Below are 118,127 nucleotides of genomic sequence, written 5' to 3' on the forward strand. Positions count from 1 at the left end.
GCAAGACTGAGGGGAGACCTCGCATCATGCATTCCATACTTCCGTATGGAAGCTGGCCGTAACATTTTTCCCCTTAATCATCGGGCAGCACAAAATTAGAAAATGACGAACCGAAAGTATTTCCGTTTTATTTTTGGATAGAATATGATTGCATATATGTGTATGGGATATTGGAATGTGGAAGTTGTTTCGCCATATCTCACATTTTTGGTTGATCTTGCCGCTAACAGAAAGAAGAAAGAAGAAGTTGTTCATTAGGTGTCCTGCTAAAAGTCATAATCACCTGTCCAGCCTTCATCAGCTCAAAGCTGTAGAGACACCTTGGGAATATCGTTTTTGGTGGCGTTGTCTTTATGCACCAATGGCAACGACATCGTTGCTTCTTCGTCTATCTCCCTCTCTCTCTCTCACTCTTTCTCGCTTTCGAACTCCAACTGATCGCAACGGCGGCCAAAGACAAATTCTTGCGTTTTTCCCGGAATTCACTCAATAAACTCAAACAAAACCCAAACATTTAACAAACGAACCACAGCCACAGCAAACTCTGCGCCAACTGCGGCAGCAGACAAAAGGCCAAGACGCAGTTCGAAGATGAAGACGGAGATGAAGAGACAGACGAAGCTGCAGACGAGACGAGGCAGAATCGTCTCGGGCAGCAAAACACAAAATAAACCTAAAAGGCGGACAAGGAATTTCAAACAAGAACACACCATGCCAGAGATGCAAGAGATGGAGTTGCAACTTGCAACTTGCCGATGCCGATGGAGTTGCAGTTGCAGTTGCACTTCGAGATGGAGATGAAGCTGTGAAGTGGCGCAGCCAAGCGAAGAAGAGCACACTGGGCAAATACAAAGTCCAGCATTCCGAAGCTGAAGAAAATCACTTTTATGCAACACCAAAAATTATCATAAATAGAGTAAACTTTAATTGGAAAATTATTAGCTAATATAAAATTTGTATTATTCATTTTACATTTTTCATATGAAGCTATGGAAATTATTTTCTTTAGATCGTACGAATTCTTCACTGTTTATTATTATAATTAGTTCGGATGCAGGAAACAGGAAAAAAATAAATATAACATATAGGTAATTCTTTGACGGAATTTGTAGCAAGCTATATTATTGACAGTGAAAAAAACATAAAGTGACCAAATTTTAAAAATAAGTTAAGGTTATTCTTAGAGCTCTGGATTTGCACTAAATTTAGAGCTAAAATTAAGTTTAGGAACTCTTTCTGTTTTACGAAAAAGTATGTATCTTAAATAAATATTTTTCAATTTGTCTTAGAATTTGTTAATTTTGCCAATTATCTTAAATCAGAACAATAATTGCAAAAGCATTCTTAGCTCCTAAAATGCTAATCAAGAGTTATAGGGTTCATCTTTATTTAGAATCTTTTGGATAGTGTCGACACTGATAATAACCAATATAAATTATAATTCAAAATTGGATTTTAAACCGATTCATTTACTTATTCATTGCATACTTCAGGGCTATTTGAACATAAATTCTTGAAGGTATGTACCTAGTCCTTATATGCACTTGTTTTGCATCTCATCCTTTAATTAAAGTGTAATTAAATTTTAGCTTAATAAAGCACAAGTTAAATCACTAGGAACCCTTTAAGCTAGTATGAAATAAATATAAAAACGCATTCTCTATATGATCTAGATATATTATCCTTCAGCTAGCTACGACGAATTGTGTTTTTTATAGATTTAGTACTAGGTAAGGTATTAAATTATTGTAAAATTATGAATATGATTATCAAATCGTTTATTTGATCTATACTACTCAACTAATTAGTCACAACATTATTTAGCTATATTATTTACTTTTGCATAGCATACTTTCTGGAGCTAAGGAGATATAGGAGCCAAAGAACTGCAAGACTTACTTTTTCCTTGAATTATTTACAGGACTGGCATCCAGGAGTGTCATCCAGAGTTTAATAACAAATCATTTGCAACACATAAAGAATTTGACATATGCGTTAAAAACACATATTATACAAGATGAAATGAAAAGTGCAAAGGAGAAAAATGTGCAAATATGTTGATGATAGAGCAAAAATATAAATTAATTAGAACATATTATCAAAGTAAATTCATCAACAATTAAAAACAATAAGCTAAATAACAATGTTATAAAATATAATATAATTGTAAATAATCTATATAAATTTGTAAATAATGTCTCATACAATTTGTAAATATAAAGTTGTAAATAGATTGAGAAATTGAGAACATACTTTTTAAATAAAATAAATAAATTTCTATATTTTTATCGTCTTTTGAATCATTTAAAATGGCATTTACAACACGTTAAGAAAAGTTTCAGTTCATGTTCTACTGTTGAACTATTTGTGCATCAGCAAATGAACTTGGTGCACAAAAGTGGTTAGTTAGTGGGCGAGTCCGCTGCAGAGAGCTTGTGGCATGCAGCATGAAGTAGGCGGAGGCGGTGGCTGAGGCGATGGCGGTGGCGGTGGCGGTGTGTTTCAACCACAAGAAGCCAGACCTAATCCGTTTTGTGGACTGCCACTGGGCAGAAGGGAGTAAAGTCGAAGTCCAAGGCAATCTGCGGCTACTGATGGCGCTGGCGCTGCTGGTGCGGTACTTTTGCTGCTGCTGCTGTTGCTGCCACAGCGAGTGGCAAGCTGAGAGGGCGCAGGCAGAAGGCAAAAGGCGAAGGCGCAAGCGCGCAGTCAGCTCCTAAGCGCTACAAGCGAATCCTCCTAAAAATTATTTATTAACATGGTAGAAATTCGCAAACAGGTTAAAACGACCAATCAAAACAACAACTGCTGCAGCAGCAACCAGCAACAACAACAGCAACCAGCAACCAACAACAACAAAAAGCGGCGGCGGCGGCAGCCAAAGACCCAAAGTGCAGATAATATTAAAAGGCAGTCAGGCAGCCAGTCGGCCAGACAGAGTTGGAGTCGAACTTGGAGTTGGAGTTGGAGTTGAAGTTGGGCCGACCGACTGTCGGACGGACAGACAGACGGACTGGCAGACACATTTCGAAAAGGGCCAACATGAAATTCCATGGGAGTCATTGACTTTATTATTATTGGTTGCTTGGTTGGCTAGCTTGGCTGCTTTGGCTGCTTGACTTGGCTTTGCCTTGCCTCAGCTTGCCTTGGTTAGGTTTACTTTGCTTTGGTTTTGCCTCAACTCGACTCAACTCAACTCGACTCGACTCGACTCAGCTTGACTTGACTTGCTTGAGTTGGTTGCTTGGTTAATTTTCTTGGGAAAGTTTTTGTTGAAAGTTGGGCGGCCTTTTTTTTGTATTTTCTGCTGTTTTTTTTGTGTTCAGTCTTTCTTCGCTGCTTTTTTAATTTTTTGCAACTGAAGTAGTTGGCGTTAAAAAGAAGGTAAATACTAATCATTGGGTAGGACTTAACATATGTCAGTAAATCGCCGAGTTATCCAACTGCAAATTATGCCGCTGCTCGCACAGCTTAATGTAATTGAACATTTCTTTTATTTTTTGGTTTAAGCGCTGATAACAAAGGATCTTAAGAAAAACAATGTAAATTTGTAAATTACATACTTCATACATACTTCATACTTACTTACTTATGTACAAATTTAATAAGAAATTTACAAATTAAGAACATAATAAATGTCTAAATAAAATGTTCTTACATTTTTAATAGATTCATTTAAAAGGTAGACTGTTGTCAAATTATCCTAAATTCGTGATTTAAATGTATTAAATGTATTAAACGAGCAAGTCTTAATGAAGAAAGTATTAAATATTAAAATACTGTAAACTATTTCTTACATTTTTATTTAGCAGAATATTTTTAATAAGTTTATTGATAAACTATATAAAATCCGAGTAAAAAATATCATATAGTCTGTTCAGAATCTATTATGAATGGAATTCTCTCATATTAATAATAAAACATTTAGAATAATAATTTCTTAAAAATAATTTAATAATTTTACATTTAATACTTATTTCTGCAGTGGCGAAAATAATAAAAAATTGTTGTAAATGAATTCAATTTAAAAAAATTTAGCAAATAAATGACTTCAAGTTCTCTGATAGCAATTAACATTAGCAATGAGTATTTCTATATATTAAAAAACTAAAGATTGAGCTAAATATAATACATATAAGAACAAATATTAATTATTGTAGTTATACGAAAATTATTAAAGTATTATAAATGAGCTGTTTTTTATAAAACAATATTCTAAAGTTAAATGTTTTCTATAAATTGCCTTTATTATTTTTTGGTAAAAAAAATTGCATTGCTAATGTTTCAAGTTTATAAGATTGTCTATACAAAAAGTCGCTTTTTAAGTAAATTGTAAATATGAATAAAATTATTTATATATTTCTAAATTTCTAAGCAAATACAATTCTAGACAAATTAATATTCATAGTAAATTTGCAATATAATAATGACAAAAATTTAACTACTTGCCCAATTTTTAAATAACATTAAAAAATGCCCTTAGTTTTTTCTATCAACACCTCTTGCACATCTAAATAAGTAATTCGATTTTGATATTGATAATAATCATTTTAAATAATATGAGCTTTTTTATACAAATAAGATTCTCTACCAATTAGAATTCACAGTAAATTTAACATCATTCCTATCCTGTTCTATCACACTTGTTGCCCATCTAAATAAGTAATTAGATTTAAATACATTCTGCAAGTTGATTAAATGCGAATACCTAAAATGACATTGTCAATGCGCAAAATGAAGTTTTTAATAAATTCCATTAATACCTCGCCTTTTCTTGGTATCACGTTCATTTTTTGGGGGCCAAGACAAGACAAAATATTGCTGCATTCATCGTTGGCCCTACCAAAACAGCATCTGAAGAACGTTAGTTCTCCATATCGTTGGTATGTGTGGAATTTACTCAGTGTGGTTATTTTTTTTTTAGGTGTTTGTATCTTTTTGGACGTTGTTGCCCTTTCCATAGAAACTTGAACCTAACAAAAAACCTTGCTGAGGCAAATTGATACTTTATTTATAGCGAAAACGAACAAAATTGGCAAATACCAAAAGTGCTGCGAACTGGGCGCAGTCAAAAGATGAAATAAGCAGACATATGTGATACCCTGTAAACCTTTCCAAGTGTGCATCAAATCGGGTAGCTTGACTGGAAGCGTACACATTGCTTCCAGGTGGTGAGAGTATAGAGTACGATTTCGTTGAATATAATCTTAAAATATTTTGTATTAATATTATTTCTATTTTAGAAATAGATTTGGATTTATAATACTATATACCAATGGGACTTTTTCTTTTTATAATAATTTAAAATATAATAGTGAAGGAACAAAACATACAAAAAAGGAAGAAATAAATTTAATAATTTAATGAAAAATAATAGTAACAAAATACACGACTTTTTAGAGAACAATAAATAAAAAACTTGAGAAAATCAAAGTAGAACATAGTATATTAGATTTTAGGGGTAAAAGATATTAATAAACAAAAAATAGAAAATTAATATTAAATGTAAAGAAAAATAATATCAGAAAAAAAATATATGACTTTTTAGAGAACATATAAATAAAAAACTGATTTTAGGGATTGAATTCATAATAGAAAATTCATTCTGTTGTCCGACGATAGAATTATCCATATCTTAAAGACAATTTAAGTTAAATAACTAAAAATTCACCTTTTGTAGCTGGTGGATTCAATCCTTCATAGCTCCATCATTGGCAATTCAAAACTAACAAATTTCAAATTTTTTATTTGTATTACAGCGTATCTAGCAGTCGCGCAATATCGACTAGATTACTCTTTTTGCTTATTGCTGGCTTTTTGTGGGCGCGCGCGCGCTTCGCGAGTCAACAGAAATCAAGAGAACAGAATTGCCGACCACAACAAGAATCCAAAACGATCCCCGCATAAAGCTTAAAGTGCACACAACAAAGAAGTTAAGACTGTGTGTGTGTGTGTGTGTGTGTGTGTGTGTGTGTGTGTGTGTGTGTGATAGCATTGGACAGCACTTTTGGTCCATTGGGTTTGGGGCTATTGTTGGAAGCTGTCGTTGCAACCACCGCCGTCGACGTTGTCGGCGACGTCGACGCCGCCGCTTTGGGTATGAATGAATTTATGCTTTTGTTATTTTTATGTGTGTTTTCACTGGAATTTCGCCGCATGCCTTATACGGCATGTCTGTCTGTGTGTGTGTGAGTGTATATTTGCGCATCTGTGTGTGCTTTATATTTTATGCCGCTCGTTGGCCAATAAAAGGATACAAATTTGGCTGTCCGCTACTTTCATCGCCAATTTTCATTTGTAATTGGTCCTCGACGAATGCACACCAAAAGGCAACCGGATCCAATCAAGCGACAAAATGCCGCAAAAAGTCCAACACACCGAAGCGTGAATACGCTAGCAAACATAATTAAAAACACTTTGCATAGTAACACAACTCATCGTCGTCGTCGACAGTTGTGTGCAGGAATTCCATTAACAAATTGTAAATTATTATTTTTGTTTTTTGCTCAGCTGATCAGCAGATTGTTAATCATAATTGTGGCCACGCCAAGTGCACAATGTTGAGAGCCGGCAAAAGTTTTAGGGGCAGGTAGACAACGTTGCTCGGTAGGTCAAAACAGCAGATACGTGCTGCTGCTTTTGTTGTTGCTGCCTTTGCTGCTTTTTGCCAATTGTTGTTGCTTCCCACGAGCATTAATAAAACTGACACGTCTGCCATATGCGAAGTTTCTTTTACACATTTTGTTTTTTTCCGTTTATTTATTTTTGTTTTGCCAAAATGTCGCCGACTGTTGCGTTCGACCTCGAAATGCGAACAGCTAAACGAGAATGAAACGAACGTTGCACAATACAATTCAAATTTTGAATTACGCGGCTGCATGCGCTGGTTTGTGTCTTGGCTAAATACCAAAATGAATGCTACAAGTGCTGCCAAACTGCGCTAAACTTTTACAGCAGTGTGACCGCAAGCAGTGGTGAGTATTTTTTCAACAAGTTGGCAGCACTTTCAAGTTATCGCGGGCTGTTCAACTTGCAACTGATAAGAGACTATTATTGTTATTGTTTATCTATTGGGACAATGGCAATCCGAAATCAATACTAAGCTTATTACCATAGGCTACTGCCCTGATAAGCTTAGCCAGTTATGAGATGTTGTCATTAATAAGCTAGAGAGATATAAACCAAACCGAACGCATACAGAGAAAAAGATTTATGTATAAATCCGCAGCTGATAAGAAAACAGCAGCAGCAGCAGAAGCAGCAGCGGCAGCGACAGCGCAGCGGACATAGAAAACAATTATGGGGGGACTCGACACACGTAGTACGAGAATCGCCGTCTAACGCAACGCAGGCGAAAATCAACAAGTTAATCGGTGTCAGGCCATTAAAAAATATTGACTTTATATATAGAGAGACCCCTAGCAAAGATGCGCAGCTTGAATCGTTTTCGCTTGATAACCTTTGATGTAACAAATACATTATTGCAATTTCGCACCAGTCCTGGCAAGCAATATGGTGAGATTGGAGCGCTCTTTGGCGCACGCTGTGATAACAACGAACTGGCCAAGAACTACAAGGCCAACTGGTAGGAATACACTATAAAAATTTGAAATGCCATCCTTAAATCAACTCCGAATGCAAATCTCTCTCAGGTACAAGATGAACCGCGACTATCCGAACTTTGGCAGAGAAACATCGCCGCGACTTGAATGGCAGCATTGGTGGCGTCAGCTGATAGCAGGTAAGCGATAAACTGCAGCTCTCCTCTCAAGTGTTCAAAGTGCAAAGCAAATTCCAATTGTTTGTTTGCGTATTTTGCCAGGCACTTTTGCTGAGAGCGGCGCACCGATACCCGAGGCAAAGTTGGACGACTTTGCTAATCATTTGCTCGAACTTTACAAAACTTCGATCTGCTGGCAGCCATGCAATGGCAGCATTGATCTGCTCAAGCAATTGCGCCAGCATGCACAATCCGGGAAGCCATGTCGTGTGGGTGTTGTGGCCAACTTTGATCCACGTCTCGATGTGCTGCTGCGAAACACAAAGCTGGAGCAATACCTGGACTTTGCTCTCAACTCTTACGCTGCTCAGGCGGAGAAGCCACAAGCTGCCATCTTTGAGCGCGCCATGGCCGAGTCGGGATTGAAGGAATTGAAGCCAGCGGAGTGTTTGCACATTGGCGATGGACCAACCACAGATTATTTGGGCGCCAGGGAGGCGGGTTGGCATGCGGCTTTGGTGCATGAGAAAAGCTATTCGTATTTGGCCAAGAAATATGGTGTGGACATTAATCGCAATCATGTCTTTCCCAGTCTCTATGATTTCCACAAAAAACTGAGCGACGATGCTGTTGTTTGGTAGACGCAGGTGTCATCAACATAACAAATACATTACGCTCTCCTTAAGCACACATTTGTGGGGTTTTATTTTACGTTTCTGACTTGGGCAATGGAGCCATAAACATGTTGCCCATGGGTTGCTGTGGCTTTTGACTTTCTGTATCGTATTGGGAGCCAATGGCCCACAGGGACTCCAAATCGTATTCCTCGCGTGCCTTGGGCGAAAAAATGTGTAGCGCAATGTTGCCTAGAAAAATGCGCAAATAATTAGCAATTGTTTAAAAAATATTTAATATAAACGCACCCAAATCCATGGCCATCCAGTCGTGACTCTTTTCGCCCTCAATGCGTGGCAACAGGTCACCCTTGGAGCGCTTGATTTTGAACATGCGACGCACAAATCCTGCTGTGGCCAACATATGGCGATAGCTACGTGCACTGCAGACAACCAAATGATCCACATACTTTAGCTCCTCCGGCACATAGCACACAAATATGTCATCGACATTCTCCTTGCGCAGCAACTCCACGAGATCCTCCACATCAAACACGCCATGTACTCCGCCTATGGATTAAGGCACAAAAAAGTAAGCAACAAGTGATAAGAGTTTACTTCTCCTACTCACGCTTTAAATTCAGGCCCATGTATTGATCCTCTGCAGTGTCAACTTCCAGCTCACGTTCCCGGTAGCGTGCCTCTTCGACATCAAAGATCTCGGTGGCCTCCTCATCACGGAACACTTTGTATTTATCTTGCACGCCGCCAGCCACAAAAAATGAGCTGAGTTCTTGTTGCTTATCAGTAAGTTCGTTCTTTACTTTTGACGGTTGCGGCTCTGGCTTGGTGAATTCATGATGAAAGCCACGTAAAATTGGCACGCTTAAACGTTGATCACGTATTAAGCGAAAAATGCGCGTTTTTAACATAATTTATTTATTGTGCAACCAGCTGACTGTAAAAAATATTCAAAATAAAACCAATATACTTTGAAATAATCTACTAAATAATACCAGATTTACATTAGCGATTGGTATAATTTTTAAACAGGCGCAGCTTTTGAATTTCCCCTTAGAACAAACGTTCACATTTTTAAAAACCGAAAAAATTTCATAGTCGCTAGTAACCATTACAATTTTGTTAAGATTGGTATGCTAGTAAAATATATTACCTCTTATTCAAACCAATTCCATCAATATTAACGTTTATCTGGTTATGTTCCTATTGGGCTTAAACAATCGATTGAATCGATTCCACAATCAATAAATCGTTACCAGTTTTAGTTTTTATTTTTCGGTGCTAATAAGATAATAAATAATACATTAATTGGAACATTTCTGTTTTAATTCATAATTCTAAATAATTGTGATATCCCCAAATCTTTCCCCATACAATTGCACAGTTTGAGGCATACTGCCCATGCTAATCTATCAGGGCTGACAAATATATATTTATTAAATCATTTCAAATTTCATATTGCTTCAAAATACCAAAACAAATTGAATAGTTTTCCAATAATTAAGTTGCATTTTGTTAAACTGTTTTCAAAAATAGCTGGTCTATATTTTGTTGATCGTCGCAACATTCATAGTTCATTACATTCTTATTGGAATAAATATACTGAAATATACCTACCTGCCTTTCAATTCCATTCCACTGAAAAAAATTTTACTCGATTTCGCTTTATTTCAAAACAATTAATTTTGTTATAATATCCTAATGAATTTAAGTATGGGCTTTAAATCGTAAATCGACTAGGCGAGCTTTAGTTTCTTAGTTGCTCATCTAGTTACGCATTTTCGAACATAAATGTTTGTAAAATTCCTCCCACACCTAGTAAAGTGTTACCAAGTTTGTAATAATGAGTGCGGTATATTGGTATATTTTTCTCCACAAAATAGCACTTCTATCATTTGCAATTGCGGTCTCTCATTGCTGCTAATTTGCGGAAAGAAAAAAGCGAGAGAAAAAAACATTACTAATCAAAACTAAACAAACAAAAACGCACGCATTTGCTGCTGTTTTAACGTGGTGAAGAATATTGTGAATAATGTGGCAAATTGCAATCGATTGTACTTAGTTATACATATGCATATTTAATATACAATTGCCGCCGCTAGCCTAAAACAACACGCCAACTAAAACTAGAGGGGCAGCCAGCCAACCAGTCAGCGAGATAGCAACAGACAACAGAAGAACCACCGTCGCCTCCGTCGTCGTCGCCGTTGCCGTCGTTGTAGTCGAATTTTTCTTACGCACTATTTACTCGGCTCAGTCGTGTGTTGTCGGTGTGTCGAAAATAAAAAAAAAATAACGCAACGAATTGAATCGAAAAGTAAAAAAACAAGCAAGCAAGCAACGTTACTAAATTAATACAAATTCCAAAGTAACTAAAACAATCAAATCAAGTGCACAATGAGTGAGAAGGCGACAACGACAGCAGCGCCCACAAAGGATAATACGCCCGCTAGGCTTAAAATTGAACAGGAATATAATGACAAAAAAACTGGATCGGGATGGCATCGGTTCTACAAGGTGAGTGCAACACACATACTGCATACATATGCATATTGTAGACAAAAAAAAACAACAGCTATTGGCAAGAAGAAGCAGCAAACAGACTGATACAACACACATTCATGTATCCACACACACTCCTATTTGAATATGGCAATGTGTGTGTTTGTGTATAACACTCTCAGACGGAGACGCACATACAATTTTTATTCCTTTTTGATTCGATTTCCACGAAAATGTGATGAGTGCGCAAAAGGCTTCTGCAGATGCCGATGCCACCAACACACACACAGCGCAACCACTACATGGTTATACCTATGTTTGCATGTGTGTGGCTGTGTAGACACGCCGCTCACTCACGGTCAGCCCCACTGCGCTATTATTGTTGTTGTTGTTGCTGTCATGTGAGCGTGCGCTTGTATTTGTAGCTTTTGGTGTCGGCAGCATTGGTCAGCGGAGCAACAGAACAGCAGCAGCAGCCCAACTTCAGTCTTTGGCTTGAGTTTGTGGCGCTCGCGCAACGTTTGCCCAAAAAATGTTACAGGCACATTCTCTCAAACACACACACACACATGGAGCAGTCACTCATTCGCACACACATGCATACTTACGCTCACCTGCTGCACTTTGCATGCGCTCTCTCGTGTTTTTTGTGCTCTTGGATGCTGTTTTGCTGTTCTGCTTTTTTTCTCTTTCCTTGCCTTGCAATTCGCTCAAAATTTTTGTGTGTTCTTGATGATTACAGTGGCCATTTTCTTCTAGACTTTGCGCCGCTCGCTATGAGTACCTGGAATAATGATAAATTCACACTCGACGCAAGAGAGTTTACGATTAAGATTGCCAAAAAAAAAACAATGTTTTTTTTTTATTATTATTATTGATAAAAGGCCGCGTTTGCTCGCAAGCATTTGGAAGTTCCGCGAATTTCTTGTCGGCATTCGATTCGTGTAGAGTTCTAGGAAACACACACATAAACTATGGATGTGTGTGTAGTATATGTTTTGGATTTCATTTGTTTTGATTGCTGTCTGTTGATAATTGGACTGCAACTAACAAACTCAGTATTTTGCATGCCGTAAATCACTCAATCAAATAGTTAGATAGGATGGGGGGGAGAAAGGGGATTCAGTTAGTGCGAAATCTTTGCAATGTGTGAAGGGTTCGAGATGAGCTTTCGCTCAAAAAGTTTTTGCATTTACCGCTGCAAGTAGTCGAAAGTATTTTTCACACGCATAAGCACATACGCATACACACACACACATACACATACATATGAGTAATTCTTCACAAAAGGGCAGCAACGTCTGGCTTTTGGGCCTGGCCTGGGTTTCTTTTCTTTTGCCTTCCGAGCTAAACTGAGCTGGAGTTTCTGCTTTATGACCAGTTCCGGCGAAATGTGTCTTCAGCTGTTGCTGCTGCCAATGTTGTTGTTGTGCCCGCTTCATCGTCGTCGTCGTTGTCTTTGCCACTCACTTGAATTTGGATTTCACGGAATTTAACTTCGCAGTTAGGATGACATTGCCTGCGTATCTCTCTCTGACACGGTCTCTGTCTCTATCTCCGTCTCCCTCTTGCATGCTTGAGTTTTTTGTGTAATGAACGCAATTTGTTGTTGTTGTTGTTGGTTGGCCCCTTCTTCGTTGTTCCTTTTGGCTCCTTTCTTTATGCGCGCTGTGCGAGGATAATCTAATTTTCCAACTAAATCCGTAATAATACAACGACGAAGCCAAGCTTGAACAGCAGTATCCTAATTGTTTTCGCTTGAAAGCATTTTCTTTTGTACAATTGAACGTTTCCAATGAATTATGACTGCGCAAAAATAATAATAACAATAACAATAATAACTCGAGCAAAAACTGTTTAAATTGTTATGCTTTATGCGCACTTTAATACAGTTTTCTTTTTGTTTTAGTCGAGGGAGCTTTTTTTCTTGCCTATGACAACAAGCAGAAGAGTAACAAGTAAAGTAACGGTGCTTGTTGTGCGCCATTTGCAATTTATGCCGTATGCAATTTGCATACCCTGTAACACTCATTATGAGTGGGGTAAATTCACTGTAAACCAAATGACTCATCCATAAGCATGAGTAATTTTGATGACTAGAGGTATCTGTTAGCCGAGTTCCCCATTGCTTTGGCCATGCTCTGGAAATTCTGACTGCAATTTCTTGTTGCAACAGATTTCACAACTGTTGCATGTCAACAATGCAGATATACTTGGAAGAGCAAAGGGAGGGAGGGAGGTAGGGGGTCACCTGAATAATCAAAAAGCATAAAGAGTAAACTGTAAAGTAAGCAGCTATTATTTGCGGCAGATTAATGTAATTACTTGAAATATGCACTTCAAGTTGCGGTGCATCAAGTGAATCGCTTTTAATAGCCATTACTCATAAGGTATTTAAACTTAGTGACAACTAGGAAATGTATTTCAGGCATGGCTGTATAAATATATCTGCCTGAAGTTATATTCTTATATTTTCTTGATCACCATTTGTGATTGCAGTATATTGAAGTTCTAAATAAGAACAATATAATATAATATATAAGGTAGCTTCTGGAAACAAAAACAAAATCTTGGTTGTCGAATAATCAGACCTCAGGGATTTTAGCAAATTCGGTGGCAAGATTCCTAATAATCAAAAAAAAATTTTTTTTCCAAATTTCTTTGCTACACTTTCTGCTTTTTTTATTATTATGACTTAATGTAGGGGTACATTTGAGTAAAATTATAAAATAACATTTCAAACACTATTCTTAGTGCACTATAGACTGAAGACTATATTATGAGGACTCTTATTGGAAAAGAAATAGAAGTCTATTCCTTGGAAAATAGTTCAACGTTCGGCAAACTTTTTTTTTTTTTATATAAATAAATAATCTTATTCTCAATAATTTGTGAAAATTGCATTTCATCGTATAATAAACTTGAGTTAAAGTGGTTCCCCAGATAATTTTGAAAAACGGCAATCATGCTTGGAATTCCCTTTAAAGTGAATATATCAAAGCCGAGCAAACTCGATGGTCTGCAGTTTTTGCACTTGCTGTTGACTGATAACGAAGCAACTGCTGGTAACAGTTACAGTAACGATAATCACTCGCTGCATTTTAGGCCCACAAGAGATGATTTCGTTTTGTGTCGTCTGCTTCGAGTGAATTCTCGCTTAACTCTGAGAACTGTCTGATGCGTGTTATCGGGCAATGTTTCTTTGTAATTGCAATTGCAATTTCATAACACTGGAAGTCAGTCGTCAGCCTCAATTTGCGACGCACTGATTATCGGGGAGTGGCGTCGCGACTTGACGAACTGATTCACCTACTTAATGACAAGCTGACAATTAACAGCTGATTTTTGACGCTGCCGTTGCTGCTGCTGCTGCATATCAAAATAACTCTGACAGTAACAATGAACATGCGAATTGTGGTGTCTCATCAGAGGGAAATTGTTAGTCACGCGTTAAATGCAAATTTCAATTGTGTTTAAATTTAGCCAAAGTGTCGGAGCAATTGGCACCAAGTACTAGACATAAATTGAGGATCACTTGAGGACGTCGCAGGCGACATTGAACTTGTTGATAATGTTACTCTATCCATAACCTAACCATGCTCTGCTCTGCTGATAAGCAGCCAAAGATAATGCTGTTACCAATGTGAGTGGAGTATGCGTGGAGCACACATTTTGACCAATTAGTCATACACACGTTGAGCAGTCGCTAGGCCATGATAAGAAGCGAGTCCAATATTACCAATGACAGTCGCTGTTGTGGGGGAGGGCTATCCCCAAAAAATCAATTGGGGAATTGTGTGAATCACCAGGAATACTAACAATGTGCAACTCATAATTGTTTTATTTCTGCTTTTTGTGATTACAGGAATTGTGCGAAGTATGCGACCGTGAGGCTAAAGAGCAACAGTTTACCACATTGGAATCGGAGCGTTCACAGAATCGAGGCCTGAATAGATATCGAGATGTCAATCCCTACGATCATTCACGCATTATCCTCAGACGTGGCAATGTCGACTATATCAATGCCAATCTGGTGAAAGTAAGTCACAAATTTGATTAATTCAAATCAACAAATGTAACAAACATATATTTGATTGCAGCTGGAACGCGCCGATCGTCAATATATACTGACACAGGGTCCGCTGCTGGACACGGTGGGGCATCTATGGCTGATGGTATGGGAGCAGAACTCGCGCGCCATTCTTATGCTCAACAAACTGATGGAGAAGAAGCAAGTCAAATGCCATCTGTATTGGCCAGATCAACTGGGACCAGAGCACGCTCTAAATCTGCGCGATGTCAACTTATCCGTTGAGCTCATCTGCTGCGAGAACTATCAGAACTTTGTGCGCCGATGGTTCAAGTGAGTTTAAACCGGATTTTAAATACTAGCGAAAATGGGTTTAGTTTTTTGTTTTTGTTGACCCTGTGGCACGTTGACGTTGACAATCGCGCGCGTTTGTCATCTGATGCAATCCTATTAATAGCATCGCCCAGATAGATTAGCTTGACTGACTGATAACATCACGTTGATTGCCATCATTACATATGTTGTGCCAATTAAAAAGAGTAATCATTCAATTGTCAGTCAATTAGGTAATTGATATTGCACAATTCTTGGTAAAACTGTAATCTAATTAGATGCATTATTAGGATTTTAATGTTAATGTTGGTGATTGACAGTTGAAAGCATCCCTGAACCTATTAAATATGTTCAGCAATGTTCTAGTTAAGAAGGTTGATTAGGTGTTGCTTTGCAAATTAAGTTCATTAATGCTTCCACCTTATAAAGTCAAAAGGAATCTTTAAAGTTTTCTGTAGGTTTAATGAAAATTGTATAGTAAACTTAAAAATGGTTCAATAACTATTATTTTTACCTTGAATTTAATTACCTTTTGCTTATGCTACGGTTGTGTATTATTATATAGTTTTATGTCAAATTAATAAACCTTTTAATCACATTCTTTAAAGATTTGATGAACAAAGTACAGCGAGCTTATTTGCTTTACCTTGGGATTCCCAATTGGTAATGAGGCAATAAAATAATTACCACAGATTAATAATGCCAGTCGTAGCACAATTTAAGGAAACAAATAATGAAAACTATTCAATGATTTAAGTATTATTTTCATGACAATTCTTTTACCATTTTGAGGGTAGTTTCACAGACATTCCTTTTTATGAAGTTTCCCTATTTAATCTCTACATTATCTCTTACAGATTAACTGATCTCGAAACGAAAACGAGCCGTGAGGTTATGCAGTTTCATTACACGACCTGGCCGGACTTTGGCATACCCAGTTCGCCGGATGCTTTCCTCAAGTTCTTGCAACAGGTGCGCGACTCGGGTGCACTCAACAAAGATGTGGGTCCAGCTGTCGTTCACTGCAGCGCTGGCATCGGTCGCTCTGGTACTTTTTGCCTGGTCGACTGTTGCCTGGTGCTGGTGGATAAATACGGCGAATGCAATGTGGCCAAGGTGTTGTGCAAACTGCGCAGCTATCGCCTCGGGCTTATACAGACACCCGATCAATTGGACTTTTCATATCAGGCAATCATTGAGGGCATCAAGAAGTTGAACGACCCCGTACGTATACCAAATAGAAGTTCTCACAGAAACTGCGCGCAATGTTGAATCTACAAATTGTCCAATTGTTGTTGAATATTTTGTAGTAAAAATTTATTGTTGATTATTGCAAAGTAATCATTGTAGTTTTTCTTCTCAACAAGTTTTTTTTGAGTATCTTTAAACTACATTTTGCGCATTTTCATATCCATACAACATTTATTTTGCTAATCTCATGTTCATACGCTTCACTTTGCAGAGCTTTCTTGAGGCAGAGGAGCCGATTCTTAGCAATGATACGGAACCGCACACACAGGACGAACAACCGCCGCCATTGCCACCGCGTTCGCATTCCCTCAATTTGCCATTGGCCCCCAACACTGGCGGCGTTCTCTCCCTCGATATGCGCGCTGCGCATGCCAATGGCGATGGCATTGTTGGCGAAAGCGACATTATCTTAAGCGGCGGCGGCGGCGAGAAGCCGACGCTGAGCAGCAAAGATGCGCTCAACAATATTATTATAAATCAGCATGAGATCGTTAATGCCGAGGTGGCAGACAGTCTATTGAATAATCGGCCATTGCCTCCGTTGCCCACGTTACCACAGCACAGTGAACAGGAATCGGATAGCGATGATGAGGACGAGGACTATGATGATAACGACGATGATGAGGACGATGACGATGAGGAGGAGTATGAGACAATTGACGAACACAAATTGGATACAGCCAACGGTGATGTAACATTGCTGCAACCGCATGAAGATGATGTCAATGCCAACAGCGAGAAGCCAACAGCGGCTGTCGAGCCGCACAAGGTCAACGGCATTGATTTGACAACGAGGTATGTCATTAAGTAATCATTTTGAATCGCAACACATTTCATATATTAATCATTATTGTAGTTCCGGGGATGAGCTGAAGAGACGAAAACGCACCGAATACCAAGCGAATCTGGAGCAGAAAGTCAACGAAATCAAGCGAAAGCAGCGCGAAAACGAGGACAATCAGCAGGCGGCGAAAAAACGAAGGTCATTACTCACATATATTGCGGCAGGTGTTGTGGTTGGCGTTATCGCCGCCTACGCGTACACGAAGCTAGGTTAAGTCCTTGACCAAAACGGCCCCCACCCACTATCCAAAACAACCTTCTCCCCCAAGTCCCCTAGTAGTTATCATCGAGCCAGGAAGTAGTCCAGGAAATAGATGTAGCAATTAGCAGTATGTAGTTTGTGGCACTAGCGTGACAATGAATGATCCCGAGATTCTCGGGCACATATGTATGATGATGATGATGATGATGTATATGTATGTATTGTATGTAGGTCTTATATCGAGCTAACATCAAATGTCAGCGCGACACCAACACTTGCACACACCACACACAAACACACACACGAACACAACACACAGAAAATACGAGAAAACGGACAGCGAACGAGATCAATGCGAATATGTCGCATTTGTTGCAATGTTAATGGCAATGCATATTAGGGAATTTTTTTATATAAAAAAACAAGTCGAAAAAAACAGCGAAAAAACAATTTAAAACAAAAACACACAGCAAAAACAAATGTAACATTTAGGAACTCGGTGTGGAAACGACGAATCCCGAGCACCAAAAGTAGACGATTCTTGCGCAATAGACTGACATTTTAGAACAAATATTTTTCTTGAAGCACTTTCAAAAACGAAACCTAAAAAAAGAGGAAAAATAATATATACAAAAAAAAAAAAAAAAATCTACCCAGAGCATGTGGATGAGAATGAAACTTTAAAAATATCGATGTGTAATATCCAAAAAAGCAAATGCATTTTTCTCTGATTTGCGCTCGCTAAGAATGTACAATTTTTTTATTTATCTAATATGAAATAAAAACGTTGCTAACTTAAATAATGTATGCATATGAGAGAGAATACGTTGGTTGTGCAGAATAATATTCTGACCAAGTTTAAAACACAATGAAAGACCACTCCCACATCCACAAAATATGTCCATATTCACGCTTCACTTGTTTTTGACACACACTTCAGTTTCGCAATGACTTTAACTTGTGAGTATGTGATGTTTATGTGTTATGAAGATTTGATGATGGAACGAACACTTGTTTAGCGAATTCAAAATCGACAAGTTTAATTGATGGCAGCAAAATGCGGTAATGTGCCAAAAAACAAAAATGAATTGAGGAAGAAACGAATAAAAAAAATTGAAACAATTAATCAAACATTTACTTTGCCCGCTATCTGTAACTTTACTTTACCAAAAAAAAAAAAACATTAAAAAACGAAAAGAATAAGAATGATTTCAACGAATTGAAGAAAAATGGAACTGGAAATTTTTGTACTATGAGAATACAGGCGCCTATTAAAGCAATAAAAACGCAAATATGTAGCACAAACATTATAATAATGATAATAACAATAAATAACGATTATGATAATGAGCAAATATGATACAAGCGAAACCATTTTGTATTCTAAAATATAATGGCATTAATTGTATGTAATCTTAAAGCAGATAAGAGGATAAAAGTAAACATAAAAAAAGAAGAACGAATGAGTTAAAGAGACTATTTAATGGTTTTTAGCAGTAAGTGTATACTTTAGATATCTGCGACTCCCTTAACCACTTAACAGCAACATAACATGCATAAATAAACAAACACACATACTTGAATGCGTAGACATGAATGAAACAGAAAATTATTTTTATATGTGTAATCCACAAATTTAACAACTAAATAAAACGAAAACTAACCACGACCCACAATGAGAAAGCGAGTGCGCTTAGAACGATGACGACGAAGACGATGATTTTTATAAAATACATACATATATATAACACATATTTATATAAATATATATACATATATATATATATATATATTTAATACAAGTAACAAATGAACAATACCTATAGTAATGCCTAGTTAACTGAACATTGGCTAAGTACACTGACCTAAAAATGCAACCACACAACAACAACACGTAATATATACATATATGCCTAATGAGTAAAGAGACAAAAACGAAAGTATTCAAATAAAGTTACATTTAAGATACAACAAATGGTGAGATTTTTCTTTTTACCCCCCAAATAAATTATGATTTTTGTGTTTTTCTTATTTGTTTGCAGACGCCCAAAACATCGCACTGTGCCCAAGATAAAGTAAACACTCAATCAACCATCATTTCCCGCCCCTTGCACCAAAACCGAACAGTAACACAATGAACATATCATTTCCCAAAAAACATGTAGAAACTAATTTAAAAAATAATAAATAATAATTTTCAAAAGGATTCCTTTGCATATCCCACACATACTAAAATTGACTTTTTCCTTTATTTGAATTTCCCGCCTAACAAACAGTTATTCAAATGTTACTCCATCGTTATGATTATCGATATATGCCAAATTTATCGCGAAATTGCGATGTATACGTTTTTTCTTTTGTACTCGGTCTAGGAAAGTTCTATATTTGTCCTACACAATTATTATTTATTAAATACAAGGTAATTAAAGTTGGTGTTAAAGTATATTTTTATTGTAGCATTGCGTATACATTCAAATAAATACTGTAGTTCCCCTTTTTGAAAGCCACGCAGTAGCTCTCAAACTGTAAGATACAGACGCCAGCGCATTTCGTGCTTTTCAGTAAAATTCTTGTTCATCAACTGTATTAGGAAATGTAGTACTATAAATATAAATAATATTTAAAACTGTCTTCTATTTTTATCAGCGATTTTGTATTGTTTCAATAAAAACAGCAAAACTATTATTTTTAGTATATTTTTCAGTTAAATAAGGTATATTTGAATATGCAATCTACAGTCACGCTGACACTTTGACGACTTTGTTTTCCTTTTGCGAAATAAAGAAATTTTTGTTACAACAAATTGCATTTTAGTAGCAGTTGTCGGGTCAAAATTCGATAAAATATATTAACAAACTAGAATATGCCTGCAGTAGAAGAGGCGGAAATCAATAAATATCTTTCAAAGGTGCGATGACTCATAATTACCAAGTGTTCTTTTTGTAACCCAATACAAATCGCTCAAATGACGAAACGCAACACGCAAATTATTAATTAATCATTATCACTTTGTAGTATAAAAATGTGGCCGCCACAAGGAAAGACGTTGTCGATGTTATTACTACGTATCGCAGTTTAACGTACGATCTGCAAAAGTTTGGTAAGTATAGCAAAGTGGGTGGGGTTTGATTCAAGTGGTTTTGCAAAGTTTGCATAAAACGTTATAATAATAAACAACAACTCTACGCAGTTTTTAACGATGGCAGCTCCAAGGATTTGTTTCAACTGCAAGGTACCATACCAGTGGTTTATAAAAGTATGTACACGTATTCAAATGAATTACTATGGCAATTAACTTGACTTTTATTGACCTTTCGACAGATAACACCTACTACATTCCCATATGTATATGGCTGATGGATACACATCCGCAAAATGCGCCCATGTGCTTTGTGAGACCTACGCCCACCATGCAGATTAAGGTCTCCATGTATGTGGATCACAATGGCAAGGTTTATCTGCCTTATCTGCATGAATGGCAGCCGCACCGTTCCGATCTGCTTTCACTGATCCAAGTGATGATAGTGACATTTGGCGATCATCCGCCTGTATACTCAAAGCCTAAGGAACAGGTCGCTGCTCCATATCCAACGAACTGTGAGTGATTAACAGATTTCATTAAGACTATTTGTAATCATTGTTTCTATCCTCAGCTTATATGCCACAGCCTGGTGGTGGACAAGGTCCCAGCAATTCGTATCTGCCTTATCCGAATGCTGCTGCTGGTGGTGGCAATTTCCCACCATATCCCACAGGTGGCAACTTCGGACCATATCCACCAAGTGGCGCGGCACCGGGAGGAGGCTCAACTGGCTATCCGCCCTACATGAATTATCCACAACCCGGCGGTTATCCAGGCAACGCTGGCTATGTAAGCACAGAATTCAAACAATTTGCTTAACACGGAATAATTTATGTGTTTTTCTCTTTAGAACCCATCTGGGAATACCAATGCCAATTCAACGGGCACCATCACGGAGGAGCACATTAAAGCATCACTTATTAGCGCAGTAGAGGACAAGTTGAGGCGTCGTATCCAAGAGAAAGTTAACCAATATCAGGCTGAGATTGAAACATTGAATCGGACCAAGCAAGAATTAGTCGAGGGCAGTGCCAAGATTGACGGCATCGTTTCGCGTTTGGAACGGGAGCAAACCGATTTGCAGAAAAACATAAGCGTGCTGCGTGACAAGGAGGAGGAACTAAAGAAAAACCTAGAGACGCTTGAGAATGCCGAGGCAATTGATCCGGACGAAGCGGTGACTACAACTGCTCCCCTATACAAACAGTAGGTTATGAATACATGTATTTCACTGAGAAAGCTAATGGTGTATGCTTTTAGATTACTGAATGCCTATGCTGATGAGGCCGCCACCGAGGATGCAATTTACTATTTGGGCGAGGGACTGCGTGGAAGTGTCATCGATCTGGAGACGTTCTTGAAGCATGTGCGTACGCTGTCCAGGAAGCAGTTTATCTTGCGTGCTACAATGCAGAAGTGTAGGCAAAAAGCTGGACTCGCTGGCTAGTAAACAAAATACCAGATACTTTTCCAGCTGGGCTAGTAAAAGATACAGATACCGATTATTTTCCCCATCTCTGTTGCTAGTTATGATTTTTTTTACAAATATAGAATGCGCAGTTTGCAGTTTTAAAGTGCAACTAATAATCAAACCGCACACATAATAATAACAATATCTGCTATTTGTTTTTAAGCTACAAAATTGAATCTTGAAATTATAATTGTATTATGTGTATAATGAATAAAAACCCAACGTATGTTCACACCACGCTTACAAATATACAATCTATTATGTTTATTGCCAAATACATTTAGAGAGGAATGTTGTTGTTCATACATAAATGCCAACCGTGAGTAGAAGAAACACAATGCCAAAGCCGAGGAATATAGCGGCGCACAGACTGATCAACAACTCTTTGATCAGTGTGCTCTCCTTTGTGTTCTTTCGCGACACCACAAAAACGAAGAACCAGGCGGTGAAGAACGTTCCAATGATGAGCAGCACAGAGGCAAGGTGGGGAAAAACGGCTGGATTGACCGGCGAAACGTAACGTTGCATAGCCTCCATGCTGTGTACAAACAGGTGTTAATGATTGTGTGAACTTAAGTGTTATTTTTACTTACATTCGGGTTTATTATTTATTGTTCTTGGTTTAATTGAATTTTATATTATTTTCTTCTTGTACGTGGCCCGGCCTATGTAGCGTTTTAGGGTTGCTATTCAAAAATCGATTGCTTATCGATTGTTAGGAGTGTCGTAGTGTTGCCAGCTTAAATAGATAACCTTGTGTTATCGATGTATCGAGCAAACGATAGATGTTAGAACATTTAGCTGTTCATCTCTAGCCAAAACGTGGTTTTGTGTAAAAGTTAAAGAAAACGAATTTGCAAGAAATAACAAAAACACTGCGCTTTTTAATGTCCAAAATAATAACAGCGATAAGAAAATACAACAAGGACTGGCACGATGAGCGATGTAAGCAGCGTCAGACGTCATAGCAGTCGTATCACATTGTGTGTTTTTTTGTAGCTTGAAGAAATGGACAACGACAGACTGAATGAGCTGGAGTCAATACTATACGCTTCAATACATTATAGTGATGCAACAAGTGAGGAGCAACATGGCAAGGCTGAGGATGTGGATGCGCGGTCGATGCCACCACCTTTGCAACAACAACAACAGCAGCATCGCTTTGTTAGTGGAAAGCGTGTTATCAACAATGCAACAACAACAATTGGCAAACCACGTTATTGGATAGACAACAAAGGCGAAAGCAATGCAACAATTGGCGAATCTACCAAATCACCAAAGACAAGCGAAGTGCCGCCAAGTGAAGGTCAGTATAATATAATATATAGCGTGTGTAATCAACTCACGTGCATTTTGTGCAAATGTTTAAATGAGCACTGCAACTTGTTCGAGTCTTCGTTAAGCATACATACAGACTACAGCGAAGAAATAATTCACTCTTGTCTCTTTTAACAAGCATAGCTTGCTGTAAATCAGTTAGTGAGCTAGTCCAAACAATTTTCAGTGTGCAGAATATAAATTTCACTTGTTTTTACTTATCGACTCAAACTTAAAAAATATTCCAAATTATTGTTGACATTCCAAATTTCAAACCGAATTCTGTCTGCTTTTTGGCATCATGACGCAACATTGGATGCTACACGCTATTTACCAAAAATTGTGCGAAATTAATCATTGTTTTATCATATGGCTGACCCTTAAAGTGCTAGGCGTTGTGCTATTCTTGGACTATTATTATGTCTATTATCGCTATGATTTGCTCTACTGGATAGATGAAATATCCCAGCATTTGTTGGCCTACATATTATCCTGCATAGTGCTCGTGATGATGTTAAAATTGTTATCCTCGGTTCAGGTGATCACAACCGAAGCATTCTTTAATCGAAATACGCATTGCATCATGCGACCACGTAAATTGTATGAGGAACGTTATAGACGCTTTGTCTTGATGCGACTGGTGCAACAACTGGAGACAGCGTTGCAGCAACGCAGCACAATGCCAAACGATATGCCACATGATCTGGCAATGGTGGAAGATTTGCATTTATTCCATCAACAAATCAATCAAGCAGTCAACGAATTTCGCAATGCGGTGTCTGTTTTACTTTGGCCCAATCGTGCTGATTTGCAATGTGATGCCTCGGTGCTCTACGCTATTGATGAGGCACAGCTCGATGGTTTGGTTGCACAGGGCTATAGCTTGAATAAACCCGAAAGTATTGATATATCCAACGAACACATAAAGCAGTTGCTAAATCCAGTTGGATATTAGTTATTACAAGTCAATAAAGTTATATTAATTCCACGGTTTTGCTTGTAGATGAACCAAAGACGACGGCGCAGCCAAAGCGCATGTTGCCGCCGCCACCAGCAACCACAGTAAATACCTCGCAAAAGGCCAACAAGGTCAACAACGCCAAGAAGAACCATCCAAAGCCAATCAACAATGTGCAACAGTTGCTGCAGAATCAGCAGCAATTGAAACGAAAGCATCTGCAACAGGCGACTAAAAAGCAACAACGTCAACAGCTTCAACTGCAACTACAGCAACAAAGTCAGCAGGAGCAGCGACAACATCAGCAGCAACAACAACAACAGCAGCAGCAACAACAGCAGCAGCAACAACAACATCAGCAGCAGCAACAACATCAGCAGCAGCGACAACAGCAACAGAAACCACCGAAACCACAAACAACCTCTAAAACAACAAATGATGATGAACCCGAGCGTTTTGATCAACGTCTTTTGGTCGCCATACCTCCAAATTGGCCAAAAACAAAGCGGGAGCCGGGACAGCGTGCTGTGGCGCCTTTTGGCAAGGCAAATCGCAAGCTGGAACAGCTTCAGAAACTAGAACAAAAGCGACAGAAATCGAAACAGGCGCGTGCCAACAATAAGAAACTCAAACAAAACAATGATCAGCCCGTGGAGATGATTGATCTGGTGGATAGCGAAACTTCGTCGAATGCAGATGATGTTGTCATTGTGCCTCTGCCGCCAGTGCCAATTATTGATGTGGATGCCAGCGAGGATGAGCAGAACGACGACGGCGAGGAGGCGAAAGAGCAGTTTACTCAACCTTATCTAGAGGAAAATGCCATGGATGCCGCCGACGTTAAGCTGGGTGTCAATTGTGCTGTGGAGCCGGCAGCTTTATCATCAGCGTTAACTTCGCCCTGCAATTCTGTGCTTTCGAGCGATGATTTCATTGTACAAAAAGACACGAGTCGCCTGCTGGCGGATCATGCACGTGCCACCGATGAGGATTTGCTGGTATTGACTGAGAATGCAATGCGTAATGCTGCCGAGCCAGACAGTCAAACTATGGATAGGGAAGAGGTGCTCGACAACTCATCCGAATACGAATTTGTGCCACCCTCTAAGCTGGAGGAGATTAAGCAAAACTTTCGTGTGGATGAGCAACAATTTCGCGCTCTCGATGTCTACGAGAGTGAATCAGATCTCACCGAGAGTGGCATTTATTGCAAGGCCAAACAGAAGGCGACACCAACGATTATACGCAGCGTGGACACCGACTCGAATTCCAGCGATGTGGAGGCTGTGATCGAGGATAATGTGGTGAAGACCAAGCGACTGCGCAAACGTCGTGCCTCAAGCACCAAAGACACACAATCCGATCCAAACAATGAGCTCGATGCCGATGAGACGGACAGCGATAATGATGATGTGGAGGCCACCGGAGTGCCGGGCATAGCTCGTGGCATGGCTGTGGAGCGCTGCAAGCGTAAGATACGACGCATTAGTCAGCGACGTTGCTCGGAGAGTGCGGTCAACACAGAGCCCAGGAAGCTAGCGCCCATCGAAGGCAGTTCGGACAGCGGTGCTGAGGATGAAGCGTTGCCAACGGCGCGACAGATTGCGGAGCGTTTGCTGAAGCAGGAGCAACAGAGGGAAATGCAGGCTGTGGACACAACCGAAGATGTGGCGATGGTGAGCGAAGGCTCCGATGCCAACACTGAGGAGGAGGCTGAAATTAATGAGGCCATTACGGAAGATATGAGCACAGTATTCAAGCGGATTGATGCGAGTACACAACGCTCGAAACGCACTCTGGAAGCCAATGAACAAGCGACGGTGAGCACCACAGGGGCGCAACCGGAAGACGAGGATGAGGACGATGTAGTTGCTGTTGAAATGCAAACTCAGGACTTGGAGACAGTGTTAGATGAAGAGGAGGAACAGGTGGAAAAAGAAGAGGAATCTGTTCTGCAATTGGAGCACAATATGTCAGAGCTCAAAGAGGAGTTAACTGGCGGTGATCTTGTGGGCTGGAATGATGAAATGTGTCGCTTCTACAATGACAGCTGGAATGGTGAACAATTCAACATGGGCAAGCTGCTCAAAGCCATGTCAGGTAAGTGCTATCTATTGACTTCTAGTTGACTTAATTAATTAATTGCTAATTACAGGACAACGTCACGAGTGGCGAATTTCGAATGCAGATCGCTATCCGGTGATGCGCAAACGCTCCAATCTCAAGTGCACCAATTGCTTTGAAATGGGCCACATGCGTGCCAAGTGTCCGCGTCCACGGAAACCCGTCACTTGCTACACCTGCGGCACAACCGGACATGCCGAGCCACGCTGTCCAAATGCCATTTGTCTGGGCGTAAGTTCAAGCTTTAGTTTATAAAATTGTGTTAGCTATTGAAAAGTGTATTCTAATTTCGTGTACAGCAAATATGTGTGTAACAGCCAGGAAGAAATTTTGTTTTTATTATTGATAAGCATTAATAATTTATATAATGTAGATTGTCTGTTCAATATTTGTGTAGTAGTAAAAATATTGTCATTAAAAGATATTAAATGCATAATACGTATTATTTTTGATGACGATGTTATTGTAGATTTCGAATTTGTAGACAAAAATAGCAGAATAGAAGAATGTTCAGCAAGTATCTCATAAGCAAGCAGACTTGACTGTAGCTTTCTTTTGTTATTAATGTTATCATTAATCACATCTTATGTATGTTTTCAGTGTGGTGCCAAGCAAGCGCTCTACGTGCAGAAGTGCAACAAGTGCTCGTTCCTCAGTCGGATGATTTGCCAGCTGTGCAAGATGCGTGGCCACAGCACGGACATGTGCCCGGACAAGTGGCGTCGCTATCACTCCACGGTAAGTACAATGAAATTAGCTTTTACTCTCATTTATTAAACGACTTTTGCTATTGCAGACACGCTCCAATGTGTCGCTGGAGTCAAAAGTTCAGTATCGCACGAAGCATTGCAGTTATTGTGCGGCACGTGGGCATCTGTTTGAGGATTGCCGTCAGCGCATTGGCGAGTATCGCAACACCAACTACACCACCACGATAATGTCGCATCAGAAGGTCTACAAGGATCGCGGGGGACCGTTGAGCTATCTGGGTGATTCCTCCACATTTTTTTCAATCGAGACACCATTTCATTTCAATTGGAGTTCGGAGTTTTCTAAGAACAGTTGCTATGCTCGCTTCCTGAAGGCTGTGGGACTTGCACGTCCGCAAAAGAAAGCGCAGACGGCAACGTTGCAACAATCGCAGCAACTCAAGCGTTATTCGAATGATTATGTACCCAATCCTTTGGTGCAAGCAGCACTTGGCAACAAGACAACGACTTCGACTTCGCCTTCGACTTCGACTTCAGCTGCAACTATAACTGCAACTTCAACATCAACTGCGACTGTAATAATCGACGAGTTGCCTGAGCCGGAAGAAGATGCAGTTACAGAAGTTATTCCCATGCCTGTGGAGGAGACACAGCAGCAGGAGTTTGTTATTGATACTCAGAGCAAGCCAGCAGAAGCTAAGACCACCGCAACAGCTACAATAGCGACAGCATCAACTCCCAGCAAGCCCGCAATTAGTAAGCCCAGCGTGACGCCTCACGACCTGGACTCGGACTCCAATTACAGTTTTTCCGAGCACTTTGAAGTACCTAGCTCAACGACTACAACAGCGAATGATGTGGAAATCGTAGAGGACACAACACCAGCAACCCCCAAGTCAGGGCCGATGGAGAATCTGCCCGAAATGATACCGTTGAGCTCAACAGCGGATGACAACGAGGAGGAGAACGTCAACTTGAGCAACAATCGCTATTCGCAGGGCATTTCAATGTGTGTGACCAGCAAGGCGACATCCACATCCACCTCGAATGCAGCAGCAGAAGAAGCTGAAAGTTTACCCGATGTGCCTTCGGAAGCAAAGATATTGATGGCACAGGATCAGACGCAGTATTTGTTCAGTCCGGAGGGTTGTCAGTTCTTGACAGCGTCGGCCAAGAAGTGCAATGTGAGTGTGCGCATGGATTTCAAAGAGTATGGCTATGTGCTGGTCATTTACGGTCTCAAAAAGAATCAGGAGGAATTGCAGCTGATGTTGTTGCATCGCAATCGGGAGGTTAAACGTCGCAGCAACGATATCCAACGTCAAAAGCCACCCAAACGCATCGATGTGCTCATACGTTTCCTCCGCGACGGCATTAATAGCTTAAACACCGATCTCGGTAATGCCAAAACACATTTCATACGCATTAAGGAGCTGGAGGAGATGAACACCAAGAATGGCTTTAAGCTGGCCGAACGCAAGCGACGCCTGCTCAACATGATACTGTTTGGTCAGGCGGGATTGGGCAATGGCAGCATGCATCTGGATCAATTGTTGGTCATACTCAAGCGTCTGCTGGAACTTTCGCCCGATGAGAATGCTACGCCGGCAATGCGCAATGAGATCGAAGAACACTATAGCGTAATCTTTAGTGCGCAACCCAATGACAATTATGAAGTTTTGTTGCAGAACTACGCCAAGCTGGACATTAAGAATCGACTCAAGTCGTTGAATATCGAGCCAGCTGTGTTGGGTTTAACGCCTCGCAAGGCGAATGCCACGCCGCGTCGACTCTCCTCGCCACCGCCACCGCCTCCCGTTTGGACACAGGATGCAACGCCGCCAGCTGCGCCTAAGAATAATCGTGTGGCCAAACCGCGTGCGTTGTTGAATGCCAAGTGGTCGGATCACCAGCAGCCAGCGGTGCCGCCACCTCCAGTCTGGCAGGAAGAGGCTGCTCCAGGCAATCAGCAGCAACAGCAGTCGCAACAACAGCATAATAATCGTGTAGCAAAGCCACGCCATCAACAGCAGCAGCGTCGACAGCTGCCATTGCCGCCCATTTGGCAACACGAGGAACAGCAGCAGCAACACAACAACAACATCAACAACAATAAATTGCGTTTACCCAAACAGCGAATGCAACCATATGCCAGACCAATTGGCCAGCAGCAATCACAGCTACCTTGCAACAACATGCAACAGCGTGCAATTGCCACTGGAGGATTGCACCTGCAACGCCATCAGCCGCTGCAATCGGAGTGTGTGCGTCTTTTGGCTGGCATGGAACGTGATTCGTCGTCGCGCAACAACATCAATACGGATTCATCGAAGCCATCGATATTCTGGTCACGTGAATCGCTTCGCTACCTAGATGAAATGTTCCGCACAACCGCGAATCCAGAGACACTGGAGCGACTGCATCGTGTGTTGGATCGTTCGAGACGCGGAGAATTGTCGCACAATGATTATCGAGCCGTGATTCGATTGCACTCGCTGATGGGGCCCAACTAAAAGTTGTGCTTAAATACTGGGGGGATATAGGGGCGGGAATTATAGTTATATATGTTTATATATCATCTTAAGACTAGACATGAGCTTACAAATGGAGTACTACTAATAATTCTATTAGAATATGTGGGTATGTCGAAGATATTACCCAAACAAACAGAGAAATGAATAAAAGAAATCTGGACTTTTCAATTTAATTGTGTAATGCACTAAACTTACATTTATTCTTTGGTAACAAATACAAAAAAACAAATCGATAATTATATAAATTAATGAAATTGATTTAGCTTGTGGTGATATTTGATCAACGAAATACTGATATTGATGCTTGATTGATTTAGCAATCTTTTCTTTTTGATAATGGCTGATCATTGATTTGGCGATGCAAATGTTGTTGGCAGTTTCCTTGACTTTTGGTCCACATCAAGTTTTGGAGAATAGGCAAGAGGAGGAAGGCAAGCTACGCTACGTATTTTAAAGTTGAAAGTTGAAGAGCAGAGAAGATTAGTGGAGTATAATCCTTTCGTTCTGCAAGCACAAGAAATGAGAAATGAATTCGAAATCATTTTTAAAGAAAAACTTGCAATAAATAGATAATAATTTATTTGACTAGATGCGATTTACAAAGAAGGGGAACGACAAAATAATTTACATTTTCAATTATTTGTTCTGGTTGCTTTTTTTTTGTTATTTGTTATGTTGTTTATTCATCTAAGCTGCGAGCGCTGTCTTTGTCTACTTAGTGGGAAAATCGGGCCAATAGTTAATATAGTATCTGTGTGTGGTGCCCTCGAACAATCGATCCAGCCAATTGCTGAGACCATCCAACAGATTGTCCTCGAAGAGCACATTCGATTCAGCATCGGATTCCTCCGAATAATTCACGCCCAGAAAGTTGCCAATCTCTGGATCATCGTTGCGATCCAGCAGCTGTTTGGTCATCTTAATCATACGCTTTGTGCCACGAGCGCATTCCGGATGCTTGGCATGATAGACGCAAAAATACTTGCGATGTCCATTTAATGCTATTACGGTGCCCACACAATTCCGTGGATTAATCTGTAGATTCTGATTTGTGCATAACGATAAGCGTAACAGTTCCGAATACCACGACAAACCCTTCTCGATCAGCATGTGGCCAAACAGCAGCGTCTTGGTCCGTCTATACGGCCAAACCGCTCGATGATATGGCGGTATTAGCTTCGTCCGACTCTGCAGATCTGTAATCAAGAGAATCGTGCGACAACCGGGTTTCAGCAGACGCACCAGACCATTGTACTTCTCGGCTCGCAGCTCATAGAGCTTCAATTCAGGCGCTTGCTTGCTGGGCTTATTATTGCACAACCCGTCGTTGAGTTGTCCTTGCGCCTTGAGGGTTTCCTCCTCGGCGCGAACAAAATACATCATCACATAGCCGATGGCAAACATAAAGGCAATTGTGCCCAGCAGCGAAAGAGCGGCAAACAAATGCTCATCCTCAATGTTATCGGATAGATAATCGACTAGATAGAGTAAACGTGTAATCCATTTACTTAGTATGCCCTGAGCATGCTCATCCAAGAGATTCTGCACATAAGCCTCATAGGTGAGGGCTTCATTCGTTTTCAATAGACGCTGTATGGTCAAATTAATCTCATGTTTTGTCGTATTTATGGCAGAGTTATTCAAATAATCTGTGGTCTTGATATCCAGCTTCGCACCATCGACCCATTCGTATTTGATCTGTGTGCTATCGCGTCGCCAAATGACCACGAGACGCAGCAGATTATCCTCGAAGGAACCTTTGGAAATGGCATTCAAGAAATCCGCTTGCTTCTCCTTGTACATATAGGCAAATCGCACTCGCTCCGCACTGTAACCGCTCTCCAACGCAATGTGTCGCAATGCACCGCGTGCTATGTCATAATCCGGGGAGTTCTCGGTGATGAGAACGACACACAAACGCTTGCGGGGACGATTCCATTCGGCGGGACAAACGCCCTCGAGCACCTCTTGCGACGAGAGTCGCGGCAGTGACAAGTATTGATTGGATGAGATGATGTTCTCTAACGTTTGCGTTGGTATATCCGCCATGGAGATGCTGGCCACCGCACGCAACGAATCCTCATTGAAGAGAAACAGTGTATCCAGCTTGGGATTCACTTTAAAACGATCTGCGATTAATTTGGTATTCTTATTCGTCAGATCGACGAAACCAAAGGCGACGCGATCGTGAAAACCAAAGGCAGCGATCAGATACCTTAATCTCGTGGAACTTCTTGGTTCCAGGACCAAGGCACGCACACGATTATCTGTCCAGCCCTTTAGGAACTCTTCCAGATTATCATCGTTGATGCGTTGTCCGATCTTAAATGGCATTTTCTTGCGTATAAACTCGGCCAGTTTCTGTTGTGTATAAACATTCTCACGATACACATAACTGTGACCACTCATCACCAGGACCATTCTGGGAATGCCATCGGCACCGGTTTTCCTTAAGATGCCCGGTTCATGGGCCGCATTTATGGTGGCAAATTGCACACCGAGAGGCTCAAAGGTGTCGACTAACTTTTTAAAGGCCGCCACAATTCTCATACAGCCAAAACACCAATCATTGTAGAACATGATAATATGCAATTTGGTTTTGCTCTTTGGTATGATTGTTTGTTCGAAATAATTCGAGGTAACGGACAATTTGTGATACAAACTTATGTCCTGATCGAAGCCAAACTGTTTGCCAAAGAACTCCTCAACCGGATCGAAAGCGAAACGATTATAGCCGCTATAATCGTGCTTTTGTCGCAAATAATGCGAATCCTCGCTTGTGATTCCATGTTGATCGTAAACTTTGCGTCGCTCCTGATCGTTGAGCAGTTCATAGGCTTTTTTGATTTGCACAAAACGCCTCTCTGCGTCCGGATGATTGTTTTTATCGGGATGCCATTCTTTGGCCAATTGTTTATAGGCTCGCCGCACTTCTTGCACCGTTGCCGATCTCGTTATGCCAAGTTCCTCGTAGGGATTATTGAGGGCACAGTGGGCGAGAGTAGCGAGCACAGTGAGTGCAGCACAATATAGTATCCAATAATTGGCCATCATTGTGTCGAATTTATTCTATATATACTGTTATTTTATTATCCCGTTTTTCTTTTAATGGGGGTTGTTGGTCCGTCGTGTGCTCCAGATACGAGGCGTATGATTGATGTGGAGAGTTATCGATTTTTTGGTTTTTTGCTTGCTTAATTTAAATAGCAGTTGATTAACACGGGATTAAACGCTTTTGGCAACGCACATGGCGCTCCAATAAATTTGTTTTGTTTTATTAAACAGAACAAATTTCGTTTTGAATTCTTTTTCTATGCTAGTTACAAATTTAATCGCTACACCCCCGACAGGGTTGTCGCGGCGTCTAAAACTGCAGTGTTGTCGTGTTGTCGCAAAAAAACAAATAATAAATGCAATCAGTATGCTGTTTATAATTTGTGCGGTTGAAATTTTGAAAAAAAATTTAAGGTAAATATTCAGTTGTTAAATACATATTATTATATACATTTAATAAGTACACGTTTTTCATGTAATTTTGCTGTGATTTTAAAATACAAGCGCTGCAAATATAGCAACAACCAAATAATAACTTTAAACGTAGCACAACACTGAAATGCTGGTAGTGTGACCAATTACAGTATTTTCAATGGGCGCTTGGTATGAAAACACTGCAACTCGTACATCGTATTTCCACGAAAGTAGTATATTTTTGGAAACTTTAGTTGCGGTCACGCTGTGTACAAGGCAAATTAAAAGATAAAATTAAAAATAGCCAGAAAAATACGCGAGTGTGACGTGCTAAATAGTTAAATAGTTGTGCCTGGCAATTTATAAGAATGCCCACATAGACTGAGCACATCGTGCAAGTGTTTTTGTGCAATAATAAATAAAAGGAACAACAATATTAGAAATAAATTTTCAAGCTTCTTCGGCTACATTGCACGCAGAGCAGCAGAAAGAAGCAAGCCACTGCCTGCTCCCCTCTGCCCTGCCCTGCCCTTTAGCCGTAGCATTCGCAGTCGCAGTCGTTTGTCTACGTTAAGTTGCGTCCCGTATGTAAATGTAACCGATGGACGACGAAGGCGAACCAAACAGATGATATTCACGCTACAACAACAACGACCACACAACAACAACAAGAAAAAGCAGCAGCAAACATGTACATATAGCCATCAGCATATTATTCAATGAGTGTGTGCGCGAGCGTATAAAAGAAAAATTAGATAAAAACGAAAACGAAAAATATATAAAATGAAATTAGCGCACGCCTGAATTTCGAGTTTGGCGCAAGGTGAATCGAACCGAACCGAAACTGAATGTTGTACATACATATAATACATACAATACAAATACAATACAAAAAAAAGTGCGACGAAAAACAATTTTCAACTTTTCTCTTTGTGCGTGTGCGTGTGCGAACCTGAAGTGCTGCCACCTGCAATTGCAATTTGCAATTGCATTGATTTAAGCAACACACAAACACATACATACAAACATACGTGCATAAAGAGGATATACATAACGTACATACAAACATACACTCACCTCATACATACAAACTTATGTGCATATATGCATGTGTGTGTGCACACATACACATGATGGCTGACTGATAAAAGCCTCAAACTCACACAAACATACACACACACATGCAAAGGCAGCGAGAGACGCACACACACATATAAACACGCATACAGCGAGCTTTGTAAGTTTACGTTTATGATTATTTTGTAGCTGTTTATTTTTACACACATTCACACCCATACATATATAAATTCGCATTATTATTGTTGATGTTGATGTTGTTGTTGCTCTAACATATCGCTCTGCTTTCCGTCGTTTTCTATTTGATTTTGCAAACTCATTGAAAAAAAAGTAACAAACTTAATTACATTCATGGCTTTAGTGCAGCAGTAATTACCCCGCCGACGACGCTCTCCCCTCCCCCTCTTTACACTGCTCTGCTCTCTACTCCGCTCTGCCGCATGGAAATTTTCTTACGGTACGCAGCGAGCCCCCAGAGCCAAATGTTAATTATGTGCCGCTACCACAGCCACAACTACCATCCCTACCCCTCCCTTAGCCACCCTCATAGTCAGTGTTCATTGCTGCCACAAACGAAGCCCATATTGTTGTTGACGCAGTTCGCGTCGCATTTGTTTATACTCCTTACTCACACACACACGCTCACACTCACGCATACTCCCACAAATTTTGGAGCGTTGCACTGTGATTCTGAGTCGCTGCTAATTTAATAAATGCATTCAAAAAGAATGAGATAATTTCATTTCATTCAATGTTTGTTACAATAGAGCACTTCTAATTAAGTTGAGAGAAAAGAAACATTTTTATTTAATTTAATTGTTTTCAAAAACTTCAATTTTCTACATTATGTTTTAGGGAAGGAAATAAAAAATAGATCACTCGATTGGCCACATAAAAATAGACAGAGTTTACCTAAAAACTCTTAAAATATAACACAAAATATTGAAAAATATGTTTTATTGTTAAAATTGGGTATAGGTTTCTACGGAATTTAGTCGCATTTTTATAAGCACATCAACAAAATCGCGTAATTAGCTTTCTGGGGAGTCAGGAATTCAAATAACTGAATGATTAGATTTAGGTATCAACCATTTTTTGTATAAATCGTCTTGCATGCAGAACGATAAGAAATTAACAATATCTTTAAGCACGATTTTATTTTTTTAAAAATTTGAGATTGTTGAGAGATTAATATTGAAGTATGAAATTTTTTTGCCAATCTGAAGTCTAGATTGCAATTTTACCTAAAAGTCTGAGCACTTAACGACCAGTTCACTGTACCTCAATTACACTTAGCAGCCACGCTGCATTTGTTATCGAAATTCACTTAACTGTATACTTTTCTCACTAACAATATAAAACCAAATATAATAAAATAGAAGACACTAAAAAATTCCATTGCTTCACTTTAATGCCTTCTCGCTTAGTGGCCAAATTTTACAGCTCAGGTCGAGGCCGTTAAGCGAGGTGTAGGTGTGTAACAGATTAGATAATTATTTAACCAGTTTACACACACATTTGAATCACTGTGCGTAGATCATCACGCTCATGTGTCGCAGTTCGAATGGCGGGCGGTACGGAATGAAGCCTAATGGTCGCATTTTTCATCACTCTGATAAGAGTGGCTGGCATTCAAGAAGTATTTGCGTGGTTTTACACGCGTGTAAGGTGAACGCGCCTCAAACTCGTCTCGGTATCACAAAACACAAACGCAAACACAGAAATACGGCAAATCAAAAGTGAAGTCAAGCGAAAGAAGTGCGGCGGGCCTTCAAAATGACTCAGCACAGCAACAACAATAGCAACATTAACATTAAGTTTAACAAAGAAGCTACAAATCTATACCGTACGACGTGCTAATGTTAGTCGTAATAATTATGATTGAATGCAATTGGATATTTGTGACAGTTGACGACAATTGTCGAGCAGACAAATTGAAGGACGGTTAAGATTAATTGAACGTCTTTCAGTTGTTTGCTATCATTACGATTTGTAATAACTTTTGTGTATCGATTGAGTGTCAATCAAACTCAAACTGTGATCTTCAATTATTTACTAACATTCCCATACATGTCACATAGAATTTCATTGTAAAAAAACTGCATGAATCGAGTAAACATTAAGTGACTAATAAATGACGAATTTGTTGATGTCTTAACGGGTTTTTCGCTTTGTCTAATTTTGCAGTGACACACGATAACAATATAACTTGAACTTGGCACAATTCACTGGCGCAGGAGGAGGAAGTAGCAGGCAATCACTCACACTGAGGATAGTTAAATAGCACCAAGAAGTCCAATGTCCAATAAAATCAATCCCAAGCGACGTGAACCGACAGCAGCAGCCGCTGTAGCCGCCGCCACCGCCGTTGTGGCGACCAATACGAGCAGCTCGACGGGATCGTCCAGTGCTGGTAACACATCATCGGCAAACACATCGTCCTCATCCAGCTCATCACTGTCGTCCGCAGGAGGCGGTGATGCTGGCATGTCTGCCGATCTAACATCGCTATTCGAGTGCCCCGTTTGTTTCGATTATGTGCTGCCACCGATACTGCAATGCTCCAGCGGGCATTTGGTATGCGTCTCGTGCCGTTCCAAGCTCACATGCTGCCCCACATGTCGCGGCCCCCTCGCCAACATACGCAACCTGGCCATGGAGAAGGTCGCCTCCAATGTGAAATTCCCATGCAAACATTCGGGCTACGGCTGCACCGCCTCACTCGTCTACACTGAGAAGACGGAGCACGAGGAGACCTGCGAATGCCGGCCGTATCTGTGCCCATGTCCGGGTGCCTCGTGCAAGTGGCAAGGACCGTTGGATCTAGTCATGCAGCATCTAATGATGTCACACAAGAGCATTACAACGCTGCAGGGCGAGGATATTGTGTTCTTGGCCACCGACATCAATCTGCCCGGCGCCGTCGATTGGGTGATGATGCAGTCGTGTTTTGGCCATCATTTCATGCTTGTGCTGGAGAAACAGGAGAAATACGATGGCCATCAGCAGTTCTTTGCCATCGTTCAGCTGATCGGGTCGCGCAAGGAGGCCGAGAATTTTGTGTATCGCCTGGAATTGAATGGGAATCGACGTCGTCTCACCTGGGAGGCAATGCCGCGTTCCATACACGAGGGCGTTGCCTCGGCCATACTCAATTCGGATTGTCTGGTGTTTGACACATCGATTGCGCAACTCTTTGCCGACAATGGGAATCTGGGCATCAATGTAACCATATCTCTGGTCTAAAACACCAACACACACACACCCGGTACATACATACAACATGAACATACATCACCAACACACAAAATCCAACAAAATGATTGAAATGATTATGTGCATCGTTTCTAAAACGATTTTCGATGATTTTCGATACACGATTCTTACACCACACACATACAAATTATATATACATATATATATTCCTTTAATCGTATCGGAATGTATATAGAGCATGTGTGTGTGTGCGTGTAGATCGGTAGATTGTCTGTCTGTATGTCTGATTGTCAGTCTCTTGCCTTTTGGACTGGCAATAATTATTATTATTAGTAGTTCTAGGAATATTTCATTTAAATAAGTGAGAAATGCAAACTAAGAAAATTAAACAAAAAAAGAGAGGAAAGAAAAACACATTTATTCTACCGCGTGTTTTTTTTTTTTTTTTTTTTTGTATTTGTGGGTTTTAGTTTAATTTAGTTTGTAAGCCGGTCGACGTGGGGGCATAAAACTTGGAGCGGAGCTGCCCACCATCCACAATCCATACCACACTCGAAACAAATACACACACACACAATACACGTACACATCTATTACATCTTTACATCTATACAACTGAGAGCAGCTAGTTTAGTTAATGTAAATTATTTTATACGAAATAAATTGTAAATGCTATAAAAGTAAACATCACTTTTAACGACAAACAAAAAAAAACAAAACAACAAAAAAATCAACAAAACATAACTAACAAGAATAATGCAAAAATAAAAACTAATTGATATATAATGATAATTATATAATTAACTCGAGAGTTGTAAGCTACAAATTGCGACAATTTTTGTTCATGCCAAACGAAACGTAACAGTTTTTTTTTCTCGTGTAAAAACGCAACTCGAAATTATAACAATAATACGATGAAACATCCTCCCCCCTAAAAAAGACACCAACAAACACACACTTTATACTAAGATTTGTATCCCCAAAAAAAGCAACAACAATAAGAACACCAAACAAGAAAAAGAAAAAAAGCAATTTAATGTTTAAATTTAACTAGTTTAGACCGATCTCCCGAACAGTTGATTTTATTTGTTTTCTGCCTAAGTTTTTCAACATTGTCAACAAACAAAAACGTTTGCAATTGGAAATTGTAAATTGAGCAGTTGTTTTTTTACAATTAACTGCAATATGTTTAGTTTAAACAACAAACAAACACACACACAACAACAACAACAAACACACACAATGACAACTACTACAGAAAATGAAAAATAAACGTGATTAGTAAAAAAAATATTAGCAAAAAGTCTTGCAGTAAAATCATTTCTCTTGACATCTAGTTGACAGTTGATTATTTTTTGGAAGCAGGCTTCGCCATTCCCATCGAATTGTTGCAGCAACCCAGACAAATTTAAATTTCAGTTTCCTTGAAGGCCTAAATACAATTGTCTTTTTCTCTTCCTTTTTTTTTGTTTTTATTTTAACAGAACTAAATTGCCAAGCGTACGAAAAATTGACAGGCACACTCCAACTTTTGATTAAACACATTTTGTTTTATAGTTTCCTTCTTCTCGGTTCGCTTTAATTGCACTTTGACAAAATTTCCAATTTGCTGCCAGTTCAATAGATTTCCCAATCGCAAAACTCAAATGCAACCACGTCGACAGCGCCCCAACACGGATGCTCCACCGACGGCCAATGCTCTGACGCTGCCCAAGGATACGAACAGCGGTCAGGAGATGGAGACGTCACTCGATCATCACCAAATGGAGGGCAGTTGCAGCAGCAGCGGCGGCGTCAGCATCGATTGCGATAAACCCGCCGAGACGGCAACCCGAGAGTTTTTGGTCTCCCTGCTCGAATGTCCCGTCTGCTTCAGCTATATGATGCCTCCAATTATGCAGTGTTCGCGTGGTCATCTGATCTGTTCGCAGTGTCGCAACAAATTGAACGTCTGCCCCGTGTGTCGAGTGCCCATGACCAACATACGCAATCTGGCCATGGAGAAGGTGGGCTCCAAGCTGATATTTCCCTGCAAGCATGCCTGCTATGGTTGTCGCATGCGCTTGTCATATGCGGATAAGAAATCCCATGAAGAGGACTGCGAATTTCGTCCGTACTTTTGCCCGTATCCGGATGAGAAATGTGTGTGGCAGGGCGCGCTGAAGGATGTGTATAAGCATTTTGTGAGCACGCATCAGAATGTGATCACGATGGAGGGCACAGATATCATATTTTTGGCCACGAACGTAAATCAAGTGGGAGCACTGGACTGGACCATGATACAGTCGTGTCATGGCCGACATTTTCTGCTCTCGCTGGAGAAGGTGCAACTGGGCGAGGGTTGTCAGCAGTATTTTGCCGCCTGTCGTATGATCGGCACTATGCGCGATGCAGCCGATTTTGATTATCTCATCTCGTTGGAGGCCAACAATCGTACACTTAAATGGCAGTCTAAGCCACGCTCTATACGGGAAAGTTTCGTTACGTACACCAATGCTGATTTTCTGGTATTGAACAAGTCAACGGTGGAGCTCTTCTCGGAAGATGGCAATTTGGCGTTGAATATCATTATCAAAAAGGCCGACAATGGAGTACAGGATTGAGCAAATAGCAAAGTACCGTAATTCCTCTAACCATTGTGTCGATGGTCCAGTCCAGTCTCTCAATAGTGTACTTTATATTCTCTATGTCCGCCAATATTACGTGGTAAAACTTAACATTTGCCAGATTTGTTCTTTTCGTTTTCTTCAATGGGTGCATAATAGTTTCTATAATTTAATATAGACTCTGAAGTATAGAAATATGGCATTGAAGTCACAACAACTTCAACTAGAAGATAATATTAATAATGGCGTATTAAATCGATTTATTGTGCAATTTCATTTTGTTATATTTGAGTTTGGTATTTTCGCGCTACGTCGATAACTTTCTGAACGCTATCGAGCTATTCCAAGCGAGCGCAGTGTGACCATTGCTCGTATATCATTTATTTGGCGACCAATATACCGCAAAAAAACATCCATAGTGCATTGCAATACTCAGCTTGCGGTCACGCTGAGTGAAAGACCAATTTTTTTTTTGTAATTAAAATGCCAAAATAAAAGTAGATAAATATAATAATATAATGGACGAGGTGGATAAAATAATCATGCACCAGCTGCAGCAAATCGATGCCAGCATTGAGCCTACGGATCAGCTGACCACCTTTACGCCTGAGCAAGTGGTGCGAGCCGTGTCCAGTTGTTTGCTGGAAATCAATCCAACGCTGACGGAGCTGCCGCGATCTTTGCCGGGCGGCGCGATGGCACAACGTTTCAGCGCGGCCACAGTGCTTGCCGAGCGATGTAAGGAGAGCGGCTACCGCGGCGACATTGGCTACCAAATCTTTCTCTATCCCAACGCTGTGGAGCTGCGACGTCTGCTGATGTTTCTCATTGAACGCTTGCCTCGGGAACGACAGAATGCGGACAGCGCAGGCAAGGCAAATGCGCTTAATGCGCGCGAGCAACTGCAGCGAGAGGTGCGCAAGAAGCTGACGGAACAACTGAAGGCGCCTTGGGTGCCGCAATTCTGTCGTGCGGTGGCCAATCGTCAGAAGCAGGGCTGCAGTTGTCAGAGCATCGAATTTAAGCCACATCTGAATCTGAACATTCCCGGCGCTAAGCTGGCCGAGCGCAGCAAAGAAGTGCAACAGTATTTCGAGCAATTGGCACCGAATCTCTTTCAACAAGTGGATGCCAGCTCCTATGATCTCATTGCCTCGGTGTTGCACAAAAACGATCTGGAGCGTTGGGGCGAATTGGTGCCGTCGGCTGTAAATGTATTGAGTGCTCGGGAAGAGGAAGTGCCGCCAAGTCCACTGCTACAGGTTGCGGAGAAGCTACCCGAAAACTCAGAGGCACCAACGCCAGTGCAACAATTGGGTGACCAAGTGCAACAGTTGCGTGCCCAAGCGGAAAAGTTGCTGGCACAGCGCAAAACACTCAACGCCCACCTGGAGACACTTAAGGCCAGGGAAGCTTCAGCTGCAGGCGAGCTGGAAAATATACAGGCAGTGCTGAAGCTGCACGAACGCAGCTGTTTAGTGTTGGCCGATCCCGAGGAGAATGTGGCCAAGCTGGAGGCATTGCTGCGTGCCACGGAAGCAAAGCGACAAGCGTTGACTCAACAGTGGCAGGATTATCGCAGTCCGCTGTTGAGCACTTTGGACACGCTCAAGGCGGCCAAGGATGCGCAGCAGGTGCAGAACGTGCGCATGGGCATCGAGCAACTTGAGCTGGAGCTGCTGGCGAAGACACAAAAGCACAACGAGCTGAGCGTACGCAGCGCCCAGCAAACGCATCAAGCGCCACGCAAGGAATACACGCGACGCATACATGAATTTATTGGCAATATACGCAAGCAGCGAGACGACATCGATAAGGTGTTGGATGATACGCGTCAGCTCCAGAAGCAGCTGAATGTGGTTGCTGCGCAGCTGGAGCGGCAGTTCAACTATACAGATGATCTGCTCTTTCAGAGCGCCAAGCACGATCTGCATGCGAAGAAGGCTTACAAGTTGTTGGCCCAATTGCATGCACATTGCAGCGAGCTGGTCGAGTGCGTCACGAATACGGGCAATGTCAGCAAGGAGATTCGAGAGCTAGAGGTGCAGATCGATGGAGAGAAGTTGAAGAATGTGCTGATCAGTTTGCAGCAGATCACTGGAGATATTCAGAAGTTTGAGCAGCATATTCAAGAGCTGCAATCACAAATACGCACAGTGGAGAATGCAATAACGGCGGCCTAAAAAGCAAGAGAAACGATATTAGAATATTACTTACTATATATTAGTGCCAATTATAAAAAAAAAAGAAAAACAAAAACAAAAACAAAACAGATCACTCACGCATAGCGTAGTTTCTCGTAGCCAATTTATTATTCAATGCATTTGCAAAACTTTCAATAAACGGACCTGAGCAATTTCAAAACGAAATTCAATTTACATTTTTTCAAAATATTTATACACTAGCATATGAGCATAATGATGACGCGCACAGTGGAAACAACATGCTTCAAAGCATTCCATTCTCTTTAACTCAAAACGCTTCGCAGTGCAAACGGGCTATTAGCCGGCAATGCTCTCTCATTAGTTCTCTCTTTGCGAGCATGCGCTCTCATTATACACTTTCAAAAAGTCACACAAATAAGTCAACGAAAACGTGTTGAGCTTAACAGTCAAGTCTATAAATATTCCCAATTGGTATTTGGTTCAAATATGTAGTTAAATTAAATAAAAATAAGTGATGTAGTCAGAAATATTAATTTTTATTTATAAAAATATATTTTATTATATTACAGAAATATCGAGTCTTCAGAAAAGTGTAATTACTTGTATATTAAAATATTTCATCTATTCAATCTTAATAAAACAAGATTTTTGTTATATTACAAAAGTATCGAGTTTTTATAAAAGATTAATTTGAATGTGTATTATAATATGTTATCGTAACATAAATAATATTAAAGATAATTGAAAGTTAGCTTGTATTTCTGTGTATATATTTATAATAATGCTGCTAATGATCATTTTGATTTTTAATGGTAAATTTATAAACATTTTTCTTGACTACTTCCCCCAAGTAAAAACTTTAATGCAGCTTTTACACATTGTTATTCATACTTAAATAAAAAATAATAAAATAAATTTAAATAATGTTTTTGTTAAATAAATATTGATAGAAATATAAAAATAAATTTATTTATTCAGCAATATTTGTAACTTTTAATTGAATTAGATTTTATACATTTTCTGCCTACCGCTAAAAAGAGTATTTGGAAATGGTGATGCTGCCTGGTTGCTTTCTCTCTTGTTGTACTCCCTCTGGCTTTTTGAATCTGAAGCGGCAGTTATAACTGCCGGCCCCGGACCCGGCTGTTAGTTGTTGCTCGCCTTTTGAAGTGTTTTGAAGCTGCAGCGCGTTGGCGGCCGTCGTCTCGTGTGTCGTGTTTTCGTTTCATTTTTGTTGATTTACTTTCGTTTGTTTTTAATTTAAAAGTAAATTTCCAAGCCAACCAAGCGACCACTTTAGCAATGTTGCCCTAAGTGCCAGTGTCTAAGTGCTCAAGGGTTTCTTTTTCATCTAAAAATTATATATGTGCAATACAACAAAAATACAACAAAATACAACTAAAATAAAATAAATAAACAAAAAACAACATATCAAAATAAAGCACTTGAGTTGTGTGTTCTGTGTGTGTTTCAGTGTTTCAGTGTTGCTGGGTGCTTTTGCTGTGTTGTTGTTGTTAGTGTTAGTGTTGGTGTTGCCCTGTGCCGCTCCAGAACTCGTTTGTGGCCTAGAGTTTTAGGTTCTTTTGCATGCCGCGATAACAAGTTTAACCGGTGTGCGTGTGTGCCGCGTGTGTAATTGTGTGTGACTGCTGTGCTCTGTGTGTGTGCTCTGTATGTGTGTGTGTGTAGTGCCTGTGTGTGTGAGTGTTTTGTGCCTCCTTCAACAAACTGTTGCGCTTGGTCGCTGATGACGTCGTCGTCGTCATCATCGTCATCATCATCATCATCATCGGGGCTCTTTTTGCCTCGTTTGCTGCAGGTCATAATTAAAAATAAAAATACAAAAAAAAATTAAAACGACGCTTGACCAATTGAATTTCAATTAGAATTGCAAAACAGTGAAGGTCGCGCCACGACTTTGCAGACAACAAAAAAACAACAAGTTTTGAACAAAAAAGAAAAAACAGAAAAAAAACTTGGCATGTGGCCGGCCGGCTTTGACTGCGGCTTAAATGTTTTTTCTTCTTTTTCGTAGGCCGCTAAAAATAATTGTGAACTCGTCTAACGGACCACGTCACACCTGGCAGCAGCAACTACAGCAACAACAACAACAACGCACAATAATCAAACCGCCATTAATAAATAGTAATAACACCAAAGTGAATTATTAGCGAGCAAGTGAGCGAGAGCGAGTGACAGCAAAAAACAGAAAAAAATACAAAGTGAACTATTCATGTTAGCAGAATATATTTTTAAACGACTACGCAATAATTTGTTTAACTGAATTTGCAAAGCAACAACTGATAAAATTGATAATAACCATAAATTGAAAATTTTCTTTATGTATGTATATAGCGAAGGCGTACGCGCAACGAGTGTAACGAAAAGCAATATATAAGAAACAAATTAAATAACAATTTTAATTAAACATAGTAATAATTGCAATTGGCATTTTGCAAAAGTAAAGAGAGCAGCGTATCAACGTATCATTAAACATGACACCATCGCCCACAAAGGAGCTCATGAGTGCGCAAACACTTTCACGACGTCCTCGGGAGGAGTTCGCCGAGAAGGTGAGTAATACATCTACATACATCCCACCCCCCCTCTCTACCCTCCCTCAAATGTCCTTTCCAACTTGGCCATAAATACTACTCAATATCACCTAGTGGCTATTTATAAACTATGGACTTCCTCTGCTTTTATTAATCGACCAAAAACCAACAAAAAAAAAAAAGAAAAGAAAATTTATAAAAGTGAGAAAAAAATAGAAATAGAAATGATTGTGCTTTGTATTCTTGGCATGGCTAAAAAATATAAACATTTGTGCGGCTTTTGTTTAATTTTGTTTGTTTGTCCAATGTACATAGTAAAATAGTACATTGTACATTGTACATAATGTAGTCTGAGCACATGTAGTAAACATACGAATGTAGTAACAGATCGGGTTAAATAAATAAGAGTTCTCTTTCGATCTTGTCTGTCTTCTATCATTAGCCAAGTTAAACTTGGACTTGTTTCCAATTACCTGTAGTTTTTTTCTGCTTTTTAATCACATGCCACACACAAGATTTGGCTCTGACTAATCATTGAAATGGCATTTACCGTCGTTCCCGGCCAAATGTGATTGATAAGATATCAGCAATCGACGTCAACTGATAATGTGTTCGATTCTGTTGAAAGCTCGCAGCATGCACTTGTGTGTGCCTCTAAATATAAAATATTGTTTTGAAATTTGTTGTGAATAGTTAGGTAAATATAATTGAATACTATAGTTCAGTAATTAATGATGCACTGGGGAAAATCAGCTTTTAAAATACATACTTTTTGTATGTTGTGTTGTTAATTTATGCTTTTTAAAGTTTCGAGCAGAGTGGCAAGAGAAATAAAATTTATGTTTTAAATACTATAATTAAAAATACTTGCAGACATTAGAATATTTTAAAATATGTGTTAATTACTGATGTTTAAAGTTAAAGTAAATACATTGAATATTTGTATAATATATGTGGAAAATGTCGTATCAAAAGTGAAATAAGCGTCTACCAAAATATTGCTTTATTTTGAATAAAGATGAATTTTATAGCTCTTGATTAGCACTTAAATTAGAGCTAATAATGCTTTTGGAATTATTTTACTGTTTTATGATATTTGCAAACATGTACGAAAACCAACAAAAGAAAGAATTTAAATAGTAAAGTAGAAAAAGTTTCTAAAATCAATCTTAGCTGTAAATAAAGTGCTAAACTAGAGCTATAAGAATAACCTTTAGTTATTTTTAAAATTGTTTCAGTTCATGTTTTTTTGTTTGCACGGGACATTATTTGCCAGACAATTACTTCGTTAAATATTTTCAAGCTTGAATATTAACTCTCTAGTAAAAATAATTAGTTATCTTCTCTATTTTGATTATATAACTTAAACATAAAATTTTTTAAAGCTTATAGACATGCAGTTATTTACTTGGAGTATTATTTCAAGCCTTGTCTTTCAACTATTTAAATAATTGTAGGTGTAGTTTCTTACATTGAGACAAATATTTTGTTGAATAAGAATTTGTTTAATAAATTAGCTGAGACAATGTCAAACTCGTTTCAATAACATGACAAAGACGTATACATAATTTGTATAAAATTTGTATCATCATGACATAAATTAAGTATACGCAGTTAATTTGTTTGAAATATTAGACACTGAAATTTGACACTAAGAAATAAGAGTATAAATCGAATTTTATTGAGCCGGTTTCAATAAGTGATATATTGTTTATTATTTTCACAATAATGTAAACCTTTCAAATTTACACTTTAATGAATATTACCAAATAGGAGAAAAAGGTTAATTTCACATTTTTTAATTTAGTTCATTTACGTAATAAGAATAATATGAGAAACCTGAAGAAAAAAGTATTTAAAAAAAACCGTATTAGATCATCTACTACTTGAACGTCGAATACTTGCCTCGATTGTGTCACATTTGTGCAGTAATACATTTCAGAATTAGGCAATAATTATTTGCATTCGCTTTTGCTTTAGCTTTTTGCATTTTTGTAGACACAATAGCATCTGTAAAGTATTTTCTGTCAGGGACACATTCCATGCGATTTGTTTGTTTGCCTGGCTTTGTTCCCGTTTTGCAGCTTGCAGTTTTGCAGTTTGCAGTTTTGCCGTTGACGTCACAAATCCATTTGAAATGCAAAAAAAACAGCGAGAAACAAACAATAAAAACAAATTCGACATGGCAGCTTAAGTTAAGCGAGAGGTCAATGAGTTGCAGCAAAATACAAAATAAAAAAAACCAAAAACACAAACGATGACAGAATGAGACTAAAAAGACTTGTAGCTAAAAATTCCAACACGTTTGAGTTCGGAATATTCGTTATTATAATTCGATTATTGTTCTCGATGCTGTTCAATATATGTGACTATGTCACACAAATAGAGAGATAGCAAAGTGAGAGACAGTCTCATATGTAAATCTTATAATTTACAGCTTGTATTGTTCTGGTTCGTTGCTTTCACAACGCTTTCAACGCGACAGCAGCTTGAGATACAAATGTATCTGTATCTTCATCTCTCAGAGTAGTTGTCGACACCAACAACATGAACAAGTCCCCAGAGTGAACTCTTGAGAAAATAAGCCCAATCAGCGAAAATTGTTGTGTGTGCTTGATTCATTGATTGATTTGCAACAATTCCACAACCACAACGGCCAATGTTAATTTCATTTCAAACTTTGCTGCAGATCAATCAATTTGCTGCACACGTTGAAAACATTCTTCTTTTATTTTCGGACTGTCTGTATTTCTTATACAGAGTATATCGCATGTTACGATGTTCTGTGCGATGGCATTGGCCAATTTGTTAGCTGGGCTCGCCTTTAAATGCGAATCGCATTGAGTTATAACCAGACAAAAAGACAGAAATACTGACAGACGGACAGAAAGACGGTATCATCAGCTTTTGGGGCGGTTTGTGTTGTCGTGCTAACAGCTAATTTTGAATATTCTGCATATGTGTGTTTTACAAAAAGGAACTGGAAAAAACATCAACAAGAATTTCAGTTTTAAATTTGTGCGCCACATAACTACATGCCGTGCGAAATCTGATGCAATCGATGAGATCATCACAGAACCTACAGCAAGACACAAGACCAACAACAACATCCACATTAACAACAACAAAAATGTTAAGCGAACCCGAACTTGAAATGCCATTTGACTCGGCTACACGAGCGTAATGAGCCGGCAATAATATAAAAAATAAAGAACGAACGAAAAAAACCTACTTAATACGTAATAATAATGAAAAACCCAATTGTTTAATTCGTAGAGGCGTTAAACTTAAGATTGCAATTTCCTCACTTTAGAATTCCTCGGCTTCCAAAAAAACAGCTTGACTCATTGCTCAACTGATCAGCATCGCTGTTTCTTTCTACCATTTGCTCTCTCTCTCGTTCTTTCTTCTCACTCAACAAATATACCCAGCTTGACAAGTGAGCACAAGGAGGCTGCGTCAATACGTAAAGCTGATTAGCGGTTAGTAGAATTTACATAAATGAAGCACAGTCATGTTTTGACAGTAATAGACCCTTTACTTTTTACAGGTTAACTTAAAATCTGGAGTACTCAAATACATTTATGAGAAATATTTATCAAATTAATAAAAATTTGGCATTGTTAGTTGCTCTTCACCCAAAGTTTATATTGAAACCCAAAAGATATCTTGTAACTAAACTAAATTTGAATTAGAAAATTTGTATTTAAATAAAAAGTAACCAAATTCATGCTTAGGAATATTCTTCTACTTTTAATCCAAAGTAAATACAAATTACGAAGAATCTTTGAGAAATTTAAAGAACCGATATAAAATTATACCTTTTGGTAACCTGTTATGTTGTGAGTTAAATTTTGAGATAACAGACTCTTTAGAGGGTCTAAAATTGATATCAAAGGATCGTAAATGCTTGCTTTTTGCCTTATTCCAAGAATTTGGAGCATTTCTAGTTATTCTTAAGGACTGGATATGTGTAAATCGATGCGGTTATTGAAGGTGATTCAGATTATATATACTCTATAGGATTGGTGATATCTGCTTCTTTTTCTATAATCATAATATACCCTTTTTCGCTTTGTATTAAAAGTAAAGGGTCTAAAAATTCAACACAAAACAGTTTAATCAAATTGGAGTTTAGCCTTGAGCATTTGAGTATAAATCAAAAGAACCACTTCAAAAACTATTAAAATATTCACTTATGTGCCGTTAAACTCGAGGAACTGGAACACTTTTATTTTGTTGTTGGTTGTATCCCGAGTGCATTGAACTCCAATGCCCATTGATAAGAAATTCAAATTTCCAGTTTAGTTTACGATTTGCATAACAATTCGAATCGTTGGGGTATTTCACAGTCAAGCACTCACAGCTCACAGTCTCCAGCTGTCTGTCTGTCTGTCTTTCAGTCTTTCTCTCTCTGTGTTTACTGTGTGCATCATCGCGTCGTGTTCAGAGTCGTTTTTGGGTCCTCAGATCTCATTCCTCCAGTGATGCATCAATTCCTGCAACTTTCAATTTCTGCCGCTGCATGCAACTTGCTGCGCTCCCCTTGCGACCCTTTATCTTGCCACTTTGTCGGCTGCCGAGTTCCGCTGAAAAACTATAGCACATCTACATACAAATATATGCCACAAAAACTGAGTCATCAGCCAGAATTCAGAATTCAGAAGAGCAGACGAACAGACGAACAGATCTCGCATTTGACACGGAAAACCAAAACCAAACCAAAGTCTATAATGTATTTCACTTAAGTGATGACTATTGCGCGTTTTGTGGCTTTCCAATTGCCATCAATACTTATATATTACTATATACATACATATATACACTCTACTACTGGGTTGAGTTAAATGTTTGGTAAATACTTCAGACAGCAGGTGATTTCGGTTATGACGAGAAACAATAACAAGTCGAGCAAAGGGTGGCGGTTAAATCAATATTTGTTTTTTGCCAACTTTGCTTGCAACTATCATCATATTTTCCTTCAGCTGAAGACCTTCAACTCCTGCTGTCTAGCTAACTAAAAATAAACTGCAGTTTTCATTTAATTTGCAATGTTTTAAATGGCAACTGAAATGAAAACGTATTCTAAAATAATAAATAAACGCTTTGAAACTGTGGCAACCAAAAACTCGCTTCACTTGCTTGTTTTTGCATAGAAATATAATATTAATCACAAAAGTTGCAAGCAGTTTGTTACAATTACTTAAGTGGCAATCATGTTTCAAAGGACTTTAACTCTCAGCTTAAAGTGTGCAACAAAAACAATTTGCATTGCTTGCATATTGCGCAAAAACTTTCTGGCTGAAATTCAATATACAAATTAAAAGCGCTTTGTTTAATTTTGTGGAAAAATGCACAAAATATATGTATAAATGGTGCTTGGTACTTTAATATTTACTTAGCAAACATGAGCAAACATTTATTCATTTTCTAATTTAATGTTCACTGCTAAACTTGATTATTAAATTTGTAGATTAAGAAATACATGAATTCAAATTATTATTTTTAATTCTGGCAAAAATACAAAATATCATAATATACATTTTTATAATTTACCTTTTACTCATTTAATATTTTAATATTTCCAACCAAATGTGGTTATAAAAGTTTTAAGTTTTGCTGGAATTTATTGAATTTTGAGAATAATGTAGAAATGCTTTGTGAAACCTTTATGTTACTTTTGAGCATAAAATTAATTTCACGCTCACTTCCGCTCCTGGAATATAAAAATCTAATTACAAGCGTAATTTTGAACGTAGATTTTTGGTACATACAATAAAAACTATAGTCTATGATTCCTGAAAATTTGCGAGTTATTTAAGAAATACTTTTGTGTGGGCAAAAACGCATTCATACTATGGGTTTTAGTTTCTTTATCTGATAATCTGATATATTTTCCACTCTATGGTATATTTTGAATATACTAAACTTAGTCTTTGGTATATTTTGTATAACATTTTGCGGTATATTAATTTGCTAGACATTGCTTTGCTTTTATTCTGGGTATCTTACAGTGAGCAGACTCAACTGTAGCTATGATATCTTACTTGTTTTCTTTCACTTTTTACCTATTTAAAATTTTAACATTCACTAAATTGAAAAAATATTAAATTTATAGCATTTGCAATACAGAAATTTTAATTATTTTGATTCATTTTTGGGGACAAATACAAATTTATTTGTTCTCTCGAGCTTTTATATTATATTTCGATTTAACTTAGTAAAAAGCCTCTTTATATTAATATTTTCTAGCTCTTAGCTTAGTAAACATATTTTTTTATATTTGAATATTCTGTAGTAAATTTCATTATTAAATTTTTAGATGCTGCACATGAGCTTCATACTTGACAGTGACCGATTTGTCTCAAGCAGTTTTCCAGGAAATTTCACAATTTGTGTGTTCCTGTTTTCCGTTATGTTCTTTTTCATTTGTTGAGGCAACATATGCTTAAACATGAAACAGTTTCAAGAAATTAATTCACAGAAATCGAGCTGCAAATATAAATTTATAGCATGCAAATATCTAAACAATTTTCTAATTTGACATTTATGAGTACGAGCAAAGAATTTATAGCTCAGTGTAGGTTACTATATAGTATATAGTATAGTATCACTGACTGCATCTCATCATGTATGTATATAGATGTCATATGCCTTCAGCTTATTTGCGTTTTAAAAACCTTGCCTTGCACTTGTTGAGTTACGCTTGACAATTGACAACTTTGTCAGGCTTTTAATATTTTAATTGCATTATTAGTTTTTTTCATAGCTCGCGACACTTTGTCTCTGACTATGACTTTGTCATAAACATTTTGCAGCTGCTGTGCGCACAAATTTAACACCCCAATCTAAATCTAGAGAGTGACAGAAAGTTGTTGTCTTGCCTTCTCTGCCCATCAGCATAATCATCTTTAGGTCTTTTGGTAATTGTTGCGTGTCGCTGTTATATTTCCCATGGGCGTGTTAGTTAAACTTACACAGTAGATAGCTACGCACTTGGGTGGTTTTTGGCTAGAGTGGTGGGGTATCGACTTTAACACACCTTTACCTTCCACTGCCACAGTTGATGACCAGCTGGTGAGGTGGCCAGGTGGCCAGGTGGAGAGGAGGCTTGTCATATCATATGGCAATGTTTGCGCAACGAGATGGTTGCACGAACATCGCTTGGGCGGCGACAGGGTTGCCACCCTCTGCCTTTTCCTCCTCCTTCTCCTACTCCCATTACAAACAGTTAGTGATGGTCAGCCATAAAAATATTATTTTTATTAACTTGACAAAACAATCCATATAATTATTTTCCGGTTTTTGTTTTGTTTAATAGTTCAACTTGTCATAAATCCCACATGATTATTAAATTTTATTGCCTTATACTATACATATTTTACCATATAATTTTCACCATCTCTAGTTGTTAATTTTTATACCCGCTACCCAAGGGGTAGATGGGTATTATAACTGACCTTATGATTCTTATAAAGTTGGTTAAAATTGTATAAGTTATTAAACAAATAACTGTATGTGTATTGCAAAAAACGGCAGGTGCAATCGTAACTTTGTTGCTTTGGTTGACAATATGGTATATTTTGTACACTATGTACACTATATTTGTAATACCACCACCAGTTTGTAAATATACCAAATTAGACTGAAGGATTAATTATGGGATATACTCGTATTAAACGAAGAAATATATATGTTTATATACCAAATTAGTTTCAAAGTGTGGTATATTATTAGTCTGAAGACATTACTTGCTCATTGCAATAAAAAATTGTATTCGATCAAAATATACCAAACATAGCTTTCGGTATATTTTTTAATAAATTAGTATATATGTATATATACCAAATTACTCCGAAGACTTCAGTTGCTCTGGCTCATCTCAATGCAATAAAGAATTGTATTCGTTATTTCAAAATATACCAAATATAGCTTTCGGTATTTTAATTAGATCCCTTTTAAGTATAATATCGCATGGTTTTGCTTTTATTGCAATAGGTAGCGGGGATTTCATAGTCGAGCCTACTCGCCTCTAGCTTTCTTACGTGTTTCTTTGGTGTATTTTTGGGCGTGTCATATATTTGTTTCTTTTAAGCATAAATATTGGTATACTATTATTAATTTAATTGATTTTTTGTTGGCCTAATGCGTCGATTGCCCAGCAGCTGGCTAGCAACAAAAAGTTTATTGCAGCCATTTGTTATTTTTGAGGCATTTAAAATAGCGAAATTTATGTTAAATTCAAACAGCTGGCCACAGTCATTAGCTGAGGAGGGGGACACACGATGCACGAACTCGTGTAACCCCAAAAGCAATTAACATTAGTCAAACATGTGTATATATAGTATAGTTGTATCTTCGATTTGTTTGGCTTAAAAATTCGTTATAATTATTGCTAATCACCTGCGAACGGTCAACAACGGTTGTAAATTGCGAGCAAGTCGAACTTGAAATACGCTAACAATCCAATTGACAAACATACATATGTATCTGACAGATACAAATCTGGTTTCAACCGTAACTGGTTTAAACATCGCACACAGGTGAGGCTTGTTTTGACAGCTTTTGCTTACGATTAAATCTTAATTAATTAAAGACAATTTTATTAATTAATTCCTAATTAACTGCGACTATCGCCAAAGCTCATCTCTTCGGGTCGGGTCATAAAAGTCGAGAGCCGTAACAAATTAATAAAAACTAATTATAGATTTGTTTGTGATAAAAACTAAGCTCAAAAACTCTCAGTTCAACAGAGGAAGTGAAGAATGTGTTTTGCGCTCAAAACTTCGTAGGGAAACAATTTTGACAATTTCTTTCAAGTCTATTAATAACTGTGCGTAAAGTGGTTGCTTTGAGATTCTTTGATTTGCTTTTCGTTTTGTACTTTTCGGTTTAGTTTTTTTTTCGGGTAGTTGCCAAAAGTTTTTGTCGTAGATAAGGAACAGCAAACGAGTTATGTTTGCCAATAAGTAAATTAAACAAATTCTCTCTTTCGGTTTTGTTGTTTAAAAATAAATTTCGACGTCATTCGGCCTATCGCTAACTGGGCAAAGACGAGACGCGTACATAGACAACACTTTTTGGTGCCCCGTTAGCGGTCCAACTACTCGTACAACACTCGAAGCTAGCAACCAACTCAACAACTCAACAGCAACTCAAGTGTCTGCAGTTTTCTGTGGCTGTTGCAGCTGCCTCTGCCTCTTCCCATGCGTCTCTTGGCCATTAAAACGCCATATGGCCTTTCTCCAAAATTCAAATAAAACAGTCATGAGACACGTCATGAGGCGCAAGCAAGCAGCCAAACAGTCAAGCAGCCAAGCAGGCAGCCAGGCAGCCAGGCAGGCGAACCAGGCAGGCGAACCACGCAAGCAAGCAAGCAAGCAACGCTTGCCCCGGCTCCAGAGAGTTGCAAAGCTCGCGTCATGCGTGCCACTTGGCACCTATGTAGATAAGAAGTGTACGTAAGGTCTATGCGAGGGTGGCACAACAAATTCTCCACTTTGCTAGCTACTTACATAACTAGAGAAAACCAAGGGGAGATTGAAAAGATTTTGCATGAAAACATGAAACATACATATTTGTTATTATGTTATATGCTATTTACGAACTTGAATGTTTGATTGTATAAAAGAAAACTTGCAAAGTCAGCAAATTCCTATTCAAATTTGTGAAAGACTCGAATGAGATTCTAATGCCCTAGGTTTATAAATTGTATTATAATAATAACAAACAATATGAAATATGCAATATGAAAAATATGAATATAAATCAGAGATCTTATAATTACTTTACATGTTTGACAGCTATCATTTGTTACTTCTCAAGCTGCCCTCGCTTGTTAGTATCGCTATGTACAATGGTCTATTTTGTGCGCCGGTCGCTACGTGCACCGCCGGCAACCGGTCACGTTTCGCTGTTGTTGTTGCTGTTAATGTGTTGTTGTTGTTGTTTGGCGTAGCTGAAGCTGCTGGTGGAGAGCTAAAGAGCTAGAGAGTCAGCAGCGTCTCTCTATTCGTAGGTAGTAGCTGTGGCTCTGGGTTATAGCTGTGGCTGTGGCTGTGACTTGTGTCTGTGTCTGTGTCTGTGGTTGTGGCTGTGGCCTCAGTGGTGGCCCGTGGAGACCCAACGACTGGATAGCTGAGTGGCCAGCTGTGCAGACCGCTGCTCATAACTGTAAAAACACGCTCGCCCACTTCCTTGGAGCATTGAACAGACGGACGGACAGACGGACGGATGATCGGACAGACACATTGTCCATGTGGTGTGTGTTTGATTTTTGGTTTCATTTATTGCTTCATTGCTGGCATTGTTGTGTGTGCGAGCGGCAAGCAGAGGGAGAGGCAAGAGGCAATGCTTGTCATTGGCAGGCTGTGTCTATGTGTCTGTCTGTTAGTGTGTGTGTTAATTTTTAATTGTGCTAAATGTGCACATAAATATCAAGACAGATAAACACAAACGCACGATATATAGACAACAATGCAACAACAGCAACAATAACAACAACAGCGACAGCAACAACAATTTATTCACAATTTTCAATTTCAACACCCACCCATGTTTTGGCTTATTTGAAGCTTTTTTCTTTGTTGAGGGGCATGAATGGATCTAGCTGCCTCGTCTGCTGCCTCTGCTTGGCTTTTGTTGCCTGACATTGGCACCAACAGCTGTCATTGCGACTCAGTCTCAGAGTGTGTGTGTTTGATGTTTGCTTGTGGGCTATGACTTAATAGCTGATAAATAATGTTACTCGCATTCGCATTCTCATTCGCATTCGCATTCGCTTTCGGGTAAATGGTCGTCACATGTGCGATGAACAAAATGCATACAAAATGTGTCAAATGCTCTCTCATTGCCCATTATCGAGACGCAGCAGATACAATTGTATCTCATGGGACACAGATACTTGTACATTTTTATTGTACTACCTACCACTTACTTTCCTTTTTCCTATGCCTTTTCCCCATTGCCATTTTCATTTCCATTTCATACATAAATAACCAGACTGAGCGACAACTTTGTTTGCGGGGTCCTCGAGGCCCACTTGCGGGCATACATACTTCTTCTTCTTCTTCCGCTAGTTCTTCTTCTTCATATTCTGCTTCCTTTCTGGTCGTACTCGGATGGGCTATTCAACAAATTGCCGTTATTATTTGGACACTTACATTTGTAGTTATGAATTGAACGTGTCTGTTCGTGTGTATGCGTGTCCATTCATGCCCATAAAGTTATTTATATGTGCCAAATATAAATAAAGCCAACTATAAATTAATCAATATTAGGTAGCTGCTTTTAATAAAGATAAAATCAATTGGTTTTCAGGGAATTAAATTGTTTTGCTGTTGTAATTTATTTTTCTAAAATATGTCATTTGTTCACCATCTATTGAAATTATCGGGATTGTTTTTTAAAATTAACATATTATAATTTAACTAAAAAAATTAAATTTTTTTATTATAGAAAATTAAATAATTTATGCTAAGCTGCTTAAGCTGTTTGCTCAATAAAGTTCTCTACAACGAAATTAAATTTTTCAAAATACCCATAAAGTTCTGAAGATCTATTCGTTGTGAATGCAAAAATACGTAGAATAGCTCGAAATATTGAATAACAAAATATTGTATAAAAACATTGAAAAGATCCAGAAAAGATCCAGCTTCTAAAATTGTATTGGTTCTCAAGGAATTAAATATATTTTGCAATGTTGCTGTAATTTTTTTTCTAAATCATTTCTCATTCCATCTGTTCACATTTAGTCAGAATTATCTGTTATGAAATTGACAAAAATGAAGATCTAGGGACCACAATTTTCTTAGTTTTTAGGGAATTAAATAACTTTTGTATACCATATATTTCATTTGTTGACACTTATAATTATCAATTAACGAATCTTTATATTCATACATCAAAGATTAACTAATAAGACTAAGATCAAAAATTTCTTTACCTAAATAATTTATTAATTCCATATTGCCATTCAGTCATTATTAGCTGTAAATGTGTTTCTGAATTAATACGTTAAAATTCAGCTCATAAAAAAGCTAACCAAAAATTATGACCATGCGTAAAAAATTTCCACATTTATAAACTAAAAACTATAAACTATAAAGCGCTAGTAATTCTTCATATATGATTTATAGACAACCAAGCACGTTTTTTGATCAAATATCATCTGTTTTTTTGCTTTTTGTGAAACACTCATCTGCTGTTGCTCATCCCATTTCTCACACTTGGTCATAATTAGCTGGCAAATAGCATAGTTATTTGCTTTTTTTTTCGGTTCTGATCTGAATTATTATTATTTTGTTAAAGATTAAACAAAAATCCAAACAATTCGCATAAACAAATTTATTGCATATTTCCCCCCATCCAACACTTACTTTTTCGACATAATAAACATTTTGCCGTAATAATAATTCTTCTGGTGTTGTGTGGTATTTTGACCCACTGCTGCGTGAGGCTGCTGCGGCTGTGGCTGCCGTTGAGGCATGTGGCAGGCCAACAAAAATCATGCAAGTGTTAGCGAGAGTTGCCCGAAAAGTTTCTCCTTATTAGATATATGCAAAATTTATTAGAAATATTGAAAGCAGCTTTTATTGCGACCCGCGCACAAGTTGGATTTTCATGTTTTTATGATTCTGCAAATGGCGTGAACTTTTTCCATCGCCCGCTGTGATTTTAGATTGTCGGCGAAGTGTGTACATGACTTGAGCAGAGTCTAATAGCTGCTGCTTGCGCAAAATATATAAATTTCAAAACATTTATTTGGTGCATTTTTCAAAATTGATTTCAATTCCGAAGCGAACAAGCGCCTTCGAACAAGTTGCAATCATTTTTCATTGCATACTTTCCGGCTGTCGCTGGCTTCGGTCAACCGCGCGCTCAAAAGTATGCACCATAAATTCTATTGACAGTCGGCTTATTTTGTGGCATAAAATTTGTAAATTTATTTGGTTGGAGTCTGGCAAATCGGCAGTCGAAATCATATTTTTGGTGGTGTGCACTCATTAATATTCATGTGGGAATTAAACACATGGAATCATTTGCGCACATTATCCGTTTAGTCATCATAAATAATTGCGAGTACGAACAGCTGCCGCTGCAGCAATCAAAATGGCTATTCGCACTTGTTTGAACAGAGCAAACCGTAAACATCAAACGGCTAAAGATACAATCTAATGACTCTCATAAGTTTTTGGCGGAATCGGAAGCGAAACAAATCAAATGACACAAAAGTGCGCGCACACGAAACTCAATCACTCATTAAGGCGAACAATGAGGCGTCTAGCATCTCGGCAACGCCATCAAAAGCCATCGATAAATTTAGACTAGACTACAAGCTACAAGCGCCGCACCGCTCTGCACAGTGAGGCAAGGGTGGAAGAAAATGAATGGAAATATTTCAATTATATTTGATGAGTCGTTTTAGAGTAATAGCTTTGCTTTATAATGATGCTGTGATTTTTTATTCAAATATTTTTACTTATTGAATACTGCAAATATTTATTCATTTTTATTAATAATTAAATTATATATTTTATATTATTATTCTCTTATCATTAATAATTGACTAAATAACTTTATTGAATTTTTTAACAGAAAATAAATTTACTTGTTATGGTTTTTTGTTCAATGATTTGCATTTGTTTTTAATTTCCATTTTTTGACATAGCTATCTAATAACAAATGAGAATAGCTAGTAATTAAATTTTCGTACTATGTTACTCTCATTATTGACAATAACGAAATATTATTTGTATGAATAATTTTATTTATTATCTCTGAAAGCAGATTGGTTTAATTGACTTCATTGGAAATATTTAAATACTTTGTAAAAGCAAAATAAACCTATTGTATTGTAATCAGCAAAGTTTTCCTTATTTATATTTGTGTTTTGATAAGTCAATGTAATTATAGCTTGCTCCAGTTAATAATTTATGCCATTTTGATTTTGAATTCAAACTGTAATTGCTAGACAAAACTAAAATTAAAAGTTCGTGCCGTAACTTAATAATAAATCGCACAATTTGCATAAGTTTTTTTTTGCTGCTCAGCTTAAACCACTGTGCACAGTGTTTGTTGGTTGTAGAGAACGGGAACTGCTTAGTTGGCACTTCAAAGCAACAAACAAACAAAGGCAAAGTGCCCACAACAGACAAAGCGGATAGCTGTGAGGTGTTGCTGTTGTTGTAGTTGTAGTTGTTGTTAGATGTAGTTATTGTTGCTGTTGTTGTTGCATTATCTGGCTAACGCTAATGCGTTAAATGAGCTGTTGATGCGCCACGCCAGATAACTAATTAGAGCGCTTTCTGGTGCATAAATTACGAAATCAGCCACAAGTTGCAAACAAAGCCCTAAAACCTCGCTTCACCTACGCACGACGACGAACGCTGATCGCAGCTCAAAACTCTACGTCATGTTATGGCCATAAAGCTAAACACGATGATGACGTTAAGTATACGCCAAATTGGTCAAAACAAAATAGAGAGAGAGAGCAAAAAAAAAATGAAATACAAATGACAAACGAGCGAACGCAAAATACAAAACACGAATGACGAGCCGAAGCCGAAGCCAAAGAAATTCTAGTGATCCGCGTAATAAGTGAAGTTAAGTTGGCAGTTGCTTTGTGGCATTTGCCAGCGACAGACACGCGAATCGCGTAGCGAAGCGAGCGTACGAAAGAGAGCGATTACTAATTAAAGTGTGCGATAGAAAGAGACAACAAATTATAGACATCGCCGCAGATTTGTCGTCTATCATTTTTGTTTGGTTTGCTTGACGCCGCCGGGCGCTTGTCGCTGAGCTTAGCTTGAGTTCGCTCCAAGGTTAATGAGATGTCATTTTTTCGCAATATACGTTCATCGTTGGCATCGGCCACGTCGTCGCGTAAAAGTTCCTCACGCGACACAACGCCAGTGCGCAGCTGCAACTCGCGTCCGGCCAGCGTGATTAGCTCTCGCCGGGATTCGAGCACAAGTTCAACGCTTCAGCGTGGAGACACTTTTATACTGAATGATGAGGAAGAAGAACCGCAACAGCGACCCACAGAATCGAACAGCAGCACACTGGAGAAGAAGTCAAAGAAGTCAAAGGTGTTTAGCAAATTCAGCACATTCACGAAGCGGAAGAAAACCCCTTCACCCGAGGAGGTTGCCAGCTATGAGCATCATCCAAGTGACACGGCTACGAATACTTACTACAAATGGCGCAGCGATGGGGATCGCATGTTGGACTACGATGCGCACTCGGATCCCTTTAATTTCCTCTACGAGCAGCAGAGCAGCGGCCACAAGAGTCGCGCACAGGAACGTCCCTCGAGTCTCGGTTCCAATTCAAGTGGCAGCTTCGATTCCAGCACTTATCGCAAAAGCAAAACGCCCACTCATTTGCGAGAACAGCTGGAGCAGCTGAAAACGCAGTCTAATGACGATCTGCTCGAGGAGGATGAGCGCGAAAAGTACAAAACGGTCACACTGAGCAGTTTTCGCAAATCCTTTCGCGATCGCCTGTTGCAGCAGCAAAAGGAGGCGCCCCACAATCCCGCTTGGTTCGTTGAAGTGCCGCCGCCGCCAGCCACAGCAAATGGAAGTGGAACAACATCGCGTGGCGAGTCCAAGGAGAACCGCCCCGATTTTCTCGTCTTTGACAATGAGAATTATCGCCCGCAATCGCGTTCCCCACTGCGTGATCGCCCCTCGCGTTCCGTCACCCGCTCGCCCGTCAAACGCAATGAGACTTTTCGCGTGGCACATCCAACGGTGCGTCATCTATCGCCATCTCCAACGCCGCCAGCTGCCAGCTCCATACGCATTGAGATCAAAAACTCCATACTGCCGCACTCTCCGGGCCGCCTAGTGCCGGTGGGCGTGGCCAAGCCCATGCCCACCACGGAGTACTATGCACAGCGGCTGCTGGCCAATAGTCTGGCGAGGCAGACGCCTCCTCAACAGCAGAGTTCAGGCAAATGGCATCGTTCACCCACCCGCTTGACGGGCATTAGTCAGCTGCAATCATCGTCCGCTCCTCAACGCAGCAGCGGACGCTATCAGACCACTGTGCACATTGGCAGCGAGTCAAGCAAATTGACTGCGACGCCAACTGCGCTGCCTGCTCGAGGACGTGCGCCAACACGCGTCCAACTCTACGGCAGCAAACCGAGCAATCGACAGCAACATCAGCAGCTGCAACAACCGTCGGCCACATACTTTGGCGGTCACTACAATGCACCTGCCACCAGCACGGCGATCAATACGGTCAGCAAACCTCTGGCTAATTCTAGAGCGAGCGTGGGCAACGCCAGTGCCAATTGGGGGCGTCGCGTTGAGCAGCCGTCACCAAGAGTTGTCGCCCCCGCGCAGCGACGTAATCGGTCTCCGATCAAGATTCCATGGCGATAGATCGCATACCAACTTTATTCGAACTACGATCAGTGATCGAGCGATTGTTGTTTACAAATTGCGAATAACTTTAGCACGCTAGTGAAGACCGCGTGACACGAATAGTTTTACGAGTATATGCGATAGTCGAATTGTAATAAATGAATTTAATTTATAAAAATTGCGACTTTTCAATAAGGAATTAATGGATTAAAAGAGATGCGAACACCGAAGGGAAAAGTATTGTAATAAATTAAAATAATTTATAAAAACTGCGAATTATCAATAAGAAATTAATGGATGAAACGAGACGCGAACAGTGAAGGAAAAAGAATTGAAGGAAAAGTAGTTGTGAAATTTAAGTGAAATTTAAGAGATAGAAACTAGCAAAAAAAACTTGAATAGATCGATAAAATTAGATATCAATATTAAATGTTCTGATTTACATATATACGAAATTTTAGTGAACAAATATTAGGAAAAGTATTCAACCATAATCCCACAATTGAATTAGTCCATATACGATAGCCGACTTAAAATAAAAGAGATTTTTTTTCTGAAAATCATTGATAATGTGGAAAATTAGCTGCAAACTACTACAGTAAACAGCAAACAAATTTGCTGATTGAAGATTTAAAGAAAAATAAATAGATAGCAAAGAATTCTGCGAAAAGCAAATCTATCAACAGTTTACAAGGCGATTTATTAAGTAAACAATGTTAATTTAAGAGTGTGTGATAAAGATTTCGCACAAAAAGAGTTTTAAGATAAAACAATAGTCTTTGCATATAATTTCGGCAAACAATTTTTATAGATAAAGATTTAAGATGAATGTGTTTTAAGATAAGAAGCTTGGCTTAAGTACAATTTTGAGAAATTTGAAAAAGAGTTTTGAAAAGTATGAGAAAATATTTGTCAGCTAAGAAAATATCAAATAGATTTATAGATGAGTTTAAACAGGTATTAAAAATATGAAGCTGAGCTAGGATTTGTAAGTGGTAAGCAGATAAATTAGCGATAAAATAAGAGAAGCCATAAAAAATTTAATATAGAACACAAAGATAAAATACAATTTGTATAAAAATACAATTTGTATAAATTATTTCAGCGGTTAAGAAATGTGAGAATGTTTATAGTGAATTAATATTGATAATTTTTATAAAAATCAAAAAACTTGACAAACAATGCCTTTTTTCATAAAACATATTTCTTCGATCAAAAATTCATTAAAGAACTGTCATCTCTAATCTATAGATCATATGAGTAAGGCGACAAATCTCTTGCGTCATTCAGAACCGTGGGATGTATTGAATATTATTATTTGTTTTCCTTATAAATTGTGCTAACAATTTGATATCTGTGTACGGTCGAAAGGTACACACATGAGTATTCCTCGCGTTTTGCGAGTGTGTAAAATAACAATTATAATTAAGTAAATAAATGAATCCAATAAATGCGAATAAACACAGAGGGGGAGAGAGAGATACAGTTGAGATACAGCAAAGTCGGCGTGTTGTGTAAATTGATAATTATCATTTGTTGGCATTGCCCGTGGCCGAAATCATTTGGTAACAAGCGAGGCTTTCAGTAGTTGTAGTTGTTGTTGTTGTTGTAGTTGTTGCAGGGCCATTAACAAAAGAAAACACAACAAAATAAAAAAGTGGAACGCACATGCTAAAATATATGTATATCCAAACCATACATTCATTCATTCATTCATGTGTATTCACTTATCCCCCATTGAAAATCGAATCCCACATTCGGAACAACACAATATTGTACAATATTTTATTGAGGTGTTAATTATCTGCCGACCGACTAAAAGAAATCTCAATACATGATATGTATTAAATTTAATTTGCCCCGTTTTATGAGTATTGTATATGGTATATACATATATTTATAACTGTTACTTATAGGGTAGAAGGGTATTCTAACTTTGTGCCTGCAGGAAATGTATGTGTGAAAACCAAGCGTACATTTTGAATTGGATTAAAAATTTCGAAGTTATTTAAGATTAAGTTTTGTATGGCAAAAACGCCTATTGCAATCAGGTCTTAGTTTCTTTGGCTGATAATATGGTATATTAAGTTCTCTGTGGTATACTTTAAAGTCAAAACTATGTCGATATACCAAATTTTGCATTTGGTTTATTTTGAGTGATTTTTTGGTATGTTATTTTGGTATACTAACGGAATATACTTTTATTTATTATTATATCGATATACCAAATATAGACGTTGGTATATTTTAGTATTTTTATATATTATATTGGTATATTTTCAAAAAAATATAGTTCTATTTATTATTATATCCATATACCAAAACTATATTGGTATATTTTTGGTATATTCGGTATATTATTTTGGTATATTTTTATAATATGGTTTTTATGAAAATGGGTAGCTGATATCTCACAGTCGAGCACATTCGAGTGTGGCTTTCTTACTTGTTTTTTGATGTTCTCCTTTGTAAATAATCTTCGAGTCCCGCTCTGTCTGACTGTGCATGAAAATGGGCGAGCGTTACGTGATGAGAATTCATTTCCATACGAGCATTTCTGAATTGGTCTGGTTTTTTTTTCGCCTTGGGTTCGCTTGGGTTGGGTTCGGTTTCTGTTTCTGTTCGAGGGGGAGGGAGTGTGAAAAGTGGTTAGTTACGTTAGAAAGCTGAAAGGAGATGCGCTTATTATGGCCGTATTTGGTTACGACTATTCTTAACGCTTAACGGCATAAATTGTCTCGCAGAAATTATAAAGCTTGGAATGACGTCAACGCGACATTTGATTGGGTTTCATCGTGCACCTTTTCAGATCTGGAAATTAAATAAACAAACACAGCTACGACTCGGGAACAAATGAATCGCGCCAAATATGAGTCTCAAAATGATTCATACTTTTTTTTGCTTATTATACCGCGCATTGATTTGCTTAACAAATTTAACGTGTTTCAATCCGTATTTGGTTTCCATTTCTTTTCAATATTTAAATATGTACATAATGTTTGTCGGTTTTTAAATTGTTTTCAAATTGCTTGCGGATATAAATAAAAGAAAGTATTTGACGGGTGAACACCCTATGAAATTACTTTTAATACACCAAATTATATAATTATTTTCAATATACATTCAATTATTTGATTTTTTTCGAGGAGGATAGCAAGATAAATTTAGAAGTGAGGGTATTCAATTATAATTGGAACATTTTACTAGAAAAATAGCAAACACAATTTTAAAAGTTGACGTATTCAATTATTTTTTTAGTATAATTAAAATACTATTAGAGTAGCCAAATAAATTTAGAAGTGAACGCACTCAATTATTTTGTTTTAGTATAATTAGAAAACGTTAATAGAATAAGTGAAACAGCTACAGTTTAGTGTGCTCGACTGTGAAATACCCGCTTTGAATAAATTCAAAATAGTGCGGTATTAATATTAAAATATACCAAATCAATATTCCACAAAAATACTAAAAATAATCCAATGGCTATAATTGGTATATTGATATGCCAAATGCAAAATATACAAATTTAATATTAGTAGTGAAAATGGTCTTAATTACGAAATAATAGAATAACTCTTCAAGTGATGTCTAAATATTTATAAATATTTATTCAACATGATACTAAGGACCGTAAAGAATTGAAAATGTAATTTATACAAATTTTAATTTCATATAACATTTTATTTAATTTTTTACTAAAGATTAAAAAAAAGTATTCCGATGGGAGTATGTTTATTTTTAAATAATAAAAAAACACTTAACAACTCCATTATTATTTATTTATTTTTCAATACGAAGCAAAAAAGTATTATTTATAAACTTGTGTTAATTTCACTTCCTATTCAATTGTTCGTTAAAGATTGTAACGTAGCATTTCTAAAGCGCTACTATATATATCATTTAAATAATAGAAAATCTTTTAAGATGATATCTAACAATTTCATAAATTATATTTTTAAATCAAATCATTTAATATTTATAATCGCTTTTAATTGGTCATTAAATAACTGCAAATTAATTCTCAATAATAAGCATGATTTTCTTCAATTATAATTATTAAAAAGTTTTAACTTCTATAAATATCTTGTAGCTTCTTAAATTTATAATACCCTATAGGCGATGTGGTAATCATCTTAAGGAATCATAGGTAATTGACCCAACACCTTTTTTGCCGAATGTTAATTAATGTGTTCTTTTTATGCATTGCCGTCAATTTGTGTAAAGTACCCCTACACATCATTAAATCGATTTCCGAGAAATCGAATAAGAAATATAAACAAAGAAAAAGAGTTTTATAGTCGCAGAGGAACTGATCTTCAGCCTTTCTCTCAGCACTTCTTCAGCGTCGTGAAGTTAATTGCTAATTAGCAAATTCGTTGCTCTAATATCAGCTTAAACATTGGCCACATATATCACTTTCTAATGTGGCCACAACGGGGCCAGCGAGTTAGCCAAAAAATAAAACAGAAAAAATCGTAAAAAAAGTTAAAGCAATTCGCGTCAGAGAAGTCATCAGCTAAACTTGGCCAACAACAGCAATAGCAACAGCAGTTAGAGACTGATCTACGCATGATCTTGAACTACATAAATAGACTTGAGTGTTGTTGCAACGCATTTTAGCCATTTTCCTTTTGTGTCTGTGTGGCGGCATCTTAACTAGACTGTGAAAACTAAATGTAATGTAAACTGTTTTGGAGTCGTAACCTCGCTTTAGGTGCGACTCTATGCATCTAATTTTGATCTTTGTAGTTTTTTTTTTTTGGGGGGAATTACTATTGCGTGGGTCGCTAAACAGGTTGAAGATAAGCTTCATCATGATCATTTGACTCGAAATCGTGTTAATTAATGCGAAATTTTTGTTTGACAAGCCAAAGCGAAATCTGAGGCGCGCTTTACTTCACTTCAGTTCACTTCTCAAGAATTCTCGACAACTGCGACTTCTGTTTATGTTGTTAAATCCCCAACTTAAAGTCTGGCTCTTTGTTGTTTTGGTTAATTTTCTCTCTCTTGGTGTCTGTACTGTTTTGCAATAAACAAACACTTACGGGTTCTCTTGTTCTGTTGCCTTTTTAACGATACTCGTATGTGGCTCAAACGTAGATTGTTTTCCAAGTAATTCGAAGCCGGTTTTTGTCGACCTACGGACTCTTTATAAGTTGTTGTTTTTTTTTTTCATTTTGTATATATTTAAAAGCGTAGACAAACAGTCAACAGAATCGCGGCATAGCGTCATAGTTTGAAAATGTATCTTAAAGCGCAACTGAGCAGCGCATAGATACAGATACAGATACAAATTCAGAAATTTGTTTGCCCAGAACTTTGGATCAAGTGCGTGGGCGTTAACTCTGTCTATGTGACTAACTGTTTGTGGGTAGAACTAGTTTCCATTACCATTTCCATTCATTCGCTTTAGCCGATATATTTTTCGAATTTTATATGCAACTGGCATTGCCTCTCTTTCCCCTCTTGATTTTGTTTAGTTTCCCATCGCATATTTTTGGCTAGTTTTATTTACATTTGAAATTGGATTTAGAGCTGATTAAGCGTGCCTTGCATGACATCATTGTAGAGCAAGATGTAAATTACACAAGTATTACACAAAAAAATCTATATATAATATATTAAATGCGTTGTTTTTTTGTTTTGCTCATTCGAATTTCTGCGTTGTTTGTTTTTCATTTTCAAAAGTAGATTGATAATAAATTTAATTACACTAATTATAATATTTTTCTTTATTGTTAATTCCCTAAATAATTGAAATATATATATATATATATAGAAATATGTTTTTGACTTTTTCACTTGAATTTGAATTTTCTTAATGTATAGTTTTTGTTGTTTATTTATCTTTTGTATTATATTTAACATTTTTAACTTCAATTTGAACTTTGTTGTTTAATCATTTAATGAATTATATAATTTTTTGTTTACTTAATTATTTATTTATCTTGATTCGCGATTCTTAAAAACATATTTAATACTTTCATTAACGTCATCTGAACAATGATGAGAGAGAGAAAGTTCTTAGAACTTATTAATATTTGATATTTAAGAGATATTGATTAATTTACTTCTATTGGTTGATTTTTAAAAACATTCTAATAGAATTGAAAACTTGAGTAAAATAAACAATTTCTTATTATTAAAGTCGATCAACTAAAATTGAATAGAATAACATTAACACTAGTTAAATTTGATTTATTTTTGTTTACCATTTCTTTTAATGACATCTTAACATAATTCTAAAATAGATATTGCAAACTATTTTAATTAATTATTATTCTTCTAAAGCTCGTTTTAAGTAAATTGAATGGATATTACATATGTTACCTTTAATACCTATAAAAAATCAATAAGATATATTTTTATTGAAAGTAGACAATTCTATTTCTTTAACTATATATTATGAATAATGGATTATTATTATATTCTAAAAATAGCCGCAGATTAAAATGTGATATATTTTATACATTGGTACTCATATTTATAATATTTCTTGTAATTTTTTTTAATCGACTCTAATTGCTGTTGACTTTAATTTCTAATGTGAAAACTTTCCACTACTTCCATAGAATTTGATTGTTTGGTATTTTTGTTTTGTGTTTTGTGCTGTCATTAGCCAAAAAGAATCTCATATGAAATTCTAATTATTTGGCTATTAATAATATTTTTGGCTCTGCCTTCGCAGCTAAATGATGCTCTGCCTGGTGTTTCCCCTATATGGACTCAGCTGATTTCAGGTCCCCCAAAAACAAAAATGTTGTTAATGTCATCTGCGTTAATTTGTTTGGAATATGTAAATGCTTATTTTGTATAGCTTTGTGGCAAAGTGGAAAACTTTCGTTTCGAGCTGCATGCATTATAGATTTATTGGCATTGTCATATGCTTAATTGGCACATCATTAATCTATCTGCAATGCAAACAGCAAAAGGCTAAAGACAGAGCAGGGCAGAGCAGAGCAGAGCAGCGGCAGCTGCAGGCCAGAAGTCAAGTCAGAGAGCTAAGTGGAAGTCAAACATTTGCTCACTTGAGTAGTCAACTTGTTTGCAACTTAATGCCGATGCCGCATCCGTCTGTCAGTCAGAGAGAAGTCGAATGTTTGTGCCTTTGTCTAGGCAGCAGGCAGGCATTGTGTTGTCATCCAAGTTGGCTTTGAACTGGGTCAGCATCGATTTTCGGAGCGTGGCGACGTGTCACAATTATCGTTTGAATGGCATCGAAAGGGTCGCCAAATAAAAAGGAAGATAAAAAAGCAAAAGCTTGGCTCAATTTTCAAATGCACTCAAAGGACATGTCGCTTGCATCCTGCTGCGCCGCATCCTGCATATTAATTTTAGCTGCCGAACTCAACTTTTTACGCTGTGTAAATATCACGTAAAAAAAGAAGAAGTCCAAAGAATATTACAAAATAAAATGGCAGCAAATTTCGCTGCAGTTTGTCAGCCACAAAATACATACACACACTCCGAACACACACACACACTACGAACACACACACTCAGAACACACACACAGTGGAAGACAAAGAAACATGGCCAGAATCGGAATGGAAACGTGCCAAGTTGTTGTTTGTTGTTGTCATACATATATTTTGGTGTAATTTTGGAACAAGTGTCGCTGCTTGCCACCGTCTCTCCCTCTCCCTCTCTTTCCTCTCCTCTCTTTGCTATAGGCATTTGCTGCAGTTTGTTTTGCTATGCTAAGCCTCTCTCTCTCGTTGACTGTTGACCTCACTCTGGCATGCGGATTTCGGGCTCCATCCAGTCATCCAATTGCAGCTGCAAAATGTTTCTGCATCTGTATCTCTATCTGTATTTGTATCTGTATTTGTATCTCGAACCAGCTCGAAAGGGAGACACACAATAAGCACTTGACGCAATGGCGCGTAAATGAGCAAAACACAAATTAAGTTGTATAATCGTAAATCGCTTTTGCAGCGTAAAATACCCTACAACTAAATTCTCAAGGGATCCGAGGAGAAGGAGAGAAAGCAACTACATTAAGAGCAAATTATTTTTGCTAAGAGACTAAACAAATGCTTTATGTCAGAATGAAATATTTGTTAGCACAGCCAAAGCTCTCTGTTTTTTATTACAATGCCAAAGTAAACACTTTACATTTCACCTTAAACTAATGAATATAAAATGTTCATCTTTATAGGTATTTTTTTCGTGAAGTCTTTTGACATATTTAATGATGTTCTTCACATTTGTTTTTTCTTTAATTACATAAATCTGTTTAAGATGAAAATGTCAAATTTTGCCGGTTCTCTTATTTATTTTTCATTCCATTTAATATTAATAAATAAAGTATTCTTCTTCTTATTATTATTTTATTAACATGCACATTCAATATTAAGGAAAATACAATACTTATCCTTAGACCCAACAAAAAGAAAACAGAATATAATATCCACTTCTTTAACCGAAGAAAGAAAAAAAATCTTATATTTCTTAGCTTAAGAAATAATAATAACTAATGATTTATAATTCAATAGTTTGTTTTCTATCTATGGTATTCTTACATTGTTTCTCGTTCATTTCATTCATCTATTTATGAATAAATTTGTCTATACTCTTATTTTTTTGTATGTTAAGTTTTCGACACAGAAAGAAATAAAATATTTCATTAGATTAAAGTAAAACCGTTGTCTTTAACCTTCACCTTAATTTTAACTACATCATTTGTTTTTACTACAGAATATTTGCCCGCACATCAGGCCATTAAGCACTCTCGAAAAAATCCCCTTTATTATTATTAAGTTACAGTTCTCTCTCTGTCTGCCCGTGCAATATTTAATAATGCAATTAAAAATGACTAATTACAGGGTGTCATTATACGCGAAGTGGACGACGGCGTGCGCTGTGAGCAATGCAAATCAGAGTGTCCCGGTTTTGCGGCCCATGACTGGAGGTGAGTGAAAGCTGTAACTATTCTCCCGAGTAATAAAAACGGTCACAGTGCGTATACGCAATGTTCGTAATAAACGATTTATCATTTGAAAAAAGTTCGTTGCGCACAGCTGGCCCAATATTTAGCCACCACTGTTGAAAGCTTTCAGCAAGCTCGTAGTTAGCTTCTAATTGATGTCGCCAGGTGGCGCTCAATCGTAACTTGCAACGTTTTTGTTTAGACTACAAAAGACAGCTAAAAATGTGAATTTTTGAAATTCAATCAATATGTTTTTGGCAATTTACCCACGCGAGCTGTCGCCAGCCTTTTGCAGTTGGCCAGCGGATAATGGATAAATAAATAATGCGTCACGTTTGCCAAATAGAATCTTCGCCAAAAATATTTTGATCGTAAAACATGAAAGACACAACAGACAAGAAAAAAGTGAAACGCCTTCAGCTTAGCGTCACTTGTGGGCGCCTTTTGACCACAGGATGACAAACTGCAGCGGCATGCAGTAATAAATTTCTGGGGTGTTGCACAATAAAAGCTAATATAAAATTTATATTTAATTAGCTGACGGTTTTATGCAGAGTGCTAATGAGACAATTGATGCACATTTAATACTGGTATGCAAAAATAATTATACAATTCTGCGTGCAAATGCAAATTAGAATGTGCATCGTTACTGCCAATTCACAAAAACACTTAATGCTCGTGTCCCTCAGCTCCCCTCTCAACATCTCACTTTGATGCTGGCCACAAATTCAAATTACGCTATTAATTTGTGAAATTAGTTTGTCTGACTGTTTCGGTCTCCTTTGTCTAACTGCGGTTTCTGTTTTGCATTTTCATTTCGGTTGCTGGCTGCACGCCAATTCCCATTGAGCGGCGGCAAACGGGGCGGATACGTAATCGCAACTGATAAACGGGGCGTATGCGCGTTTTAATTTTACTATTCGTGTTTTTGGCTTATTCGATTTGTAACCACTGTGTTCGTCCCCCACATCGACTACTTGCGATTTTCCTCATACTATAATTCATTTGTTTCATTCTTGTTTTTTGTTTTTATCGTATATTGTTTTTATGGCGCTGCGGTTGACTTTAATGGAAAGAATTTCGGGGCGTAAATAAGAAATTAAAAATCATAAATAAACGTATTTTTAATAAATAAACGAACAAAGAGCATCGCTATTTTTTTTATGCTGCGCAAGTTAATTAAATTGATGAAAGCATATATCAAAAATTGTCAACACAATTTATAGATGAAGAATAAAGAACAAAAGTAAAATATGTAATTATAAGTACAGTAAAGATTGCCTTTGGTGGATAAGTATATAAAGAGGTTAAGACAATAAAGCCAAACAGGATAAGTCAGTGTAATTTTAAATAAATTAATTTAATTAATTAAAAAAAATTTTTTTTTAATTTTTAAAACGATTTGTTAACACTTGAAACTACTATTATTGAACTAACTTCATATTAAAATTAATAACAAAAAAATAAAGTTTTCGTTGAAGCGCAGAAGATTTTTTACTGTAATACAAAAATTTATAGGTTGTTCAACAAATGAATATGCCAAATCATTTGCAGTTTTAATTGGAATAGTTAATTTCGAAAATACGTATTAGGCTACAATAGCTCGCAAAAAACAAATACCGAAAAACAATAACAGCTACATTATCTATCCCATAAAAAACACAGCATGACAGCCGAACTTTTTGCACTGTCCGCAGGGGGGCGTAACATGACAACCCGCAGAGCGCAATCGTGCTAGCTCCACTACGATCGTCATTCGACTCTTCATTCGGTTCATTGCTCGGCTCATCATTCGGCTCCTCATTCGTCTCTGCGTTCGGCTCCTCATTCGGCATCTCACTCGTTCGCTTTTCGTCTCTTTGCTCATGTGCTGCTCGCTTCACTTGCTGCATTGGCAATTAAACTGTAATTAAAGGCCTTGACTTGGTTTTTTTTCTGTACTTTGTCTCTTTTACTGGTGCTCAATTCTTGGTGGCTTTGAAAGCTTTAGCTCTAAATTGGCGCCCATTGCCGCAATAGCATTAAGAGCTTGAGTATGAGTTTGAGTGTGTGCTTCCCTTGAAATGTTGCAATTGGCGCTCAGCTTTCGGGTTCAGCTCAAGTTCACACCGTGAAGACAGCGCGTGCAGTTTTTTTTTTTTTGTTTTTTGATGTTGACATTGAGTAAAGCTGACAGACAGCCGAACGTGTGTTAGTGTTTGTGAGTCGGTGTCTCGTGTTTATTCATATGCCTATTAAGATTTATTTATTATGCAGCCGACGACTTTGTCTAACGGCGCTGCGTGCTCAAAGCAGCTGTTGATGATGCTTCTTCTAGTTCGTGTGCACATATTTTGACTCACGCTCAATTCTCGACTTTGTCGCTGCTTGCGAATTTAACAGTTGTTTTTCATCGGCTGCGCATTGCCGACACGATCGTCGCTGTCAAATTTGCTTCGTTAGTTAGTCGATGAGTTGCCAGCTTAAAGTGCAGGTGCATGAAATTAACCGAACCCTGTCGCGACGCGTGGTTATTATTTAAGAGAGAGCAGTCGCGCTCTCTCTCTCTCTCGTTATTTCTCTCGTTTCCGAATGGAAGACAGAAAGTGAGTGTGCGGGTGCGTGTAAGTGTGAGTGAGAGGTTGTGTGTGGCTTTGCTTATCGGCAACAGACACACGCATTATATATGACCGCTATAGATAGCTTAGCCGCCTGTCAACATCTCTCATTGCTTACATTTTAAAGTCGCTGCTGCCGTCGCAGTCGCTGCAAAGTTTGCTAAGCATGCAGCTAATGTTGCAGCCGACGTCATGTGACGTCTTTGAAGTGCAGCCAGTGTTGGTCAAGAAGCAGCCAAAGTTTCCAACACGCGAACGTCACTTGGCCATCAGACGCAAGAAATCGTTTGCTGCGCTTGGGTTCAATAACACGCCATCTGTCGGCGAAGAAGGGTGAGTGCAAATAAGTAATCGATAATTATCGTTCACGAGTTTAGTGGAAAGCGTATAAATCGACTGGAATAGGCAGTTGAAAACTATTCACAATTGAAATTGCTTGTTTCTTTGTAAGTTATTGGGCTATTCACAACAGATCGTGAAAGATTATTGAATGTTTTACCTAATGTGCTGACCACGGGCGGAATTTATGAGTGATTGTGCGATAATTATGACGGAATGAAATTCACCAGGCTAGCCGTAAGCCAAAAAGTATTTTAATTGATCATCAATCTGTTGGCGATCGTTGGAAAGGTTGGCGAAATGTTCGAAAATAGATGTTTGAAACAACTTGCTTTGATTTTTGTCGATATTTCGCTGCTGTTTTTCATATTTTAGCACAAATTTCGGATATTTTGTATTGTTTATTGATGTTATTTTTCATTTCGAGTGAGCAAAAATACAAATCAGGCAATCCGATACGGAATACTCTCAATTGCGGCGAAAAAAAGAGAACGAAAAAATGTTATTGCCATATTGATAGTAAATTCACGGAACTGACGCAATATGTGTGTCAAATAAATCGTATGGTTCAATACCAAAATGTATTCGTACTCGAAAAAGTGTGCGATTGTGCCCCCCATTAAACCCAATTAGTCCCGCCAGACTCGTATATAGCTAGACAAGCAAATGGATGGTCAGGCATAAGTTGAAGTCCCAAAAAGAAAAAGAATACATTTATCGATAAAATACAGGAAAACTTGGCGAAGATTTAGTTGAAGATGATGGCAAATGATATTTTACTGGGAAAAAGAATAAACACATCAACATTTGGGCGCTGTGCTCATGTGATGTTTTTGCACAAATCAAGTTGCTTGTCGAAGCGGAGCTGCAAATGAGCATGCTCAACTGTGATATACTCGCTAATCCAAATTTCTGCAAATAGTCATCTGTAATGAGGTCTTAGATATGCATAAATAATGTTAATAAATGCACACACACATCAAAAAGGCAGTTATTCTCAATGTGCCATTAAAATAAAAATATTAATAGTTTTCTACTACATTATTATTATTTTGACTTAATAAATTTGTTTCGTTTAACTGCAACTTTTCATTGAAGGAAAATATATTTATTCTAATATATTGTTACTAAGTCTATAAATGGGCCAATTTAAGAAGTTTACTTTAACAGAATATTTTTCAAAGTGTACTAAAAAATTAATGCTGTCATTGAATTTGTCATGAAATGCATTAAAGTTAAACTTCATTTTGCGATGTCAAACAAATTAATGAACAAAAATGCAGCAATCTGTAATATGCTATTATTATATGCAATGCAAGATATAAAGCAAAGTAAACTTAATTTTGCTATTTACATTTTTAGCACTTATCTTGGATGTGCAATTAAATGAAGTGCGATTATCGACATTACATTGTAGTTATTCAATTAGTATCACGTGTTACATGTCATGCCATCAAGTAATCATACACTTTTAAACATTTTAAAGCGTGCACACGATACAAGTACAAGTAAATAAATGAAAATGAAAACATTTGTACATTTGTGTGCCGTGCTGTTTTGGTCGTTTAGCTGAGCTACCTGTATAGGCAGCAAGCACATTATCTAATGTAAAATAATGGCCTTAATGGCGGCAGACAACAGACTCAATTTTTGTGGTACAGTGAGCGACAAGCCAAATGTATCTTGCAGATACATTTGTACATGTATTTAAACGTAGATACACTCGTATATATGATGTTGTTGTTGTGCGGATGATGTTGTGTGATTGTTGTGTGCTCCCTCAAGGCAGCTGTAATTAAAAACGGCAAATGACAGCCACATGTATCATAGATGGGGCAGGTAAATAAATAAACAAACATCGAACCCGAACCGAAACCAAACGAAGAGCCAAATGAGAGAGAGAGAAAGAGAGAGCACAAATGAATCTCTGAAAGGTTCACACACGCGATGCGATTCTGAATTGCTTTGTATCAATATTTACCGCCCATCCGATCTATTGATAGATGGATTTTGTAATAAACATTTTTTCTGCGGCTTTCTGCTCAATATAAATTAAACGCATATAATGCCAAATATAAATCCCCAATTTGGTTATAAATGGCAACATTTTGTAGGCGTGCCTGAAGACAGGCCAAGTCCAAGGTCTATCAAAAATGTTCAAGAAAATAAATTGAATTTGCAATGCTATTTACAATTGGTGCGCATTACTAATTAGACATCCATAAATAATATTAAAAAATTGCAAATACGTTTATTTTTAAAACGAAACGAATAAAATTCATTTACCAGCTGTATTGCTGATCTTTTTTTTTAATATCGATGAATGAGCACTTAGCTAAATGTGTTTACCATCAATATGGACGATTAGTTCGAATGGTATCGTAAATCTTTCATAAATTATGCTGAATTCATAATTAGTTTGTTTTTGTTTAAGGAATAATATAGTCGGTATGATTTGTGCCTATCCAATGGTATTTTTACAAGTATGACTAACTAATATACTTAGTTTTGAATTGGGTGGTGATTATTGTGTAAAATTATTCGATGTCTTGCTTAAGGAAGATGTTGAAAAATCTTGTTTTCAAATAGAGATTATGTATCTTTATTATAATATTAGACCGTTCAGTTAGTCTTGTACACTTCTGTAAATTATTATTTTAAAAATATAATAGCAAAAAGTATTTTATTCTTTTAATTCCGTTAAATTTTATTTTATAAAAATATGCAATTTATTTTTTAAAATTTTAAAATTTTGAAATTGTATTTAATATTTCTTTACTGGAAAACATTCTTGCTTACAAATAATATTAATATTGTCTTTAAAATATTGTTATAATATTAAATTAACTTTTTAAGGCAGTAGTATTTCAAATTTCCGTTTTAAATAACGTCAGCTTAATTACTGATCCACCTCAAAAGATTATGTACAAAACTGTGACAGATAATAGCGAAAATGGAATTCGGAACAACCGTTTTTTCGATTCCCTTTCAGTACACTTTTTTTGTAGGCATAACTTATACTTGAACTCAATCATTGCACTTCCGCAATATACGACCGTAATATTTATTGCTCCGGCCGTTTTTTCTTGTTTTTTTTTTTTTTTCTTGCCTAGTCAATATGCTCGATATGCAATCGATGCGATTTCCACAGTATCTCCGTATGAGATTTGTGGGTGTTTTTGTTGTAGGCCATGCATTGCCATCTTTTTCCGGCATATCCCCATCAATTACTTAATCAGCGACGTCGCCAAAGTCACGTTTTGCGTTTCGTAATCGAATGTGGAGATGGAGATATAGTACAACGTTATAATGTTACCTTTCGTTTTTCTCTCTTTTATTTTTCTTAATGGTGCTGCTTATCAAGTTGATAGACAGTCAGGCCAGGGCAGGGAAAGTATCAGGGCTGTGGCACCTACTTCACTCTCTCTCTCTCGCTCTCTGTCTGTTTTACTTGGGTTAATAATGTGTGCAATTTGTAAGGCTTGGCTTGACCAAAACGTGCGCCTCTAATTAAGAGTGTGCTTGGCCCTGTTTGCCACACCGACCTCGAAGGGAGGGCGTCGTCATCAATCTTCAGTACACCTACGTGAAATAATAGTTGGAACGTCTGGAGTACGTAACCAGGCTCCGCTGACATGGCTCATATTGTAGATGAATATGGCCAACTTTCCCCCCGCCCCCACTCCGAATCGCCTCCTCCCACTTCTGCTCTGCTGTACAATTGAAAGCAATTAATCATTTATGTTTACGGTGTGCGCGATTTTGTGCATTAAAAACAACAAAATCTCATAAATTACGTCCCATTCCTCATCGCACGCAATGAATCTTTATCTTTTTTCTCTCTGATCACCTTCATTGCTAGGCACGAGAGGAATGGAAAGGTGGGGCTTTTTCTCTTTTTTCTGCTGCCGTCACAGCAGAAATTTCTGCGAAGTGAGATAGATAGATGCTCCACCTTCTCTATCTCTATCTCCTTCTCCTTCGTTCTATGCGTGCGTTGTCCGTCAGCGTGTTCTGAGTGTCTGTTGACTTCTTCCATGAATGAAAACACTTGGCCATCATCTTTCTCCCCCTTCCACTCGACAGCCACTGCCACACTTTTACACACCCTCCCTTTGAAGCTTCCCCTTCGCATCACAGTATTCACTCCTCACGTTTGTATATTTTTAGTGCAAATATACAAATTTACCAAAGTGCTGCGGATGGCTAAAGTGAACAGCAGCAACAGCTGAATTGAGCAAAAAAAAAAAAAAAAAAAAATAATAACAAGAGTTGGAAAACATTTTCAAAAGCCGACATTTGCATACACTTGACAGTCATAGCTAGCTGCTGTATTTACTTTTATATTATTTTTTGGATGTGCAAATAAAACATTTTCTGCATTTTTTGTCAGTTTGAGTGATGAATAATAAATGATGCGCACTGCAAGTGCTTTATTTATTCACTAGTTGAAACGAGGGCCAAAAATACATCTCGAGGCTATCAATATATAGCATGGCATGCGAGTAGTTTAATATTTTTGGAAAAATTCTGCTTTTCTGAGTTGTCAAACTCTTTAAATATTGTGCAGAAATGTAGTTAAATTTTTTGGGAGAATGCGAAAATGTTCATATTAAATTTTATTGAAATTGAAATTTCATATTCTATTTGATTTAAATTTAATGGACTTGATAATGTAGTCGTCAAAATAACTTTAATAAATACTTCTTTCTTTTGAACTTTTAAAGAAACTGCTGGAAAAGGTTTGACAATATAAAAAAATCGTCTGTGGAAACGAAATCTTTCAGGGAGACAGATCTTATGAAACTATTTTGTTATTGAACATAATTTGTTTTTTATATCTCTAAAAGTACTATATTTTCGAATCTTTAAGAAATGAAAATAGTTTTGGAATTGAAAATATTAAGAAAATATTTATTTATTTACTTTCTTTTACAAGAATGATACTAATTCTATTAAATATTTATTTTTGTTATATTATTTGTTATATGTTAATTACTAATGTTTTCCTTAAATAATGCGTACTTATTACAACAAAAACATACTCAGTTTTTATTATGAATACTCTCTCTCTCTCTCACATATCCCAAGTTTAAGTAATTCCAGCACTGCCCATTTTCGAACCCGTATCAAAAGAACATAAAAATACGTAACCGAATACCTTTTAGTGGCATAAGCACTGTGGCTGTTGCATATGCCCCAACACATTTTAGAGTAGGGGGTAGGCTATTGGCTGGCCAGTCGACTGGGCGCAATATTCAATGGCATCATAATATTTTTACGGGCCATTTGCGTTGTCTTTATGGATTTTCTATGGTCGCTGACAACGCGCCTCCTGCCACTTACGACCCTCACTAAGCCACTCGATCCGCGTGGCACACAGCGAAACGCACATTTCAATTGATGTCTTTTTTTTTTTTTGGCTACTTAGTTGCGCGTTTGTTTATAAATACGCGTAATTTGTTGCATGTGGTAATCACAACAAGCAACTTGTCGCAGCCACTTGATAAATGGGGGTCTGCTAGTTCCCCACTTGACGGCGACCTTGACCGCCTTTCGCTCCTCGCTGCTGCTCACTGCAACAACGCATTGGGGAAGCGTGGCGTGCAACATCCATTCCAGGGCTAATGGCATCTAATAAATGCAATGTCTGCGGGCCATTAATTATGCACTTGCCACCGAAATTCAGCTGCAACTCCATTTGACTTCGCGGCGCAGCCAAGCGCAATACCTGTTGACTCATTAGCGTCTCCCTCACATACACACACGTGCGTTTTGTGTTAATGAAAATATGAGAAAAAAAAACGCAGACTGCAAAGCTTTTGCTAATAAGCGGTTGCGGCTGACAGACAGACAGAGACAGATAGTGAGAGAAGCAGTTAATGCAGCTGCTGTCAGCGCCAGCAGAGCCATAGTCGCAGTCGCATCAGCAAGTGCTGTGTCATTTACGTGTTCTCTCGTTCACTATCTCTCTCCACAAACATTTCGCTCTCCCACGACGTCGCTACGTTTGTTCTTTGGTTTGCTTTCTTTCAGGGAGCTTCGTTAACGCCGCTACACGCTTCGGCTGCGGCGGCGTCGTTCGCTGCCGACAACAACAGACCCAGACCGACGACGCCGACGCAGAGTTCAGTTAGAATTGAATTGTATAACGGTGCGGTCGCTTGTCGCGGTCTCCACGCCCTTTTTGGTTTCGCACTCGCGCGCGTTTTTCGTGCGACTTTTTCGACGCGTTTTCTGTTTGATTTCGCGTTGTTTTCTTTTCTTGTTTACCTTTTTTGATGTGCGGCGCGCAAAAGAGGTGCAAAGACACAATAATTTAACAAAATTAAAAATAAGAAACAATCTCAAATTTAATTATAGCATATAATATTTTAGATGACAGACTAATGTGTCTGATATTCCTTCATTTTTACCGTTGTGCTGTGACGCCTGTGTTTTTGGTTTATTTGCTATCTCTATCTCAAGTTCAAGTGCTCGCAAATTCTTAGCATCATCTCATATTTTCTTTATTTTTTTGTGCTGTAGTATCTACAAACAGAATGCCAATTGCTGCCAGCCATATTTGTTTACATTTAGCCATTTGTGGTATAAACATGCGGAAATCTTTGCTACATGCTACCATACACATTGTACATGAATCGGCATAATCATGTTTTCTTCAATATGCCCAAATATTTTGTTGCAATTTCATTTGGTTTTATTATTGTTTAAGATGTTATTCAATGTGATGTGGTGACAAGCAGATCAGGGCTTTAAAAATTTGATTGGCAAGTGTCGGTCAACTGTTTGTGTTTACAAATTTACAGAAGAAAAAAATACAAAAAAAAACATTTCCAGAGGTGTTTAAGTTTATTATTTGCCTGGCAAGTTCGGTGAGGTATTGCTGAGCAGCTGTTTGATCTGCCTCCCTTTAACTCTTTGAGAAAAAAAATGTAAAAAAAAATAAAACAAGCTCATATTGTTTTATTATTGCCACATCTGTTTATGCAAAAATATGGACACAATGGAAAAATACATTGGTGAATTTTGTTAAATAATGAGAAATACGTTATACAACGATAGACAAGATTAATAGATTCTCAATTCTGTTATGTTCATAAGAACATCAAAAAAAATTGTGATAAGAAAGAAATTTGTGATTAAAAAATCGGATTGCTTATTGGAATGTTATAGATTGTCAGAAATACATTAAACCATTTTAGTGTTTCTTTGAAAATATATTACAAGTCATCGCAATTCTTGTATATTTATTATGACTAAATTTATATATATATTTTTTTTTAAATTTACAACACATTGTAAGCAGATTTCGCCGTTAATGTCATCCCCCCTCCTTCATACCCAGCCTAAGGGCGTGGGCTGGGGAAGTAAATCCAAAGTAAGAATAATGTGCATGCAAGGCCATAATAATTCACAAAGCGCAATGCAATTTGGCATTTGCATGCACACACATACAAATACACATAAACAAAGTAACAGATGCAAAGGGAAGTAATTTTTTTTACATACGCAGTCACAATCACATTTACTTTTGCATTTGCATTTGTGTTTGTATGTGTGCATCTGCAAGTCATAAACCATACATAAGTAAAGCAGCTTCTTTTGCACTGTCATTGCTAGAACAAACAACAACGACAATAACAACAACAAGTTAGAGTAGCAGCAACAGCTGAACATCAGTCTAAGAGGGGGGACAGTTCTATTTGCACTCTTCACGCACACACTTAGTCGCACAGTCCTTCTTCTATGCTCTTTCCCTTTCTGCTGCATATGTTAATTTTATAGTAACTTAGATATTATCTGCTGCTGCGCTGCTCACTGATTCAATTAGTGGTTGCTATCCATACGCATAACTTACTTATATACGTTGCATTTACTCGGCTAGATTGCAGATGTAGGCCAGTACAAATGCATTATTCTAGCACCCATTGTCGGTGTTGTTGCTTTACTGTCCCGGTAATCGCATTAAAAGTCATTTAATCGAAAGCGAAAAGAGAGAAGAGCTCACATGCACCGCGTGGGTGTGTGCGAGAACTCATGCTGTCTCCGTCTATCGCACACCTTGCGCGCTGAGCTCTCCACAGTGCAAGCTCATAATTGAGATTTGTTGCACTCTCCACAACCGTTGACTTTTATGCGCGCTTTTATTGTTTATTGTTTATGGCGCAACATGTTCAATTATAGTGGAAAATTGGATTTTGTGCTCTCTCCCTGCGGGAAAAGGAAGGTCAGTGCAAATTGTCTATGCGTGCGTGTTTGTGTGTGTGTGTGTGTGTGTCTCTGCTGCATGTGAAGCTAGCCAAATAGGCAGAGCAACAACACTAGACACCAGACTGACAACATATTGTGCTGTGCTCTGTTCTAGACTACTTTGCTGTGGGAAATTGGAATCGGGGCCGCCGTTTAGGGAAACGTCAGTTTTGTCGCCAAAAGTTTTCCAATTGCCCGACCCTTTGCGTAGACTCTCTTATAAATGAAAGTGACTTTGGGGCTTATCAATTGTAATTGTTGACTGTGGCTGCTTCCACCGCTTTCCCGCCCCTCGGCATCTACATCCGCACCTTAACGCAAAAGTGCCAAATGCTGCGGGCAACAACAAAAGTTGTCGCTTGTCTATTTCTATCTCTCTTTCTCTCCTACTATGTGTGTGTGTATGTGAGTGTGTGTGTTTCGAGCACTTGCTGGCTTTTAATTACATTTATCTGGCAGCAAAACTTTGGCAGCGACTTCTTCGCTTTTTGTTTCAGTTTCTGCCGTGTGCGTTATGTTTCTATACCCTGCATATCTAATCGCAAAGGGAGTATATAATATATAGTAAATTCTAATAAATTGCAACCTCTTTTTTTAAAGAATAATTTTAATATTTGAAAAATTCAAATTTCGCATTATTTTTTATTTGAAGTGTATTATATCAAAAGTAATAACTGTGGCTATATCGAAGTAAATATGAGAAAATAAGAATTTTCAATTAAGTAACAAAGCATAAGGATTGATTGCAATTTGGAATCGAAAGTTTCGTAACAAGCAATCTAAACTCCTAAAGCTTATCTTAATTCAATTTCTATTTTAATTTCTCCATTCGAATTGAAGACAATTTTAATTTGCAAGCTACTGTTTTTGTTGTTAAAAAAAAACTAATGCCATTTGTGATTAAATTTTTGGTAGTCCTATAACTACCCGCATCCTGTAATATATTCTCCAAATTGCTACCACGCCGAGCAATAAATTTTTCCCTGGAGTGCACTGAAGCAAAATGTAGTCCAACACGATTTGAATTATGGGCTTAATATGTAGACCAATGGGCGAGGCGCCAGAATTCGCAACGCATCCGTTTGTCTGGCAGCGAAAAGCTTTTTAGTTTAATTTGAAAACATAATTGCGAATATGAAATACTTTGAACTTTTTTAATTGCCTCTAAATCGCTTGCTGTGGTGGTGAAAGTATGTCGCAGTCGAGCCTCAATCGTTTGTTGTGCGTTAAGCTGTCGACACCTGAGAGATCAGAGAATTCAATATGTTAAGTTGAAACTTTTCGATAAGTTAAGATAATCTGCGTGAAGCTATTAAATAATTTAGCGGCACTTGAGCACGTATTCTGAAGTACGCAAAATCGTTTAAGTTATAGAGTATCGTTGAGGTTTTTACATTAACACAGATAACGTTGTCTTAGTGATGGAGTCTATCAGTAATTATGATTATTATTTTGTCCGCAATTCAATTAAACAAAAGCTGTGCTATTTTGTTTCGTTGATAGTCGATGCGATACTCAAAACGCACATATTGTAGAGGCTTCATTGTCAGAGGCGGCTTTAATCTGAAATAAACACGTTTTAATGGCATCATAATTGTTTATTCTTTGATAAGGTTGCGCATCCCGTTAGCAATGACTACTCGTCGTAGAGTACATTATGGAATAAACAAAAACTGCGATTATTTACATAGTATGGCCCATCTGCTATAAAACAGCTGGGCAAGGCAAGCTGCATTTGCTAATGCCAATGTGTTATCTTCAACAACAACGCACCAACTGTCGAGGGTTCAGCGAAAATTTCGTCTTTTCGTCATATCTTTTCTGTAGAAATCTACAAGACCAGACTTTTAGCTCAGATCATTTTCGGTATCAGTTATTTGCATAACTAACGATGCCCCAGAGGGACGTACTAACAATTGGAACTGTCTGAGCATTATAAACTCTAGAAACTCATTTAGAATGAGAGAAAGGAATGTTATTGACAATCAGATACTCAGTAGTATTCTGTTTATATTTAAGAACCTTAAAGAAATAGCCAGAAAGTTAAGAAGAATTAAAATAAAGAAATAAATAATTAAAAAAATAAATAATAAAGAGTATAGAGTGAAGACTAATAAGCAACAATACAGATGGTTTTACATTTTTGAGGAATATTTACAAGGAAGTATTTACAGGGGAGTAAGGGTCACCACTCGCTGGATGGCCTAAAGGGCAGGTCAAGAGGGTGGCGTCTTATACTCAGAAAATAAATGCTTAAATCAACTGAAAATATAACAAATTTTATAATCGATGGTTATGTTTATTCTGAAAACATAAGTTAGAAGTTTAAAATAAATACTTGCTACATACATAATACATTTCAGCCAATCATTTAAAATTGAAATTCTGAATAATTAGCCTTATTTTGAATGTAAAAATTCATTCGGCAGTCAGATACTGAGTTGTTTTTAGTTTATAATTCAAGGAACTTAAAAAACTAGCAAAAAGTTCAATAGAAATAGAATATTGAGTAGCGAAGACTAATATATCAAACATATAAAGATATAAAAGGGGAAAATAGAACAAATTACCTAAATAATTATTGATATAAATGTAGATAGAAGTTTAAAATAAATACTAACTACATAATACATTTCCACCAATCATTTAAAATTGAAATTCGGAATAATTAGCCTTATTTTGGCAATCAGTTTTATTACCTTTAACATGTGAATCGAAGAAAGAGCAATATATACTGACTCATCATGCCCCGTTGTGCTGTGAAAAATCTCTTCAAATACGAAAAGATTGGTTATCTAAATGATGTGTTTGACCCCAAAAGAGATTTCGCTTTATGATGATTTTTTTCTCATTTTTTTTTTTTTTTTTTTGCAATTGAAATTCATATGCAAAAGTAACATAAGTTAAGTTGATCTCGATCTTGATATGACAGTAGTATGCACAAAGACATTACGAACGTGAGTCATGCATTTGTTTTTATTTATTTTGTTCTGCCATGTTTGCATTACTTAAGCCCAGAACAGTCACCCCCCTATTTTTATGTAGATACGCTGAAAACCTGTTGCATTTTCCGCATTAGAGTCGTGAGCAATTAGCAACAGTTCCTCAATTGGCGCTTTCGGTTAGCATATCACGTCCATAAAAGGTCATCTAATATTTTTAGTAGTCGTTGCTGTTTGTCTCCCTCTGCTCGGTTGATATGATTTTCAAGAATTCGTCGGCTTATCTGTCTGCGAGCGTTTTACTCATGGGCTATTTTTTAACATTATTACGTACTTTTTTTAGAGTTACTTCATTTCATTTAATTTCATTTCGTTGCGTTTCACTTTCGTGGCTGTTGACAATCTTTTGGGTTTCTGGGTTTGTTCATTCCCATTTTCCTCCCTTGCGCTGCCTGATGACATCACACACAATCCAAATTTTGTGACAGAGTCTCGGCCTTTTTATTAATCTTATCAGAAAGTTGCTTCTTGGCATGCACTGATGCCTTTGCTGTTGCCTTTGCCTTCGCCTTTACCTTTACCTTTATTTTATGGGCAGTTTTTTTTTTCCTCTTGTGGTTCCTTCTTCTGAGTGGCAAATGAATACCTTTTATTATCAAAGTGCTGGTCATTTGGCTTCGGCTCGGCAGCCATATGAGCTCAGCAGTTTACGCATTTTTTCGCTCTGAGGTGTGGGGTGTATTTATGACGCTGATTATTTTTATCTAATTGAAAAATAAGTAAACAGTCAATTAATTGTTCTGTATTGTTGTATTCCCTCAGACAAGCTGAGCATTTATTTTTATTTGTGCGGCGTAAGAAAAATAAATACAGTATTCAATAGTAAACACTGCATTGTGAGGAGGCATTTAAATGGCAGCGTAAATTTTGCGAGCAGATGAATAAAGGTTAGGTTAACACTTTAATCAAAATGTCAATGAGCAAATAATCCGCAAAACACAGACGTGTTAACTGAGAAGTGTTTCATATGCTAAGTATTTCTTCTTGTTCGTTATCCAAATCGAAGCAGGGCGCCCAGCTGCTTAAGAGGCCGCTTCGAAAAGACCGCAGAGACCAAAGCGAAAACCCCGTATATTTTTTGATGAGTCAAACACAGAACGAATGAAACTTTAAACTATATGCGAGGGAGAGCGCAAAGAGAAAGCAAAGTTAATTTAAAAGTGAAATAAAACAAAAACAAAACAAAAAAAAAAATAAGCAATAATAATCATAATCGTAATCATAACAAAAAAGAATATATAAAATAAATACACCACAAAATAAGAAAGAGAATAAAGTTCTCGGCAAAGTGCAGTTAACTGAAAGTTGCCGTAAAGTATCGTAAAGTGAAGCGTAAAGCCAACATAAAATGGTGAAAATGCTCGACCTGGACCGTCACGCTGAGTGCCCCCTGTGGGCGGCATTAGCCTCCGATGTGCCATGGACGGGCATGCACTATGCCTGCCTCAATGTCCTCAACATTTACTGCAAAGTATTCGATAGAAAAGAAATTTACGATCTCATTGTAAGGTAAGCGAACGTGAACGCATGGCGCAGTAAAAAGCTGCCGCTAGATGGCGCCAGCAAAGCTTTGCGCTAAAGCAACGGCAAATCAAATAAAGCACACTATAGAGTATGCGGGGTATATTGCTTTTTAAAGGGGATTGAACAAAATGTGATTGATATTTACTAAAATTTTAATTTAAATATTGTTTTATTTCTGCTATTTTCAGGAAAACCTGCCAGTCCTGCAAGTGTCCGCGTGAGGCGCACGCCATTTACCAGCAACAGACGACCAATGTGCACGAAAGATTGGGTTTCAAGCTGGTCTCACCAGCGGATTCCGGTGTTGAGCCGCGTGATTTGGGCTACACGTGGGTGCCGCCAGGTGTGCGTGTCTCGTCGCGAGTGAATCGCTACTTTGATCAGCTGCCCGAGGAGAAGGTTCCGCGGTTGGGCAGCGAGGGAGCGCGGGTGCGAGAGCAGCAGATCTCATATCAATTGCCCAAGCAGGATCTATCGCTGGAGCACTGTAAACATCTGGAGGTGCAGCATGAGGCGTCCTTTGAGGACTTTGTGACAGCACGCAATGAAATTGCTTTAGACATAGGTGAGCATCGATGAAAGATTTAAATAATTCCTTGATGAGTCATTTTTGAATTCCTCTTTGCAGCCTATATCAAGGATGCGCCTTATGATGAGCATTGTGCGCACTGTGATAACGAGATTGCTGCCGGTGAATTGATTGTGGCCGCACCCAAGTTTGTGGAGAGCGTCATGTGGCATCCAAAGTGCTTCACGTGCAGCACCTGCAACGAACTGCTCGTCGACCTCACCTACTGTGTCCACGACGACAAGGTCTACTGCGAGCGTCATTATGCGGAAATGCTGAAACCCCGCTGCACGGGCTGTGATGAGGTGAGTCCGCCATCGCCAGTTGTCCATCAACAAATTGAACTGCCCCTTAGAGACCACCCCTTCTTCTTGTCCCTAATCCCATGTGTACTACACATGCTGTGTCTAATGACCCGTTGCTAAGTAAAAATGCTTAGCACACTTTCAGGCGGATTTTTAATTGGAACTCAACTCAACTAAGCTCCACTCTCGGTGCTCTGCTTTTTATTGTCTGTCGCACGCAGTCACCTTTAATGACCGAGGTGTGGTCTGCAACGTTTCTCTTCCTTCTCCCTTTGTATTTTCTTTGCTGGCATTTTCATTGAACTTCATATGTTGTGTCATTAAAGAAAAGAAGAGAGAAGCAAAGCAAAATTGTGCGCGCTTTTCCCTTGGCCACATTGCACATTGGCCAATTACCAGGGCTAAAATGCGACAATGCCAACTGACAGTTCATTTGAGACATTGGTTCTTGACGTGTTGACATCGTGCGTACGGCACGATTTATTTCCCACTAAGTGAGTAGCCAAGCAAGCATACCAAAGAAATGCACAAGAAAACTGAGAAGAACTGTTTAAAAGAAAAGTCATAAAGTTTTGATTTTTGAAATGTGTTGTCAGTGCTCTAAAAATATTCTTGTAGCTGCAAGTCAAGGTTATCTTTCGAGACTTGACCAAATGGTCTAGAAAAGAATTCCTTTTTAATTGAAATTGGTCTAAAATAATTGATGATTGTTGCATAATATCAAAGAAATTTCTGCACATAATAATCTGGTGTTTGCTTTTATTTTTTGTTAAATAAAAACGGGAATGTACATTTCTTAGAAAGAAATATAAATCGCTTTCAGCATTATCTATTCTTATTATATACATATATATTAATCTTGAAAGCAACGATACGTCTTGAATTTTAGTAATGGATTAATTTGTGTAAATGGAAACAAATATAGAATATTAGTTCCTATTCTTCTGCTAGTTTGAACTTATAAATATACATTTTATTACTATATTTCACCATGTCAGCTTCTATTGATGATTGACTGTGAAAAATTTTTGAAATGTATTTTTAAATATTTTGAAATAGTTGTTTTTATTGATAGAGATTTTGGACACTCAAAATTCTTTATTGAAAACTAAAATTTGTTGATGTCACCACATTTAAACATAAATTGAAGGAACTCTCTATATATTCTAAACTCAAGAAATTCTCAAAGAACATTTATCTCTCTGCTAGCTCAGTTTCTGTTGGCATTGAATACAGTTGTTCGAAGAGGCGACGGTCAATCGGTCACGCCCCCTTCATGTATGTTGTCAAGCATTTCGTGCACTTTCGCTTTCAGCACAAACAAATGCGAAACGCGAAATACAAAACACAAAATACAAAATACGAAACACAAACAAACAACAGCCAGGCGGCGACCCATTTATTTTTGGCACATTTCTCAGATATTTATGAGCAAAGCAAATAGCGAAATAAAAATAGCATTACATATCTGTTTTTTTCTCTCTGTTTTGTATTTTTATATTGTTCAAATGTTGTTTATTATGTGGCAGCCACAGTGCGTATACGTAATTCGCAATTAAAAGAGAGATTACGCGAGTGTGTTGCTGCCACAAATTTATGGCAGCAGCAACTGCTGCAAGTCGGCCACAACGACGCGACATTGGCAATGCAACAAATGGCGAAGGCCGGCGCAGCAAAAGAATGATAAGACAAACATAAATAGCAAAGCGCAGGCGAAGGAAAGAAATACTGAAAAGCGAAACAAATGCGAATTTGCTGAAGAATAACACTCGTAATATTCATAGTTATACGCAGAGTGTGCTGCGATTCATTCGCAATTTACATGGCGCGCTGATTAGAATCGTTGTCAAAGTTTGTTGCGAATTGCCAAAACTGTTGCCAAAATAGTTGCCCCCGCGAGCGTGTTCTCTCTCTCTCTATCTTTCTCTTTGTTAGCCTTTGTCTCTCTTGCTCGCATTCTCTGCGCTTGTTGTCGCCAATTAGCGGCGCTGTGTTTTTGGCGTGAATCACTTGAGTGTCGGGCCCTTAGCGAGTCGCATTAATCAGTTGCAAGACGATCGATTAACTGGCAACAACTGTGTTGCCTCCGCCGCGTGCAACTGACTCTCCGGTGGCGCTTTTCCCCTCGCACCTTCCACGATAAATTTCAAACAAATTCAAAGTGATAAAGTGTTGAAAAATATTTTTGCACGAGGAAAATTCAAAAATCATTTGGCAAAATTTACGGAATTTTCTTATTTGTTTTTGGCTGAAATTTCCTCAACAAAAAAATTTCGCATGCGAAGAAAATTTCGTTAATTGAATTACCTAATCAGTTGCTATTTTGCCCTGAGTGCCGCGAGAGTGAGTGCCCCAAGTGAGTGCGTGGTGAATTTTATATAATACGTAGAAGAATCAACACACACTCCCAGTGCATTTGTGACTGGCGAGGATTACGCAAGCACTATCATGGCAGCTGACGAAGCGCTTACCGGTGTCGGGGAGCTGCTCTTCTCCCTGCTCATCGGCTATTTGGGTGCTCTGGAGTTTGCCTTTGTCGCTCAGCATCTTTACCACTGGACATGCCGGCATCCCAACACGCAGCAAGGAGTGGATGCAGCTGCTGATGCAGAAGAGTTGCCACGTTTGCGTGACCGATTGGACAAGGAGTTGGCCGAGGCTGCAGCTCGAGAGGCGGCAGCGGGCAGCAATGTGATGCAGGATGGTGTGGCCTATAGTAATGGCTTCCGTGTGGAATCGCCAGAGGATAAACGCAAGGCGTTGGCTGCCGAATTGGAGCGACAGCGACACATTGAGGAGGAGACACGCAAACAGCTCGCGGAGGCCGAAGCTAAATTGGCCGAGGAGCGACAGCGACAGCAATTGGCAGCCGAGGCTGCGGAGGCAGCAGAAAGCGAACGCAAGCTGTTAGAGGCGGAAAAACAACGCGCGGCCGAGCAGCGAGAGCGTGAGGAAAACGAAAGAAACGCCAGGGAACGTGAAGAGCAGGAAAGACAAGAGAACGAGCGGAAATTGTTGGAAGCGGAGAGGCAACGAGAGGAGAATGAGCGTAGAATACAAGCAGAAGAGGAGGAGAAACGGCAACGCGAAATAGAGGAAAGTGCCAGACAACGCAGAGAGGCAGAGGAACAACGCGAACGAGAGGAGAATGAAAGAAAACTGCGCGCGGCAGAAGAGCAACGACTTGAGGAAGAACGTCAGAGAGAACTGCAAGAGGCTGAGGCGCTACGTAAAAAGGAACTTCAAGAGGCAGAGGAACAGCAACGAAAACTGCAGGAGGAGGCGCAAGCGGAGGTTGAGCGACAACTGTTACAGCTGGATGATGAGGATGAGCAGGCTAGGCGAGATGCCGAGATTGTGGAGCGATTGCTGGCCGCTGAGCGAGAACGGAAGTTAAGTGCCACGGAAAGCGAGCTCGAAGAGGAAGCCATTGCATTGGAGCAGTCTCGTCGCATAGCCGCCAGCAAAACGGATCTCGAGCGCAAGCAAAAGTCAATTGAAGAGAACGCCCGCCTCTTTATGGAGGCCGAGGAGGAAATGGTGATGCTGCATCAGCGCATGCTACAGGCGGCTCAAGAGGAAGAACAGTCGCTCTATGCGGGCGCCGTACCTGTGGTGGAAGAACCTTGCATCAAGAAGCTCGTGCCGCCGCGCTTTGAGGAGCCCGAACAGGAATGCGAGGAGCCTCTCGTGGTGCAGCGTGTGAAGACACAGCTGGGTCAAGGCAGCGGCGGCGAGGAACCCTACATGGTCAAATCGAAGACTTTAACGTTTCCTGGTGTCTCCGATGAGGGTTCCTCGGTGGAGCCTATTTCCAGCCAACAGTCCTCGTTCAGCACACAACCCTCCGAGGAGCGTTCGCACCAGCAAACAGAGGAGGAGCGTCAGGAACCAGAAGGCGAAGATAATGTGCCCGATGTGCAGTACACCGAAGACTATTTGCGCTCCCTGGATGGCATCAAGAGTCGTCCTCTGATTAGGGAAGATGGTTCGGGTCGTCGACGTGCTTTTAAAAAGCGACGTTCGAGCGGCAGTTCGAATTCATCGCGCGATTCGCGCGCTTCGCGGGACGAGGAGTTAAAAATGTTCACATCACTCGAGGAAGAGGAGCTGCGTCACGGCGACAAGGCCGACTACAATCCCATTAAGTATACGACAGAGCCCACGTTGCGCGTCAAATCTCATCACAGGCGCCACAAATGCAGTCCAGCGAAAGATGTGAAGCCACCGGCTGATGTTACTAGTTCGCTGGAAATGCTTGGCGAGGAAAGCACAAATCCCTGGGGCGAAGTGATGCCGGAGCACTACAAGGACACGGAATTTTGGAAGCGGGAGAAGGCCTTATCTATTGACGAGGAGGAGTTGGATCTGGAGAAACGCGCTTCGGGCGAAGAGGTGCTCGATTTGCCCAAGAACAAACCGAATGCATCCTCGTTCGAGGAAGCGACAGACGAACAAAATGAGCTGGCGGCCAACACGTTAAGACAACAGCACTCTAAGGAGCAACTGGTGAGTGGTTGACTTACAAGACAGTGTAAGAGATTTGACTAATGTGTTATCATGTATCAGGACAAGGAGAGCACGGAGAGCTCCAAGGCGACGGATCCATCGAGCAGCAGCAGCGACATCAAATCCAATGTAAGTGGTCAAGTTGCAGTGCTTGGCTAGCTTCTTTCCTTGCTTTAACCCTGCTTCCCTTTGCCTTTCATATGCTTCTCTATCGCTGCCTGATCTGCTTTCCACCACCTGCTCTCTGCTCTTCATTTCCTGCGTACTCCTCTTCACCTCTTGCTTTCTGCTTGCGCTTCCTGAAGCTGCAAACCTCTAGTGCAACAGAGGAGCAGCCGCGACGCAGCTCGCCTGGGCTGCGACGCAGTCCCCGCATAGACGAAATGGATCACTATGAGGAGCGCTGGCGTCAATCGGAGCAGCAGGCAACTCAACCTTCCAGTCAGCCGCAAACTCCGAGCATCTCCGTGCAGCAACCGGACACGGCTCCTTGGCGAGATCAGTATGGTCTGCTAATGGAGGGAATCAGCGATTTTTACGACTTCACAGCCTCAGTGAATCCCTCGCGTTCTCGCTCCACATCGCGTAATCCATCGCCACAACCGAAGAACGTAGCAAATCGCATGGATATCGATGATCAGCATACTTTGGAAGTCTACGATGATACAGCGGATGGTCCAGTGGCCGGAGAATTGAATTGCGAGCTGGTGCTACAAATGCTAGAGACTTCAATCAATGGAACTGAGATGAAAGTGGAGCAAATCAAGCTGCAGAATGTTGCTGATGATGTACAGAATGGCTGCCAGCATATGGTGACCATGGTCTATGAGGATGAGCGTTCATCGCAGCCACGCACAGTTGCTGAACTGGAGCAGAGTATTCAGCAGAAAGACCAGGTTGCGGACGGCACAGCAATGGATCTGGAGGAGCAGGTATCGGAACCCCAAGCCGAGCAGCAAGTGGAGCATCAATTGAGCGTGGTTATTCCACAACCCGTCATCGAAATTAACGCTTTGGTTGATGAGCAAATGGAGAACTCTGAGCCGGTTCCAACACGCGAGGAGATGCGTCTGTTTGTTGAGACCATGAGAGCTCAACGTAATTCGCGATCCCGTTCTCGCTCCATATCGCCGTTACCTACGTCAGATAATATTGCACGAAGCCTCGAAACACGACGTCAAAAGCGCATTAGACAAAACGATGAGTTGTTCGAGAAACTGCAGCAAGAGGACCTGCAGCGAAGTAACTCGACATCGCCGATACCACCTGAGGAACTTCCCAAAGCCAAAAGTCCTTCTCCCTCGACTTCACCTTTGACAGTTGAGCCAGCAACTCCACTTGCCCCTTTCCCAGTCGTGCCTACCATTTCCATTGAAGTTATGGAAGATCCCGATGTGGAAAAAGAGCCTGAGGATACTCCTGAATCAATGGCTCGACTCTTTGAGCAACTGCGCTTGAATCGTTGTCGTTCGCACTCTCGTTCTCGCTCCAGATCTCCATTGCCCAGTGCTGCCAATCTTGAGCACAGTCTGCAGAAGCGACGTGAGAAGTTGATAGCGCAAAACGACACTTTTTTCGCGCAGCTGGATGAGCGTGCCAAAACTCCAGAGCCCGAGAGGCGTCTCGTTGTAGAGCATCGTTACGAATATGTTGAATCCACTGAGCTTGAAGTGAAAGTTGAGGGTCGGGATATGCGTTCTCTGTCTCCGTCTCGATCACGGTCCATGTCACCAACGTCTGAGGAGGATAAATCGCAACAGTTTCATCTTATGCTCAATTTGGAGGGATCGGAAGCAAGAACACTCCGACAGCATAGCCAGGAGTTAGAGAGGCTGCTCAACCTAGAGACTGCAGAGGAAAGGCAGGAGTTAGAGGAGTTGCTCGTCATGGAAGATGCCGAGCATAGTCAGGAGTTGGAGCTGTTACTGAAAAGCAATACGAAACAACGCGAGGTTGACTTGGAGGCGCTGCAGAAGTTCAATACAGCCAACGAGGAGATGGAGCTACGTTTGATGTCGCCCCCGAAGTCAGAGCAGTCAAGCGACTATGAACGGAGTTTTTCTGAAGCAGCACGCGATCTTAAGGATGAGCTACAAGTAAGTGGTTTTAAGCGATCCACCTATGTTGGCGAATCCCTCGACATGGGAAGTGAGTTCGAACAACTGCGTGAGGAGGCGGCTCATTTTAGACGTTCGCGCAGTCCCTCACCTTCAATGGATCTAGATGTGGCTAGGGAGCAGGCAGCAGCACAACGCGAGCTCCAGGCTGCTATACTGAACTCACTGATTACAGCCAGTGGACAAGATGCAGAGAAACGACTCGGTGCCAAGCCAAAGACGAGCGAGTTTGAAAGGACTTTTTCCGAGGAGGTGAAGGATACGCAGCGCATGAAGGAGGAAGCGCTAGCCAGTGGCTTTCAGCGATCAACCTATGTGGGAGAGTCGATAGATATGGGCATCACATCTCAACTGGATGATCTGCGTCATCGCACAGCGGAATTTAATCGCTCCCGCAGTCAGAGTCGTTCGCCAGTTAGGGATGAAATGGATGCACATGCTCTAAAAAACATTGAGGCCGAGGCAGCTAAGCGAGAGCTTCAGGATCAGTTGCTCGACCAGTTGGTTGCTTCCAGTGGAAACTTTCAGGACTTTTCCCGTCACCTTAATGCGGATTTTCTTGAGAGCGAGCGACGTGCCTCGGATTCGGCTTTAATTCAGCTAGATCCCTTTGCATACCTAGACCCTGAAGAATATCATCACTTTAGGCGATACTCTTTAGCTCAGGAGCAACCTGTGGAGGAGTATCCTAGTGATGAGTGTGTTTATATATCTCAAATCGAAGTGCGCTCATTGACGGGTAAAAGAACTTGGCTTAAAGAGGATTTCTATACCCAGGACTTGGCCGACTTGGAGGTGAGCCTTACTGAGGAGAAAGAGAAAAGGTCAGAATATCTAACGGAGGGCTCCTGGGCACGTGCTGTTTTGGCTGCGGAAGCAGAAGCAGCAGAGTTCGATGAGACGAGCGCCATCTACAATTACGACATAATTGGGGATTACCCAGTAATGGACGAACTCAGCACCAATGATAGCGATGATGAGCGTCAGACTGTTGTGGAAATTGACGACGATGATGAGTACGAATTTGAGTTGGACGAGGGCATTTCGGACAACAATGAGCGCACTCAGCCTACAGATGAATCGCATCATGATACCTCCGAGTGCGAGGAGGCCGAAAGGAACGCCGATCGTTATGCCAATAGAGGAGCGGATGATTGGGAAGAGGTCGAGAATGTGGAAGACTTACCTGACTACAATATAGACGATGGCGCTGTGGGTGGCGCCTTCTCCGATCCAGACTTTTACATCGAACAGATCTACAATGATGCGGTAAAGAATCGCAAGCAATCGGGAATACTGCGGGAATACGAGACGATGATACAGGAACAGTTGACAGCAGAGAATGCAGATCAAAGTGAGTTCGAAAAAGATAAATCCAGTTCGGACAGCGAACGATATGCGCTGTGGGCCAAGACTAGAGAACTGGATAGATCCGAAGAGCATCAAAGACATCACAAGGACATTGACATCTCCATTGGTCTGCTGGAAAGTGAACGCCGTGATACCGATATGCGTTATCTGGGTGATGCTCAGGGTGCGGCAAGACAATCGACTCGCTTACGCACTCGATACGGCTACAGCCCGAAGTTGCAGGTTGACGTGGTCGATGATGACATTGAGGTAGACTTAAATTATAAACCAAAGCGTGAGTACAACTGGCGTAAGAACTTTAAGCTGGATGATAATGAGCCAACAGAAACTGTGGAGAAAACAGCTAACGATCAGGAGGATGACCTGGAGGCAAAGCATTCTGAGGAACAGCATGTAGATGAGAAACAAGTTGAGCTTTTGGCTGAGCAGCAGCTAGCGTACGAGGGCGGAGAAAATCTTGGAGAATCCCTGGACTTGCGTCGTATTAGTTTAGGCGGCGAAAGTATAACGCTTTTTAGTCGCAGTCCAGAGAGGGAGAAATTAGCCGATGTGCCTGAGGAAGGGCAGCCAGAGCTGGAGAATGGTGAAGTGAATGGTCAGCACCAGCAGGAAGATGAGCAGCTGCCAATTGAAGAACCTCTAAATGAAAAACCTAAAAAGAAGAAGAGCAAGAAGAAGTCACGCAAGGGCTCGAAGACCGAAGAGGAACTGCGCGATGACAACGACTCGGACAATCAGCAATACGATCGACGCAGCTCGGCAACCCGAGAAGATCAAGAATGCAACACAGAAGCGCCCAAACGAAAAGTACGCTCCCGACGCAGTTCCAAGAGCAGTGGGAATAATGAGGAACTCAATGGAGCGCTCTTCTCGCCTAGGAGCAGCATAGGCTTTGTAGCTGAGGCACTCGAAGGCATTGCCGAGTTCGAAGCCCCAGATGAAAATGCCTCAAAGAAGAAGACCAAGAAACGCAAGAAGATATCAAAGGAACCTAAGGAGCAGATCAGTGTGGAGCAACCTGAGGAGGAAGACATCGATCGGGCATTGGCTGCAGCGCTCGCCGAGATTGCACCCGTCACAGTGTCCGTCTCCGCAAACCTGACGCCAGCTTCAACGCAGCAGAATCTGCTCTCCAGCATCAGCGTAGGACATAGTCTCTGTCTGACACCAGCCTCATCCTTTGAGGAGCCAATGCCAAGCACCGAGGTGGAAAATAATCAGGAGACAACTGCGGTGGCGCCAGCTCGCTCTGTTGTGGATACATTTGACATACTGAAGGACGCCAATTTCTATCCGCTTTTTTAGCTAACTGCTATCGAGATTGCATGCTTAACAGTTTCTATATTATACGATACGATTTATTATACGATTATACGATTCAGTTACATTTGATTAAACTCTTTATTTGTTTCTTATAGACATGTTCATAAAGCCCAATGCCAAATGCCAAAAAAAAACCCAAAAATACCGTGCACGCTGTACAAATCAATCCACAAAAACTATTTAGCACCCATTGTAGATCGCATCGAATTGAATCGAATGGGAGTGGAAGTCTCCCGATCCTGATCCTGATCCATATTATCGACAAATTGGAATTGTTTATTGCAAAACTTGTCTGTCTTAAGTATGTGTTATGGGCACGATTAAATATGTATATTTATGTATTTAAATAAAAGTAACGACCAAATAAAATTAGCCACGATTTTTGACAATAAAAACTAATATAATGAAAATGAGGAAAGGTACTGCATCTTTTCAATTCGGTCGATCAATTCATTCAGAAATTGCTGCTGACTGACGCATTTGTTGTGCACCCGGACGGACCGATATATCTATAAATAATTACATCATCATCATCATCGGAATGCCCGAAATATCTACATGCGCCAAGTGCACTGACATTCACCGCCAGACAATTGGCCATATTGCACATAACTTGTAGCAAATACCAATTACCATATGTGTACGATTGGAGAATTTAGCGAACAAATTCCATTTACGTTTGGAATTCAAATAATATAAACTCTTTGCAATTTATAAATATTTATTTTAATTTATGTTTGCATATTTTTAATTGGAATTTGATATGTTTATGTGCCTCTTTCAATTCATTCACAAATTGATTTTTTTTGTATTTTTATGCAAAACGTCTGTTTGAAAAAGTGCTTCAGTTTTTGCCTAAATGTGGCAACTGTGCATTCGCTTGGCCCGATTTACATTTATATTATTTTAATTTTTTTTTTGTTTTTGGTCTGATTTCGGTCGCATGATGTCATTGTTGTGCGCTGAGCATGTGTCGAGACTGACGGGAGGACATAAGTCATTTGATGGGATTATTTTAATAGTCTTGCGAAAAGCCACAAAACGTACATACTTAAACTGTCATTGGGCGAAATACATTTATCTTCCGTATAATTTGCATTATTCGAGAATGGAATTCAACTTGAATAATTGTTATTAATAGCACCCCAGTTGTGCATTTTATTATGCGTGCTCTACATTTCGATGACACATTTTAATGTGGAATGAATTTTCATATTTCGTATTTTTTGTATTAAGTTTATTTCAATCTTTTGAATTTTCGCTAGCGACTTACAAAGTTGTCTGCAGTTCAACATTTAAATGCTGCCCCTAAAAGTAGGCAACATTTTATGCCTAAAAGCATGCTACAAAAATACGCAACAAACAATTGATGCATTTGAATTTTGAATGGGATTTGTTTTGCGCTTTATTATTGTTGTTTTTTCTAAGAAGTTCGCTTGATTCAATGAAATGTGTTGCACTTATGTCTCATAAATTTTGCGTTTGTTTCGCTGAAATAATGTTGTCAAGTTTAGCGTGTCACATCCTTTGTCAAGTTAAGTAGAATCGTCAGCTGCGACCACACAAAGTGAGAAATGATTCTTATTTTTTGCATTTAAGTTTTTTTTTGCTGTTGGCCGCTGTCAAAATGATCAGAAATTGAAAAATCTTTGTATTTCAGAAATGGTTAAATTTAGTTGTTGTTGTTGTGCGTTTCACGCTAAAATATTAATGACATGAGAAACAGGAAAGTGTGTCACTTGGGTGATTTGTTTACGTAGCTCACTTTGTGGCCACTTTGGTGGCGGGGGTCTTTCAAATCCATTTGTTCTTCGTTTTGTTATTATATTTCTAATTGTTTTTTTTTTCGTTCTTTCCTTTTGCAAAAGAGCACAGGGCCTTTTTGCTGTAAAAGTCCATTGCGTAATGTTTGGCTATCTGTTTCTGTTTCTGTATCCATACTAGCAAAAAGCAAAACATGCAAAATTCGCTGCCAAAAAGTCTTATTCAATAGTTTGTCTTTGACATGAATTCATTTTTCCTGTGGGGGCAAACGTTTGGCGCACTTAAAAGCTGCCAGATATTTTCATTTAATATTTTTTTAATACCCACACCGACCATATGGAAAGCGTGGAGTATTACACGTGTGAAAAACACAGAACTTTGTGCTTGGGGAACTCCTGAGACGGGTATTTATTAGTCGATCAATCGATGCGTCACAACTTGCAGCTATTTGTACTTGTTGGCATTATTTATCTGCAACATACGTATATGAGTCTAATTTATATATTTGTATGTTTTTGCTGGCCAAAATTATAATTTGAAATTCACTTGAAACTGTGCTGGCAAATGAAATATCCGAATATTTCTACATTTCAGAATTCTCTGCCCGCTGTGCCACTAAAATGAAACACCTTTTCATTTAAATTCCTGTTCCTCTTGTTGTTGCTGTTGATTTTCCCATCATTTTTCCATGCACACATTTTTCCCATACTTGTTTTTTATTAACGTGAATTTGCCGTTTTAACGGGCTGACTCTTTCGCCTGCCTGCCACACGCCTCTGCAACACATTTTCACACACCGACACACACCAAAAAAAATTAATGATGTTTTGTGCCGCGTGCAAGATATGGTTAAATGTCATTTAATGGCCAAAATAACAACAAAATGAAAAAAAAGTATATCTGCTATTTATAATCGTTTATTTCATGAGAACAACCGCTGTCAGAATTGTATCAAGCAAAATAAACTTAAACTTGAACTCATCATCATTATCATCATCATCAGCATCATATAGATCAAACATTTATCGACCCACTGACGCAGTTTTTCCAATCTACAGTTCGAATGTATTTTTAAACACTTAAAAAATCAACGCTAGACATTTAATTTCCATAATTTGACCATTTGCCGCCCGTCGATTTATGCCAGCCAGCGAAATTGTATAAAAATAATCTGGAAAAATGAAAATACTATATATGCAATATATGAATTTATGACCCAATTAACGCCTGCGTGCAAAATGATGAATGCCGCCGATGCTGAACGCAATTCTCGTGCGAAGCGCACACACACGACACGCCAACTTTTATCAAAAGATATTTTTGCGAACTGCATTTTTATTTATAGACAAACTCAAGATTGCATTACACTCTGCTCCATTGCACTTGCTCTTGTTGTTGTTCTTGTTGTTGCCCCTGCCACACACATGCTCAATCTACTGTCTGCACTAGCTTTAATATAATACGAGCTGAGGTGTTTCTATATACTATAACACTATTCACATGTCTGAGAGTGTGTGTTTGTGTGTCTGCCTCTGCGTGTGATTATCCACATGAACTCACTCATAAATTTTGATCGTTATAAAATTTTACATATCTCTGTCTTAGTTTATAATTAAAACTACTTTTAGTTGGCAAAACCAGACAATATTTGACTGCTTCTAAGATACCCTGGAGGCACGCAATAGTGAGCAGATTATAGTTAAAGTTGAGGGTTAATATATTTAAATGAAACATGTAATATAGCTACAGTCGAGTGTATACGAATTTTCATCCAAATGAAGTAAGTTAGCTGGAGTATTTCTTAAATATCAATTTTTATCTGATTGCAACCAAAGTTGCAGAAATCTCTAGCTCTAGGGACATTTTGCGGCAGGGAATTACCCATATTCATATTTCCATATTCATATATGAGTATCCTTATCCTGTTCGTCTAATATTCTTTACATGTTTGTAGTTACGTCTTACAGGGTATAGTTCTTGTTTAGAGACTACAATATATTGTAGTTTGTTCTCGATATGAAATTGGCCATTTCAAAATTTTACGTCTCGTTTTAAATTGAATAAATTATTATCTGGCAAGGCAACGCAACATTTTAAAATATTGTTATTCAATATATACTTTGCCAAAAGGAAAGAAATATAGCTAAAATAAATGATAGGTTTTTGCAAGTTTTAAAGGTCTTCAGATTAATAAAAAGAAGTAATTTTTTGTTGTTTTTTATTTATTTTATGAAGTGTATTAAGTACAAGAATATGTAAAGTATTGCTCCATTACTTAGCTATTCATTATCTTATCTCAGTCAATATTATATAAAACGGTCTAAGAAAAAACGTGCCACATTACATAGGAACAAAAATGTATATTTTGTTAAAATGCAATATCATATCTCAGGCACAATTTCTTTCCTAGATATTTTTGAAATGCATTGCTAATAGTTTTACTTTTGTACATGAAAAATGGTTTCTGTTGACAAGGCTAATGATTAGCCAAGATCACAGACAAGGGTTGCATAGCTTTCGCCCTTTTCACATATTATTTTCTTGCCAAATTTACAAAATGTGCGGTTCAGCGCACAAAGAGATGTGATAATTAATAGTATTATATTATATCAACCTTGCCTTGGGTGTGTCTGCAAATTGGTTGCTATTGAAATGCCAACATTCTATTTGTTTTAACGGGTTTGTAATTTTTAAATGTGTTTATTAACAATGTTTATTCAGCGACTACTATTTATTTGCCTTGGCCATTTGCCCTTTGTTGTCGCATTAATACAGCTGACACAAACGTGTCATCTGTGACATCTAAACTAAAGATTCAAATGCAGATGCAGATACAGATACATCTACGAATCTTTGGCACAGATACAGATTGATTTACTCGAAAATTAGATTAATTGCAAAATGAACTATTGATTTATTTTGGAAGCAACTTCTGGCTCATTTCAATTATCAATCAAGTTGTTCCACAAATTTGTTTAGACAATGTCTTTTGGAAAAGTATCTCAAAGCGATGTTTTTCCAGTGCAGCTGCTTGTAATTTTCTATTACGATTTCCATTGGCATTTTAATGTTCTCTGTCGCTGTGCCAAAAGTTGCTGTAACAAATTTGTTGCCGAGAAATGCGAAAACAAAACGGGAAAAAAGCGAAAAAAAAAGAAAACTCATATTAATTATATACGATGCTGCCCACGCTCGCTTACTCGCTGCTGTCCCTAGAAGATCAATTAAAAATCTATATGGATTCACGTTCAGTTGCATGTGGCATGAGATGCTGTTGCTTCTGCTGCAGACCAGACGGAATCAAGGAATTTATGCTCCCAAACAGACAGACAGAGACTGAGAGAAAGAGAGAGAGCGAGAGTGTGTGTGTGTGTGTGTGAGACTTGTGTGTCGTGTGCACAAGCGCCAGCAGAGGCAACAACAAAAGGAAAACAGAAAATGATTTTTCCGAAAATGATTATTTCAATACGACGAGCAGCTTCGCATGCGTATGTAAATGACGTGGGACACAGCGTCTCCCCCAAAACAGTTGCAGGTGTGTGTCACACACACACACACACACACCGACACACACATGTGTGTTTGCACGTTGTCTATTCTAATTTCTTTTGGCACCTGAAAATTTGAAATATTTATAGAACTGTGTATAAAATATTACAACCGAAATTGCAAACTTGACGTTGCATTTAAGATTCAATAATGCCGTTAATGATTAGCCCCGTTGGCCGTTGTCTAAGCCAATTTGTTATACCAATCTACTCTCTTTCTGTCCCCCACTTCTCTCTCTCTCTCTCACATACTCTTTGTATTATCTCTCACTCTGTGCATGATCTGTGCACTTGCTTGCTCTCTCTGTTGCGCTCAATTGGCTGCTGTTGCGCTCGCTGGCTCTCAATGGCACTCCCCAAGATTTTATTTTTACACTTGACTCTGGGGGCGAAACTAGATACACGCATCGCAGCGATTGCGCGAGATTTTTCAAAACGTTTTCAAATATTTTTGTGAAACACACGCGCCAGTTGGCATCTCGACTCGGGAAAGTCCAAAACGTAAACGCGAAAACTCAAATTTTTTTCGGCAGCGCTTTTTTTCGAGTACATAATAAATTTAGAAAGTTCAGTCGGTCATTGGAGTGCAAAGTTGTTGTCCGATCCATACAGGGAAAAGAACAGAAATCGTTTAGGAAAATGGCGGACGTGGAAATTATGCAAACGGTGACGGAGACCAAGAAAACGAAGAAGGTCAAAAAAACGTCGAAACGTCGCGAATCGGAAGTGCAAATCACCGAGGTGGATGCCTCCAATGAGGAAAGGGGGTAGGTGAACGTGTTACGTGTTCCGCTGTGGATCAAAAGTTTTGTGAATCAGTTCAGTTCAGTTCAGCAAAAAGGGCGCAAAAAACTAGAAAGAATTTTCCATTTTTCCATAGAAATTTCATTTCTTTTGTTTTGCGTCACTTTTCAAAAGACGCTCTCTGGTATTATTCTGGTATTTTGGATGGCCGTGTTGTAGCTCCCTCGTCTATATATGTATTTGTATTGTCTCTCATCCGATCAAAATGAATAGAAAAAAGAAAACTACAATTCAAAAACTCTCATGCACAAAAACGTTCATTCGAAAAATAATCTAAATCAAATCGATCACAAGCAAACTATCCAAAGTACTCGCATAACTCGAACTTTTACAAAACGACACGTTTACTACCTTCTTTCCTCGGCAAAAATGTTTACTAAAAGGTACCCACATAAAGCTGTCGTTGTCTTATAAATGTCTAATCTATGTCTACACATCAACCCAACAAAAAACACCAAAACAATCAAACTCACAACTCAAATCAGAAAGACTGTACAGGAAAACATATGTGAATACATACATGATACAACAGATACAGATACATTATATATACATACAGATCTTGATATATTATATTGAGAGTAGTGCCACAGAAACACGAACATACTATACCAAATGAATACTATGAATACTATATACATATATACCATACGTATATATCTTATACTCGAAATCTACAACATTTTTACACTGTCCCACACGCAAATTCGAAAAATGGAAATGCAAACACTTGAATGGAATATTTATACTCGCAGTACTTTGATTATTTATTTTTGTTTGTCTCTGTGTTTATTTGCAGTTAATTTTCAGTGGCGAGTACACAAAGGCCATGGACAAGGATTGGCATTCGGGCCATTTCTGTTGCTGGCAGTGCGACGAGAGCCTCACTGGACAGCGTTACGTCATCCGCGACGATCATCCCTATTGCATCAAGTGCTACGAGAATGTGTTCGCGAATACGTGCGAGGAGTGCAACAAGATCATTGGCATCGATTCGAAGGTAAGTCTTTTCACTCACACACACACACAACATATGGTTGAGATAACAAACATGATTATTGACACAACAAGAATAGCTACGATATATGGCGAATAACAAAAGTATTGGTCATATATAATATTTTGTTTAGCTCAAAGATCTAAGATTTTTACGGACACAATTTATAAGATATTCTACACTTTGTATGATTAATAGATCATTGGTTTTTATTAATTTAATGATCAAAATCTTTTAGTCTTGTATTATTTTAGTTTATAGACCTAAGAATTATATTGATTTTACTATAAATGTCATATAGTTACAAAGCCGTTATATAAACAAAAATTATTTAATTTTCTACATTTAAAATGAATTTATATTCTAATAATATGTTTCAAATTTAAAAATTTTAAATGAATATATGCATATATAATTTCGTTCATTTTTTGGTTTTGCGTACGAATTGGTTAATTTTTGAAATTATCACATCAGAAAACAAAACAGAAAGAAAATTCCAAAACCATCCTTAGCTCTAATTAAAGTACTTATTTAGAGCTATAAAAATAAATTTTTTTTATTTTCAAAATTGTTTCAGTTTATGTTATTTTCAATGTAAAGAGTCTCTCATGGGACACATGCCGCCATGGAATTACCCATATATTTATGTTAATTATTAAAAAAGATATAAGAAAACTATTTTTCTCAAATAACAAGCTATTACAAAATATTCTACAATTAATTTCAATGATTGCAATGATTTTAAAATGATAAAAAAAGATATGTTTTCTTTTCGAACCAAAAATTTCGTTAAATTACAATCTTTATAAAAAATGGTATGAAAAATATGATATTCAGGAATTTTTGAAATTATTAACAGCTAAATTTTAATTAATTTGAAAGCTTTTTGAAGAATACACGAAATGCAATATTGCATTCAATAGATCATTTCCATAACAAGCATACAAGCACTTTTCGAAATCTGGTTCACATTATTTTACATTTATTAAATATTCGAAAACTCGAATTTTCTTTCACAGGATCTATCCTATAAAGACAAGCACTGGCACGAGGCCTGTTTCCTGTGCTTCAAATGCAATCTGAACCTGGTCGATAAGCAATTTGGCGCCAAGGCCGACAAGATCTATTGCGGCAACTGCTACGATGCGCAGTTCGCATCCCGTTGCGATGGCTGCGGCGAAGTTTTTCGCGCAGGTGAGCAAACAATCTTCCTATATTCTTCCTATATTTAAGATGTTGCATACTTTTGGGCGGCTAAGGAAAAAAATTGACTGCATGTTGAGTGCAGTGATGAGACAACTGCGACAACTGGTTGGGTGGCAATTAAATGAGATAGAGAGAGGGAGGGGGGAGGATGCTGACATTTACTGGGAGTATGCTTAATACTATGCCAAATTAATTGCGCATGGAGCGTAATTTGTTACCAACTGGCGACACATTCCATAAATCTCCGATGTGCACTGGCATATAAACATAAATAACTAGCGCGTATTTGCTTGCCCTGTATAAATTTACCGCATTCAAAAGGGGTATATTAATTGTAGGGGTATCTCGTGCAGTGAATATTAAAATAAAGTGTGTGAATCTCGAAGCTTTAAAAGCTTTCAACATTCAAAATAAGCTTAAACTCTGGTGAAATATATTGAACTAAAAAGGCAACTTTTAAAGCTTCTGAAAGTAGTTGCTTTAAATAGTTAAGATAAAAAACGACAATTTTTATAAAAACATCGAATGGAACTCAAATGGAATGAAAGAACTTCTTTAATAGTTGAGAACAAGTACTAGAATTCATATAAGTCAAATAAAAAATTTCAAACTATTCCCTATTTCAAAGGAAAAACGAAAACTATTTGAATGGTAAAGATAAATCCTTACAATTTCTTGAATAAACTTTAAGGATATGATGTAAACTTCAAATAAAATAAAAAACTATTCACTATAGGGTATATTTTAGTGCAGTTCCCTAATAAACGTTGCTCGTAGTCAACTAATGAACTTGCTACAGCTGAGTGCGTGCAACGTGAATGAGAAGCGAGTGAATGTGTGAGAGTCTGAGTCTGAGAGTGAGCCTGAAGCCAGTTTCTTCTGTTTGCATTCAGTTGTGCCGGCAAAAACATAAAGTATGAGCATATATAGTATAGTATGGAAGCACGACAATATCTGTTTTCATTACACGTTGCTGTTGCTTTTGTTGGCTGCAATTTGAACGTTACGAGCACTTTGTGTCCAAGTTTGTTGTTTGCTGGTGCTTGAGATCTGACGCCTGACATAAGTCAGTGCATTTCAGCTGAGTTCGGTTCGCAGCAAGTTCATTGTCACGACGATGCGAAGCGATATGCGAGTAATGACTAAAGAGTGGCAAATCGGCCCACGCTTAAAGTCAGATACAGTTGCCCAGCTGTCTTTCGACTCTGTGTGTGTGTGTGTGTTTTGAGGCCCTGAACTCACAGGTGGACGACATTATATGGCTAACAACAACAGAGAAAAAAAGGTGTAAATTATGACAAGCGCCTTCTGTTGTTGACTGTTGTTCTGCCGCCTTTTCAATTGAAGCGTTGCGCAAACACAATTTAGTTATGGCAAATAAGTTCGAGTTCAGTTTTTGGGCTACATTTATTGCGATAAACAATACAACAATATAAACGAGATCAACGCGAACTTATTGTCATATCACTGAGAGGAGATAAAGTGTTAAGAGCACGTACCAAATTTGGCCGTGACACTTTCGTTTGCCAACGCGGAACGTGGCCGCATTTATTAGCCGCAATTGAAGGCATTACCAAAAATGGGGGGAACTGTTGTTATTATTGGAAGTACTGACATTGCCAATTACGCGAGGAAATAAATTAAAGTTGCAGTGTAAATTGAAATCAACATCAATGTCAGCGGCAACGGCAACGAACGCATCCCACACGAGCGTGAATGCCAATTGAGTGGCATTTGAATACACTCACTCAACTCAGCTCAGCTCTGATCAATGTGTATTCGAATATGTTGTCTAAAGGTGGGTCGTTAACCAAACGTGAAGAAAGACAAGTATCGTTTACATTACCAATTCAGGCATTAACTAATTGTCTAATCAAATACTTATTATCTACCAAGATTTTTGCTAATTTTTATTGCGTTTCAATTGGCCACAAATTACATCATGACAACACCAAAAACAAATCTCTCCCCAACACATAAATTCTCATCGCATTATCGCTGATCTGATGATGATGATGACAACGCCTTCGGAATCATCCCCTGTCATCTATGTTAATTCGTGGCAAATTGTTCAACAGATCCACATTAAGCACTCGCTACCTCATGACTCAACGCAAACACTTTTTTATTTATAACTATTTGAATATTTTTGTATAGAACTTGTTTTTCTTTTTCGACTTGTTGCTGCTCTCATGATTTGTGGCTTTTAAATTGGCTGCGTAACAATGAAATGGCAAACGAAGAATTATTATTATTAAAGATTGCCGATAAGCGTGTTGAATTAAATTAATGCTTTTCATATGGAAATACTACATTTTCATACCCGTTACCTAAAGGGTAGAAGGGTATTACAACTTTGTGCCTCCTTGCTCTACTTACTACGGGTATTAGTTGCTTTGGCTGACAAGCTAGTATATTTTGCCCTCTGTGGTATATTTTGAATGTAGTACTATATCAATATATTATATCAAATGTAGCATTTCGTATTTCTTTTCTTTTCTTTCTTTTCTTCACAATGGGTAGCGGGTATTTCATAGTCGAGAACACTCGACTTAGGCTTCCTTATTTGTCTTCTCGTTTATCGACCATAATTGCGGCATATTTGTCAGAAGTTATTACTAAAAAATCATTTATGAGGCGTACAACAAGTTTAATGAGTCAGTGCGAATTTTACGTGCTCAACCCGATCTGAAGACTTTAGATTATCTGCAAGCTGCAACTTTACTTCACTTCCACTTCAGCTTGACTGCCTAATTGTTTAATTGCTTGATAAAGTGAAGTTAACTATTTAATTGCAATTCAATTGATATGTTTACTAGACAAAATACCCACGCAGATTCCGAGTCGGCAATTAATCAAACAAGCGAATGGGGAAAGAATTTAGGGCTGCTTTGACCAAATGCGGCGTTTGTCAACTGCTAATGTCAACTGCTCTGGATGCGAATTTCCATATCAGCTAGTGACAACTGGCTGTGAATTTCCATATCAACTCGTATCAACTACTCTGGCTGTGAATTTTCATATCACATTTCCTTCACAAACAGCAGCCCACAATGTGTGCTGCTGCTCACCTTAACGCCCTGGCGGAGATTGACAAGCAACTTGAACGTAACGCAGTTATCTGCATAAAACATAAGCGAGTCAGTCAGTCTGGTCAGTCCGGCAGTCTGACTGTCATTCAACCAGTTTCCGCCAGTCAAAATAGTTCATAATTGCATGAGGAGCCTAAATGGCACCTTGCCTGCCTTGTTTTGTCTCTTCTCTGCCATGTTCAACAAGACGATCTTTGTCCGAGAGTTGGCGGCAACAACAAGCAACAACAATCAGCTACAACTTGCTCGCTTGCTTACGAATTTCACTCAACAACGAACTCAACTCAACACAGCTCAACTTGAATTCAACTCACAGTTAAATTCACCTCATTTGAGTCGTTTTTTCCCGTTGTTGTTATTTACTGTGTCGGCCTATTCGATGTTGTTTTTTTTGGCGGCTGTTCTCAGTCTCAAAACGGCTTTCAAAGCGCTCGGCAAGTGCCGCGGATGTAAATTGTTGAACGTGTTTAACGGGAGCAACGTGTTGCATGTTTGATATCAATTGCAGCGGAATCTTATAAACAAAATAGTCGCGCGGACTCGCTCGTATCATTTATTAAAAGCCAATTAAAAAGTATTTCCGCACTTCGTTATTGTTGAATTTGGCACAGCATACAGAATACAGAATACAGAGAATATTTCTCGTTTGCTGCTGTAAACAATAAATTTGTTTGGCGCAGCAAATATTCTTGTAAACAAGCTGAATTATTAAGTGCCCCCACACACAAACATTTTTTGGTGTAACTGCAGCCAGATCTCGTAAACTAGCCCTGATATAAAGCAGTTGCCGCTGCTGCGTATACGCAATATTTCATTTAGTTCGCCTGGGCGTATGCGCATTGCATATGCTGCGACACTTTCAAATTAATCCCCCTACGCACATTGCATAATCCCGAAACTAGGAACTGGAATCTCGAGTCTATCGCCTCTGCATTGCAGTTGAGATCGAGTTCGAATAAAATTCGTATTAATAATAAGAAATTTGACAGCAGCTCGCTCGTTGAATAGAAATTGCATAGCCAAAACCGGAAACAATTTGAGCTGCCTTTTTTTGGCTGCATTTAAAACAAAAAAAAATTGTGGCGATAGCATCGACGTGTGCCACATTTAAAGAGCTAAATGGAAAACATGAAAAGCAGCACACACAGCACACAGCAACAACTACGACGATGGCAGACACAATCATGAATATGCACGCAAAGAGTGTAACAGCAATTTCAGTTCGCCCACTTGAGAGTTGGTTGGCATTTCTCTCTGTTTTTTTTTGTTGGCACTGCAATTGAATGCCAATTGAAATGAAATCGAAATCGAAATTAAAATCATATAAACACGAAAAACAAAAAAAAATGAAAACGACAGCTTGAACTTTTGCTGTACTTGGCTTTATTAATTGAATGTCAGGCGCAATTTATATTTAAAAAATGGAAGAAAAAAGAAAAAGGTAGCCGACCCAATAAATCTCAAGAGCACTCAATACACGGCGCCTGTTTACAACATTCAAATGCAAACGGAGAGTAGAAACCCGCTTTAAACCCTAAATGAACCTCACTGTCATTTGTCTTTGTGACTGATTATACCTGCTATCTATAGGGTAAAAGGGTATTATAACTTTCTGCCTCCAGGAAATGTATGCAGCGCGCAAAAGAAAGAAACTTCGAGTCTATAAAGTATACATATATTATTGATCAGTGTCAACAGCAGGGACGATATAGCCATGTCCGTCTGTGTGTGCGTCTGTCTATATGACCATCTGCATCTCAAAGGCTAAAAGAGATATAGATATACTTTGTATTTTAAATATAGTAATGTATCAATATACCTAAATTAGCCTTTGGTTTAATTTTAGTATTTTTGCGGTATATCAATTTGGTATATTTTAAAATGAAAACCGCACTATTTTGAATGTATTCAGAAAATACTTTTCTATGTTACCTTCTGGTATATTTTGCACTCTGTGGTATATTTTGAATATGTTATATTTTTAGTATTTTCACAATATATTAATTATATACATATATACTTTAAAATTAATAATGTAGCAGGTATTTCACAGTCGAGCACACTCGCCTGTAGCTTTCCTGCTTGTTTTTGTATCGGCTTATCAGAGACAAGCCAAACAACAACAAGCGGGCGATTTCAATTTCTCTTTTATGTGGAAAACAGAAACCTAATAAATCTATAGACAGCTTTTGGCTGTGTGCCCTGCAGCCAGCCGTTGACATTTGCACAGCCAGGTCAGAAAGCGACATTGCTGATTAAGCTGCCTAACAAGAGACATATCACGAAATATAAAGACGATTGCATAAGCTGAACTTACAGTTGAGGAAATCATTATACAAACACAGAGAGTTGCATTCTTTGATTTCGCTGCGGAAATGTCAACGAATTCGAGTAGTCGAAATACGAACTTGCCACAAATTGTGCTGAGCGAAGCTCATCAAATGCAGAGCACGAGCGGCTGGCCGCACTTTCCATTTCATTTGCCAGCAATGCGAGAGCTTAAACACTGCATTATTATTATTGTTTTCATAAAGCGAGCTATCAATCATGCACTTAGATCACAGCTGGCTGTCAATGCGAGCAATTCGACTGCCTGGCGAATTTCAATGTCGCCTCCTCCGATCTCCACTTGACCTCAACGATGGCGGCGTCTCAGTCTCAGTCTTGTCTTGTCTTGTTGTAGGCGTCGACTGTCGACTCAATTCGTGGGCGATGTCTTTGGGATGTCGTGTTCGTTGTGTGTGTGCTGCTTGGCAACCAGCATTCAATTAGTTATAATTATGTGACACGTCTGAGAGAGGAGGGAGAGCTATAAATATAAGCAGCGATCAAGCTCAACTCAAACCACAAAATGTTATGCTGCAAAAGCCATATGAATGCTGCGGTTTATCAACTAGTTCTCAATCCGCTAACAAACAACCCGCAGACCCAATTCCCTGCCATATTAATTGCTTTGGCCATATTCCAAAGCGGTTTCCTGTGGGCAAATCCAGCATATAGAATTTGTCAATTTCCTGCCTTAATTTTGCGCGCACGCGCTCATGATAATTCTTCAACGTAATTTATTTTGTAGCTACTTTTGATTTTTTACAAACAACAAAAAAAGTTAATTATTTAATGATTTATGAAGGCATTATTTGTAGCTATTGTTGTGTTGCTGTTGCTGTTTTATTTTGCCATGTTATTTATAAACATTCTCTAAGTTTAATGAAACTTGTTGTCGATGCGAGAAAATTTCAACGTGATGTCATTGCCTTGAGAGAGACTCGACGTCGCCAAATTTGTTGTGTTGCTTTTCGAGAGCACAAAGATCGTCTAGAGATTAGTTTAGGCTGGGCTTAAGATTGTACATCTTAACTGGTTTGCTGCCCCATTCCCCTAAAACTAAGCTCCAGTTCAAGTCCATTGATCAGCTAAACGTTGACGCTGACCCACTTGCGGAGTTCTTTTTTCTTTTTCGCTAAACAAATTACTTGCCAACTTACACTTGGATTGTGTCGTGACTTAAAAGGCCAGTTTACGAGTTTCTTGCTGCTAGTTGTAAACACTTTGTAGCAATCCCTTTGGTTCTATATAGCATATAAAACCGATCATGACCGATGTGGATGTGCTCAGCTCTAGGATGAAGTCGCGTTTGCATTTGCAAACCAAAACGATTGGCGCCGAGCGCATTAAGAAGGCCAAGGATAACAACGAGGACATCGCTGTACTCAGCATGTTCCTCCCAAATGCCAGCGCTGTCGAGGAGAATCGCAGCTTCTATTGCTCCCTGGGCGATTATTGTCGCCTCGGTGATCCGCGTGCCACCAAAGCAGGTAAATCTCGCCTCGATCAACGATCAGCGATCAGCTAATGCGTTGTTGCTCGTAAATTATGTTAATTAAAAACCAGCGATACATCATAATTTATCAATATTAGTGCCCATTTAATGCTTCGGCTATTGCCAAAAAGGTTGAAAGATGATAGAAAAAAAGAAAAAAATAAATAATATAGACACCCACATGAAGTGCTTTCGTATTATGTCCAGCACTCCATAACGTCATCGCAGCTTTCGTCTGCGGATGAGTAACATTAACCCAAGCGGAGGTACACTTAAAAAACAGACAAAAAAAAAAAAAGAAAGAAACGGACAAAAAAATAGACAATCTCTAGACGATGATGATATGCTCATTAAAAGATGTTTAATACTCGCATATGAGAGATGTAAGCAAAAAAAGTTGTTCTATCCAAATTTGAGTTCAGAATGTTTTTTCTTGAGCTGTGAAGCAATCAATTTATTTCACCCATTAAGTTAATTTTTTCTCATTTTACTTTATTTTTCTGAGCTAGGACTTATAACCAGCATGCTTTTAGTTATATACATTATATTACATTACATTACATACATTTCTTAACTACTCTACGTGAATACTCAAGCATTCAACTATACCTATAACTAATTTCTTAGTGAAATCTTTCTAAACTGTTGTCTAACGCATTTTTTTCTTCTTCTTTTTGAAGTTTTGTTTCCTTCTGAAGCAGAGTACTATTATTTATTATTATTATATTGAAGTAAAGCAAACTTGGCTCGAAGTCTACCATTAAATTAATGAATGCATTAAAGAATCAACTTCTTAGACAAATCCTTCTTTACTCACTTTTCTTCTCTTTTTACTTTTGCCTTATATAGGACTATGTTACAATAGATCCATTTCATGCGATTCCTTGTAAAAGTCTCTTTTTATTTCTGTTTATTTTATTAAAGCCATTTTTCAACTGCTCCAAAACAACTATTAAATTCGTTAATGAAAATAGGAAAAAAATTCCTTGTCAAAGCTTTCCAGCTAGCGCACTTTTCGTTCCTTCTACTTTATGAATCTATTATATATAGAGCTTTTAATAGATGCTTTAACTGTTTTCCCTGTAAACCACTCTATTTTTATTTCTGTTGATTTTAGCAAAGTTATTTTTTGTTTGACGAAAACTCTAAGTTAATTCAAGTAACATATAAATAAACGAACAAAAATATTTAAGTCAAATGCTTCTCAACTCTTCCTCACTTTTCTCATTTAAACTGACATATAAATACTTCTAGGCTTATTCGTCATGTCTGCTATTAACATGTGGTAACATCTCCTACATCACCTAATGTCTATGCCACATTAAACTAAGTAACAGTTACAGAGCTCATAAATTTGCTCATATATGATTTTGCGAGTCTTTTTGATGGAAACTATTAAATAAATGAAACTTTGCCTACCATGGCGGCAATTTAAAGCATAACACAGAAACAATAGGAGACAATAGAATTGACTAGAATGGGTTAGTTAGTAACCGCCCTGACATTATTCCAGTCAATTACCCACTTCCCTCTTGCTACCAATTGGGAGTCAGTGAACCCAACTATGAAATCCCTCTAAAGTTTTCACTCAACAAAAACAGTAGTCGAGTCGGCAGGCAGACAATTTCATGTCTTATTTTTGGCAACAAATTTTGAGCACGCAATAAATAAACTAAAGAGATTTTTTATGCACACTAGCTGCTGAGTAGTCGGTGCCACAATGGGAAACTAATGGAGCCACGACGATTATAACGATAACTTCTAGGGGTCTCATCGTGTCTCTTGAGACTGCACAATTTGAATAATTTTTGCATTAATTGTTATGAAAATCAGCCTAAAAAGGGAATGGAAAAGCGAATAAAAGGGTTACGCTTTTTCACGTTGCATGTCAGCTGCACATAATGTTGGTAAAAGAAATCGGATTTTGTTTTTTACTCAGCGTTATTATTGAATGTGAATTGTGATTGGGTTTTGGCCTGAATATGTCTGGAATTTGGGGTATTTAATAGATTGAGTTACTGGCCAAAGTTCAAGGTTGCAATATGAAATTGAAATTGAAATTGATTTGTCTATGTTTGTCTCTCTCTCTCCAGGTACCAAGAAAATGGAATACAAAACGCGTCAGTGGCATGAGAATTGCTTCTGTTGCTGTGTCTGCAAGATGGCCATTGGCACCAAGTCGTTTATACCGCGAGAGCAGGAAATTTATTGCGCCGGCTGCTACGAGGAGAAGTTTGCCACGCGTTGCATCAAGTGCAACAAGGTGAGTTCCCAAACGAAAGTGGCAAGAACTGCATTGCTTAAAAACAATTCTATCTTACAGGTAATTACATCGGGTGGAGTTACCTACAAGAACGAGCCGTGGCATCGTGAGTGCTTCACTTGCACCCACTGCAACATTACGTTGGCTGGACAGCGCTTCACCAGTCGCGACGAGAAGCCTTATTGTGCCGAATGTTTCGGCGAGCTGTTTGCCAAACGCTGCACATCGTGTGTCAAGCCCATCACTGGTGAGTGGTGATACCCTTTAACATTATATAAAGTATATGACTAATTAATCTCTTCTCTGCAGGCATTGGTGGCACACGCTTCATTTCGTTTGAGGAGCGTCATTGGCATCACGATTGCTTTGTCTGTGCCAGCTGCAAGGCCAGCCTGGTTGGACGCGGTTTCATCACTGACGGACCCGACATTCTCTGCCCCGACTGTGCCAAGCAGAAGCTGATGTAAAGCAACTCCGCAGTCAACCTCCAAGTCAAGAACCAAGTCAAACAGTCGCCTAGCAAGTCAGGACTTGGGTGGAAGCAGTTGCAGCTGAAGAGAAGTGAAAGGCAAATTTAAAAAAAAAGGGAGCGAGATTTAGCCATATATTAAACATTAACAAAATTCAACGAAAATGGATCAAATCATCGGTTTGAGCGGAATATGTATTAAACGATATATACAAAAAAAAAAAAAAAAAACAAAAACAAACAAAATAATGCCTTACACTTACACATACATATACACTTATTAGATATGAGATGAGAATTAGCTAAAAAACAAGAAAATGAAAAACAAAAACAAAAAAATTGAATCCTAAAATCAAAAGCCACAAATTTTTAAAATTATAAATTAACTATTGTACGAGTGCTTGTATACTTATTAATATAGCATCAAAAATTATATAGAGCTATACGCATAATGCTAGCCTAAACTAAAGTGGGAAAATCGAGTGACAAAACATCAACAAAAACATAAGAAACAAAATCAAAATGAAAATGATAATGAAAGAAAATCTCGCTTAAATATTGATATTTTTTGTGCTTTACCATCAAATTGTATAAAATATATATTTATTATTTGTAATTGCATTTGAACGCGAAAACAAAAACAAAATGAAAGAAACACTAAAAAAACAACAAAACAAAATGATTGTAAACAAAATGATAAATACTGTAACTATTGTTGCCACACATTGCATAATGTATGTATGTTTATTTATTTATTTTAAGTTCTCTAACCACACAAAAAACAAAAGATGCGTGTAAAGGTTTTCTAACCGTGGGTTTCAGTTAAATACTTGTATTAAAACACATTTTATGTTTTCTTTTATTTTTTTATATTATGTATGTTATTAAACAAAAACCTACCACACACTACAAAACACTTCAAACAAAGAAAAACATATACCCAAACGCAATACACGCACACACACGTCCTAGCAATTTAATTGTTTAGTTTTATTTTCATGGTGTTGTATTATAATGAAAGCACTTTGCGCAAACTAAAAATGTCCACACATAATTATTTTACAAACGCCAACAAAATGTCAATGTCCTTAACTATTTAATGAAATTAAAGCTAAATAAATTAATAATATTCATCGATGTGTTTTGTTTTATTTCAACTTTGGTATCATAAGCATGTGGGAATAATTTAAATTTTACTTACTCGAAATTCAAATTCTAATTTCAAAACGCAAAAAGAGAACTGTTAACGCAGTAAGGAGTACATGTCGGAGTTTTTAGTGAATGGCAAGCACGCTGACGGTTGCCTGGTATTTCTAGTATTAAAAGTGCTTTATCGATAGTTCTCGTCATTTGAATGGTCACACACCGCCAAATAAAACAGCTGTAGAAAGCTTTTTAAAGAAACAACTCAAAACAAATGTAAAATGGGAGGCACGCCGGATCTGAAAATAATATTGGAGTTTAGGTAATTTAATGCTTGGCTTGTTATTATAAAGTTTATAAAAAAACTGTTTTTCAGTGCTGGCGCCGAACTACTTTTTGGAAATATCAAAAAACGTGAGCTATCATTGGATGGCACTCAGAAATGTAAGCGTCTTTTTATTGACTAATGAAATTAATCATTTTAAATATTGTTAATTTGCAGGGACAATAGCGAATTTATTAAAGTGGATGCATGCCAACATATTAACAGAACGTCCAGAGCTATTCATACAAGGTGACACTGTGTAAGTCGGGCATATCCAAGTAGCACGTGTTGATTTCTATACTAAATGCATTTGTTGTTTTTTCAGACGACCTGGAATTCTGGTGCTAATCAATGACACGGATTGGGAGCTGCTGGTTAGTTGTATTAATTTGATAATGCACATTTGAGTTCTAATAAATTTTTATTTGCAGGGCGAATTGGAGTATGAACTGCAGCCTAATGATAATGTGCTCTTTATATCAACGCTGCATGGCGGTTAGCAAAAGCAGCTGCTAAAAACTTAATTACTATTATCAAATGTTCAGAAGTTAGGTCTAAGTGATTATTATTAATATATAAGCATAAAGTGAACTGCAAACTGTAAATGACGTGTCTATATCAAAATTAAAATCAACTCGTGAATCAACAGGTGCAAAAAGCCCTCAAACAGTTGTAAATAAATGTAACAAAAAAAAAAGCATTGAACCGTTAATAATGCATATGCTGCCTGCTGCAAATTTCTGTTCGTCTGGTAGCTCAGCTCTCAATTTGACTCAATTTTAGCTGTTTGCGCAGTTCAGAATGTGCCACTCACTCATCATTAACAAATAACATGTATATTTAAATGCAGACTTAAAATCTACATAATTTATAAAAATGAAAAATAAAAATTAACATTTTAAATCAGAATTACGTCCCTTTACTAAAATTAGCAAAGGCCCACACGATGGTTCGGGATGTAAAGTTTTCTTCATTTTAAGTCGCATAATGTTAGCGCGCACGCTATTTAAAGCTCAACAACGCGGAATAACAAGTTGGGAATTATAAGGCATGGTAACAAATGTGGTGACTCACACTAAATGTGTAGCTGATTTTAAACCTTTGAATTTTATAAATTGAATTTAGTTTTTGTTGAACATTTTGCAATTTTATAAAAATTAAACATATTATTTTATACTATTTAAATTTATATATTTTGTAAATAGAAGTTAATTAAAATAGTTAGTATTCAGTTAGTAAAGGGTTAGTATTCATTATTTTATCAATTGGTTGCTTGCATTGTTTGATGCAAGCACTTCGAGAGCAAAAACGATTTCTGTTGCCACCACAACCTCTATAGGCAAACTTCTTACAGTTTTTCGTTTTTGTGTCGAAGTACCACATTTCGTTATTGGAATTCTTTCGGCAAACGGGCCAACCAGCAACACCACGATTTTTAAGGCCCTCGCAGACCTGTCCAACTGTAATAAATTATTGGTTTATTTAAATATATCAAATTGTTAATATAATTACTTACATGCAGCTCCCCGACAATCTTTTTTTCAGACTCTATGTGGGACACATAAAGGGCGAGAAAAATTAGAATTCCAACTACCTTCATTGTGCTACTAGAACTGAGTAAAGAAAGCTTTTAGAACTGCACTTAAATAGCAAATTTATAAAGAAGCGTTGATAAAATTGCAACTGTTCCCGATCGGAACAACTGCTGATAGGAACAGTGGTTGATAAGCAAAACAGTCCCACAACAGTTTTCACATCAACTGGATTGAAGCTGCAACACTTGCTAGTCCAGTTCCAAGTAAAATACCAGGCGAACAGAATCAGCAGCAAGTGAATTACCAAGTGAGGAGCTGCTCCACCGGATGCCCCCTAGAGCATGCAACACTTTTTTTCAAACTATTTTTGTCGACTGAGTTCGTCTCAAGTGCTTGCACAGCCAGGAGAAATACCAGGCAAACAGAAATGTTAGCACGTAACTGGTTGAATGAGTGACAATCATTTTAATTGATTTGGCTTCTACTGCTGCCTTCTAGGGTATGTAACGAGTTTTTTTGGTTTAATGACAATTTGAATTTGAATTTAACGACATTCCAATTAAAAGTTTCAATTTAACTTTTGTATGTCAGAAAACATTTTTTATATAATTTTTATTAATTGACAGGTACATCTTTATTGTTAATTTTCTTTATTTACTCTTTAATTATTACTTCTATTTTTTTTTTTTAATATTTAATTAAATTCGTTTTTTTGTTACCATTGTGGCAACTACTTTTACTACTTCATCAGTGATTATTTAAGTGTTCTTAATGAAGACAAACGACATTCTGAATTTTCGAAGCAACATTTATTCAATTCTTTGCTTAAATGTATACATTATTCATATTTTAAAGATATGCAATTATTTATGTATATTTGTTTACGATACTCTAAAGATAGGCACTTAATTTACATACTATTAACTAACTGTACGTTATGAATTTCGTTTTCGATTTCTGTTTTTTCCCATCTGATTTTCTTGGACGATGTAACGCCCATTTTCGGCTGGCACATGGTGAGCGCCCCTCGATAATCGTTTGTGTGTTGTGAGTGTGTGTGGCGTGTGGGTTGTTCGAGTAGATTAAGGCTGATTAAGATCTATGAAATATATTTCGACATTGACACATTGAATTCAATAATTTCAA

General features: G+C 38.3%; 14 protein-coding genes across 25 annotated transcripts; 11 read left to right on the top strand and 3 right to left on the bottom strand.

The window, feature by feature from the left end:
* The first annotated feature begins 7,309 nt into the window (after positions 1-7,309).
* LOC117570776 (rhythmically expressed gene 2 protein) lies at positions 7,310-8,410 on the top strand. Its single transcript, XM_034252613.2, has 3 exons — positions 7,310-7,585; positions 7,653-7,741; positions 7,823-8,410. Exons 1-3 carry the CDS (start codon positions 7,428-7,430, stop codon positions 8,359-8,361), a joined length of 786 nt encoding a protein of 261 aa, XP_034108504.1. The 5' UTR covers positions 7,310-7,427; the 3' UTR covers positions 8,362-8,410.
* On the bottom strand, positions 8,397-9,300 carry LOC117570777 (mitochondrial assembly of ribosomal large subunit protein 1). The gene is made up of 3 exons (XM_034252614.2): positions 8,966-9,300; positions 8,644-8,904; positions 8,397-8,586 (listed from the first exon to the last, which is right to left on the bottom strand). The coding sequence occupies exons 1-3, from the start codon at positions 9,264-9,266 to the stop codon at positions 8,429-8,431; spliced, it is 720 nt and encodes a 239-aa protein (XP_034108505.1). The 5' UTR covers positions 9,267-9,300; the 3' UTR covers positions 8,397-8,428.
* A 965-nt stretch (positions 9,301-10,265) lies between these two features.
* On the top strand, positions 10,266-19,741 carry LOC117568120 (tyrosine-protein phosphatase non-receptor type 61F). 2 transcript variants are annotated; one of them, XM_034248523.2, is made up of 7 exons: positions 10,266-10,872; positions 14,723-14,896; positions 14,958-15,220; positions 16,078-16,444; positions 16,683-17,266; positions 17,328-17,453; positions 19,559-19,741. In XM_034248523.2, the coding sequence occupies exons 1-7, from the start codon at positions 10,753-10,755 to the stop codon at positions 19,593-19,595; spliced, it is 1,671 nt and encodes a 556-aa protein (XP_034104414.1). In that variant the 5' UTR covers positions 10,266-10,752; the 3' UTR covers positions 19,596-19,741. The 2 variants fall into 2 exon arrangements, with proteins under 2 accessions (XP_034104414.1, XP_034104413.1); XM_034248522.2 differs by lacking the exon at positions 19,559-19,741 and having other exon boundaries at positions 17,328-19,000.
* Positions 19,742-20,253: 512 nt separating this feature from the next.
* LOC117569563 (tumor susceptibility gene 101 protein) lies at positions 20,254-22,301 on the top strand. Its single transcript, XM_034250781.2, has 7 exons — positions 20,254-20,424; positions 20,532-20,616; positions 20,707-20,772; positions 20,838-21,113; positions 21,170-21,387; positions 21,449-21,804; positions 21,859-22,301. Exons 1-7 carry the CDS (start codon positions 20,380-20,382, stop codon positions 22,043-22,045), a joined length of 1,233 nt encoding a protein of 410 aa, XP_034106672.1. The 5' UTR covers positions 20,254-20,379; the 3' UTR covers positions 22,046-22,301.
* Positions 22,302-22,309: 8 nt separating this feature from the next.
* LOC117569567 (transmembrane protein 258) lies at positions 22,310-22,792 on the bottom strand. Its single transcript, XM_034250789.2, has 2 exons — positions 22,663-22,792; positions 22,310-22,607 (listed from the first exon to the last, which is right to left on the bottom strand). Exon 2 carries the CDS (start codon positions 22,604-22,606, stop codon positions 22,370-22,372), a length of 237 nt encoding a protein of 78 aa, XP_034106680.1. The 5' UTR covers position 22,607; positions 22,663-22,792; the 3' UTR covers positions 22,310-22,369.
* A 74-nt stretch (positions 22,793-22,866) lies between these two features.
* LOC117569559 (uncharacterized) lies at positions 22,867-29,885 on the top strand. Its single transcript, XM_034250778.2, has 6 exons — positions 22,867-23,014; positions 23,069-23,375; positions 24,390-26,444; positions 26,500-26,699; positions 27,069-27,206; positions 27,265-29,885. The coding sequence occupies exons 1-6, from the start codon at positions 23,006-23,008 to the stop codon at positions 29,689-29,691; spliced, it is 5,136 nt and encodes a 1,711-aa protein (XP_034106669.1). The 5' UTR covers positions 22,867-23,005; the 3' UTR covers positions 29,692-29,885.
* On the top strand, positions 23,483-24,391 carry LOC117569566 (uncharacterized). Its single transcript, XM_034250788.2, has one exon. The coding sequence runs from the start codon at positions 23,688-23,690 to the stop codon at positions 24,339-24,341; it is 654 nt and encodes a 217-aa protein (XP_034106679.1). The 5' UTR covers positions 23,483-23,687; the 3' UTR covers positions 24,342-24,391.
* Positions 29,886-29,976: 91 nt separating the features above from the next.
* On the bottom strand, positions 29,977-33,085 carry LOC117569560 (dnaJ homolog subfamily C member 16). The gene is made up of 2 exons (XM_034250779.2): positions 30,341-33,085; positions 29,977-30,216 (listed from the first exon to the last, which is right to left on the bottom strand). Exon 1 carries the CDS (start codon positions 32,764-32,766, stop codon positions 30,424-30,426), a length of 2,343 nt encoding a protein of 780 aa, XP_034106670.1. The 5' UTR covers positions 32,767-33,085; the 3' UTR covers positions 29,977-30,216; positions 30,341-30,423.
* Positions 33,086-33,427: 342 nt separating this feature from the next.
* On the top strand, positions 33,428-38,219 carry LOC117569565 (E3 ubiquitin-protein ligase sina). Of its 4 annotated transcripts, XM_034250787.2 has the most exons (3): positions 33,428-34,417; positions 36,445-36,670; positions 36,728-38,219. In XM_034250787.2, exons 2-3 carry the CDS (start codon positions 36,556-36,558, stop codon positions 37,501-37,503), a joined length of 891 nt encoding a protein of 296 aa, XP_034106678.1. In that variant the 5' UTR covers positions 33,428-34,417; positions 36,445-36,555; the 3' UTR covers positions 37,504-38,219. The 4 variants fall into 4 exon arrangements, with proteins under 4 accessions (XP_034106678.1, XP_034106675.1, XP_034106676.1 ...); XM_034250784.2 differs by having other exon boundaries at positions 33,429-34,417; positions 36,445-38,219; XM_034250785.2 differs by having other exon boundaries at positions 33,429-34,003; positions 36,445-38,219.
* Positions 38,220-38,884: 665 nt separating this feature from the next.
* LOC117569564 (probable E3 ubiquitin-protein ligase sinah) lies at positions 38,885-40,203 on the top strand. Its single transcript, XM_034250782.2, has one exon. The coding sequence runs from the start codon at positions 39,120-39,122 to the stop codon at positions 40,074-40,076; it is 957 nt and encodes a 318-aa protein (XP_034106673.1). The 5' UTR covers positions 38,885-39,119; the 3' UTR covers positions 40,077-40,203.
* A 289-nt stretch (positions 40,204-40,492) lies between these two features.
* On the top strand, positions 40,493-42,448 carry LOC117569562 (coiled-coil domain-containing protein 22 homolog). The gene has a single exon (XM_034250780.2). The coding sequence runs from the start codon at positions 40,598-40,600 to the stop codon at positions 42,260-42,262; it is 1,665 nt and encodes a 554-aa protein (XP_034106671.1). The 5' UTR covers positions 40,493-40,597; the 3' UTR covers positions 42,263-42,448.
* A 975-nt stretch (positions 42,449-43,423) lies between these two features.
* LOC117570787 (four and a half LIM domains protein 2) lies at positions 43,424-115,115 on the top strand. 8 transcript variants are annotated; one of them, XM_034252633.2, is made up of 10 exons: positions 43,424-43,510; positions 44,600-44,817; positions 70,004-70,089; positions 86,011-86,387; positions 86,451-86,695; positions 102,931-103,131; positions 104,148-104,322; positions 113,340-113,509; positions 113,570-113,756; positions 113,819-115,115. In XM_034252633.2, the coding sequence occupies exons 2-10, from the start codon at positions 44,740-44,742 to the stop codon at positions 113,974-113,976; spliced, it is 1,677 nt and encodes a 558-aa protein (XP_034108524.1). In that variant the 5' UTR covers positions 43,424-43,510; positions 44,600-44,739; the 3' UTR covers positions 113,977-115,115. The 8 variants fall into 8 exon arrangements, with proteins under 8 accessions (XP_034108524.1, XP_034108523.1, XP_034108525.1 ...); XM_034252632.2 differs by lacking the exons at positions 43,424-43,510; positions 44,600-44,817; positions 70,004-70,089 and adding an exon at positions 72,856-73,037; XM_034252634.2 differs by lacking the exons at positions 43,424-43,510; positions 44,600-44,817; positions 70,004-70,089 and adding an exon at positions 85,330-85,807.
* LOC117570789 (zinc finger CCCH domain-containing protein 13) lies at positions 59,429-61,397 on the top strand. Its single transcript, XM_034252637.2, has one exon. The coding sequence runs from the start codon at positions 59,631-59,633 to the stop codon at positions 61,191-61,193; it is 1,563 nt and encodes a 520-aa protein (XP_034108528.1). The 5' UTR covers positions 59,429-59,630; the 3' UTR covers positions 61,194-61,397.
* Positions 115,116-115,327: 212 nt separating the features above from the next.
* On the top strand, positions 115,328-116,116 carry LOC117568895 (ubiquitin-related modifier 1 homolog). The gene is made up of 5 exons (XM_034249796.2): positions 115,328-115,443; positions 115,498-115,565; positions 115,624-115,705; positions 115,772-115,820; positions 115,878-116,116. Exons 1-5 carry the CDS (start codon positions 115,403-115,405, stop codon positions 115,944-115,946), a joined length of 309 nt encoding a protein of 102 aa, XP_034105687.1. The 5' UTR covers positions 115,328-115,402; the 3' UTR covers positions 115,947-116,116.
* Positions 116,117-118,127: the final 2,011 nt, after the last annotated feature.

This window comes from Drosophila albomicans, chromosome 3 (genome assembly GCF_009650485.2).
Source record: "Drosophila albomicans strain 15112-1751.03 chromosome 3, ASM965048v2, whole genome shotgun sequence".
Lineage (NCBI taxonomy): Eukaryota > Metazoa > Arthropoda > Insecta > Diptera > Drosophilidae > Drosophila > Drosophila albomicans.

What these genes read in the sequence shown, in the direction of transcription:
- LOC117570776 (XM_034252613.2), top strand. Translation starts at nt 7,428, where the DNA reads ATGCGCAGCTTGAATCGTTTTCGCTTGATAACCTTTGATGTAACAAAT. An exon ending in AAGAACTACAAGGCCAACTG is followed by an intron (nt 7,586 to 7,652) that starts GTAGGAATACAC and finishes AATCTCTCTCAG; the next exon opens with GTACAAGATGAACCGCGACT. An exon ending in GTGGCGTCAGCTGATAGCAG is followed by an intron (nt 7,742 to 7,822) that starts GTAAGCGATAAA and finishes GTATTTTGCCAG; the next exon opens with GCACTTTTGCTGAGAGCGGC.
- LOC117570777 (XM_034252614.2), bottom strand. Translation starts at nt 9,266, where the DNA reads ATGTTAAAAACGCGCATTTTTCGCTTAATACGTGATCAACGTTTAAGC. An exon ending in CATGGGCCTGAATTTAAAGC is followed by an intron (nt 8,905 to 8,965) that starts GTGAGTAGGAGA and finishes CTTAATCCATAG; the next exon opens with GCGGAGTACATGGCGTGTTT. An exon ending in CTGGATGGCCATGGATTTGG is followed by an intron (nt 8,587 to 8,643) that starts GTGCGTTTATAT and finishes GCATTTTTCTAG; the next exon opens with GCAACATTGCGCTACACATT.
- LOC117568120 (XM_034248522.2), top strand. Translation starts at nt 10,753, where the DNA reads ATGAGTGAGAAGGCGACAACGACAGCAGCGCCCACAAAGGATAATACG. An exon ending in TCAATGCCAATCTGGTGAAA is followed by an intron (nt 14,897 to 14,957) that starts GTAAGTCACAAA and finishes ATTTGATTGCAG; the next exon opens with CTGGAACGCGCCGATCGTCA. An exon ending in GGCATTGATTTGACAACGAG is followed by an intron (nt 17,267 to 17,327) that starts GTATGTCATTAA and finishes TCATTATTGTAG; the next exon opens with TTCCGGGGATGAGCTGAAGA.
- LOC117569563 (XM_034250781.2), top strand. Translation starts at nt 20,380, where the DNA reads ATGCCTGCAGTAGAAGAGGCGGAAATCAATAAATATCTTTCAAAG. An exon ending in CATACCAGTGGTTTATAAAA is followed by an intron (nt 20,773 to 20,837) that starts GTATGTACACGT and finishes ACCTTTCGACAG; the next exon opens with ATAACACCTACTACATTCCC. An exon ending in TGCTCCATATCCAACGAACT is followed by an intron (nt 21,114 to 21,169) that starts GTGAGTGATTAA and finishes TTCTATCCTCAG; the next exon opens with CTTATATGCCACAGCCTGGT.
- LOC117569567 (XM_034250789.2), bottom strand. Translation starts at nt 22,606, where the DNA reads ATGGAGGCTATGCAACGTTACGTTTCGCCGGTCAATCCAGCCGTTTTT.
- LOC117569559 (XM_034250778.2), top strand. An exon ending in GCTGCTCAAAGCCATGTCAG is followed by an intron (nt 26,445 to 26,499) that starts GTAAGTGCTATC and finishes TGCTAATTACAG; the next exon opens with GACAACGTCACGAGTGGCGA. An exon ending in GGCGTCGCTATCACTCCACG is followed by an intron (nt 27,207 to 27,264) that starts GTAAGTACAATG and finishes TTGCTATTGCAG; the next exon opens with ACACGCTCCAATGTGTCGCT.
- LOC117569566 (XM_034250788.2), top strand. Translation starts at nt 23,688, where the DNA reads ATGACGCAACATTGGATGCTACACGCTATTTACCAAAAATTGTGCGAA.
- LOC117569560 (XM_034250779.2), bottom strand. Translation starts at nt 32,766, where the DNA reads ATGATGGCCAATTATTGGATACTATATTGTGCTGCACTCACTGTGCTC.
- LOC117569565 (XM_034250784.2), top strand. Translation starts at nt 36,556, where the DNA reads ATGTCCAATAAAATCAATCCCAAGCGACGTGAACCGACAGCAGCAGCC.
- LOC117569564 (XM_034250782.2), top strand. Translation starts at nt 39,120, where the DNA reads ATGCAACCACGTCGACAGCGCCCCAACACGGATGCTCCACCGACGGCC.
- LOC117569562 (XM_034250780.2), top strand. Translation starts at nt 40,598, where the DNA reads ATGGACGAGGTGGATAAAATAATCATGCACCAGCTGCAGCAAATCGAT.
- LOC117570789 (XM_034252637.2), top strand. Translation starts at nt 59,631, where the DNA reads ATGTCATTTTTTCGCAATATACGTTCATCGTTGGCATCGGCCACGTCG.
- LOC117570787 (XM_034252629.2), top strand. Translation starts at nt 89,144, where the DNA reads ATGGCAGCTGACGAAGCGCTTACCGGTGTCGGGGAGCTGCTCTTCTCC. An exon ending in AGCACTCTAAGGAGCAACTG is followed by an intron (nt 91,205 to 91,264) that starts GTGAGTGGTTGA and finishes ATCATGTATCAG; the next exon opens with GACAAGGAGAGCACGGAGAG. An exon ending in GCAGCGACATCAAATCCAAT is followed by an intron (nt 91,334 to 91,509) that starts GTAAGTGGTCAA and finishes CGCTTCCTGAAG; the next exon opens with CTGCAAACCTCTAGTGCAAC.
- LOC117568895 (XM_034249796.2), top strand. Translation starts at nt 115,403, where the DNA reads ATGGGAGGCACGCCGGATCTGAAAATAATATTGGAGTTTAG. An exon ending in ATTGGATGGCACTCAGAAAT is followed by an intron (nt 115,566 to 115,623) that starts GTAAGCGTCTTT and finishes GTTAATTTGCAG; the next exon opens with GGACAATAGCGAATTTATTA. An exon ending in ACACGGATTGGGAGCTGCTG is followed by an intron (nt 115,821 to 115,877) that starts GTTAGTTGTATT and finishes TTTTATTTGCAG; the next exon opens with GGCGAATTGGAGTATGAACT.